Source organism: Lagenorhynchus albirostris, chromosome 8, assembly GCF_949774975.1.
Source record: "Lagenorhynchus albirostris chromosome 8, mLagAlb1.1, whole genome shotgun sequence".
NCBI lineage: Eukaryota > Metazoa > Chordata > Mammalia > Artiodactyla > Delphinidae > Lagenorhynchus > Lagenorhynchus albirostris.
Window position 1 is genome coordinate 83084486 of NC_083102.1, and position 144179 is coordinate 83228664.

The 144179-nt window shown below is 38.2% G+C and overlaps 1 protein-coding gene across 2 annotated transcripts; it reads right to left on the reverse strand.

The window, feature by feature from the left end:
- Positions 1–26469: 26469 nt before the first annotated feature.
- GNAI1 (G protein subunit alpha i1) lies at positions 26470–116534 on the reverse strand. Of its 2 annotated transcripts, none has more exons than XM_060157211.1 (9): positions 116395–116534; positions 115838–116006; positions 61811–61853; positions 61575–61716; positions 52271–52428; positions 48658–48786; positions 41970–42099; positions 40781–40934; positions 26470–28538 (listed from the first exon to the last, which is right to left on the reverse strand). In XM_060157211.1, the coding sequence occupies exons 2-9, from the start codon at positions 115953–115955 to the stop codon at positions 28348–28350; spliced, it is 1065 nt and encodes a 354-aa protein (XP_060013194.1). In that variant the 5' UTR covers positions 115956–116006; positions 116395–116534; the 3' UTR covers positions 26470–28347. The 2 variants fall into 2 exon arrangements, with proteins under 2 accessions (XP_060013194.1, XP_060013193.1); XM_060157210.1 differs by lacking the exon at positions 116395–116534 and adding an exon at positions 116101–116258.
- Between the last annotated feature and the right edge of the window lie 27645 nt (positions 116535–144179).

The following is a 144179-nucleotide window of genomic DNA, read 5'->3' on the forward strand; positions in this document are numbered from 1 at the left end:
GGGAAATTTTCAACTATAGTCTCTTCAAATAGTTTCTCAGACCCTTTCTTTTTCTCTTCTTCTTCTGCTACCTCTATAATTTGAATGTTGGTGCATTTAATATTGTCGCAGAGGTCTCTAAGACTGTCCTCAATTCTGTTCATTCTGTTTTCTTTATTCTGCTCCCTGGCAGTTATGTCCACCATTTTATCTTCCAGCTCACTTATCTGTTCTTCTGCCTCAGTTATTCTGTTATTCATTTCTTCTAGAGTATTTTTAATTTCATTTATTGTATTGTTCATCACTGTTGTTTTCTCTTTAGTTCTTTTATATCCTTGTTAAATGTTTCCTGTATTTTCTCCATTCTGTTTCCAAGATTTTGGATCATCTTTACTATCATTACTCTGAATTCTTTTTCAGGTAGATTGCCTGTTTCATCTTCATTTTTATGGTCTTGTAGCTTTTTACCTTGCTCCTTTGTCTGTAAGTAATTTTTTTGTCATTTCATTTTTGTTTTGTTTTGTTTTGTTTGGTGGGTGGTGCTATATTCTTGTCTTACTGGTTGTTTGGCTTGATACGTCCAGCACTGGAGTTTGCAGGCAGTTGGATAGAGCTGGGTCTTGGTGCTCAGATGACGACCTCCAGTAGGCCTCATTCCTACTGATATTCCCTGGCATCTGAGGTTCTCTGTTAGTCCAGCAGTTTGGACTCAGAGCTCCCACCACGGGAGCTCGGGCCCAACCTCCAGCCTGGGAACCAAGTTCCTGCAAGCTCCTTGGCATGGAAAAAAAAAAAATGAAGAAAGAAAGAAAAAAAAGGAGCAGTACAATATCAAAGAACAGAAAACAAAATAAAATTAGAAAGATAAAAAATATATTAGGGGACTTCCCTGGTGGCGCAGTGGTTGAGAGTCTGCCTGCTAGTGCAGGGTACATGGGTTCGAGCCTTGGTCTGGGAGGATCCCACATGCCACGGAGCAACTAGGCCCGTGCACCGCAACTACTGAGCCTGCACGTCTGGAGCCTGTGCTCTGCAACAAGAGAGGCCGCGACGGTGAGAGGCCCACACACCGCGATGAAGAGTGGCCCCCACTTGCCACAACTAGAGAAAGCCCTCACACAGAAATGAAGACGCAACACAGCAAAAATAAATAAATTAATTAATAAACTGCTACCCCCAACATCTTCTTTAAAAAATATATATATATATATATATTAGGAAAAATATAACTATAATTGAAACAACTGAAACAAGGTAAAATAAAACCACAGCAGAAAAAGGGGGAGGCAGGGAGGCGGGGAACAAGCCAAAAGGAGAGATCACTAACAAAGTATAAAGAATAAAATAAAATTAGAAAAATAAAAGTTTTTTCAGGAAAAATAAAAATATAAAAGAATCAACAACAGTGAATCAACAAGGTAAAACAGAGCCCTAATCTATAAGACGAAACAAGAAAAAAAAAGAAAACCTTGGCTCTGGGGGCCAAGTTTAGGCAGGGGATGGAACTTAGGCAGGGGCAGGTTTTAGGGTAGGGCCGGACCTACGCGGGTTGATGTTTGAGTGTGGGGCGGGGCCTAGGCGGGCGATGTTCAAGTGTGGGGCAGAGCCTCTGCTTAGGACCTGCGCAGAAGGGGAAAGGAGGGCCTCTGGAGTGTGGGGTTCTGGAGTTTGCAGGTAGGGCCCTGAGTGAGGGTGTGTGGGTGGGGTTTAGGCCCAGCTCGTTAGAGGGGGTCTCAGAAGGGGTCTCCGAGTGTAGAGGTAGGGCCCTGGGTGCGGGTGTAGGGGTGGAGCTTGGGCTCTGCCCAGCAGGAGGGTGGCTCCGAGGATAGAGGATTAGGCCTGGGAGCCCAACAGGCTCCCTGGTGCCTAAGTGGACAGGGAAAGCGCTGGCCCCGTTCCCTTCCATTCCTTTGTGCCCCTCTCCCATTGTCTCCTCCAGGGTCTCCCCCATCGCCGCTGGACCCCTAATCATGGGTGTGTCCCACTGGGTGTAGGAACTCCTTCCCTCCCCCAGCCACCCCTCAGCGGTGCTGGTCCCAGAGGTCCGGCCTTTACTTTTGCTCCCCCTTCCCTCCCTTCCACTCCCTCAGGACCCGCCGGCTGGAGGGGGCCTAGGTGGGCAGAGTGTCAGGCCTGGGGTCTCAACAGGTTCCTGGGGTCCAAGTGGACAGGGAAAACCTGGCCATACTCCCTTTTGATCCTCTGCCCTCCCAATGGTTCCCCAGTATCCCCCTTCGGGCGTGGGATCCCTTCCCCTCCCCCGGCTGCCCTTCAGGGGCGCCAGTCCCGTTCCACCTCCACTTCTCCTCCCGCTTCACTTCCCCCATGTCCCACATCCTACCCAGTTGCTGGGGGTTCCTCCCGTCCCCTCAGGTGTCCGTGGTCCCCCACCAGTGCCTGGTAGGTGCCCTAGTTGTGAGGAGAGGCGAATTCCACATCCTCCTAGTAGGCCATCTTGACTCCACCCCCTCCCCCTTAATATCTCGTAAGGTTTTGAGAAGACCAAACTGACTAGACAAGGTGAAATTTTGGACAAGGTTGTAAGAAATAATGCTAGCTAATTACAAGAAGGCTGGGGTAGGGTGCAGCTTGCCAGAGAAGTTTAAATTGGGTTTAGTATGAAATAGGAGGTAAGAGGAGGGGTTTTATATCACTAGTGATAGGAATTTACCATCACCTGTTTGACCTGCTTGCAATCTAAGTAAAATCACACTTCTTATTTTCCAGTTAGTTGTTTGAGTTCTCAAGTTTCCTTATATAGAATAAGGTACTCTGTTTCTTTTTTTAAGATGTCCCCCTACATTCCTGCCCCACCCCTCACTGAATTTTCTAAGAACCAAGGGGCTTACCCAATACAAGTGAGATTAGTTCTGTTTCCAGACACCAGATAGGAAAAGAGGATGGTACAGTCAGATTAACCCACATCCACCATTGGTTTGGTCATGGGCATTTCACCCAGTCAGATGATGTTTCTCCCCTCCTGCAGGGGTGCCCTTGTCACTTCTGATAACTGATCAGCATAGAGTTGTGACCATCTTTCAGCTTCAAGGATACATATCTTAGATAAATATTTTCTCAGACATTGTTTCCTAAAACAGGACACCATACCACAGTGGCTGGGTCTCAACTCATGCTGACTCACAAGGGAGCAAGACCGCAGAGATGTTCTTAGAGGGTGAGCTCAAAATTCCACAGGCTCTGCCTCCTGGCAGCTGATCATGGAGTAAACTTTGCTGCCCTGCTGCAAATTGGCTTCAAGTTTAACAATACCAAGTGCTCTTGAGGATGTGAGTAATCTGTAAGCTTTAGAGAATGCTGGTAGGAGTACAAATTGCTTACACACTCACCTTGAAAAACAATTTCACATCTAGCAAAGTTCAAGATGTGAATTTGCTTGTACTCACTAATTCCACTTCCTAAATATATGCCCAAGAAGAGCATGTTCATGGCGGTATTGGCAGAAGAAGGGGAAATGGTCGAAATGTCCTGCAATGGAGAATGACTATATAAATTTTGATACAGTCATGCAATGGATTAAAATTCAGCAGTGAAAATAAATGACAAAGAGCTACACATGCCAGCATGGATAAATCTCACAAACAATGTTGAACAACAACAAAGGCAAGTCATAGAAGAACACATGCAGTTTGAGGCCATATACATCATTTCAAAAATGTGAAAAACTGAACAATATATGGCTAAAGGATATGTACATGTGTGGTAAATTAATAAACACAAGGGAATAATAAACACAGACTTCAGGGTCCTAGTTAGCACTTGAGAGGATGGAGAGAACTGTGATCAGAGACAGGCATATGGGAGGCTCCAAAGACATTGTTAACTTTATATAATGTAGAGAACAAAGTGTTTGTTTTATTCTTCTTTAAACCAAACATAGGCATTTTATGTTTTGCCCACACCCATCTACAAACACACATATATATAATTTCATAATTAAAAAATTTTCAAAAAATCATTTAAGTAGGGAGATGAAGAACTATTTGCATAAGGATCTCAGGGGCTTTCTGAGAGAGGAAAGACCAAAATATCACCTCCTCCCTAAATGTTCTCTACAAACAACCACAGATATTTGTAACTGTGTCATCAGATGATCGGAGAGCTTCCTCATGTGAAAGGCTTCCTGTGGATGACGGGACCCCCACATCGTCCCACAGTTTTATCTCCAGGTGTCTCCTCTCCAGGCAACCATGCCTCTTGTTTACCTCTTCCAACTTCTTTTTTCCTCTCTCTTCCTTTCTTCACCTACTTCCTTGATTTTTTTAAACTTTATTCTCTACTTGCGAAATCTTAAAGCTCAAAGTAATAAAGAAAGATTAGGTAGGAAGAAGAGAAAAAGAGAAAGAAGTACTTCCAAACAAGTTCTAAATATACTCATTGTGTCCCTGTAGGTATTTGAGGGGGGTGGAGCCTCCCTTATTAAGTATAGCAGATATTATAAAAAAATGTGTTGTTTTCTTTTTTTTTTTTAACATCTTTATTGGAGTATAATTGCTTTACAATGGTGTGTTAGTTTCTGCTTCACAACAAAAATGTGTTGTTTTCTAGCAGGACATATCAGAGTCTTTGAAAATCTAAGAGGAAGATTATAGTATGTTGTTTATTTCCAAATTTGTTTGACAAAAAATTTCCCTGTTTTTCAAATGCCTATCTTGGATAATACTATGTTCAGTGGGAGAATTATGGGAAATATGGAGTTTGAATTATGACAAAGAATGTTCTCACAGAAAAAGAGGAGTTAAACATACTTTTTCAACATTACATATTGCTCACAAAATACTTTAATTGGATTCTCCTACTTTCTACAATGGATTCTTTGTTGATATGGATAATACAAATTCTTGATGGTAAATATTACAGTTTAGTGAGTACTCTCTCAACATAATCACCTTTTAAAAATTTTTATATCATGCTTTCTCCCCCACTAATGAGTCCCCACTCTATATTAGAATCTTAGTGCTAGGGACATAATAGTAAACTATAGACATAATTACTGATCTCATGGAATTTACATGTAAGAAAAAAATTGTTAGAAATTAATCACCCCTCTATTAAATGCACTTAATATAATAGTAAAATAAGGAACAAAATTTTTAAAGGCAACTTGAGTGTAATTTTTAGTCCCAAGTATATTTTTTCCAAATTATTACAACTCTATGCAGGTAAAAGCCTGAATTAGTTACCTGGGTATTCATTACATATTTGAATTCCCCATAGTAAAAAATATTGCATACGGAAGGAAAAGTCATCATATGATGAAAATTTCATTTAGAGGTTTTGATTCACTCTGTGCTCAAACACCCCTCTTCTGTTAATAGCACTACATTGATCACCCATGACAGCAATGTCTTTACCCATCCAGGATTTTAATTTTGTATTTGTGTTTTATGACCTGATGTTCTATGCAAATACCATTCAAGCTATGAAACAAAATTACCAATGTCATTGAGACTCTAAGATTTAATGCAATTGATGAAAATAATGTTGGAAAAATACTATAAAGAAATCCCATAAAGAAAATCTGTCAGAATAAGAATTGTTAGCAAATAAAGGGAAATATTTATAAGAATAACAAAATAGATTATTCAGGGTTGAATTATTAAGACAGTTGCTGGAGAAATTTGGTATGCTCTCAAATATGTTTGTAGAAAGGATTCTTTAAGATCATTCCACAAAAACCAAATATAAAGGCAGTTATACTCTTACACATTTTTTTGTAAAATTCTATACCAAAAGAGTCAACTCTTTTGCTTTACTCTTTGTTCAACAAATTAGAGCACAATTGAAATGTAATCTAAATTTTGTTAAACATGTGTATTTTTAGAGTTTTCCATTTCATCTGTCAAGAAAACATCCAGTCAACCTTGTTTATCACTATTTATTATGGATTTCCCCCCTATCTTAAAGGTATTCATTTTAAAAGTCACATTGAAGTTTGGAGCCCTGTTTTCTCAGTAAATGAGTTCCTTATTGTGGTGTTGTAGTTAGCTGACTTAGCCATGTGCCTGAGATTGTTAAAATATTGAATCTTTCATCTTTAATAGGATAATATTTGGTTCCAAGTGCTATGCTCTTGACACCAGAGCAATGAAAACAGCAAGTCTCTGTAGGCTGAATATTGGCTCCCCAAAGATGTCTATGTTCTAATCCTTGGAACCTGTGGATATGTTATTTTACATGATAAAAAGAACTTTGCAGATGTAATTACATTAAGGATCTTAAAATGCAGGAGAGGATCCTGTATTATCCAGGTGGGGCCCCATGTAATCACAAAGGTCCTTAGAAGAGGGAAGCAGGAGGGTCAGAACATTTATAGAAAATGTAAGGGTGGAAGCTGAGTTCAGAGAGGAGATTAGGCTTCAGGTTTTGAAGGTGGAGGAAGAGGCCACGGGGCAAGGGATGCAGGCAACCTCTAGAAGCTGGAAAAGGCAAGAAACAGAGCCGGGAGCCTCCTGATGACACGCAGGCCTGTGGACCCATTTTAGACTTCTCACCTCCTGAATTGTAGGAGAGATTATCTGCATTGCTTTAAGGCACTAATTTGGTGGTCATTTGCTACAGCAGCAAGAGGAAACCGATACAGTCTCATCTGAAATTTTCATGCTTTCTGCAAACTTCACCTTCCCCTGCCCATTTCCCTTTTAGGGGAAGCTTGGCAAGGAACAGAGAAATGGCTTTCCTTTTCTAACCATTCCTTTTATGGGTCAGTTCAAAAGTCTTTTCCTCCTTGAGGCCTTAAATCTATCCCCTGGCCTCTCCTATCAGGTTGCTTTTATTTACAGTGACCATAGGTCAATTCTGAAGGTGCAATGAGATGAAATTAATAATTATGCTACAACAGGGACAAACTGGAACAGTGCTGGGACATATGGTCACCCTACATATATTTCCACTGCAGTACTCATTTTGTCTCGTATTTAAATTACCAGTAAATTCTTGTCTTTCTTCACATCTCCTTCCTCCTTCTGCCAGAAGTAAGAGAAGCTTTACTGCTCACCTGTATTCTCCGTAACATATCCATCACCATCATTGCCTGCATCATCATTGCCATCATCACCATCACTATCATGGTCGTTATAGTAGTTGAATCTTCCATCATACTTACTATATCTCCAGTACATAGTCACATTACATGTAATAACTCAGTTAATCCTTGCAACAACTATAGGAGGATGGCACTATGTTATCCTCATTTTAGAAAGAAATTATTTGAGGCTTGGAGAGGCTAACGTGCTCAGGGTCACACAATAGGAGGTGGCAGGACCAGGATTCAGTTGCAGACAGTTTGGTTTCTTTATCACTATTGCCCCCAAATAGGACTTCTCATAGAGAAGGTGTAAATAGTCATTTGAAAAGTAAGGGACACCTAGATTCACATGCTTATACCCCTAATTCGGAATTTTAATAGAAAAAAGCATTTAGGAAATAAACAATAATTTCAGTATAATAATTTGTGTTCTATCTACTGCAAATATTAAAAAACAAAACAGGTATGCACACAAAATGTTGCCCCTGGTCTTCTAATAAATTATTAGAATTGATTTGGGGAAGTAAGAGTTATTGGAAGGAACATACACATTTTTGTTTATTTTCCAGTTTTGTTGAGTTATATATAATTGACATACAGTACTGTCTATGTTTAAGGCATATGGCATAATGATTTGACTTACATATATTGTGAAATGATCACTACAATAAGTTTAGTTAACATCCATCATCTCATATTGAAAGAAAAAGAAAAAGGGTTTTTTGCTTGTGATGAGAACTCTTAGGATCTACTCTCTTAATAACTATCAAATATACCACACAGCAGGGTTTACTATAGTCATCACGTTGTACATTACATCCTCAGTATTCATTCATCTTATAACTGGTAATTTATACCTTTTGATCACCTCTATCCAGTTCCCCCACCCTGCTCCCCCCACTTCTGGTTACCACAAATCTCATCTCTTTTTCTATGAGTTTGGTTAGGGTTTGGTGGCAGGGGGTGGGGTAGTCTTGGTTTGTTTTTAGATTCTCCAAATAAGTGAGATAATACAGATTTTGTCTTTCTCTGCTTAACTTATTTCATTTACCACAGTTAACATCAAAGGTCTCAAGTGGCAAGATTGCCTTCTTTTTATGGCTGAATAATATTCTATTTTGTGTGTTTACATATCACATTTTCTTTATCCATTTATCCATCAATGGACACTTAGGTTGCTTTCTTCCAACCTATTGTAAATAATGCTTGCTATGAACTTGGAAGTGCAGATATCTCTTCCACATAGTGTTTTCATTTCCTTCAAATATATTCCTAGAAGTAGAATTGCTGGATCATATGGTAGTTAAATTTTTAATTTTTTGAGGAAACTCCATACTGTTTTCCATAGTGGCTGTACCAATTTACAATCCTACCAGCAGTGCACAAGGACTACTTTTTCTCCACATCCCCTCCAGTATTTATCTCTTGTCTTTTGGATGATAGCCATTCTAACAGGCCTTAGGTGTTATCTCATTGTGGTTTTTGATTTTCATTTCCCTGATGGTTAGTGATGTTGAGCACCTTTTCATGTACCTGTTGGTCATTCGTACATCTTCTTTGGAAAAATGTCTATTCAGTTCTTTGTCCATTTTTATATTGCATTGTTTTATTTGCTATTCAGTTATATGAGTTCTTCATATATTTTTGTTGTTAGTCTCTTATCTGTTACATGGTTTACGAATATTTTTCCCATTCTGTACGTTGTCTTTTCATTTTGTTCATTGCTTCTTTTGCTGTGCAGAAGCTTTTTAGTTTATTACAGTCCTACTTGTTTACTTTTGATTCTGTTGCTGTGCTTAGGTGTCGTATCCAAAAATAATCATTGCTAAGACTGATGCCGTCTTGCCTATGTTTTCTTCTAGGGGTTTTATGCTTTCCAGTCTTACATTTAAGTCTTTAATTCATTTTGAGTTGATTTTTGTTAGTGGTGTAAGATAGGTGATCATTTCATTCTTTTACATACGAATATCCAATTTTCCCAGCTCTGTTTATTGAAGAGACTGTCTTTTCTCTGTGGAGTTTTCTTGGCTCCCTTGTCAAATATTAGTTGACTGTATATGTATGGGTTTATTCTATTCCATTGATGTGTGTGTCTGTTTTTATGCCAGTACTGTATTTTGATTACTATAGCTTTATAATATAGCTTGAAACCAGGAAGTGTGATGTCCCCCACTCTGTTCTTCTTTCTCAAGATTGCTTTGGCTATTTGGGTTTTGTGGTTCCATATAAATTTTAGGATTGTTTTTTATACTTCTGTTTAAAAAAATGCTACTGGAGTCTTGATAGGAATTACATTGAATCTATAGATGGCTTTGAGTAGTATGAACATTTTACCAATATTAATTCTTCAATGAAAACAGAATAACTTTCTATTTATTTGTGTCTTCAATTTCTTTCATCAGTATCTTGTAGTTTTCAGTGTAGAGATCTTTTACCTCCTTGGTTAAATTTATTCCTAAGTATTGATATTTTATTGATTTATGCTACTGTAAATGTGATCATTTTCTTTATTTCTTTCTCAGATAATTCATTGTTACTGTGTATAAATACTACTAGTTTTTGTATGTTTATTTTGTATTCTGCAACTTCACTGAATTTGTTGATTAGATCTAACGGGGTTTTTTGGTGCTGACTTTAGGATTTTCCATATATCAAATCATGTCATCTGCAAATAGAGACAATTTTACTTCCTACTTTGCAATTCTGATGCTTTTTATTCTTTTCTTCCTTCCTTCCTTCCTCTTTTTCTTCCTTTGTCCCTCCCTCTCTCTCTCTACCTCTCTTCCTTCCCTTCCCCCCCCCTCTTTTTCTTTCTCTTGCTTAATTGCTCCGGCCAGGTCTTTTACTACTATACTGAATAGGAGTGGTGGAAGCACACACCTTTGTCTTGTTCCTGATCTTAGAAGAAAACTTCTCAGACTTTCACCATTGAGTATGATGTTAGCTGTGGGTGTGTCATATATTCCTTCTATACCTAATTTGTCAAGAGTTTTTGTCATGAATGGATATTGATTTTTTTCAAAGCTTTTTCTTTATTAAGATGATCATATATTATTTTTCTTTGATTCTATTAAGGTGATGTATCACATTTATTGATTTGTGTATGTTGAACTGTCCTTGCATCTCAGGGATAAATCCCACTTGATCATGGTAAATGATCCTTTAAATGTGTTGCTGCATTCAGTTTGCTAGTATTTTATTGAGGATTTTTGCATATGTATTCATCAGTGATACTAGCTTGTAATTTTCTTTACTTGAGAGTTCTTTTCTGGCTTTGGTAACATGGTAATGCTTGCCCCCTAAAATGAGTTTAGGAGTATTTCCTCCTGTCTGATTTTTCGGAAGAGTTTGAGAAGAATTGGCATTAATTCTTCTTTAAATGTTTGGTGAAATTCAACAATGAAGTCATCTAGTCCTGGGCTTTTCTTCACTGAGGGATGTTTGATTACTGATTCAATCTCCTCAATAGTAATTGGCCTGTTTGTATTTTCTGTGTCTTCCTGATTCAGTCTTGCGTTTTATATTTTGAAAAAGTGTCCATTTCTTCTAGGTTGTCCAGTTTGTTGGCATCTAGTTGTTCATAGTAGCCTCTTATGATCCTTTGTATTTCTGTGATATCAGTTGTAATGTCTCCTTTCTCTTTATAATTTTGTTGATTTGGGTCCATTTTTTCTTGGTTAGTCTAGCTAAAGGTTTGTTGATTTCATTCATCTTTTCAGAGAACCAACTCTTAGTTATGTTAATCTTTTACATTGTTTTCCTGTTCTTGGTTTCATTTATTTCTGCCCAAATTTATCATTTTCTTCCTTCTGCTAACTTTGGCTCAGTTGTTGTTTTTTTCCCTTAGTTCCTTGAGACATAGAGTTAGGTTATTTGAGATCTTTTTTTTAAAATGTAACTGTTTATTGCTATGAGCTTCCATCTTAGAACTGCTTTTTCTGCATCCCATAAGTTTTGGTATGTGTGTTTTCAATTTCATTTGTCTCAAGATACTTTTCAGTTTCCTCTTTAATTTCTTCTTTGATTCATTGGTTGTTCAGGAGAGTGTTATTTAATTTCCATGTATTTGTGAGTTTTCTAGTTTTCCTCCTGTTAATGACCTCTAGTTTCATACCATGGTAGTTAGAGAAGTTACGTTGTATGATTTCAGTCTTCTTGAATTTACTAAGACTTGTTTTGTGCCCTAGCATTATGGTCTGTCATACAGAATGTCTCATGTGTGCTTATGAAGAATGCGTGTTCTGCCGTTGTTGAATAGAATGTTTTGTATGTCTGCCAGATCCATTTTGTATATAGTGCTATTCACATCTATTTTCTTGTTGATTTTCTGTCTGGATAATCTATTCATTGATGAGAGTTGGGTATCAAAGTCCCCAACGATTACTGTATTGGTGTTTAGTTCTCCTTTCAACTCTGTTAGTTTTTGCTTTTTATAATTAGGCACTCTGATGTTGGGTACATAAATATTTACAGTTGTTAAATCTTCTTGAGGGATTGTCCCCTTTATCATTATGTAATGATCTTCTTTGTTTCTTTTTACCAGTTTCAGTTTAAAGTCTATTTTGTCTGATGTAAGTGTAGGAACGCCTGCTTTAGGGGCGGGGGTTACCATTTGCTTGAAATATCTTTCTTCATCCCTTCACTCTCAGTCTATGTGTGTCTTTAAGGCTAAAGTGACTCTTTTGTAGGCAGCATATCATTGGATCTTGTTTTTTATCCATTCAAACATTCTAAGTCTTTGGAGAATTTAATCTATTTACATTTAAAGTAATTATTAATAGGTAAGGACTTACTATTGCCATTTTGTTAACTTTTTTCTGACTGTTTTATAGATTGATTTTTCTTTTTTCTTATCCTGCTGTCTTTTTTTGTATTTCGTGTTTTTTAGTATCAGTATGCTTTGACTACTTTATCATGTTCTCATGTAATTACTACAGGTTTTCCCTGTGGTTACCATGGAGCTTACATAAATATTTCAAAATTATAACACCCTATTTTAAACGATAAGAACCTAACTTTGATAGCATTCCTAAACTTTACATTTTTACTTCTCCTCACACTCACATTTTAGGTTATTGATGTTATAGTTTACATATTTTAATATTGTATATCCAATAACAGATTATTATAGTTATGGTTAATTTGCTACATTTGTTTCTTAACTTTTAGAATTGTAAGTGAATTATCACCACCACTACCATATTACATATTTCTTCTGAGTGGTCAAGTCTGCTTTTGAAGCTCTCTATTCAGTTCTTCAGGTCAGTCATTTTATTTTTCAGCTCTAGGCATTTGTTTAACTTCTTTTGTTCATGTATTATTTTCTCAAATTTGTTTAGTTGTCTGTGTGTTCTTATAGTTCACTAAACTTCTTTAAGAGAATTATTCTGAATTTTTCGTGTGACAGTTCCTAGATCTCCATTTCTTTAGCGTCACTTATTGGAGCTTTATTAGTTTCCTTTGGTGCTGTCATGTTTACCTGATTTTTTGTGATTCTTGATTTCTTTCATTGGTATCAGCACATCTGAGTAAGTGGTCTCTTCTTTCAGACTTTACAGCTTCACTTTGGCACATAGTTCTTCACCAGTCAGCTCAGTTTGAGCTTCTAAATGTGTCTACTTGTAACATCCTTGGGCAGATGGAGCTTGCTATAAGGGTCTGTTTTCGGGTGAGGCCGCTGCCCAAGCTATGAGGTTGGGGCGGGTGTGTTGTTGGCTGAGAAGAGTTGGTTCCACGACTGTGACTGCTTTCTTGGTTCCCTGCCCAAGCAAGTCTGAAGGATGGGTTCTGCAGTTGCGTGGGTCCTCTAGTCAGGCTTACTAGATGGTTGGGACAGAGTCCTATACTCAGTAGTAGGTGGGTCTATGAATTAGCTTCCCTGCCCTGGTGGGAGAGCGGAAGGGGCCCCAGGGCCTGCATGGCTCATTGTTTAGGGACCTAAATCAAGCAAGACTATGCCCTGAGTTCCCTAGCTAGACGAGAACACCAGTTTTGCTCTGCAAAGGGAGAAAGCCCTGGGCTGGACACTCTGTTCAGGTGCCACTGTAAGCAGGGATGTTGGATGGGCTGTGCAGCTTCCCATGTGCTCTAGTTAAGCCTGATCAGATGAGCTGAAAGCTATCTTCAGCAAGGAGTGGAGACATGAATTAGTTTCCCTTCCCAGGTAGAGCGGGAAAATTGGCTCCAAGATTGGAAAGGCTTTCTGTTTGTGGTCTTGACTCAAGCTCACCCATGCACCAAGTTTTCTGCCTGAAACAGGCCACTGACTTGGCTTTGCAAGCAATCAGCTCTGCCTGACAGACTCTCTGCTCACGTGTTGCTGGGCTGTGAAAATTTCCAGTTGCTACCACCAGGCTTTGTAGTCAGGCAGGGTTGGGAGCTATACTTAGCAGTGCACTGGGCTACGACTCAGACCCTCACTTCCCCTCCCCCAGCCTGGGTAGGGGCAGACCAGGCTCCAGAGCCAGCAAGGTCCTTATCTGAGTACCTGAATCAGGCAGACCTGCATCCCACCAAGTTCCCTGGTCTGACTGCACCGCCATCTTGGTTCTGCAGATGAGCAAAGCTGCTGGTTGGGTCAGTCACTCTGTCAAGATCCGAGTGCTGGTTTGTTGCAAACCCCTCCTCCCTTCTCCATCACAGTCACATTCTAAGTGGTCAAGCCCGGAAGATCCACCATTTAATTTCCAGGGGGCGAGACTGGAGTTGGGGCTCCCAAGAAATAACCCACAGTGCGGGTGGATGTCCACCCTGGGCTCTCTTTTCCCACTCGAGGAACTGTAGGCTCAGGGGTGCTGGGCGGCCTAGGGGAGGGGCAATGCGGTCAGCATGTAGCGGCTCCTCTGACCCTTCGAATGCAGTCTGTCCTGGTCTCTGTGTTGCAAGGGTGTGCTTCAGTCTCACCCCTGTGTTCTAGGGTTTTCTCAGTGGTGTCTTGTCCATGAATAGTTGTCAGTTGTTTTTCTCATGAGAGGGAGCAAAATCAGGAAGGACATATGTTGCCATCTTGGTGACATCATTCCTGCATTTTTAAGTTGCTTTTTGATTAGCAATTAACCATAGTGTCTCTACGTGGAGCTGGTTTAACAGGTCAAATGCTTTCCAGCTGTCCTTGACAATAACTAAACAGAAAGGACATTTTTGCCAAAGGTTCAAGGAAAAGAGAGGTGACATTTAATTAGAAAATATGGTACTTTTATATGGCTTATTAGATGAACTCTTGCCAAATTTGTGGCAAGTCATGTTGAGAAAGAGCTGTGGCCTGGAACTGCCAGCCAAATGTGTGACGTCTTCTACTGCTTGGTAAACAGAATAACCATTGATTTTGATTATCCACACACTAATGCCAAGAAAAATCACAGGCCTAAAAAATAAAGTTGGACTCTTAAGAAATTAGGTAGAGGAATGATGCTGCTTTTTTCGTATGGAAAATAATGGTTCCAGTGTGAACAGTGATGTATTTAAGTAAAGGTAAATGCAGTCTACTCATTTAGTGATACGGAGGGTAGAAACAGACTTACCAGAATGAAGATAGGACTTGTGTATGAGCATGATTTGATTTCCTAAAGATGGGTTCTTTCAAACATTAGATTGTTTGATATAAAAAATGAATATAGGGGCTTCCCTGGTGGTGCAGTGGTTGAGAGTCTGCCTGCCGATGCAGGGGACATGGGTTCGTGCCCCGGTCCGGGAAGATCCCACATGCCGCGGAGCGGCTAGGCCCGTGAGCCATAGCCGCTGAGCCTGCGCGTCCAGAGCTTGTGCTCCGCAACGGGAGAGGCCACAACAGTGAGAGGCCCAAGTACAGCAAAAAAAAAAAAAAAAAAAAAAAAAGAATATAAATTTACTTGAATATTAATGCCTTTAATGGATACATAATCATTTAATTAAATGATAATTAAGTGACTATAAAACCTATTCTTTTTCTTCCTATAATTGTTAGAGCAACTTAAATCAGCTTTAATCATTTAGGCTATTCCAAACTTTAAAAAAACCCCAAACTAAACATATTTCTAAAATGTGTCTTGATAATTTCAACTATTTACCAAAGAAATTATTCACATATCTCAGTATAGTTTTATTTGGTACATGTTGTACTGAGTAGAAAACATTATATTTCTCATGGAATGATTTATGTGTGTATACTCTCCTTAGAAGTATGGCTAAAATATGCATATATGTAAAATAATCTTTCTCAGATTGATACTATTCAATTAATGAACTCAAATCCTGAGGGAAGTTTGAGAATCTAGAAAGCTTCAATTATACAGAGAAACAGATGTGATTTTATTGAAACTTAGAAGAGATGTGATTTTATTGCTGTCTTGATGAGAAATACAAAGCATGCATCTAAGACCTTGGAATATTTGGTGTCCTATCTTGATTTAAGCCCTGCAGAATATCAGATTCCTGTCCTCCTCCACACCTCCAGGGAGCTACTCTTTCTGAAAAAAGTTCAGAAGCTTTTTTAATGCATGACTGTACTCGGCCCAGTCCTGTGGGAGGTGTGGAGGAAGAAAGGAATTTGGCCGGGGGAGTTGAAAAATATTAAAAAACAAAACACAACACAGTAACAACATGAAAAAGAACACTAATATTGTGATTTGGCTTAAGAATGCTAAAGAGATGGGTTTGTAAACCAGGATTTAGTAGTTTTCCAGTGCCCTGATGCATCTACTCCTATTCCACTTATTGGAACTAAAAATAAAGATACAGCTATTTGAAAAACTCAGTTTTAGTTTTAGAGTATGGATTTAAAATGTGTATTGCTCTCTTTTATTACAGCTGACATATTTGAAGTGAGAATGAGATAGCCAACCCCCTTCCCCTGAAGGTAAAAGCCATATTACACCAAACCAAACCATAGCATTTTATAACTGGAGTAGTCTTCAAGTCTTAGCTTTTTATCCATGGTATCTGCTTCTCTTAAACTTGGGAACTGTTCCATGGAATGCAAATAGAGTTGTTGTGGAAGAAAAAAATCAGTGTTTCACTTCCAAGTAGAAGGATAATGCAAGATGCTTGAGTATTTTATATATTCCATGAGGCACGTTAACCAAGTAAGGAGGAACAGGTGGAATTTTAAAGATATATTTAATTTAACTCGGTATATCCAAAATATTAATTTAACGTGTACATTCTTTGTTCGCATAAATCTTGGAATTCCTGTGTGCCTTTGCCCTCATGCCACACCTCAGTTTGGACCAGCTACATTTCAAGTGCCCTGGAGTCACGTATGGATGGTGACTGCTGTGTTAGCACAGCTCTAGGTTTGTAAAACAGCGGGTTAATACACACAGGGGCTTCTTTACTGAAGGACTTTTCACGGCCATGGACACGCTAATGTACACCAGGCACACTTCACATCTGCTTAGGCAACACTATTTGGGACACACTGCACAACACCCTGCGGCACTCTTAGGGAAAAAAACCTCTTGATGCGACTGGATTCTGAAGCCATGGCTAACAAATGACTTTCAGCCCTGGATTTTACTCCCACTCTGCCATTTGCCAGGGATTCAGCATTACACCAGATACTAACCTTTCTTAATGTGTCTCCTTATCGGAAAAATGGAACTTTGACCAATGACATTGCAGGACTTCTCTGATGACTAAATGGGAGCATTCGTAAAGCACCGTGAGAAGTCCTGGGACACAGCAGATACCAAGGAAATGTATTACATATGCATTTTCTATGTATAGTTATGATATTAGAAGGGACAGAAAGATTATTAGAAACTTATGTATAAGCTTAAGTTATTAGAAACTTATGTATAAGCTTATCGTGTTGAAGGAATCCTTATTATATTAGTAAAACTTTTCAAGGGACTCAATTTAGAACTATGTTGGGGTTTTTTCCTATATAAATAAATATATATATATATATATATGTATTTAAGCTGAAGTACAATTGATTTACAATGTTGTATCAGTTTCAGGTGTACAGCAGAGTTATTCAGTTACACACACACACACACACACACACACACACACTTATATATGTATATCCATCCATCCAACTATCTATATTCTTTTTCAGATTCTTTTCCATTACAGGTTATTACAAGATATTGAATATAGTTCCTTCTCTACTATACATAAAATAGACAAAGAACTTTGTTGTTTCAAATCTGCACTTAGAAGCCTTAGGTGTAAGAGATCAGAGGTGGGGTCTCAGAGAGAAGAAAGGGCACTTTATATTGGTTCCATGCTTTCCCCTCTACCCTTGTCCAGAAGAACTCTTTAATCATTAGATGTTAGATGAGTTTCCTTTTGACAAAAAATATACACAGTTAAAACTAATTGGTAATCTAAAATAATAGGGAATTTAAGAATGGAGTAAAATATATTCCCAAGCCTGCAAAAAAGTTCCATTAATTAGAGGTTAACTGCCTTGGGAAGTAGATTGCTATGAGAAATGGTCACTTATATTAACAGGTTACTTATGTTTGTGAAAAGGGGAAACGCGTTATATTCTAGTGGAATGCTGCACGGTGAGCACCACAAATTAGATAAAAGAATTTGCCGCTGGGATGGTCCACATTCCACAAGCTACAGAATCAACAATTCAGTACTATCGGGTTGGCCAAAAAGTGCCTTTGGTTTTTAAGTAAAAATAAAAGACAGTTTTCATTTTCATCAAGAACTTTATTGAACAACATATTCACCCTTTTGTTCCACTACCTTCTGCCATTTTACAGGCAACTTCATAATTCCATCTTCCCAAAACTTTTTATCTTTTTGAGCAAAGAACTGTTCCAGTTGCCTTTTACAGTCTTTTACAGTCTTGCAGGGAATGGAAATTTTTTCCATTAAGAGAATTTTGTAAAGACCGAAATAAATGGAAATCCAAAGGTGCAATGTCTGGTGAATATGGCAGATGAATCAGAACTTAGGGAGGAGCTCATAATAGAGGACTCCCTTCTAATCCCACCATATACACATTACCTTCTTTGGATGGAGACCGGCCTTGGGTGCTGTTGGTGGTGGTTCATTTCACTTGCCCCATGATCTCTTCTGTTCTGCATTATTGTACAGTATCCCCTTTCCATTTCCTGTCACAATTTGTTTTAAAAATGGAATGTTTTCATTACATTTAAGTAGAGAATCGCATATGGAAATTTGATCAAGAAGGTGTTTTTGCTTAGCTTATATGGAACCCAAATATCAAAGCGATGAACATAACCAAGCTGGTGCAAATGATTTTCAACACTTGATTTGGGTATTTTGAGTATGTCGGCTATCTCCCGTGTGGTATCACGCTGATTGTTCTCAATTAATGTCTCAGTTTGATCACTATCAACTTCAACTGGTCTACCCGACCGTGGAGCATCTCCCAGCAAGAAATCTCCAGCACGTAACTTCACAAACCACTTTTGACATGTTCGATCAGTTACAGCACCTTCTCCATACACTGCACAAATCTTTTTTTGCATTTTGGTTGCATTCTTTTACGTTTCTTGAAATAATAAAGCATAATATGCCGAAAGTGTTGCTTTTTTTCTTCCATCTTCAGTATTAAAATGGCTACACAAAAATTCACCAATTTTAATGTGTTTTTTTACATGCACGCTGATATGACAGCTGTCGCATACAGTCTAACAAAACTGTTTCGAATGAAGCTAAAGACAATTAAGTGCTACTAGAGCCATCTTACTGAAAAAAACAAATGAAACTTTTTGGCCAACCCAATATTTTTTTTCCTTGAATGAGTACATATTTATTCACAGACAAATAGAATTTTAAAGGTGGAAGGACATCAGGCGTTTATTCCTTATTCTACTTATTTTTATTTAGATATAATTGACATTGTTTTCCACAGTGGCTGCACTTATTTACATTTCTACCAACAGTGCACAAGGATTCCCTGTTCTCCACGTCCTTACCAATGCTTGTTATTTCTTGTCTTTTTTATAATACCCATTCAACAGGTATGAGGTGATAGCTCATTCTGGTTTTTGACTTGAATTTCCCTGATGATTAATGACTTTGAGCACCTTTTCATGGATGTGTTGTCCATCTATATGTTTTCTTTTGAAAAATGTCTACTCAGATCCTCTGCCCATTTTTAAATCAGATTGTGTGTATTTTTTGCTGAATTGTAATGAGTTCTTTATATATCTGGTCTTTATATATTTGGATATTATCACCTTATCAGATACATGGCTTACAAAATTTTCTCCCATTCTGTAGGTTGCCTTTCCAGTTTGTTTATGGTTTCCTTTGCCATGCAGAATCTTTTTTAGTTTGATGTAGTCCCACTTGTCTATTTTTGTTTTGTTGCCTTTGCTTTTGGTGTCAATTCTAAAATATCACCACCAAGACAGCTGTCACATAGCTTACTGCATATGTTTTTTTCTAAGAGTTTTATGGTTTTAGTCTTACGTTCAAGTCTTTAATCTATTTGTAGTTAATTCTTTTGTATGGTGTAAGATGGTCTAGTTTCATTCTTTTGCACGTGGCTGTTCAGTTTTCCCAACACCATTAATTGAAGAGTCTGTCCTTTTGTCGCTATATATTCTGGGATCCTCTGTCATAAATTGATAGGTAGATTTATTTCTGGACTCTCTATTGTTCCTCAGATCTATGTGTCTGTTTTTAATGCCAATATCATACTTTTTGATTACTATAGCTTTGTACTATAGTTTGAAATCAGGGAGTGTGCCTCCAGGTTTGTTCTTGCTCAAGATAGCTTTAGCTGTCTGAGGTCTTTTGTGGTTCCATACAAAATTTAGGATTGTTTGTTCTATTTCTGTGAAAGACGCCATTGGAATTTTGATAGGGATTGTATTGAATCTTTAGATTGCTTTGTGTTGTATGGATACTTTAACAATATTAAGTCTTCCAATACATGAGCATGGAATATCTTTCCATTTATTTGTGTCTTCTTCAATTTGTTTTATCAGTGTCTTATAGTTTTTAGTGTACACATTTTTGGTTAAATTTATTCCTAGGTATTTTATTCTTTTTTGTTAATTTCTCTTTCTCATTGTTTGTTATTAGTGATAGAAAGGCAACAGATTTTTGTTGACATTTATATTGACTCTATATCCTGCAACTTTACTAAATTTGCTTATTCTAATAGGCAGCAGCTTTTAAAATATGAAAATATATATAGTCCTGTGGGACCACAAGCATAAATCCTACTGGCCATCAGAGCTAGGTGACCTGAAGCCATCTTCTGGAAAGCAGTTGCAAAAATTGGGGCATGAGATGAGTGTGCAAGCCCCTTTCCAGGAGATACTGGCAACCTGGAGTGAGGCAGAGGGAAGCACACAGATGGTGTCTGCTTGGCCTCCCTCCCCTACACTTCAGTAGACCTGTAGCTATATGCGAAGTCAGAAGCCTGCCCCATAGGTTGCAGCTCCAGGACAAGCAAATAGGCCTCTTTCCCATAAAGACTGGGGGTGTGTTTCAATCTGCTGTCTGCGCTGTTCCCTGGTGGTGGTAACCAGCTAAGAACTCTCTCTCCATTTGTTACAGTCCCATGAAACCCATGAATGAAAGCCCCATTTGCTACCAGAGACAGGCAGTCAAGGGGCATCCCCTGGTTGACAGACAGAAAAACTGGGCCACCAGACGTGTGTACAAGCTCCCCTCTGGCAGGTACTGTCACTCAGGAGCTCAGCAGAGGGATAGTGAACAGAGAGTGCCAGCCTTCTGAAGTCTCTGGAGAGGATTAGAGTTGGCCCTTAGAGGTGTGTTTAATAAGCAGCCTGCCCCTCAGGCTGCAGCTATGAAGATGAGCTAATGTAGCACTTTCACAGAAAGACAGGGCACAGCAGTCTCTGGTCTCTGGCTGGGCCCTGGGGATGGTAGCCCGTTAAGAACTCTTTCTCTGTTTGTGACAGTCTCTTGGGAATGGTGAGTGTAAGCCCCACTGGCCACCAGAGCCAGGCATTCTAGAGGTGTCCCCTGGGCAGCAGCTGCAAAAATTGGGGTACCAGATGAGGGTGAAATTTCTTTTCCAGGAGATAACATGTGACCTGGAACAAGGCAGACGGAGCCCACTGTCCTCTGTCCCTGGAGAGTATTTCAATAGGTTCCTAGATGTGTGTTACAATAGATGCCTGTCTCTCAGGTCCATGCTTTAAGATAAGCATAAAAGCTTCTTTCACAGAAAGTTTGGGTGCTTTTCAGTCGGCTGCCCCTGTGGATGGGCCGTGGCATTGGTGCGTCTGTGCTCCATCCCTCTGAGAAGTGTTTCTGTTTGCTATAATCTTGTGGGTCTCATGGACGTGAGTCCACTAGCTTCAAAGCTAGATGTTTTGGGTGCTCATTTCTGGGGTGCAGGCCTTAAAAGTTGGGGTGCCCAATGTGGGGTTCAAGCCCTTTGCTCGTCAGGGAGAAGCCTGGGGTTTTGAGTTCTGTTCTGATTGTGTGTTGCCATCCCGTGGCTGGGTTTTATGACAAGATTGTGTCTCAGTTTCCCTTACCTGGTTCGATGTGGGTTTTTTTCTCATTTGCCCAGTGTGTAGGAGTTGCTCAGCTAGTTTTTCGGTTTTTTTCCAGAAGAAATTTTTCCACATGGAGCTGTAAATTCAGTGTGTCCGTGTGAGGCGGCAAGTTCAGGATCTTCCTATATTACCCTCTTGAACCAGAACCCAGGATTATTTCATCCAATGAAAATTAAAGACAGAATTGTTTAGAAGTAGCTTTGACTTCACCCAGTTTTGATTTTCAAAAGTAAGGAAAAGGATCAAAGTTGAAATTACTGTGATATTTTCACAGAAAATAAAATTCAAGAGGGCATGACAGAAAATTCCAGGTAATATCCAGTCTTCATAGTGGCTTATTTGTAAGACTAGCTTTACAATGAAATTGTACAAATATGTCAATTTAGTAAAAATTAACTGCAAAATCGTACACCTGTGTTGGAAAAGGTATTTCTTTGGTTTGGATTCTTAGGTTCTCAAGAGTTCTACTCCATGTACTTACTTTCAGGTGAGGCACTATGCGATTCAGAAGGATGTGGTACCTTCTTTTGCTAAAAGTGGCACGACCGCCTGCTGAAATAACAGTTAAAATCTGCTTTGACTGATCGTCTATGCATCGTTTGCTAAATACTAGCATCTCATTTTTAATCAGTTACAGTGCATTCTTAATTTGAACACTATCCCTTGGCAATGTTTCCATTCAGTTTGTTGGTATGGAGACCCAGGAAGATGGCCAGTGAATCAAAGAAGTTGAAAATATTTGACCTTATATATGGTGCTCGATATTTATAACACGGTAGGCCTGTCCCAGTTCAGGCAGGCCTCCTCAGCCCTGGCCTGCTAGGTTGCAGCAGATTCCTGCCTGTGCATATTTGGGTGTTTCCGGACTTGATGAAATGTGTTTCATAACTTTTAAAGTAACTAAAAAATCCAAGTAAATAATAGAACACATCACAACAGACACCAAAGCAAGCAGTTATTGGTTAAGGGAAAAATGCCTAGGAAACAGGCCAATGGAGTTGTAAAACATAAAAGTTTTGATATAAATGCCATTTTAATTATTAAGATGGAGGTTTTCAGAAGCAAGAGAAAATTTCCCAAATGGACTTTAAAATAACATAAATCTCGCATATTTTTGGTTACGTTAAATAACATCATAATAAATAACGCAAATAATAAAAAAAAATAAAGATAACAGAAGTGTCCTGAAGTTAAGGAGATGCATTTTTTTTCTTCCCACATTTTTCCGATATCATTACCAATGTGAGACACTCTGAAGTTTTAACTATAAAGATGAATTACGATAGTTATCTTGTTTGGAGACATTTCATTCAAAGCTCATATCAACAGCTGCTGGTTAAGCACTGAGTATGACTTTAAAGGCACCCCCAAATTAAATAGTTTTTGTAGTCAAATAGCAATAATACTTACTGAATGTTTACCACATGCCAGGCTCACTTCCAAGTACTGAACATGCATGTGAACTTAATTTTAATGGTCTGACTATTTAATCCCTATTTTTTCAGATGATAAAAAGGAAGCCAAGAAAAATTAAATAACTTGCCCAGGTTTACCCAATTAATAAGAGAGCCAGGGTTTGAACTCAGACTGAATGCCAGGGCCTAGGCCACCCCCACTACTTTCAACTTCTAAAATAACACATTAAGCAATGACAATGCTAACATCTGTAATAGAGATTACATTATTAAACTCCTTTACACAAGGCACCATGGGTGGTTCTGTAGACAATAAGTGATGTAAAAATGCCCATCACTGTTTGTCCCCTTAAGTGCCTTCAAATCTAATGGGTATTGATAACATAAATAGCTTTGATACAAGATATAATAAGTATCATATATATTGTTTGAAGTTTTTATGTATTTTTATTGATCATATTATATTAGTTCATGTGTACAACATAATGATTTGCTATTTGTATATATGGCAGAATGGTCACAATAAGCCTAGTTAACATCCATTACCATATAGTTACATATTATTTTTCTTGTGATGGATGAGAACTTTTAAAATTTACTCTTAGCAACTCCCAAATATGCTACCCAGTGTTATTAACTATAGTCACCATGCTGACTATAGTTAGTTAACTATAGTTAACTGACTATAGTTATTAACTATAGTCACCCATGACTTATTTCATAGCTGGAATTTTGTAGTTTTGACTCTCTTCACCCATTTTGCCCACCCACACACCGCCTCTGGCAACCACCAATCTGTTCTCTGCATCTATGAGCTGAATTTTTTTTTTTGATTCATATACAGGTGGTATCACCGATATTTTTCTTTCTCTGATTTATTTCACCTAGCATAATGTCCTCTTCAAGGTCCATCCGTGTTGCCGAAAATGGCAAGATTTCATTTTGTTTTATGGCTGATGTTCCTCTGTATATGTGTGTATCATGTTTTCTTTATCCATTCATCCATGGATAGACACTTAGGTTGTCTGTCTTGGTTATTGTAAATAACGCGGCCATGAACGTGAGGGTTCATGTCTTCTTAAGTCAGTGTCTTCACTTTCTTTGGATAAATACCCAGAAGTACAATTTCTGAATCATATGGTAGTTCTATTTTTAATATTCTGGGGAACCTTCATCCTGTTTCCCATAGTGACTGCCCCAATTTACATTCTCACCAATAGGGCACAAGGGTTCCTGTTTCTCCACATCCTTCCCAACACTTGTTACTGGTCTTTTGAGAATAGCCATTCTAACAGCTGTGAGGTGATAGCTCACTGTGGTTTTAGTTTGCAGTTCCCTGATACTTAGTGATGTTGGGCAATTTATTATGAACCTCTTGGCCGTCTTTATGTCTTTTATGGAAAAAATAACTTCATATTCTCAGGCCATTTTGTAATCAGGTTGTTTTTTTGCTATTGAGTTGTATATTTTGAATATTAACTAACCCCACATAAGATACATGATTTGCAGTTTTTATCTCCCATTCCCCAGGCTGCTTTTTCAGTTTGTTGATGGATTCCTTTGCTGTGCAGAAGCAGCTTCTCAGTTTGATGAGGTCCCACTTATTTTTGCTTTTATGGCCTTTGGTTTTGGTGTCAAACCTAAAAAATTATCACCAAGACCAATGTCAAGGAGCTTACTGCCTATGTTTTATTCTAGGAGTTTTATGGTTTCAGGTCTTCCATTCAAGCCCCTAATCCATTTTGGGTTTTATTTTTGTGTGTGGTGTAAGATAATGATCCAGTTTCATTCTTTTGCACGTGCTGTCCAGTTCTCCCAACACCATTTATTGAAGCGACTGTCCTTCCCGCATTGTGTATTCTTGGCTCCTTTGCCATAAATGAATTGACCACATATGCCTGGGTTTATCTTTGGGCTCTATTCTGTTTCTCAGATCTATGTGTATGTTTTTATGCCAAAAGAACACTGCTTTACTCTAGTTTTCTAATATAGTTTCAAATTATGGAGAATGATGTGTACAGCTTTGTTCTATCTTAAGTATTTTTATTCTAAAAATATTATGATTCAGATAAACTCAGAAGGCGAGAGTGGGAATGGTTAAAAGACTACTTAGCCATTTTCTGGAAATAAGGTAGCATTATTTGGAGTTCTCTGATAGGCATGAAGAGAAGTCATAGGTTTGAAACGTTCATCTTGCTCGTTAATTAACCTCTCTGAGCCTTTTTTGATGTATCTCACAGTTACTGTTGGCATTCAGTAAGAACATAAGCATTTTATAGTATGGACTTTGGGGGGGAAAAGATTGAAACTAAATGAATGAGATGAAGCATGAAAGTATTTTTTAGAAGGGTACTGAAATAGATGGAAGGGGATTTTAGAAACCAGAAGAGCTTTAGGAACTTTGGGAATGGGAACTAGGACTGTGTGATTGGTTCAGCTGGGGTGCTCGCCCAGTGATTCCCCAGTCGAGGGAGGTAGAACTGTGATTGGCAGCCCTATCAGAACCATGCCGTTCCCAGGAGGGCGGGCTGAAGAACAGATGCCAGTTGATCTAAAAAAGAGACCACAGGGCTTCCCTGGTGGGGCAGTGGTTCAGAGTCCGCCTGCCGATGCAGGGGACACGGGTTCGTGCCCTGGTCCGGGAAGATCCCACATGCCGTGGAGCGGCTGGGCCCGTGAGCCATGGCCGCTGAGCCTGCGCGTCCGGAGCCTGTGCTCCGCAATGGGAGAGGCCACAACAGTGAGAGGCCCGTGTACCTCAAAAAAAATAAAAATAAAAAAGAGAACACAAACAAAAGTGCTAAGAAGTAAAAATAACAACATTAACAGACCTGAATGAACATTTCCCATGTTCCAGGTATTGTTTTGAGCGTATTTCAGGTAGTATGTAGTACAATACTTGAAGGAAAGCCCAGGCTATGCACAAAGTATTATCAGAATGTGAGGGAGAGAGAGGGGATGTAGTGAAGTGGGCTCAGATGATGAAGAGCCTGGAATGGAAGGCTTAGATTTCACTTTATTGACAAGTCAGAGCCAACGCACAGAAAATAACGCAGCCAGAGTTCTAGATTAGGATAAGTAACCTGGATTAAAGAAGGGAGAAACTGGAAGTGGGGAATGTAATAAGCCATTTTAAGTGGAAGTTAAGCAAAGACCTGAATTCAGTAGGTGGTAGTGGGAATGGAAAAGAGAAAACAAACAAAAGACACATGCGAGGCACTGGGAAAGTAGACTTGTGAGCAAATGGTGACTTATATGGCTGAAAAATTCCCCACTGAGGGATTAAATGAATGATGGTGCAATGACAAAGTCAGAGAGTGAGAACTTGTTGGCGGGGAAAATGATGAATTTGGTTTGCACATACTGAATTGGAGCAGGCGGTCACTTCTCAGAAGGGGGTATCAAGCAGGCAATTCCAAATGTGGTACCACATCTCAGGAGGAAACTTGAGGCAGGGAAAACTCAAGCTTCTGGAGTAGATGAAATTGCAGAAGGACAACACAGAGAAAGAAGAAATGAACACACAATAGACTGATACTTAAATGCTAACGCAAAACATGTATTAGCCAACAGGTTTGTAAAATTTTAAAAATTCAAATTTATTAGGTTTTATTAGTAACACAATTACACAGACTAAAGTTCAGGAATTCATCAATTATGGTCACCAATATGTGCTTCTTGTGGCGTTTTAAACTTATTTCTCATGATTCAAATTGATTTACAGGATAGTTGAACTTCATACATAGCTTCATAATATGAATACAACAGGTCTTCCATCCATAAAATTAATGAAAACATATCTTTCCTCAAAGGCACATAAAGAATCTAAACTAACACATTTGAAGGATTTTGTTAAGAAATTTTTGAATTTCTCTACATTACAGAGAAGAAAAACAAATCCCCAAAATGAAACGGTTATACACACACGCGCGCGCGCACACACACACACACACACAACCACAAAGAGACTTCAACAGAATGAGAGCACACAACTAAATTTAGAAACTACTTACCCGTGAAGCTTACTGAAAGACTAACTTTTTCAAGATGAGTAAAAAAGAGAAGTAGGGTATGGAATGCTATTCACTTTGCTGAAACAAGGTCATAGAGACACACCATGAATAATTAAAAATGACTATCAAAATTCAGTATCTAGCAGAAATGTAACACTTACTTGAGGATACACACAATCACTGACTTAATTAAATCCTGCTACTCATTTTCTAAGTGTAATTGCCCATTTCATTCTCAGAAATAATAGCACAGTTTAAAAAGAAATAATACAAACTCAGGCAAGTGGAGGCAATTTGAATAATCTAAGGGAAAAAAGTAATTTTAACATAGCGTGATAATTAAATTTGAAACTAGTTACTTACATATATGAATTTAAAGCTTGCATTTTATCATCAGCAGAATATTCAAAGATCTTTCTTGTTATCTTCTAAACAAGGAGCTATCATGTATAGTAGGTACAAGGGATTTCCCAAAGGAAATACGCAAATGAATGTCTCAAAATTCATTATGCTAACTTATTTTTTACCCACAAAAATGCTCTCACACCCACCTAAACTTAGTTATAAATAAGTGTATAAAAATCTGGCATCACCTTTAAGGCAATGCATGAATACCATCCAAATATTAAAATTCAAAGTGAAAACAAACCAACCCAATAAAAATTAAGAATTTATAATAAGTCTGTAAGTATATCCTCAAAAATCTGAAATTTGTTTTCAAACCAAATCTAATGTAGAATCAGATTAGCATGCATTCTTAAAAGAAAAACTGAAATGCATACGATGTTTAACTGATCCAAAGGCAGGTATACTCCTCCACTTGAAGAACGTTTCAATGAAACGCATTAAATTTAAAGAACAAATCATGTTATTAAAATAGTCTGTGCAATGTTTGTACAAATAACATTTTTATGATTACAAGTATACATATAATCAAGACAGGGCTGCAGTGTGTCCTAATATTAATGACTGTACTTAAAAATTTACAGGATATGAACATAAATAAAGCTGTTTAAAACTGGCAAACATACTAGTCTTTCAGTACAAAGTACTTAATATTTCTGTTATTTCCCAAGCCATCACGCTAAAATCATAAGTTGCCACTCTTAATACCTAAAAGTAATGTGGAAAACTAAAGTCATAAATACATGTATACATACATTTGCATATTTACACTTACACAGAAGTCATCAGTACACTAGAGTCCAGCTTTAACACTGCCCTTAGTTTCACACTGCAGGACCACCTCTCACATTTAAGAAAGGACCTTCCATTACTTCCAGTTAAAAAAAAACAACAACAAAAAACCAATTTTGGTCAGGTCCCAGATGCGTTTCCCATATACTACATTCTGTGTTGCTGCAAGACTCTAGTGTAGAGAGATCCACATATAAGTACTCATTTGGTTTGAAAATGCATTTTACCATTTACTGCAAAACTCAGAAGAGACCACAATCTTTTAGATTATTTTTTATGATGACATCTGTTACAGCATCAAAGACAAACTGCACATTCTTGGTATCTGTGGCACATGTGAAGTGGGTGTATATTTCCTTCGTGTCCTTTCTTTTATTGAGGTCTTCAAACTGACATTGAATATATGCAGCTGCCTCTTCATATGTGTTTGAGCCTGATATGGGAAAAGGAAAGAAACATAAGGCGAAGTTAAAATGAGTATACCACTAAGCAACATGGACCTTAAAATACTGACATCAGTTTCTTATGTGTAAAATATGTGGACTCTATAATCGTCTTTGCCCTTCGAGACTAAGAAACTATTTCTTCTAAGTGAAAAATACCCAATGTTAATCACCCTGTAATGACTATAGGTTACCCTTAAAAACAAAAAACAAAAAAGCATGGTATTCCATGTTCCCTATGATCTTTGTTCCTGCCTCAATCTCCAACTGTCAGAGTCCCTTTTTTTCTAACCCCTTACACTCTACATCCTAACATGGTGGCAGCACACTATTTCACTTCTAAGCCTAGTAGCTGGATCAAGAAATGTTGGCCGATGCTGATGGGTATTTTTTATTCCCCTTCCTATATATACATTAATTAGCATTTCTCAATTTTTGTATTCAAAAACTGTACAAGGGTCTACAATGTGGTTTATGCCTACGAGGTTACAAAAAAGTGAATGACACACTTCTGCTTTCAGGTGACTGAAGACTCCTGAGTACAACACTTTGATGCTTGGCAGTATCTAAAGATAATCACACATACTCTGTGACCCAAGAGTTCAGTTTTCCAGGTGTGTCCTTGACAGAACTATACACATATGTTCACTAGAAGACACATAGAGACTGTTAACAGCAGAACTTCTACTTTAGGAAACAATCCAAAAGTTCATTAGCTGTAGACTGGCTACTAAATCCTGGTGTATATTCATACAATGAGCTGCCATAGAGAAATGAGAATAAAAGAACTACTGCTACACACAATACTATAGATGAGCTTTATAAACATACTGTTGAACAAATGAAGGCAGACACAAAACAGTATATACTGTAAACAACTAATGTTTAGAAAACAAGTTTGGAAACAATCACAATTAATCGATGAAGACAGAAGTCATAATAGTGGTTAACTCTTTGTGTGAGTAGGTGGGTGGATGGAAGTTGATCAGTTAAGACTGGGGAGGGGCATGACAGGGTTTCTGGGGACCTGGAAATGTTCTATTTCTTGACCTGAATGGTGCATATTATCAGTGTTTTCACTTTTTAAAATTCAGTAAGTTTCACATTTGTGCTAAGTATGTGAGTATCTATATACTTTATCTCTATAGTTCATATATGTATACATATGATACTTTAATAAAATGTTCCTTTGAAAAAAACTGTTAATTCTGTCTCTTGCAGTAATAACACAAAATTATATGCCTGGACTTCAAGGTCCTCTGTTACCCAGCCTGCTTGGTAAAGCCATTCTAAGACCCTCTGTTCCACATCTGAGGCTCACTCCATGTCAGGAGGAAACCTGTATTCAAAGTACCACCTGTGTTACTGCAGTGCTTTCCCTCCCCTGTACTTCACCAGCTGTTTTCATAGCTTGGCTATTCTAAATAATGCTGCAATGAACAGAGACGTGCATGTATCTTTTCCAGAAAGTGTTTTCATTTTCTTCAAATAAATACCCAGAAGTGGAATTGCTGAGTCATATGGTAGTTCTATTTTTAATTTATTGAGGAATCTCCATATTGTTTTCCATAATGGCTGCACCAATTTACATTCCCAGCAATAGGGTACAAGGGTTCCCGTTTTTCTACGTCTTTACCAACGTTTGGCATTTCTTTTCTTTATGATAACGGCCATTCTAATGGGTGTGAGGTGATAGCTCATTGTGGTTTTGATTTGCGTTTCCCTGATTGTTAGTGATGTTGAGCACCTTTTCACGGACATGTCGGCCACTGGTATGTCTTCTTTGGAAAAATGTCTATTCAGATCCTCTGCCCATTTTCATAGTGAAATTGTGTTTTTGTTACTGACTTGTATGAGTTCTTTATACAGCTGGCCCTCTGTGTCTGTGGGTTTATAACCAGCAAACATGGAGGACCAACTGTACTATGCCACTTTATGTAAGGGACTTGAGCATCCGTAGATTTTGGTATCTATGGCAGGTCCTGAAACCAATCTCCCAAGGATACTGAGGGATGACTGTACATTTTGGATATTAACCCCTTATCAGATAAATGTTTTGCAAATATTTTCTCCCATTCCTTAGGCTGCATTTTTATTTTGTTGATGGTTTCCTTTGCTGTGCAGAAGCTTTTTAGTTTGATGATATCACTCAACTTGTTTATTTTTACTTTTGTTGCCTTCGCTTTTGGTGTCAAACTTAAAAAAAAAAATCACCACTGTCAAGCTTACTGCCTGTGTTTTCTTCTAGGAGTTTTATGGTTTCAGGTCTTACGTTCAAGGGTTTGAGGTCTCACGTTCGAGTCTTTAATCTGTTTGGGTTTATTTTTGTGTATGGTGGAGAAAGCAGTCCAGTTTCATTCTTTAGCATGTGGCTGTCCAGTTTTCCTAACACCATTTACTGAAGAGACTTCTTTCCCCGTTGTATATTCTTGGGTCATCTGTCATAAATTACTTGATCATGTATACATGGGTTTACTTCTGGGCTCTCTATTCTGTTCCCCAGATATATGTGTCTGTTTTTTATGCCAATACCACACTGTTTTCATTACTGTAGCTGTGTAATATAGTTGGAAATTAGGGTGCACAGTGCCTCCAGCTTTGTTCTTCTTTCTCAAGATTGCTTTAGCTTTTGGAGTCTTTTGTGATTCAGAATTTTAGGACTATTCTCTTTCTGTGAAAAATGCCATTAGAATTTTGAAAGGGATTGCACTGACACTGTTAGACAACTTTAGGTAGTACAGACCTTTTTAACAATATTAATATTCCTCCAATCCATGGGCATGGAATATCTTTCCATTTATGTGTATCTTCTTCAATTTCTTTCATCTATGTTTTAGTTTTCAGTGTACAGGCCTTTCCTCTCCTTGGTTAAATTTATTCCTAGAAATTTTGTTCTTTTAATGCAACTGTAAATCTGACTGTTTCAGTTTTTCTTATAGTTCATTACTCGTGTTACAGATTTTTGTATACTGATTTTGTATCATGCAACTTTACTAAATTCACTGATTATGCGTTTTAAGTGTTTTTGTGAATCTGAGATTTTCTATGTATAATACCATGTCTTGTGCAAATAGTGATAATTTTACTTCTTGCTTTCTGATTTGGATGCCTTTTCTTTTTCTTGCTTAAACTGCAGTGATAGGACTTGTAAATACTGTTGAATGAAAGTGGTGAGACTGGGAAACCTTGTCTTATTCCCTATCTTAGAGGAAAAGCTTTCAACTTTTTACTGTTGAGTATGATATCAGCTATAGGCCTTTATTATATTGAGGTACATTCCCTCTGTACCCATTCTGTTGAGTTTTTATGCTAAATGGATGTTGAATTTTGTCAAATGCTTTTTTTTTGCATCTGTTGAGATGATCGTGTGATTTTTAGCCTTCATTTTGCTTTGCAGACAGTGAACTATATGCTTGCATAGTTGTGGTGCAATGATCCTTTTAATGTATTGCTGAATTCAGTTTGCTAATACTTTGTTGAAGATTTTTGCATTTATGTTTATCAGGGATATTGGCCTGTAATTTTCTTTTCTTGTGGCATACTTGCCTGGTTTTGGTAACAGGGTAATGGTGGCCTGGTAAAATGAGTTATGGAAAAGGAGAGAATGCTTCCAATTTTGGAAGCGTTTAAGAAGAACTGCTAACAATTAATTCTTTTGTGTTTAGTAGAATTCACCAGTAAAGCCATCTGGTCATGAACTTTATTGGGAGGTTTCTGATTACTGATTCAATCTCCTTACTAACATAGGCTGTTCAGATTTTCTATTTCTTCATGATTCAAACTTGGTAGGTTGTATGTTTCTATGAATTTTTCCATTTTCTCTAAGTTGTCAAAATAAGTTTAAATTTTATCTCTTAAGTTGCTAGCAGACAACCATATACTCTACAAATCAAATTTTAACTTATTAAATCATAATAAGGTTGGTACTTTGAAATTCTAAAGCAATAAACAATGTCTTCTTGACTCACAGAAGCTAATACAACCTCTAAATTAAAAACATGTTTTGAGAAAACAGCTTGCCCTGAGTGCATGGCTCAATTTGCTGTAGCTATTGTGGGCAGCTAGTTAGATTACTGAATCCCTAGAACTACAAGATACATTCCTCAACTTGATTTTATGTTTTGGAAAAGAATGACTAGGGGGAAGGTGACAGATATTTTCTAACGTGATAGAACTGTCTTGAATAAAGGTTAAGTACAGATGATAATCTGGTTCAATACTGGAGAACTGGGTGCCTGGTGATATAATTCAAAGGGAGATAAAGGAGATTTGAATAAAAAAAAAATAACATGAATTCAGTTGGAGTCTCAGGTGCTAAAAAACATGGACAGATTCAACAAGCAGTTGGAAATGCAAGCCTGAGTCTCAACAGAGAAATTAGAGTTGACAACTGAATTTATCATGCTGAGAATAAATATGACTATGAAAGAATGGAGTGCTAGAAGATTATAAGACTACAGATGGAATCTGGTGAAATGCCAAAATGTAGACAGATAAAAAGAGGAGAAGACAGGAGCAGAGAGAGGTAGGGGATCAATCAAGTGAGTAGTCTGGAGGCTACAATGGGTTCTCCTATAGCAAACATAGCCACAGGGATTAAGAGTTGAGGGTGCAACAAGAGCTGACAGCATCAATACTTAGCGTGTGCAATGAAGTTTTTAATTATAGTCTTAACACTGGGACTATGAAAGAATTATGTAATACTCTCCTTGCTCACAGAGCCTGAGATCAGTGATTCTTATTAACTTGACAACGTACGAGAAACATTTTGAACACAATGCGTACCTGGCAAAAAAAAAGAGCTAACAACTATCTTCTTGGCTGCTCTAAAAATCCCTGTAAGTATGTAATATCTGAGGATTGATCTGGGTCCTCTGATAATATTAGCACAAAAGGGCTACTTCACAATAGAAAATGACAAAGATGAACTGAAAGACAGGAAAGTAAAGGCCAAACGGAGCCACCTTGATTCTGGGGAACTTCAATCTTGGAATTAGAACTATAAATAATTTTATTCCTATAAAGCACGAAAAATGTTTCTGAATAAGGTGACTTAGGACACTGACTTTCAAAAAGAAAACAAAACTAAGTTAATTCTGTGCAATTATTTCAAAGTATAACTTTGCGATACATAGAAAGGGCTGTAGTAATGAGAGGAGGATCATACTGATGGGAGACCCTCCTGCTTTGCCTCCACTGAAAATATATAATTAAATGTATTCTGGTTGTTAATGTCCTGGATGCAGGAGTGCAACAGACTTGGGTCTGGATTTGGACTCTATTGCTTCATTAAATCACAGTGCTCTCACCTACGTAAGTGGGATGTGAAAGCACTGATATCATATGGTTGTTTTAACACTGCCTGTGAAAAGGCAGTACAATTTACTGAATACAAAATTGACAAATTTTGTTTATAATGAAACAAATTCCTGCGACTTGGGCAGCAGTGGGGGAAGCCGGATTCCATGACAGCAACAGCAGGGATCATGGCAAGAATCATGGCTTGAAGGCTGCCCCGGGTGGTCTCATCTTCCTGCAGCTTGTAGGCTTAGTGGAGCTGTTAACAGAGGCGGCGGTCACCCGGAGCAGCAAGAGTAGCACCAGCAAGCTCCTTCCCCTGGAACTACACTCAGCGTCGCGGCATCAAGATGCCATTTGTCTCCGTGTGGCTGACAGGGACTTGGCGCCTGGGCCTGGAGGCAGGCCTGAGCAGCTGAGGTGGGAGAGCCGAGTTCAGGACATTGGACCACAGAGACCTCCTGGCCCCATGTAATATATCAATCAGCGAGAGGTCTCCCAAAGATCTCCGTCTCAACGCTAAGACCCACATCTACCCGACAGCCAGCAAGCCAGAGATCTCCATCTCAACTCCACCCAAAGGCCAGCAAGTTCCAGTGCTGGATGACCCATGCCAATCAACTAGCAAGACAGGAACACAACCCCACCCGTTAGCAGACAGGCTGCCTAAAATCTACTAAGTTCACAGCTATCCAAAAACACACCACCGTACGCCGCCCCTCCCACCAGAACACAGGCACCAGTCCCCTCCACCAGGAAGCCTACACAACCCACTGAACCAACCTCACCCAGTGGAGGCAGACACCAAAAACAACGGGAACTACGAACCTGCAGTCTGCGAAAAGGAGACCCCAAACACAGTAAGTTAAACAAAATGAGAAGACAGAGAAACACACAGCAGATGAAGCAGCAAGGTAAAAACCCACCAGACTAAACAAATGAAGAGGAAACAGGCAGTCTACTTGAAAAAGAATTCAGAGTAATGATAGGAAAGATGATCCAAAATCTTGGAAATAGAATGGAGAAAATACAAGAAACATTTAACAAGGATCTAGAGGAACTAAAGAGCACACAAACAGTGATGAACAACACAATTACTGAAATTAAAAATACTCCAGAAGGAATCAATAGAAGAATGATTGAGGCAGAAGAACAGATAAGTGACCTGGAAGATAACATAGTGGAAATAACTATTGCAGAGCAGAATAAAGAAATAAGAATGAAGAGAATTGAGGACAATCTCAGAGACCTCTGGGACAACATTAAACACACCAACATTCGAATTACAGGGGTCCCAGAAGAAGAGAAAAAGAAAGGGTCTGAGAAAATATTTGAAGAGATGATAGTTGAAAACTTCCCTAACATGGGAAAGGAAATAGTCAATCAAGTCCAGGAAGCACAGAGAGTCCCATACAGGATAAATCCAAAGAGAAACATGCCAAGACACATATTAATCAAACTGTCAAAAATTAAATACAAAGAAAATATATTAAAAGCAGCAAGGGAAAAACAACAAATAACATACAAGGGAATCCCCATAAGGTTAAGAGCTGATCTTTCAGCAGAAACTCTGCAAGCCAGAAGGGAGTGGCAAGACATATTGAAAGGGATGAAAGGGAAAAACCTACAACCAAGATTACTCTAGCCAGCAAGGATCTCATTCAGATTCGACAGAGAAATTAAAACCTTTACAGACAAGCAAAAGCTAAGAGAATTCAGCACAACCAAACCAGCTTTAAAACAAATGCTAAAGGAACTTCTCTAGGCAGGAAACACAAGGAAAACATCTACGATAACAAACCCAAAACAAATAAGAAAATGCAAAGAGGAACATACATATTGATAATTACCTTAAATGTAAGCAGATTAAATGCTCCAACCAAAAGGCACAGACTGGCTGAATGGATACAAAAACAAGACCCGTATATATGTTGTCTACAAGAGACCCACTTCAGACCCAGGGATACATACAGACTGAAAGTGAGGGGATGGAAAAAGATATTCCACGCAAATGGAAATCAAAAGAAAGCTGGAGTAGCAATTCTCATATCAGACAAAAGAGACTTTAAAATAAAGAATGTTGTAAGAGACAAGGAAGGACACTTCATAATGATCAAGGGCTCAATCCAAGAAGAAGATACAACAATGGTAAATATTTATGCACCCAACACAGGAGCACCTCAATACATAAGGCAAATGCTAACAGCCATGAAAGGGGAAATCGACAGTAACACAATCATAGTAGGGGACTTCAACACCACACTTTCACCAATGGCCAGATCACCCAAAAAGAAAATAAATAAGGAAACATAAGATTTAAATGACACATTAAACAAGATAGACTTGATATTTCTAGGACATTCCATCCAGAAACAACAGAATACACTTTCTTCTCACGTGCTCATGGAACATTCTCCAGGATAGATCATATCCTGGGTCACAAATCAAGCCTTGGTAAATTTAAGAAAATTGAAATCGTATCAAGTATCTTTTCCAACCACAATGCTATGAGACTAGCTATCAATTACAGAAAAAAGTCGGTAAAAAATACAAATACATGGAGGCTAAACAGTACAATACTAAACTACCAAGAGATCACTGAAATCAAAAAACACCTAGAGGGCTTCCCTGGTGGCGCAGTGGTTGGGAGTCTGCCTGCTGATGCAGGGAACACAGGTTCGTGCCCTGGTCTGGGAGGATCCCACATGCCACGGAGTGGCTGGGCCCGTGAGCCATGGCCGCTGAGCCTGCACGTCCAGAGCCTGTGCTCCGCAATGGGAGGGGCCGCAGCAGTAAGAGGCCCATGTATTGCAAAAAAAAAAAAAAAACCCTAGAAACAAATGGCAATGAAAACACAATGACCCAAAACCTATGGGATGCAGAAAAAGCAGTTCTAAGAGAGAAATTTATAGCAATACAATCCTACCTCAAGAAACAATAAACATCTCAAATAAACAACCTAACCTTATACCTAAAGCAATTAGAGAAAGAAGAGCAAAACCCCCCGAAGTTAGCAGAAGCAAAGAAATCATAAAGATCAGACAAATGAAAAAGAAATGAAACAGAGAGATCAATAAAACTAAAAGCTGCTTCTTTGAGAAGAAAAACAAAATTGATAAACCATTAGCCAGACTCATCAAGAAAAAAAAGAAGACTCAAATCAACAGAATTAGAAATGAAAAAGGAGAAGTAACAACTGACACTGCAGAAATACAAAAGGATCATGAGAGATTACAAGCAACTCTATGCCAATAAAAGAGACAACCTAGAAGAAATGGACACATTCTTAGAAGAGCACAACCTTCTGAGACAACCAGAAAGAAATAGAAAATAAAAACAGACCAATCACAAGCACTGAAATTGAAACTGTGATTAAAAATATTCCAACAAACAAAAGCCCAGGATCAGATGGCTTCACAGGCAAATTCTATCAAACATTTAGAGAAGAGCTAACACCTATCCTCTCAAACTCTTCCAAAATATAGCAAAGGGAGGAACATTCCCAAACTCATTCTATGAGGCCACCATCACCCTGATACCAAAACCAGACAAAGATGTCATGAAAAAAGAAAACTACAGGCCAATATCAGTGATGAACATAGATGCAAAAATCCTCAACGAAATACTAGCAAACAGAATCCAGCAGCACATTAAAAGGATCATACACCATGATCAAGTGGGGTTTATCCCAGAGATGCAAGGATTCTTCAATATACGCAAGTCAATCAATGTGATAACCATATTAACAAATTGAAGGAGAAAAACCATATGATCATCTCAATAGATGCAGAAAAAGCTTGTGACAAAATTCAACACAAAGTTATCATAAAAACTCTCCAGAAAGCAGGCATAGTGGGAACCTACCTCAACATAATAAAGGCCATATATGACAAACCCACAGCCAACATCGTTCTCAGTGGTGAAAAACTGAAACCATTTCCTCTAAGATCAGGAACAAGACAAGGCTGTCCACTCTCACCACTATTATTCAACATAGTTTTGGAAGTTTTAGCCGCAGCAATCAGAAAAGAAAAAGAAATAAAAGGAATCCAGATCACAAAAGAAGTTAAACTGTCACTGTTTGCAGATGACATGACACTATACAGAGAGAATCCTAAAGATGCTACCAGAAAACTACTAGAGCTAATCAATGAATTTGGTAAAGTAGCAGGATACAAAATTAATGCACAGAAATCTCTGGCATTCCTATACACTCATGATGAAAAATCTGAAAGAGAAATTAAGGAAACACTCCCATTTACCACTGCAACAAAAAGAATAAAATACCTAGGAATAAACCTACCTAAGGAGACAAAAGACCTGTATGCAGAAAATTATAAGACACTGTTGAAACAAATTAAAGATGATACTAACAGACGGAGAGATATGAGAGATATACCACGTTCTTGGATTGCAAGAATCAACACTGTGAAAATGACTACGCTACCCACAGCAATCAACAGATTCAGTACAATCCCTATCAAACTACCAACGGCATTTTTCACAGAAGTAGAACAAAAAATTTCACAATTTGTATGGAAACACAAAAGATCCAGAGAAACCCCTTACCTAAATGTAAGGCCAGACACTATAAAACTCTTAGAGGAAAGCACAGGCAGAACACTCTATGACATAAATCACAGCAAGATCCTTTCTGACCCACCTCCTAGAGAAATGGAAATAAAAACAAAAATAAACAAATGGGACCTAATGAAACTTCAAAGCTTTTGCACAGCAAAGGAAACCATTAACAAGATGAAAAGACAACCCTCAGAATGGGAGAAAATATTTGCAAACAAAGCAACTGACAAAGGATTAATCTCCAAAACATACAAGCAGCTCATGCAGCTCAATACCAAACAAAAAACAACCCAATCCAAAAATGGGCAGAAGACCTAAACAGACATTTCTCCAAAGAAGATATACAGACTGCCAACAAACACATGAAAGGATGCTCAACACCACTAATCATTAGAGAAACACAAATCGAAACTACAATGAGGTATCACCTCACACCAGTCAGATTGGCCATCATCAAAAAATCTACAAAGAATAAATACTGGAGAGGGTGTGGAGAAAAGGGAACCCTCTTGCACTGTTGGTGGGAATGTAAGTTGGTGCAGCCACTATGGAGAACAGTATGGAGGTTCCTTAAAAAACTAAAAATAGGACTACCATACGACCCAGCAATCCCACTACCTGGCATATACCCTGAGAAAACCATAATTCAAAGAGTCATGTACCACAATGTTCACTGTGGCTCTACTTACAATAGCCAAGACATGGAAGCAACCTAAGTGTCCATCGACAGATGAATGGATAAAGAAGATATGGCACATATATACAATGGAATATTAGCCATAAAAAGAAATGAAACTGAGTTGTCTGTAATGAGGTGGATGGACCTAGAGTCTGTCATACAGAGTGAAGTAAGTCAAAAAGTGAAATACAAATATTGTATGCTAACACGTATGTATGGAATCTAAAAAACTAAACAAAAAAAAAGTGGTTTTGAAGAACCTGGGAACAGGACAGGAATAAAGACGCAGCTGTAGAAAATGGACTTGAGGACACAGGGAGGGGGAGGGGTAAGTTGGGACGAAGTGAGAGAGTGGCATGGACATATATACACTACCAAATGTAAAATAGATAGCTAGTGGGAAGCAGCCGCATAGCACAGGGAGGTCAGCTCAGTGCTTTGTGACCACCTAAAGGGGTGGGATAGGGAGGGTGGGAGGGAGACGCAAGAGGGAGGGAATATGGGGATAGATGTATACGTATAGCTGATTCACTTTGTTATACAGCAGCAACTAACAGCGTTGTAAAGCAATTATACTCCAATAAGGATGTTAAAAAAAAATGCAATAAATGTAATATTTCACTTTCACATTTTTCAACCAAAAAAATTCTTGAGACCTTTTTTTTTAACAGTGAGGATGGAGTGAGGGTAACTTGTATCAAGCTAAATTAACCAAGCTTCATAATGTTTAGATTTAGAGATGAGATAAACTATTGGTAGTCAAACTTTTTTTTTTAGGCATCGAACTTTCTTCATTAAAATAAAATAAAGCCTTATTCAGAAACCCAATATGCAAAACAGATGAAAGCTAAATTACTCTGCCTTAGGGAGGGAGAAGTTGAGTGTGGAGGGGGGCAGGGGGTGGGGGGTATCACTGTTCCTTGCACCCACTTTCAATAGCAGCCAGGGAAGTGTTCCAAGGAACTAAACTTAACCAATGTTTTAGCCCAACTTCTGATTTCACAGATGGGTAATCAGGGGTAGTGAGACCCCATTAACTGCCTTGTTCAAGATCAAAGAGCTAATTATGGAAAAGCCAGGACTGCATCTCAGGTCTCCTTTTCTCACTGCAGACCATTTTACACAGTAGTAAAATTAAAGTACCACTAACAGTCTCATTACCAAAGCCTGGATTTCTTGTGAAACCTTTCCCGACTCCCCTGAGGAGTTAGCTAACTCACAGACTCCTTTCTAATTTTTCCCCCTTCCAATTACTATCCATGTTCCTTTGTACTCGTGTGCTGCACTGCTATTGTGTATTTGTTTGCTTAGGAGTACCTCTGTCTTTGACATTAAGTCAGTGACCAGAGACACATTTTATTTATTGTGCATCACACAATACCTGACATAAGATCTGTTAACTGGATGAACCAATCAATACCGTAAGTTTATGAAGACTTGGAGTCATCATAGAAAATTATCTAACAGCTTTTCCCTAAAATGAATGTTATTTTCAATCATCTCACCCACAACTCAAGGAACTACTTGTGCTTGAATGCAGTTTGATAAATAATTTCTCTTAAAGGTTAAGAATTACTAAGCCAAAAGATTCAAATCGACAACTGAAATCTTGCCTTAGGGGACGTTCACTTAGAAATATACGAGCTGACAAGTTATCTACAGAAAGTAAAATACCTGCATATTCTGGATAGCATATAGTGAGAGGGCTCTTCTTGATTTTTTCTTCGAAGAGATCCTTCTTGTTTAGAAAAAGTATAATAGATGTATCTGTAAACCATTTGTTGTTACATATGCTGTCGAACAACTTCATGCTTTCATGCATTCGGTTCTGTAATAGAATACAGCCAGTTTGTCATAATGGCAAGGATTTTAAGAAATATTACTTTTAAAAAATGAGCGTGGAAAAAAAAAGTATGGTAATACAATAGAACTTAGCTGAAAAATAGGTAACATCCCACAAAAACATATTTTTGCCATTTAAGAACAAGCACACACTTTGATTTTAGGCGAGATGAGTGTCTACATCACTCATCACTCAACCAGTACTTGCTGAGTGCCGGCAGCGTGTCACTGTGCTGCAGGACCCTGAGATCTAGAAATGCAAAGTGCAAACGTTTCAAAGGAGACCTCATTATTACAGAGTGAATTGAAGTTTCCATTAAAAGATAAGTAGAGTTTTCTAAAGATTAATAAATTAAACTGAAAAAGCTGAAACACAATTAGCCCAATACCCTAAATATAATGGTATATGAGGGAAGGAAACCTCCAATTCCTGTTTCCTGCCCTTCCAGTATCTGTGGTTTCAAAAAGGGCACTAATATATTTTATAGTGCCAGAATGACAGAAATGAACATGTGCACTACACCTACTGCATGATAATTGTACATAACTTATTTTAATAAAAGAAGCTGACACTTATAGCTTTTTTCTAATTAAAAATATTTTCCCCAGATTAATGGTACACTGAAACACATCTGAAAATTACATGACAGTAGCAAAGTATAACAGAGATCAAGGATTACTGAGCTGGCAGAAGTAATAAGAAAAATAAGCCTTGGACTATAATGGAACTAACTTTATTTTCATTTAGTATGTAGATACCAGATCTCATAAATGCCTAGTTATTAAGCAACTAGGGTTGAGGTGAGATTAACTTTTTGTGTTTTCCCTTTTTTCAGGATCCATCTGTTCTTTGTATTCTAAAAGGGAAATATACTAAACAAAAGTTAGAGAAAACAGCCTGAACTTTCAATTAATTTAGGCATTAGTAAGAATTCTTCAAGAATTTTTCACAGAAAAATTCTTGGCAACATCTCCAGCTCTTCATATGCCATGCTCAATCTTTAAAAGTGGTTCTACTTGCCATTTCTTCATCTTCAGCTAGAACCAGGTCATAGTCACTCAGTGCCACACAGAAGATGATGGCGGTCACTCCTTCAAAGCAATGAATCCATTTCTTCCTCTCAGATCTCTGTCCTCCCACATCAAACATTCTGTAAGAGGAAAAATAATGAGTTTGACATCACGCTGAATGTTCAGAGGCTCTGAGGAGTTCTATAAAAATCAACAAAAAAGCTCCAAATCGCACAGGGAATGTGGGATGGAAAGAAAGGAGAAAAGGATTTTATGGGAGGAATATAATGTCACAAATTGATTTTCACAAAGTAAAAAAAGTCTGCTGGTTTTTAAACCATTTTGTTTTTATCTCACAGTAAAACAAAACAAAAAACCCAAAATACCCTAAAAAAAATAACACATTCATTAACATATGAGAATACTTTAGAACAGAACATGAAAACAAATACAAAAGAAGGGGCAGCACTATAAGAATGCAGAGATAATAGAATATATTCAATTTGCTAAAGTCACAGAACATTAGAGGCAGAGAACATGGTCCCCTCATCCAACTACAAAATGTTTTCTCCCAGAAGCAATACAGCAGATGTAAAGGAAGAAACCATCCCAGGTAACAGAAGCTGGGCAAGCAAGTCATATTTAAACAGGGGCAAACAAGCTGCCTAAATTAAAAAGTAAAACCATGGTATAGAAAAAAAAAAATGAGATGAGATAAATGGATGGCCTACTGAATAGTCTGAAAATTAGGACTGAAAAAACTCAATTTTTACATGATACACAACAGTAGACCATTATAGGTTACTGTACAGGGTAGTAACACAAACAGTATAAAAACAATAATCTTCCTCCTTTCCTTGTAAGAGTTTAAGTTAAGCACAAGTTGAAATTCACATAGATTACGTTATGCAACCTAGAAATAACCACTTACATAATGGAAACACTATGCAAACTGGTACATTTTTAAAGGCTCCATTTATCTAGATACTGCACTAATTAAAATAGTCCCTATTTAATTCTCAGGCAAAAAGAATTTTCCCTGTAGAATAGTTTTGGCCTATAAACCAAATCTGAGTACATAAGATCTGTACTCATTACAAAAGTGACTAGTATTGTTACTTTTATCATCATTTAAGTGCCATTCTTTCTATTAGTTTAGCTAGTAAATTGTTCATTAAGTTTAAGTATGCTGTATAACAAAATGATTCTACTACACACAAAAATGGGTAAGATATAAAAAGGACAGCTGGTAATAAAGATCAAACAAGAACAAAAGAAATTAAAATGATTACCCATTTGTTAAATTGCCAAGGAACACAATTGGAAGACAACTTTACCAAAAAGATAATATATTTTAGCTAACTCCTCTGATCAAATGTCACGTATTTCCTGACCACTCCATGTAAAATAACAACAAAACCCACGCTGTCCCATATTATCCCTCTGTTGGTGGCTGGTTTTATGTGTCAATCTGGCTAGGCGATCATACGCAGCTATTTAATCAAACGCTAATCTGGGTGCCGCTGTGAAGATATTTTCTGGTTATGGTTAACATCTATAGTCAGTTGATTTTCAGTAAAGGAGATTATCCTTGATAATGTGGGCAGCCCTCATGCAATGAGTTGAAAGGCCTTCAGAGCAAAAACTGAAGTTTCCCAGAAGAAAAAAAAATTCTGCCTCAATACTGTAACATCAGTTTCTATCTGAGCCTGCTGTCCTGCACTACAAACTTCCAATTCGCTGGCACCTACAGTCACGTTAAGCCAGTTCCTTGAAATACACAGAACCTACTGGTTCTGCTGCTTGCAAGCACCCTGACTGACACAAATTTTAGTAGCCAGAGTGGGGTAATACTGTAAAACTAATTCCCAAAACTGTGGAAGTGGCTTTGGAAATGGGTAATAGGGAAAGGCTGGAAGAATTTTCAGTTACTTGACAGAAAAAGCCCAGAATGCCTTGAAAGACAGTTGGTTAGAAATACGGATATTAAAGGTGATTTTGATGAGACTTAGATGGAAGTAAAGAGGATGGCAGAAAAGCTTCTATCTTAGAGAATGAATATATATCATCATGAACACAATGTTGAAAGATATACGAATGTTAAAGATGTTTTTGTTGAGGTCTCAGAAGGAAATGAGAAGTATATTATTGGACACTGCAGAAAAGGTAATCCTTGTTTTAAAGTGGCAAAAACTTGGCTTAACTATTCTAGTGCTGGGTGTAAGGTAGGACTTGTAAGAGATGAACCTGGATATTTAGATTTAGCTGAGAAAATTTTCAAGCAAAGAATGCAAGGTACAACCTTGGTTCTCCTCGCTGCTAAAGTAAAATGCAAGATGAAGGAGAGAAACTGAGGAGTGAACTAATAAGCAAAGAGGAAGCACACCCACACAGGGAAGAAGGCCAAGGACTGGAGTGATATGACCATAAGGCAGGGAACACCAAGGACTGCTGACAACCACCAGAAGCTAAGAAGAGGCAAGGGAGGATTCTTTTTTCGAGCCTTCAGAAGGGGCACAGTCCTGCTGACAAACTGATTTTAAACTTCTAGCTTCAACTATCAAAGAATAAATTTCCATTGTTATATGCCACTAGTTTGTGGTAATTTGTTACAGCAGCTTTAGGAAACTAGTATATCCCCGCCATCTTGCTTTATTTCTCTTTGTAGCAATTATCACCCCCCGAATCCTCAATAGTTATTTCATCTCCTCTCCTCCCCCATCCCTAAAACAACATAAAGGCAAAGACTTTGTTTTGGCCATGTTATATCCCCTCCACTGGACAAACACATGCACTTCATAAACATTTGTTGAATGAAAGAATGAACAGTGTCTACAGAATATTTTAAAACACTTTCAATCAATACTTTCAAAACACTTTCAATCAACTATTTTTTACCAATGGCATTTTTCACAGAACTAGACCAAAAAACTTTAAAATTTATCTGGAAACATGAAAGACCCTGAATTGCCAAAGCAATCTTGAGAAAGAAAAACTGAGCTGGAGGAATCAGACGCCCTGACTTCAGACTATACTACAAAGCTACAGTAATCAAAACAGTATGGTACTGGCACAAAAACAGAACTATAGATCAATGGACTAGGATAGAAAGCCCAGAGATAAACCCACACACCTTTGGTCAATTAATCTATGACAAGGGAGGTAAGAATATACAATGGAGAAAAGACAGTCTCTTCAATAAGTGAGGCTGGGAAAACTGGACAGCTACGTGTAAAAGAATGAAATTACAACACTGTCTAACACCATACACAAAAATAAATGGATCAGTAATAGGTTAGTTTTACCATGTTGAAGATCTAGACCTTCCAGTTATGCTGTGGGAATGTTAAATATAAAAGCACTTTAACTTGATAATCAAGTAATATGAATACAGAAGAAATCTTCAATTTATTTAATGTAGAAATGAATGAGGGTCATTCATATACTGGTCATAAAGAACCTTTAATCTAAGCCACTGCTTCTCAAACTTTAGTGTGCATTAGAATCACCAGGTGGGTAAGTTGATGCTGCTGATCTGGGGACCACACTTTGAGAATCACTGGCCTAATTCATAAGTCAAGGAGCAAAAATGACTAAGAACTAATACGACAAAGGATCAGACTGTGCACAGAGCATTTTCATTATTTCACAAATACAGGAGAATTATCTTCAAATTCTGAACTTCTATTTCTTTAACCCAAAACAAAGCAAGATTATAGTATGTTCTCCTTCATATGAAAAGATGAGACTTTTGACTAGTATCAAATAGGGAGTGAAATTGCGTTTTCTTAGGTTTCTCTTTTTAGAGGGAGCAAGGGGAGGGAGGGAAGATGGAAGGGGATATATTGGCTATCCTGAGCTACGCTGTCTTACCCTCAGACTGTCATCTAATTCCACTGTGACCAAGACTGAGACAATTCTAGTTGACCATATATAAATACCAACCCCATAAATGACATTCCACCCCAAAACCAATTGCACATTACATTACTAAAGAAAGGGAATAGAAACATGTTATGATGATTTTCTAATAGAAGGGATGCTTTAATTCTATATTCAGCAAAAATATAACAAGATAAAACTGTTAATCCTTTAAAGCAAAATAATCCTCATAGACACTTTCCATAAATGCCTAGTCACAGAGGTGATAATATATATTGTTAAGTTATAATGCCTTATTGCCTCAATTTGAATTTGTTAATTCCCATACCAAAAAATAAGTGAAACTGAAATTTTATATCAGCAGTTAAAAATCAGACAATGAATTTATACCACAAAACACACAAAATGATAAGCACACTCGAGTTTCCAGTAGAATTATTCTAAGTATATTTTTGCCCTCATTCTTCTGAGGCTCACTTAATATATAAAAAGCAAAGTTGGAACCATATGTTAGCAATGATAGTAATTTAACAGAATTCAAATCCAAAATAAGACAAAGTTTATTTGAAGTTCCTGACAGACCTATGTTTATCTGTAAGTCAGCAAGTGAAAACAGTAACTAAAAACATCCTGTGAAATTTTACCTCACCCAAGGAGACTAAATAGAGCAAGGTAAGTGGACTTCCTGGAAGGATCATGATGACAGACAACTCCTGATGTTGAAATCGCAACTTTGAGAAACCTAGGCTGGAAGTGAAGTGTATGGTCTGGAAGCGAATGTTTAGGGCGCATATACTGAAGAACGAAACTGAATTTTACACAGTTAGATTGCCCAAAGCACCAAATAATTGATGTGACATTTACCTTTGCCGTTTCCCATCATTTACAGAGCTCACACCTCTATGTTTCCTTTTATAGACAGTAACCATTTTACGTATAAACCTCTGACAATGAGCAAGATTGAAACAGTCTGTTAAGAATCTTAAACAAGTTTGCCCTTACCTAACCAGGGGCCTACGTCCAGAATCCTTACTTGCTAACCCTAACCCCATGCATTTTCTCCTGAAACTTCATGGTTAGAATAAAGTCATCATCTGAACGTAACAATTTAAATTTGCTACAGAATATGGTCTTAAAGCAAGGTAAATAGAAACCAAAAAAAATCAGAATTTAAGGTATACTAGGATTAAAAAAAGACCCAATAAAGCTTAAAATCTAATAGTGAATTTCCTTATAATTAAAATCACTTTATAATTTTTAAATACATCTGGCAACAGTTATCAAATAAGACAAATCAGATTATTTAAAATAATACTATTTTAATATTCCTCAGTTTGGTTATTTAATATTCTCCAAATAGTAAGCAAACTGTAAGATTTCAATAAGAGATCATACCAGCAGGGAAAGGAAAAAAAAAAAAAGCCCACTGATAGCAAAAAAAAAAAAAGAAAACAGAAAAAAATTAAAAGCAAATGCAAAACAGTACCATGTTACAGTACCAAAAGTTACACGGTCAGATAAACTAATTATGATCTATATCTCTGTTTAAGAAAGCAGGGCAATGTTTGTTTTTTTGGAGGGAAGCTGCCAGGGAAAACTGAAATTAAATTTTAGTTTTCTGGAAAACTTAATTACATTAATCACTGAATGTGGGATAATGTAGTGATAAACGATAGTAACAAATGTATTATGTTTAAAATACTTATGGAGAGAATCAGAGATATAGTTGCATATATTTAGCTGTGCTCCCCACAACTTGTAATATTGAGCTTCTTTACGAGGTGAGCTGATGAATATCTGTTTTTAATCTTTCACTAGGAGCCTTTCTTTAAGATGGTTTCAGAAATTCTGCTTTACTATCATACTGTTTCACAGCACTGGAGTTAACTGAAGCAAAATTCAGCAGTTTTTCTCATACTTTGAAAACTGTTACTTATTGGAAAAAGAAAAATATAGTTCTGTAAATCTGAATGCAATGTTTAAATGAACTTCCCTCAGCCCAGTTCATTACACAATGAGCGGACTAGACAAAATGAACTCCAGATTCCCTTTCATTCTAAAGGCTACCACTTAGTGCTTCTCTGTTCAGACTTCAGTTAAGTTATAGTACACTGTAAATTAAATGAACATTTTTCATCATGAAATAGTACAAACATGAGTTTGCATAAATAAAAATCTTCGTGAAAATTTTTAAAAAGGTAACTTTTTAAAATAGTTCCATAAATAAGCATATATTCTATCAGTAAAACCTAAAACTGGATGGCAACACTTTCCCAAAATATAAAATATTAGAGCAGGGCTTCCCTGGTGGCGCAGTGGTTGACAGTCCGCCTGCCGATGCAGGGGACATGGGATCGTGCCCCGGTCCGGGAAGATCCCACATGCCGCGGAGCGGCTGGGCCCGTGAGCCATGGCCGCTGAGCCTGCGCGTCCGGAGCCTGTGCTCCGCAGCGGGAGAGGCCACAACAGTGAGAGGCCCACGTACCGCAAAAAAAAAAAAAAAAAAAAAAAAAAAAATTAGAGCAGTACTTTCTTTTAAAAATAAAAGCCAAAAACTATTTTTCTTTAAGTCACTGTGAAAAATATAGGCAAAAGGAATTTGCATGGCTATTTTTTCTTAAATAAAAATATAAATATTCCTCCTGAATGTTTCTTGACCTCTTTCAGCCCAAAATTCTTTTGTCCAATCAGGTGTGAAACATTTTTTGTAATTTCAAACTCTAAACATTTTAAAACTTTTATTAGTATACCTTTTTTTCCTTAAACAATGTGTTCTGTATCTAAATTCATAAATCATATGTTTTGAAGATACTCACTTAAAATGAAGATCTTTGAAAGTAAAATGGGTTTCAACAATTCCTGTAGTTTTCACTCGGGTTCTGAGAACATCTTGTTGAGTTGGGATATAATTTGGTTGTGCAATTCTGTCCAAGTCATTCAAATAGCTGAAAAAATAAACAACAATATGCTAATAGCTAACACTGTCAATAAAGATCATCTAAACCAAAGAGTAAAACATTCTGATGCATGCAATACTCCAGATTACTGAAGTTTTTATATTTCTGTGGAATGATGTAATTTTAAGTCTATATCTTACACAACTCTCACAGAAATGAAAATTTTTATACTTCTCCAGCCACAAAGTTCCTTAAATATTTCAGTAATTCTCCTTGCTGGAAAAGAAAACAAAGTAATAACTTTATGAATATCCAAACTCACGGCACACCATGAATTTGTCCCTTAAAACTCTTTATTACACTTCTTTGATGTAGCACTGTGTTTATGTTCCAGACATTATTCGTTTGCTGAGAAATTAGAAAGCCTTCCTAAGTAGTGAGGAAACCTCTGGCCAAAGGCTGAATTCAATATTGTTCCTTTTCAACCAACCTTAAGTAACATACAGGAAAACATGACACATGCTCCTTCCTATACTCTACATTTTACTGCCTCTATGAATCAGTATTCATATTTTACTTCTCATTGATTTCAGTCACTCATTCAACTTTCTGCCAATGATGCAAAATATGTTGTGCTATAAAAATGTACTGGTGTCGTACCATGCAATTCTTTCATTTTGTGTCCACTTATGTAGTAGAATCAATAATGTTACAGTCCAGGTATGGAGAGATTAAGGTGAACCTGAGTGGTTCAAGAGGGCTTCATGGATAGTGAAGGGCATAAATAGAAATCTGACAGGTGCAACGGATAAAAGGGAATGTCATTCACGTCAGGAGAAGCAGTAGAACAGTGTGGAGGTAGGAAGAGTCACGTCTTGTATGTATCTCAGAAAGTAAGTCCACTAGTAGGCTATGCATGCAGTTAATCCTAAGGTCAGTTGAATGTGGGGCGCATCACTGAAGTGTTTTCTAATACTAGAGTGGAAGAGTCCAAGATAATTTAGACGATACTCTAGGTTTATTATAGAGAGGCACCAACTTTTGCAACTTTAATTGATGTTATCCTCTGAAACTGTTCCTTAGCCATTTAGAATGGGGTCTTATAAACAAAAGGAGCTCAATAAATATTTTATTTCTGGAGATGGGGTTGGAAAGCTATCCTGTGAATTAGTAATCAAAATGTTTTAGACAGTTAAGTCTATGTATGTGATGCTGATACCAGAAGCTGATACCAGAATACATGGATATGATAGCTTGAGTTATCTGTATTATATTGACTGAATTTAAAATAATCAATGTATTACTGCATTGGTGATAATCCCCTAGTACTTCATCTGTGTTTTTAGTTCCATATATATAACATTCACCTTACTGTAAGAAAACCTGACTTAAAAAACAAACGAACAGGCCATGGCTAGATTTTACTAATTGTCCCTTTGAAATAGTGAGCTATTCTTATTTAAAATTTACTGATTACTTCTATGTACATTTCTTTGCTTAAAACTGCTACAGTTCTATTAGCCTCTAAAAATAATGCACATTTATATTTCAACAGGACAAAAAAGAAAAACAGGCATTGTGAAAAACTCCAATTGTTTTAAAAGATCACAAATTTAAAATGTAAATTGGTGGTTAGATGGTCATAATGGGCAGCTTGGCAGCATCCCCTATCTCCGGTCAAGAATTCAGAAATCAAGATAGCTTGTAACTACCACAGAGAAAAAAGATTTTTATGATTCCCTTCATTCTTGGAAAATGGCTCCATTATTGCCATCTTAAGATCAGAACGACCAGTAATGAAATAACGGGGAGACAAAGTGACACGTTTCTTTCAGAGCGTGTCCAAGCACTGTGCACAGGAAAAAGGGTCTTGGTAAATATACTGAGGGGGGTCCAGAAAGATAGGGGGAAAGGAACTTCAATCTATTGTCCCTAAGAAGCACCCCTTAATTATTCAAATAGTTCCCCTTGCTGGGCTCAGCTCAGAGAAACCTTCTCACCGTGAGTGACTTCCACTTAGATCTTTCTGCAGGTTCTGGTGGTGCCAAAGCAAGTATGGAGCACTAAGAGCTGTGTCCTTGCCCTAAGAATTTTTTTTCTAATTTTCTCTTCTAGCTTCTGTAAAGTTTGGTTTACTAATTTAAGGGCATATTGCGTGATGACCATGTATCACGCAATGGAGATATAACACTGGGAAAAACAGACCTTACTGAATTTACAGTGCAGTGGCAAAGATAAAAAAGGAATCAAACAGTCTCAGTATAAGTCAAATCACCTCAAAATAAATGTAAATCTGTGAGTAGTATGGAAAAAAATACATCACATCACGAATACCTAACAGGGAGTCAAAGGCCTACGCATTGAGTCGAAGAGTACTTCCTTGTAGAAGTGAGGACACCAGTTGGAGAGATGGGCTACACAGCAATAAGAAGATGTTACATACACATATATAAACTATGTATGTAATAATTTATATGTTTATACACTTGTAAAACACTAAAAATACATATTGAGAAATATAGCATTATAAAAACTGTGACGGGTTACACAGTAATTTGTATTACTTATTCATTCACACTAAATCATTTACCTAACACTGAGTACTCTGATGTGCAATACATGACATGCTATACGATAATAAGGTCCTCAGGAGCCACAGCCCGTTGGTTTTCCACTGTGGCAAACTAGGTGTATTTACCTGGACCTTCTAATACCTGTCATCTTCTATTTAATCCTCACTTGTGTTCCTAAGAGCCAATAGCTCTGTCAAGAAGACTGAGTAATTTTGGAAAGTAAAATGAGTGCAAGGCACATGTCTCTAGTCATATCATCTTTGACATTTCTGAGTGTGTGCGCCAAGTAACGGAAACAAATCCTTGATTTTTTTTTTTTTTTTAAATTCTACGTGGATCATCAAACAGAAAGCTCCCTGATTAGGTTTTATCAAAACTTCCTTTATAGACTTTCCTGGAGCCACCACCTGGAAAATCAGGGCAGATTTTTCTTCTAAAAAACTAGACTTAGATATCTGTAAACAATGTCCAATGCAACAGGGCACATACAGTTGACAACTTTCAACTAAATCATTTACCTGAGTACTCTGTGTCACTGAGTACTCTGTGTCTGTCACTGGACAAGTAACTTCTCAGGCACTTAGTAAACAAAAAGCACACAAATCAGTTACCCTCCCCTTTGGCTAGCCCCAGGTAAACCAGAGATACACCCAAATTCAGAGTGAATGTTCGCAAGTTCCAATTACTTTCTTGGAAATATACTGGAAACAGCTCCATTCGGCATGTTTCAATTAGTTACACGAGTCCCTTGAGACAACTTTTGAACACAAGGGAAATATGAGCCTTGCTACCTACAAACACACACAAAAAAGACAGAAGTTTTGAAATACTGTCATCCTAAATATCCTGAGTTGTATAAGAATGTGTCAGCCAACTCTGCATTAAAAGTGACCTGGAGGTATACCTGACTTCCAAGTAATTATTCATGATAGTGTAGTTCTGAAGTTATGATTACTTACTATGCTGCAGAATCATTAAGCTGGTACTCTCGGGACCTGTTGAAGCAGGCTTGTACACCACTGTCTTTCCACAATCTCTTTATAACTCCAGCAAGTTCTGCAGTCATAAAACCTTCCTCAGCAGCGCCAGCAAGCACAAAGAGTTGGCGGGCATCATCCTGAAGATTCAAAGTCCATTTTTATTTAAAAAGTAAAAAGCCAGACACTACAGATAAAGTATATTATAGATTACCAAAAGTGCAATAGTGAATTTCCTTTATGCCTTTTATTGGTGTCATAACTTGGATTTCTCTAAAAGAACCACTTAAAAAATTGGCTTAATCAAAAAAGCATAATCTTAAATCATGAGTCCATGTTTTGTGATATTAGTAACAGCTATCAAGGCACTAAGGAGCTGAAAGAATGACGACACTTGCAGCTCATGAGAGAATATATTAACCAACTACCCACTAACAGTCTGTTGTACCCTTCTGAGAAAACAGAAGAATGTATGCTTTGCCTCTCCCTTACCAAAATGTTTCTAATCTAAAAAACACATTAACACCATTAGAGGTTATTTTTAGAATCTAATTAAATGTTAGCTTTGTGATATACTTCACAGATGCAAAATAAGTTCAGAGAAGGGAGAAATCAATGTGGGATAAAGCAAGAAGAGTTCCACAGAATGGTGTGAGATTTTTCAGAAGACCTTAAAGTATGTATACCTTCAAATCAATGGGCCAGGAGATGGGGATAGCTGTTTGCTAATCCAGGCAAGGAAACAAAATAAACACAGCTTTGGAGTAGAAATACTCATGACACATATAGAAGAGAGCATGCAAAGTTTTTAAATGAAGGAATACTACACATAAATTTAATTAAATTTTGCTTAAGTTTTGAGGCTACAATATTTAGTTATTCTGATCCATAGTTAATCAAGCCCACAAAAGAGATATGAGCCACTGACGCAATTCTAAATTTTCCAAATTTAGACAAATTTAGACAAAATTTGGACAATTTTTAGAATTGTCCAAAAGAGATATGAGCCACTGACGCAATTCTAAATTTTGTAATAGCACATTTTAAAAAGTGTAAAAAAAAAAAGTAAAATTAACTGTAACAATATATTTTATTTAACCTGTATATAAAATATCATTTCAACATGTAATCAATATAAACTTATTGAGATATTTCATATTACTATAGATATTTAGTCTTTGAAATGTGTTTCTTTTATACGGACAATGCATCTCAATTCGACACATTTCCAATACTCAGTAGCCACATATAGGGAGTAGCTACAGTGCTCTATAACACAACTCTAGTCTTCAGGTAATAACACAGTTAATACAAAAGTAAGGGATATGTGAAGTTACCATCTTCACAAAGATTCTTTCTGGCCTGAGATATGCGGCTTTATGTTAACTGGATACAGTCCATAATTTTTCTCTAGGGGCATTTTTTCCAACGTGGTGTAGTAGCTCTTCATAAAGTGATGGCACACATTATGATAAGGCATACAGAAGGGAAGCATTTGGTGACATAGGCTAGCAGAGGGTACTAGCTGACAGTATAAATTCATTCTACTGCCAGTTCGTGAAACATTTTCTTTTCAGATGGAACCCATCGTGAGAAATAATTAAGTCACTCAGCATGGGAACATTATTATTCAAGCATATGTTTCCCTTTTTAGTAAATCACAAGAGAAATGCATGCAAGCAAGTAACACTTGTACCATGTCCTTAATAAACCCCAACAAAACACAATTTCAAGTCGTTTTTAGCACCATTTACCGAATTCCAGTAAACGGTTATTCAATTTTCCAAATAATGACTTATATGAGAAATTTCTAAATTTGGTTATTTTTATTTTTAAGTGACATCAAACGTATTTTTCTCCAACCATTTTAGAAAAGTGCTTTTCACTTAAGTGAGCTTTAAAATGAGCTTTCATTATGATATATTTATTCAATTTCCATAAAATGTGTTGACAAAAAAGACTAATGCCCTCTGATACGGGTCATAAGATCACGTTCTCTTCAAACTTTCCAGGAAAGAAGCCTGAAGAAGAGACCTGGGAAACTGTAGAAGCTCTATTTATAAACTGCGGCATTCAAAAATGTCTCCTCTTCACAAAATGTAAAGAAGTCTCTTTTCCTTAAAAAACGAACTGGAATACTCATCTCCATGTCATTAGCAGGACATTCAGATGTCTGCAGATGAGCTTTAAGTAATACATTTAAGCAGGAAGGTACTTTAGAAATTATTCTACCTAATTTTTTGTTTTGTTTAAAAAGAACCTGAGACATAGAGAGATTGTGCAATTTAAAGTTCCACAGGTAGTCACCCAATCCCATACATTAGTCAACAATTACTAAGCAGCCACTTCCTAAGACAAGATAAATTTGACAACTGCAGAATGATGACAATAATCCTATCTTGTCATGGACTGAAGTCTTTTCAAGATTCATTTAAAATGTTACTTAAGAACATTTAAGAAAGAAAGACAAACTTGAGTGTACTAAAACAGTATGACATAGTGTCGAAAAAGGGTAGGGATTACTAAAGGGCTACGGGTAAGTAAAGCAATTTACAGGAACTCTTTTTGTAGTGTTAAAAAGAAATTTATTTGCCAGGCAATTATTTGCAAGTAGCAAGGAAAAAAATCCTCGGATGTAGCCGAGTTAGTATGTTTTCAAATGACTAAGAACTAAATGAAAATAAGATGGTTTAAAGAATGTAAATTCTAGTTCATATAACTGCATGTTTGGGGAACTCAGAAAGGAGATACAAAATGCTATCCTGTCAAGAGACACATAATAGCCTCTTCTCACACAGTGATGGTCAGGGAGCACCTGTTAGTTAGTGACAACACATTTTATTTGAAGCCGTCACCTATTTTGTGAGAATTATGGGGAAGAGAGGACTTTGAGGGACCATGATGGCTGTCTTCTGATATATCAGGAATCATCAAGTAAGAAAGAACTGACTTTGTGCTTAGGCACAGAGCAGAAAAAGAGGGCAAAAGACATCAGATTTCAATTCAATAAGAACACTTTTTCACAACCAAAGCTATCCAAAAACACACAAAAAGGAGGGAGAGTGAGAGACTGAAATTGTTAAGCAAAGGCTAGATGAGTGTTTCAATAGAAAACATCAGAAAGCCCTTCTACAATAGAGTCTAAGTAATATGATAAAGGAGTGTCAAAAAAAATAGCGCACCTTTGAATTTTTGACCACAGGGATAATGTACTGATGTCATGATTGATACAGGTATAGAAATCCTTTGTTTCAATGCTTTAGGATAATTATTTCATTAATAACATTAGGCAACAATACCAAACACCACATACAATGAGAATTACTGACATATTTAATCTACCACATTTCTAGAGCATACAATCACTCCTATAAATTTAAGCCAGTTATACTGCTTTCACCAAAGTTAGTGTACTGGTAAGGAAATCTTGAGAACTTTAGTGAAGTCACCTCTCCATAGCAGCTGATGCCAATCCCAGATGTTAAAGAACTGCTTTAAGAAATAAACAAATGTAAAACTTTTTTTCACTAAAAACACAACTGTAACCAAAGTAAAAATGACTGAGGCAAGGAAAGAGGAAGTTGTTTTTCTTTTTTTCCCCTGTAACACTGCTTAAGGGGGAAGGGGTGGGGGAAAAAAGTAAAATCATCTAAATTAATTTTTGACTAAATTGCAGAGAGCATGAGCTTCATTATGTCAAGAAGAGAAATTATAATAAGTATATTACATAAATATAACTGTTATGTATATATATGAATCTTATAACTATATAGCTTTAATTTTCAAATTAATAAAATAAACAAACTATTCTTTGTATGCACAATAGAACCTATTGTGAAAAGATAGACAAACATGTAATAAATAATACATGAACTGAGCAAAGTAGAAAAATACTGTGCTGGAGGCATATAATACATTTCAAATGAAGGTTAGTATCACTTTGTCACATATATAAATCAGTATTTCTCAGAATCAAAAACAACATAATATTATAACTTCTTCATCTTAGTTCTCAACGATAAACCAGACTACTACTATAAATAATTCAAACATTCATCTGGAAAAAGGATAAGTAGAAATAACTAGAAACATTTTGAAAAAGAATACTGGGGACAGAGGGCTGAAATGATCAGATATTAAAAGTCTACATACAATATGTAGAACATCTAGTATTAATGCAGATCAACAGGGGGAGAAAATCCCAAATGTGAACTTACATGACAAAGGTGGCAAGATAAATCAGTAGGAGAGAATACAATTATTAAAAAAACACTCGTGAATAATTAGATAGCCATATGAAGAGGAAAAAAAATAACGCAGATCCTTATTCCATGCATACAACAGAGTTTCAGAGGGATTAAAAAACTAACATAGAAACGATGTTGAAATTCACTCCCTAAAAAACTTCTAAAATAGCACAAATATTCAGTAAATCTTTGGCTGAGAGAAGGTTTTCTAAATTTAAACACAATGGAAGAAATAATAGGGGAAAAATTTTTAAATGACAACCTAAGATTAAAGGCAATAAGCCAAATGTGAGAGAAAGGGACAAAGGGACATGTGGACAAAGGGTTAATATACAAGTACATACAAACAAGCAAATACATAATCAAGACACCAAGACTCCAATCCGTAGATGAATAAAGGATAAAATAAGCCACTAACATAGAGAAATAAAAACAGTCAATAAAGAAATGGAAAACTGCATAGTTATATTAAAAAATTGAAAATGCAAGTTAAATTAAAATAAGACTTACTAATAAATTAGCCAATATTTTAAACATGTCAGACTCCAAATGTTGGCTACCCAGAGTGCTAAGAAAAGGCACTGCTGCTAGGAAAGTAAATTGACACAGCCTTTCTCGAAAGCAATCTGGCAAATCTGGCAGAGACATAATCTAACTAAATAATGAAATTAATTTTACAATTAGAGGAAGAGAAAAGTGGCCATTATGCAGGAGCACGCTGAGGTTTGGGGGTGAAAGGGAGCTTAAGTCAATTCTAGGCAAGGTTTTCTGTTCCTTACAGCCCAGCTTATTCCAAGGAAGTGCTTCTCAAGCTTTCTGGGATGAAAGATCTGTCTTGTGTTTTATTTGTTTCATTTTCTTTTATTTCCAATCTTTCAAAACTAATACTATTGGAAAAATAACATTTAAACGACGTAAAATATAAATACATTTTTGTAAACTATCAGAGTTAATATATAAATTACTCTGTCAATTGCTGTAAAAGTTGGTCTAATCGCTTCCTTTACTTCTGTACTCACCTGTGCACATGCCTGTGTGCAGGCACTGTCCACGGACCACACTGAGCAGCACAACTCTAAGCGATGCAGTGACATGTTGATAGGCCCCTGTTCAACACTTCCCTAACTGTACATTATTAAAAACAAAATAATCTAATTTATCAATAAACTGTCATCCACAGATTGACTACACGCATTATAAGAGTTTTGAAAGGATATTAGGCACAAATTTTGATTGCTCTTTGCCAGCCTTGAAACAGTTTTGTTTCCTCTTATTTTAAATAACTAATGTGTAATCTGCTTTGCATATCTGGTAGCTGCCAAATACGAAGCAAACCACAGAAAATTGTCACTGTCTCTTAAAATTTCACATCTTTTAGTCAGTTCTCACCCAGTTAACCTACATATTAAAATGTAATTCCAATCAAGATACCGACAGGCTTTTTTTGTTTGTTTCAAAAGGGATGTGAGGAATTAAGTTGATTCCCAAGTTTATCTGGAAGAGAAATGCATTATAGCCTTTATATTTTGGTTAAAAAAGAACAACGGGATGGGTGCACTTACCCTACCAGATACCAATATCCTATGAAGCAAGAGAAACTAAAATAATGTGACTCTGACAAAAATAATAGTAGTATAATCATTATAAATAACAACAGCAATAACAAACATTTACTGAGCATCGATTATGACCAAGGCATGTAGTAAATGCTTGTCATTATTTCTCAGAACGCTGTAAGGTGGATGTTATTATTATTTCCATCTTAATTATGAAAATAAGTGACTGAGCTAGGGAAGAAAAGAATATATCAATTTAAAAAAATGGAGTTCAGAAAAACACTCAATTTAATGCTAAGGGTAGCATTTTCAAGTCACTCAGGAATGGAGTATTTAATACATGGTTGTAGGCAAGAGATGATCAGATTATAAAATATACTTAGATTCCACCTAGAAAAAGGAAGATAATTTTTAAAAACTAATTGTAAGCTGAAGAATGTCTGACAAGGCACAAAACACAGAAGTCACAACTGACTGAAGAAAATTAAAAGTTCTGTAACAAGAAAAATACTGTTTCAAAAAAGTAAAAGAAATATGCTGAATAAAAACATTTGTAAAACATAAAGAAGTAATATCCCTAATATTCAAAGAGATTCAGTGTGAAAAGGACAAGGAATTTAACAGAACTGAGTAAAGAATACTAAGAGGAGTCCACAGAAGAGATACAAAAAGACAAGATTCTCAACCTCACTACAAATCAGGAAAATAAAAACTAAAAAAGAAAGATTTTTTCACTAAGATATTAAAAAATTAAAATGTTAATGTATCTAAGTTAATGACACTCTGGGAAAGTTGACACTGATGCACGGTTGCTAGAAAAGATTATTCACTTCCTGTTTTTTTCTGAAAACAGAAAAAACTATGGTACCTATCAAACTTAAATATCTGGTTATCCTTCAACTTAAAAGGCTAATACTTCCAGGAATTGATACTGTAGAAAAAGAAATATACTCAGCCGTTCTCTATACTGTTTCTTCTTTCTAGAATGCTTTTTCCTTGTTTTTGTCTAGAAAACTCTTAAGACATGTTCCAATACCAAGCTCAAAGTCCCCTCTTCCTGTCTAAGCCATGTTTAATTCATCTTTGTATTCCTTAGCACAATTTCAATAGCCTCATAGTATTTTAAAATTTGCAGACTTCCCTGGTGGCACAGTGGTTAAGAACCTGCCTGCTGATGCAGAGGACACAGGTTCAATCCCTGGTCTGGGAAGATCCCACATGCCGAGGAGCAACTAAGCCCGTGCGCCACAACTACTGAGCCTGCTGCGCTCTAGAGCTCGTGCGCCACAACTACTGAGCCCATGTGCCACAACTACTGAAGCCTGCACACCTAGAGCCTGTGCTCCACAAGAGAAGCCACCACAATGAGAAGCCTGCTCACCACAACGAAGAGTAGCCCCCACTTGCCCCAACTAGAGAAAGCCCGCAAGCAGCAACAAAGACCCAACGCAGCCACCAATAAATAAATAAATAAATTTATTAAAAAATAAATAGAAGAACAAGATTTGCGTAGAGGCAAGGCAACAAAGACACGGAGTAGACCAATCAGAACCAATGAGAGAGACTGAAGATGTTCATGTGAAAGAGTTAACAACGGCTAACGGTAACAGAAGTAACAGTCGGAAGGTAGGAAGAAAACAAGGGACCCGGGGACAGATAGAGAGAGCCTAAAAAGAGTGGGTGAAACTAGAACCAGTGAAACAAAAATGACCAGCTCAGGCCCCCATGTAGATTCCAAAGCATCAGAAAACCAGTTTTAAAAAAAAAGCTTGTGGTTAGAGAGCAGTTATTTCCAGTCAGTCCTGAAACAGCCCAAATCTGCCCCAGAAAGGACAGAAAATGACAATATTCCTTGAGAGAAAAATATGAAAATAAAAAGACCTCATAAAAAGCAGCTTGCATCGACCCATCATTACCTCAGACAATGGAGGCTACAAAAACCTCTCTCTCTAATAATCACATGTAAGATCTGAACACAGAATACTGTACACATGAATTGGAATTAGAGTACAATTTATTCAATTCTTTATCATAGGGTAGCTCTCTTTTGTGTAAGACTAAGAGCTCAAAAAAAAATTTGCTGAATGAATAAAAGATAAATGAATAAGTTACAGCCTGAATGCATAGTACTGACAAGGCAAAAATTGTCTGGATATGATCAAATCTTATTTCAGATAATTTAGAAGAATGCTATGAATTAGTATCAAAAATGATCTTGAAATCTATTTGAAAATTTTAATTCATCACACTAAGCTTTTTAATCTGTTTAAAAGCTTAGTAAATTAATATGGCCTAGCAACTTATAAAGAAATATTAGATTAACTTATAAAAAATAAACCAGATTTGCTTTACAGATTTCTCCAATGTATGTTCTCTACTGTTGCTTTCATTCATTTTTTTTCCTGTTAAGCACAAATTGAGCCTCTATGTAAAAATAAAAACCTAGCAGAGATTAAGAGGACAACAAGTTACGGTCTCTATGCAAAAAATCTTCACAGTATTATCAGGGAGATAGCACACACATATTGAACACATAAAAATAAAAGGGAACTATAAAAAGGGGTAACAGTAGTAGCAGTAATAATAAATCTACTTTGTACAAAAATATTAAAAATTAATCTAGAGATTCAGTTAAAGGTTTCTGGGAAGGTCAAGTTTTACATCAGTTATTAAAAAAAGAATCAGTGAAGAATTAAACCATAATAAAATAATAATAAAACTTGAAATAAACAGATTAAGCAAGCAAACTGGGACTGGGGGAAAAGGAGAAAAAGAAAATACCCTATGGACTGGCTGGGGCTACTTCCAATCAAACTGAAAATAAGTTACACATTGGGCCAAACAAGGAAGCACAGGCACACTGCCTTGGTTACCACCGTGTGGTAATCTTTCCTTCGTGTAATGTCTTGGGTTCCAGTTTCTTTACTGATAAAATAAAGAGGTGAAACTAGCTTGTCTCCTAAGGTCCTAGCTGTGAAATTCTGAAAGATGTTTTCTAATAGCCAGTATTCTCTGATTCCAAAGATTAGCAAACTTGTATACTGTTTTCATTATCTGAGACTAGACTGCTTTTTAGTCTGGGCATGAACGCAAATAATTAGATCCTCTCAGCACTCCAAATCATAAAAACAAATTCTGAAGAATGCCAGTGTAGGCTGTATACTAAACTCAGTAGTAACTACTAAAAACTGCTATGGAGGTACAGAGGTGCCCAATATGCCATGTTATACAGAAAACACTGCAATGGATATTGAGTGGTCCCAATCATCTTATGGATAAGGAAAGTATTCTAGCTCTTAAGGGAAGATGATGCAAACCTGTGTATTCTTAGTTCACTCACTTCTAAAGCTTCTGACCTACTTCACTCACTACCATCCTTCTGGTCCTGAGACAGTTGATAAATCTATGTTATACAATATGGTGTCAATCATGCAAGTTGTTTTTTTACTCATCAGGTCTGCTCCAAGGACTTTAGGAACTTACAGCCCGGGCCGAGTCACCGAAGTCTATCTTCAACCTCCCCATGGCCCTAATGATAGCAATAATTGACTGGATGGTGTTACTGTAGACCACTGCTTTGTACTGTTTACATTCCTCTTCTGAATAACCAGCTTCGTGGATAATTCTAACAAGACAAAAAGAGAAAAGTTAACACTTACTTCCTTTGATGGAACAGTACACTTAAACATAAAAAAATTTAATGTTTTAAATCTACTTACTTCATTTGCTTCACAATTGTACTTTTCCCAGATTCACCAGCACCTAAAAAAAGGGAAATAAATGAGGGATTTCTAATTTTATCACTTATGTATATCCAACTCCCAACACACACACACTCTCTCTGTCTCTTACAGGTAATTTAAAAAAAAATTTTATTGGAGTATAATTGACTTACACTGTTGTGTTAGTTTCTGCTGTACAGCAAAGTGAATCAGTTATACATATACATACATCCACTCTTTTTTAGATTCTTTTCCCATATAGGTCATTACAGAGTATTGAGTAGAGTTCCCTGTGCTATACAGTAGGCCCTTATTTATTTTATATATAGTAGTGTGTATATATCAAGCCCAATCTCCCAATCTACCCCCCACTTCCCCCAAGTTTGTTTTTTACATCTGTGATTGAATTTTTTATATCAAAATGATCTTTATTGGTTTCCAAACATACAGAAAATTTCTTAAAAATAAGTCCCATCTGTTTATTACATCATAATCCTTAAACTCAGCTAAAAAAAAAAATGCTTTCATCGATGCTTTTATGTATTCCCTGAAATATTAAAAAAATTCTTTCTTCTATAGCTTACACTGAAGCAGTATAAATAAATTTTACTCAAGATTTTGCTCCCCACTGGAAGATGTTTAACTTTCTGGCCAATTATCATAATTTCAACCTCTGCCTCATGTGAAGTGGACAGACCAGTGGTGCCAAGAAACCACGAAAATTATTTTTAAATATTACGTTATAATAAAATAGCTATCTCACGCATTATATAGTCAACCACCATTACTGAACAAGTGACACACAGCCGGCATGCTTCGCTAACACTGGGGATGCAGTGGTATGGCAGAAATGTCTCCCCCTATGTTTTTCTTTATTCCCTGTCATAAACCCATTCTCAAAACTCTCCTTCACTCTCTACATATTGATGACCTCCTCACAATTTGAGTCTCTAGAACTATGCCATCATAACACGAAAATATCACTAACAAAATGGCCCTTTATAAAATTAGAGCCCTCTAGATACTGTGAACATCTGAGCACAGGACACAAAACAAGGAGGGTATGACAAGTCTACTGTTTGGCTTCATACTGTCTTTGACCAGGGCTACAGATCATGGAGCTGTTATTTCTGTCTGAGAGACAGGGCTCAGGATTTTCATTATCTAGGCCTCATATTCCCATTTTTCCAGAGCCACTGCTACATGCTCTATGCTCCAGTGTCACTGAACTTACAGTACTAACAACACCTACTGCTGATGACACCACCAATCTTCAAACATACTGTTCCTCCTGCCAAAGTGTAATTTGCTCTGCTTCCTAGAGCTCCACTGGTGATGCTGTATCAACCACCAAACCTACCCCCTTCCTCAGTCTTTCCTGACCCACTCCCGCTATGATCCCTGTTGCCTCTCCCTTTGAACATGTTCTACTTGAATGCTCAGCAGCTAACTTGTGCTAGACACACCATCAACCAGAAATGTACCTGAATGTATTCAAGCTATCTGTGACGGATCAGTTAGACGGCAAACTTCTGGGCCTCATTCCCTTCTCCCCTTCCCCCTCCAGCTACACACATCCAAATCATCAGAGGCATCTGAGAATAAGTCATAGTTAAATGGCCTATTTGAAAACCTGGGGGGGGGGGGAAACTGCTTAAATTTTACTTGTGATTTGATATTCAAGAAATTTTCCCAAGATAGCTGCATATTAAGTAGAAAAGCGGGCACTGAATAAACAGTGAGGGCATTATTCATCTACAGACAGCCTTTGAATCTTGGCAGGGCAACTGCCAATACAAACAACTCCAAGATAAACAACCCATTATATATTAATCAACAAGCCACATACTTGGCTCTATGAAAAGCACAATCGTAGCCATTACGGCTCACACATTTCTCTAATTCAAGAGAAGCCCACCCAAGGAACACACCCTCGGCAGTCTCCAGCAGGGCTATCTTCAAGGGGGCCCTCTGTGCCTCTAGGGCACGGCAAGTTGACTCAGCAGCAGCCGTGTTTCGCTGATAGGACATTTTAGATCCCAACATCCATTCACGGGGTGGTGATTCCACATGCACAGTGAGCGTCGATGAAGAGCCACCCATGGCCCATTCTGTTAGTGAAACAACTCAGAGGTTCAGAGGAAGGCTCACATGATACAAGCTCATGAGGTCTGAGAGCCATACAAGGGGAAAATCAGAAATAGTAAAGAATAAGATGGTTCCCAGCTGAACTCTATGGAGGCAGATGAGAATTTTTAAATCTTAATGAGAAAAAAGCAAGTTTTCCTAATGTTAGACATTATCTTTAAATTCTAACTCACTTCCTGTCTCATAGAATAGTTGGTGACATGGGACATTGAGCTTACTCCACAGTGAGCATTTGGTCAATGGCTTGAGGTTCCAAAAAATCCTGAAATATGTTTAATATTAAAGAGTGTAGATGGCAGTGTTACTGGCTGGATTTCTACCTAATTTCTTTGCTAGTTAGACAAGGTACTCTCTGTGGACCAGATTTCCTAAAGACAGAAATACTGGGGAAAAAACTTTCATAATTTAGCAGTTTATATAATTAGAATTTTCAATTCTTACTTCCATGCAGAGACTCCTAATAGGAAAATTAGAAATGCTGCACGGTTATGGTTCCAGCATTCTAAACACTGGTATTCTTTCCACATAGCGTACAGGAAGAGTTAAAGGTTGTCCTCCAGAAATCTCAGTCAGCACAGTCCTGTCTGAGAGACTGACAGGAAGCAATATTGTAAAAAAACAAAACCAACCAACCAAACAAACAAACAAAAAGCCCCTCAGGGGTAGTGGAGGCAGGAGAAAGGAGAAAAGGGTAAATTTTCCTAGCAGTATTCAGCAAGGCAGCTACTGCTTTTCAGTTCAATCCATAGGCAAGATTAAAAGAGTGAGAGTACCCTGCTTTCAAGAAGAAACAAGGAATATGTAACACGTATCAGTCAGGAAAGATCAAAGCGTGGGACCGTTGCGGTCACAAAGCTGAGACGGTCAAGGTGACTAGGTGGCCTGTAGAGTAACCGTTGACAAGCTGGTCGCTGTGAAATGAACGAGACTTTAGGGTAGTGGGAAGGGAGGATGCAGCTCCCCAGGGCAAGAATGTGTGCAGTGTCGCCACAGTGGGCCAGGAACCATAAAGCCACTGAGGGGGATCCCCCAGACCTCTCTTTAAGGAGGAAGTGGCGGATGGAAAACTGCATATCTGAGAGTAAATACTGAGCCCAGCAGGTGTGTGAAGTGGAGCTGGGCACCTGATAATGCACCACACAGATAATGGGAGGGCAAAGGAGCATCACCACAGTAACACGGACAGGGACCCACCTGCGGCTCCGGGCTACACACGCAGGGCCGCTTATTAACAGGGCCCGGAAAAGCAAAATGTATCCAGTGAGGACAAGTAGAAGGATGAGGGAGGGGAAAGACTAAAAACAAATCACGGTCTAAGTAAAGTAACCCCATGGCTAGATTATAAGTCCTTGAACAGAATTATATAAGTTACCATTATAAAAATGATAATCAAATCGTGCTCACCCCTGATTTCTGTTGAGGGGCAGTCTAGAGAAATTTGGAAGTTTAACTGTGGCGAGGTTTAAAAGAAAAAAGAAAACACCTCTGACCCCAGAAAACACATACTCCAGCCCCCGGAAGAATATTCTTTATCCAGCTTTGCTTGGGTTCACATTTATATCATTTATTTCCTGGTTTCAGCTGCCTAACATCAAGGCTGTTCGGCATTAAAACGGTGATTTTGTCAAAGTCACCTTATGCTGAATTCCTGACGCCACTACTCCACTTTTAAAAACGCCCAACTTTTACGTACAATTGAACCATTTTTACGTTCAATAAGACTAAATTACAGTTCAGTTTAAACTGGAATAAAACCAAATTTACAAGTACATTTAAAGTCGCTTCTGTTTATCATAATGCTACTGTAAGATTAGTAAGATCAAGGTCCTTATTTTTAAGATAGAAGCAAATAAAGAGGATGCAAGGGCAAATACTAATTATAGATAAGAGGCTTAATTATCCCCCTGGAAAGTAAAGGAAAATTTCCCTCCCTTTTTCTTAGGACATTTACTTTAGAAAAATTTTAAATGTAAGTGCTTTCTCCTCTTTGAAATGTATATACAGTTGACCCTCACCAACCTCGGTTTGAACTGCATGGGTCCACATATACGTGTATTTTTTTTTTTCCAATAAATTCATACAGCACTACGCAGTCTGAGGTTAGCTGAATCTGTGGCAGGTCCTGGAACCAATCCCCTGCAGATACCAAGGGACAACTGTATACCCTTTTGAAAACTAAACAGGCTTTTTTTGTCAGCTTCATGATCAAGAATGTCTTTCTCAAGAACCTGAGAACCATCTCTTTGAAAGGTAAACATCACAGGAGATAGCACCCCTATCTTCCAGTTTCTGCAGGTAGGTAGGAGTCTACCTTGGGTGGGGGTCTTGCTCCAAGTTGCAAAACTACCTCTTGTCATAAGATAAGTTTGTTTCTCTTCTGGATAAGGTCAATTAGCTAAAAGATGGTTACCTCAATTACCAGGCAAAGTTAGGATGAACTGTGTGTGACATAAGGGTGTTGTAAAGCCTCTCATTTAGGGACTAGTTGTCATTTATCTCGAAAACATGTATGTAACCGGTTGAATCAGCTTGGCTATGTTAAGTGGATGACATACCTTTCTGTCTTGCAGTCTCTTAATGGATTGCCTGTGATGCAATCCATTCAATAAAAAAATGTTTTCTTTCTCCACTACCTTTGTGAAGATGATTTCTGGGTTGGGAGAAGACTTTGTTTTTAATTATTATTCCCCAACATGGGAACAGTCTAGAAATCTTTATTATTCAGCCGTGAGAAGCTCTGGACTTACATTTATATAAATATCTATGTATTTATAGGCTATATCTGACATTCTGGGATATAAAAATAATGACTGTAAACAGCAGAATCTAGATTCCCCCAAATGATCCCCGTTCTCCAAATATTAACTCCCCATAAAATTACTCCCCGACCCATTCATGTCTGAGATGGGGATCACACTATTACACTGCACAAGGATGATTACACACACACACGACTACTCTAGCATCCAGGTAGGACAAAAGAAAGGAGAATTGTGGGCAACACAGGAAGCTTTTTCCTGGCAGCCTAGTCAAAGAGACCACAGAAGTAACTAATTGAACTGAGAGATCAATGTTTCTACGAGTAGAGTCTCAAGACTCACACGGTGAGGGTGAGGAAGGATAGAGGACTGGGGGCCACAAGTACACGCTTCGGGGTCTACAAGTTTGCTGCAAGAAATTTTAATTCAGTGTTTTTATTTGTATAACAAGAATAATTTAAGAAATGCTGAGTCATCGGAATGCCTCTATCTAACTGAATTTCAGGATCTGTATTTGAGTTTGTGTTTATAGGTTCTGAGATACTCAAGCAAGTGCCAAACACTGTACCTTGCTTGAGAATCTATCCATCCATCACTCTATCTGGTTTGGCTGTCAATCACTAGACCCCCTATCCAAAGAAAGGGCCATGTGTTTCCAGCAGGCCAATCCGAGCTGTGTTTGAGAGTAAAATTCCCTATGCTTACACATCTTATACAAACCATCAAACAGAACATTTTACAAATTAATATATGTAAACATATTTATGTATAATATACATAAAATATACTAAAAACTTAACAAAATAATCACTTTGGATACACTGATTTTTTTTTTTTTCCTCCAAGAAAAGAATGAGATCTAGGTGCCAGAGATTTTCCCTGGCCATTTATGTGAAGATTATCAAGAAAAAAAAAATCACAGCACTTCAAAGCATAATGTGAAATCTGGCCCACAGAAGTCATTTTCCATGATCACATCATGGAAAACAACATTAAAGGATGGGGCCAAAACAGAGGGAAGCAACACTGAGAGAAAACTAGGATAAGAGAAGCCAGACAGCAACCCTTGAGCCTTTAGATACAGTCATATTTAGGGAGTCATATTACAATTGACCATCCAGAGTGGAAACACTGTTGAGAGTTAAAGGGGGCACAAGCATAAACTAGGACTGACCTGGGAAAAGGAGAAAATATATCACTCTAGTCAGAACTGAAGACAATTTCAACTTGATTTCCAAGCTATGAGTCAGTTATGAGTTTGCTTTCTGTCACATGGACCCGAAAAGAGTTTTGGACTAACCCTGTGCCAAACAGTATTACTTTAATTATCTTTAGCTAATGAAGGAAAAACAAAGGAGGTTAATGATGCATTTGCAGCAAGTAAAGGTCAAATGATAATTACTGCGTGCTTTACAAAAGAAAGTTACAGAAGTTCAGACAGAGAAAAGATGTGGGAAAATCAGTCATTATACAGCCCACTGTAGAAGAGGGATGCCTTAATCCAAGAGTCATACTTGTAAGTACAATTTATTGTGACTTATATTGGGTTGGCCAAAAAGTTCGTTTGGGCTTTCCTGTAATGTTACAAAAACCCAAACGAACTTTTTGGCCAATCCAACCATCATTGTCTTACTAAATTCATATTAACTTTACTTTTTAAATGTTCATATACATTATGTTATAAAATTGTTTGTTTTTATAGTTCATAGAAGACCTATAAAGCATAAGGAACTTTGTTCCCAATGACAGTTACATACATTTGTGAAAATAATTTAGAATTACACAGGAGGGAAAGGTTTTCCTTTATCAGGGGGCCATACACTGCACTAAAACTCAAGTCTAACTGCGCTCCTGTTTTTGCTCAGCTGTTTACTATTAAGGACCAGTAAATAATTAACATATACAAACTCTCAACTTTTCCTATGTTGCCCTACAATTCTCCATGGGTCTCTGTCACATTTCTGAACATATGTGAGCAGAGGCACCGACTGCCTTTATTCTCAACCATCTTTTCAAGGATGTTTATTATATAGAGAATAGTCTTAGAAGACAAGAGATAATGCTTCCCTCTGGAACAGAGAGCAGGTCTGTTTGTTGTCTACCATCGTAAAGATAACATGCTCTGGGACAAAGATCAGGTGGGCTTACTGCACATTATGAAAAAAATACTGGGGATCCCCAACTTAAGGGCTCCTCTACTGCAACATAACCCATTGCTTGTGCCACCACGGCTCTCTTCGTGTTGCCCTTAGGGAACTGGGGCTGGGTAAATCGCCATAAAGGCTGATACTCTGGCAACAGCAATTGCTATAATAAAGTCATTTTTGTCTCTGAACCAGGCCTCTCATGTCTTCTGTCAGCAACCATGAAACTGGGGTGGGAATTCTCCAGCAGTCCAGTGGTTAGGACCCCATGCTCTCGCTGCCATGGGCCCGGGTTCGATCCCTGGTTGGGGAACTAAGATCCTGCGAGCCGCGTGGTGTACGCCCCTTCCCCCTCCCCCCCACCAAAAAAAAAAAAGAAAAATGAAACTGGGGTAAGCTAACTTGTTAGTTTGTAAGTAGGGTAAAGTCTCAGGTACTGAATAATTCTTGACATGCTCTTCTGCTTAACTTTTAATTAATTCCCAAATTTCTGACAACTAAGGACGCTTCCAGCCATGATCTCTACACCTGTACTACTTATCTTTCCTCAAATGGCAGCTTAATCAGGTTTGTCCAGTAAACCCAAAGAAACAGCTAGAACAGTGGTTCTCAAAGCATGATCTAAGGACCAGTAGTATCAGCAACACTTAAGAAATGTACATTCTCAGGTCCCACCCAGAACTTACTGACTCAAACTCGGGGAGTGGGGCCCAGCAGTCTGCGTTACAACAATCCCTCCAAGGGATTCTGAGAACAAGGGAGGTAGAAGAAAGGTCTCCTCCTTTTTTCTTGATTGCGATCAGAATTATTATAGTGATTAAGTTGCTGACAAGCTATAACAAACTATTATTTTTATGAAATATTTATATTTCCCTCCTCCCCCTGAAAGTGAGACAAGTGATATTGTTTTACATTTCTGCAAATAGCTTATTAAAAGACAGCTTAACTCTCCTATCTATGTCTGCATTTAATATGATACAATGTATTACTTTGGTTGAATGAAGAAAATCCATTTCCACATATTAATGTCGTTAGAAAATGAAAGAGCATTTTAACAGCATTTGCAGATAATTGTGGATAGTCTTCTTTGATTCTATACCAAACTTTGAAAAGGGTAGCTTAAAGTTTGGTTATAATGCATTTCTGTGAACTTTGGTAGCTTAAAATCCATTGGTCTATCTTGTACTTGGAATGGATCTCTTACCCATGTCTTATTTGGAAATTAGTTCACTGACTTATGGAGAACTGAATGTTGACATATTTTCAATATAAAAAAAAGAGCATTTATTTTTAAATTGCCTTTTTAATATTATACACAATTTCACCAGAAAAAGCTTTAGGTCATAAGATGATATCAAGCTCCCAGTGGTAGGGACATGGTTTTTAAATTTCTTTTTTCTTTTTTTTGGCCTGAAAGCTCAAATTTTATTATTGGCAACAAATACTGTTTGCTGTTTTCCTTGAAGTGACAACTGACTAACTGCCAAATCCCCAAGTCGGATTAACCATATTTTTCTATCAGTCTTTCTTTCAAGTGAAAATGGAATGGTATTCCAGGAAAAGAGCAACTAGTTCAATTCACAACTCAATCAATCACACAGCTGCTCTTCCTCACGACAAGCAACGTGCTCTGGCATATGCAAAAGTAGTTTGGGAGTACTTCCCATTTGGTCACACAGAATATTAAAGACATATGTACTTAATGGTCAAGATTTGATAAAAATCATCATGCTTATGACTTCAGCATTTTTTAAATCACAAGTGCTTAGTAGTGAAGAATACAATGACTACTGGTACAATCTCATGCTACTGACATGACTCAGCAGTTTGACCATTACTACTTTTGTACCATTAGAGCAAACAACGCAATAGAAAAGGCAAACAACATCTTAGTATTACTATGAAAATGGTCTCAGGGCTCCCAGGGTCCACAGATCCCTCCCAAAACCAGATTTAACGTCTTTCTCACCCACTGGACTATGAGCTATGACGGAAGAGAGCCCCTGGTTTCTGTCACCATGATATCCCCAAAGCTAACTCCTATGGCAGGAGCACAAGACACTTATTCACCAGCTGGATGACAGGAAGAGAGGGAGGAGAGCGGGAGGGGAATATACAACATGAAGAAAGCATAAGAAAATGTAACTGAATATTTACATGAATTGTGGAAAGGGAGAATTCTGTCAGAAGACCAGAAGAAACAAAGAAGTGGGTGGAAGCTTGTGACTGCCCCTTAAAAACAGGTTCTCTCACACACACACACACACACACACACACACACACACACACACACACACACACACACACACAAAACAAACAAACCCAACAACAACAACAAAAAAAACAGGTTCTCTCCTTCTTCTATTGTAATAAGAGTAGTGGCTTGGAACATGGCAGCTAGAGACTACATTGCTTATCTTTCCTTGCTGCTAGGTGTAGCCACTTCACCCCATTTCTCACCAAATCACGATGTGTGTAAAAGGAAAATGCAGCCTTGGACGCTCTCTCTCCTGTTCCTACGTACGAGCTAGAAAATGGGTGTCCCTGTAGTCTTGTTCCAACCATGTGAATTAAGACAATGTCCAGGGACAGTAGGGCAATGAGAGGGCAGGAACTCAGGTCCCTGAATGGTCATGTGAGGCAGAGCACCCCAGCTCTAGTTAACCTTGGATCCGTTACACAAGAGAAATTCTTCTTTAGGCCACGGTCAGGTTAGGTTTCTCTGATACAGAGCTAGGCCTTCATGCTGACAATTCTTTAAAAAGTGGTCTAGATTGAAATATACAAGCAAATATAAAACAAACTAAAAAGTCCCCAAACCTACAAATGTTTTAAAAAACTACCATAAATAAAGTAGAAAGGCAAACTACAGAATAGGGAAAACTATCAGTAACTAATGAGTATCAAAATGTAGATTTCTTTTTTTTTCCAGTGCACAGCAAAGTGATTCACTTATGTGTGTGTGTATGCTTTGTCAGATTCTTTTCCATTATAGGTTATTACAAGATATTGAATATAGTTCCCTGTGCTATACAATAGGCCCTTGTTTATTTTATATATAGTAGTGTGCATATCTTAACCCCAAACTCCTAATTTATCTTCTCCCCTCCCCCACTATCCCCTTTGGTAACCATAAGTGTGTTTTCTATGTCTGTGGGTCTATTTCTGTTTTGTAAATAAGTTCATTTATATTGCTTTTTAGATTACGTATGTGATAACATATGATACCTGTCTTTCTCTGACTTACTTCACTTAATATGATAATCTCTAAATCCATCCATGTTGCTACATATATATATATATATACACACATACATACATACACACACACACCACATTTTCTTTCTCCATTCATCCGTCAATGGACACTTAGGTTGCTTCCATGTCTTGGCCATTGTAAACAGTGCTGCTGTGAACACTGGAGTGCATGCATCTTTTAGAATTAGAGTTTTCTCCAGATATATGCCCAGGAGCGGGATTGCTGGATCACATAGAAGCTCTATTCTTAGTTTTTTAAGGAGCCTCCATACTGTTTCCATAGTGGCAGCACCAATTTACATTCCCACCAACAGTGCAGAAGGGTTCCTTTTTCTCCAACCCTCTCCAGCATTTACTGTCTGTAGACTTTTTAATGATGCCTATTCTGACTGATGTGTAGCTGTCCAGTTTTCCCAGCACAACTTATTCAAGAGACTGCCTTTTCTCCATTGTATACTTGCCTCCTTTATCATAGATTAATTGACCATAAGTGCATGGGTTTATTTCTGGGCTTTCTATCCTGTTCCACTGATCTATATGTCTGTTTTTATGCCAGAACCATACTGTTTTGATTACTGTAGCTTTATAATATTGTCTGATACAAAAACAGAACCCATATATATGCTTCCTACAAGAGAACCATTTCAGTTTTAGAGACACATACAGACTGAAAGGGAGGGGATGGAAAAAGGTATTTCACACAAATAGAAAGCAAAGAAAGCTGGAGTAGCAATATTTATATCATAGAAAATAAACTTTAAAATAAAGCCTGTCACAAGAGACAAAAAAGTACACTCCATAATGATCAAGGGATCAATTCAAGAAGATGATATAACAATTGTAAATATATATGCACCCAACATAGGTGCACCTCAATATATAAGGCAAATGCTAACAGCCATAAAAGGAGAAATCGACAGTAACACAATAGTGGGAGACTTTTACACCCCACTTACATCAATTGATAGATCATCCAGACAGAAAATCGATAAGGAAACACAGACCTTAAATGACACCTTAGACCAGATGGACTTAATTGATATTTATACAGCATTCCATCCAAAAGCAACAGAATATACATTCTTCTCAAGTACCCATGGAGCATTCTCCAAGACAGATCACATGCTGGGCCACAAAGTAAGCACCACAAAGTGAACATCAGTAAATTTACGAAAACTGAAATCATATCAAGCATCTTTTCCAACCACAGTGCTATGATATTAGAAATCAACTACAAGAAAAAAACTGTAAAAAACACAAACACATGGAAGCTAAACAATATGCTACTTAACAACCAATGGATCACTGAAGAAATCAAAGAGGAAATTTAAAAATACCTAGAAACAAATTAAAACAAAAACATGAAAATCCAAAACCTAGGAGATGCAGCAAAAGCCATTCTAAAAGGGGTGTTTACAGAGATACAAGCGTACCTCAGAAAACAAGAAGAATGTCAAATAAACGACCTAACCTTACACATAAAGCAACTAGAAAAAGAAGAACAAACAAACCGTGAAATTAACAGAAATCATAAAGATCAGAGCAGAAATAAATGGAGATGAAGAAAAAAACAGAAAAGATCAATGAACCTAAAAGCTTGTTCTTTGAAACGATAAACAAAATTGATAAACCTGTAGCCAGACTCACAAAAAACAGAGAGAGGGCCGAAATCAATAAAGTTAGAAATGAAAAAGGAGAAGTTACAACGGACATCGCAGAAATACAAAGCATCATGAGACTACTAGAGCAATAAAATGGACAATCTGGAAGAAATAGACAAATTCTTAGAAAGGTACAATCTCCTAAGACTGAACCAGGAAGAAATAGAAAATATGAACAGACCAATCACAAGTACTGAAATTGAAACTGTGATTTAAAAACTCCACACAGGGGCTTCCCTGGTGGCGCTGTGGTTGGGAGTCCGCCTGCCGATGCAGGGGACACGGGGTCGTGCCCCGGTCCGGGAGGATCCCACGTGCCGCGGAGCGGCTGGGCCCGTGAACCATGGCCGCTGAGCCTGCGTGTCCGGAGCCTGTGCTCCGCAATGGGAGAGGCCACAACAGTGAGAGGCCCACATACCGCAAAAAAACCCCAAAAAACCCAAAAAACCCCACAAAACTCCACACAGGGCTTCCCTGGTGGCACAGTGGTTGAGAGTCCGCCTGCCGACGCAGGCGACACGGGTTCGTGCCCTGGTCCGGGAAGATCCCACATGCCGCGGAGCGGCTGGGCCCGTGAGCCATGGCCGCTGAGCCTGCGCGTCCGGAGCCTGTGCTCCGCAGCGGGAGAGTCCACAACAGTGAGAGGCCCACATACCGCAAAAAAAAAAAAAAAAAAAAAAAACTCCACACAAACAAAACTCCAGGACCAGATGGCTTCACAGGCGAATTCTATCAAACATTTAAAGAAGAGTTAACACCCATCTTTCTGAAACTGTTCCAAAAAATTTCAGAGTTAAGAAAACTCCCAAACTCATTCTATGAGGCCACCATCATCCTGATACCAAAACCACACAAAGATACCACAAAAAAAGAAAACGTATATTTTTAAAACTCATAATGAATTAACATTAACTGACAAGAAAAACACCAATACTCTAAATAACAAAAGACATAAACACAATTCATAGAGGGAAAACAGATACAGTAGTTTTAAACTGTATATAGATATATATATCTTCATACTATAAAAAGTACCTTGAAAGAAATACACTGAAAAGTGTATCTGACTAATGCAATTTTTTGCCTCAAACATTTGTGTAATTCCAAATTTTTAAACTGTCAGACCGAATCAAAATTATGCAGTTTATTTATAAAAATTTGGTCATCTCTCTCCAATGATTAAAGTTGAATAAGATCATCTTCTTTAATCTCATTTGTTTCAACCCACGTTCCCATCTCATCATTCATGCACATAAATCTCACATTCTGATCACAGCAAATTACTTTTACTTCCAAAGTTTCACAACCATCCCCGCCTCCATTCCTCCCCCATACTTTCTCCCAAGTGGAGCCTTTATCAACATCGGCACTACAAAGGACCACACCATGTTCAGGCAGGGAGCATCTGGGATTGAATTTTCCCAACCAAGGCACGTCCAATTCTCAGGGACAGTAAAAACTGAGCAGACAGACACCAGGCCTGCTACATGGCCCAGTATGGCAGGTGGGAAAACCACCCAGCCCGAAGCCATACAGAGACTCAGGTGAGAGATTCCGAGGCCTGCACTTTGAGGCAGCTCAAACAGGCAGGCTCTAAGCAGGCCATGAGTTACAACACCAGAGACTTCAACTGTGATACCAGGAGCACCTAGGTGAGAGCCATTACCTCCACGATCAGAGGAGGAAGAGGGCATTACATCTAAGGGACTAGACCCTGTTCCCGCTGCAATGAGCTCAAGAAAGTCACTCTTCCCTCCCTGCCCACTCACAGTGCCCCACACCAATTAGGGAGAACAGCTGGAAGGAAGGATGACAAGGGATGAAACATTTTTATCTGAACGCTACATAAGTAGACTGTTTAAATAATCAGATTGGACCAAGGCTTAAGCAACATTGAACATTTTGTAATTTTCCCTGCTAATCAGCAGGAAGTAAATTGATTTTAGGCTAAATTAAAATTAAAATAGTGTGAATCAACTCCTGTAACCCTCACTATTAATATACAGGCAATGATCTTTAAGCATATTATTAAAAAGACAAGGATATTATACTTTCCCCTATCAAACATCCCAAATTTTACACACTATCTCCATAGCCTGTTCAGAGGAATTATTAAACCAGACTTGGATGACCACATGTCTCATATCTGATGTGAGCTGACATCATCCTTTCACCACTTTGAACACTTCCCTTCAGTACGTAATCCGATGAAGATTCCCTTTTCTACTTTAACCAACTCAGAATAAATCAATTCCGTGTGGTGCCAAGCTTTTGCCAAGTTTCCATGTACCTTAAAGTTTTAATCAGGATCCTGGTTCAGGCAGTGGAAGTGGTTTAAACACGAGAGAAAAGAATTCCATCGCTCTTTCACAAAGCAGTCCAGGGCTTGCGGTTAGCTTGATACTGTGAGAGACCCAAGCACCTTCTTATTGCTCCGCCACCTTCATGACACGGCTTCCGACTCAGGTTAGGTGTATCTGCTCAGGATCCCACTGGCACATGAACTTGCAGTCAGTGGGAGGGACAACAAGTAGAGGAAGTGAGGGAATGTGCTTTCTCTTTAAGGGGACAACCCAAAAGTTGTAACTCATTTCTCCTCATATCCCCGTGACCAGAACCTAGCTTCCTAGCTTCACTTGGCCACCAGTACAGCTGGGAAATACAGTCACTAGCTGTGTAACTCTGTGTCTAGAAAATAGATATGGAGGGACCGTGCATACTGGGGAATAACCAGAAATCTCTGCTTAGCTAGCCCATAAGCGTATTCTTTTCTTTCTTGTGCCATCTGTTCCACCTTTAAGTTAAAAAAAAACAAAAACTTTTAAAATGAAACATTATGCCAGTCAATATATACAAAATGAAAGAGTTGGGTTTGTTTTTTATTTGTTTTGGTTTCCTCCTGAAAACTAAGTTGGATGCCTTGGAAAAATGTAATAAAGCAAGCTATTTTAAAAGGCCACTGAAAAAAAAAAAAAGGCCACTGAATTAGGTAAGTGTGAGAAATTGTCCAACGGAGACAAGCAAAAAAATTAAATCTAAAAGGATTCTTCATTCATATTTCTTTGCAAGTATCGTTAATTGAAAAAAAACTGGACACAAGGGGTGCATTTTGGATATGCAAAAAAGACAGCTGTGAACTACAGTCAGTGATTCATACTCCCCCCAAAAAGGCCATGATCGTACATCAAAAGATTGCTGAATAGCATTATACCTGTGATTTCAACTAAAACAAAATATTCAAGTTATATTTGCAAAAGTTTTTTTTAGGGTTTCCCCTCAAGACAGGTAAATTCTGATCCCATCAGCACAGAGAATTTCTACGAAGGAAACTTCCCCCTGCATATCAACATATTCAGAATTTAATTACCTTTATCTCCCAATTTCTATACTCCTCCCACAACTATTTTTCTAAAATGTTTAAATTTGTATCAACTGTTTAACCAAAAACTTCTGAGCATGGCATTGCAAGGATGCTAGGATTTGGACCCACATGCCTTTTACCCTCATGTCTTCTATACTATACACCTCCAATCATTCTCTAGCCATGTAAGTCTTCAAAATAATCTAACCTATACAGCCAGAATTCTAGCATCTATGCGTCAAGGATTACGTTAGGCAATCAAGTCAAAGTTGAATAAATCATGGGTCCTGACTCTAGAGAGTTGTATCCAGAATCAAAAGAGATAGTCAAGAAAATGAACAATTTCAATATACTTTCTTTCATTCAAAACATATGAAGTACCCACGTGATGGCAAGCACAACTCAGGGCATCAAGGGCAGAGAGAGCGGGAGTAAGAGCTGTGGCTCCCATCTCATGGCGGGAGGAAAAGGTGGCAGGAAACACTTCAGGTCTTGGGGTGAGGAAAGGCTAGTTAGAGGGGGTGACTGACACATGCAGATCATTTACTTAAAATATCAATACCTGCTACTAATATATCTCAACAAATTGATGTATCCAGTAAGTCAGTGGAAGAGCTCAATTAATGAAAGGAAGAAAATGACAGTAAAAGGTTACAGAAAAGTTAGTACAAACAAAACGTGTACAACTATGTAATTCCAAAGTATAATAACTACAGCCCTAATATACTTTTCACTGGCCCAATAATGTCTAAATTACCCTCTTTAACCACTCTCCTAGGAAGGACACCAATAGGATTATGTCCAGAGAGGAGGTGTAGAGGACTATAAAATCCTTCATTTGAGCAAAGGCTGATGGAGGGAGGAATGTTTAGAAAAAGACCAGGAGACAACAGGATGTCTGATAAACAGCTGAAGAGCCCTCTCATGGGAAGAGAAGTTATACTGTGTGACACTCAAGAAGGCTGAATTAAGATCAATAACAAATTACACAGAAGCAAACCTGTCTCAGTAAAAGGAATAACCTATTAATAAAATGATGCCAGAATCTATAAAAACACATCATCTGTCAATAGGATTATTATTCCCCCCAGTTCTTTATAGCAGGAGGCATATATATATATATATATATATATATAATATAAAATTTTGTTAGATGTCATTTTACATCATTAAGATATAAGTTAAAAAGAAATGGTGCAACTCCCCATTTCCCACAGTTAAAAATATTGTACACTTAACAGTTTGTTAAGAGGGTAGATCTCATTTAAGGTATTCTTACCACAATAAAAGCAGGTGTGTGTGTGTGGAAGGAATGGGGCAATACAGAACTCTGGATTACACTACTGGAAATCTTTAAAATTACTTGTACCACCTTGATTTATGCAGTTGTGTTTAAAGGGTAGGTTTCATACAAACAACAATAATAAAAGATTATGCTGAATTCATACATTCTGGCCATAGCCAGTTTCTGTATGAGGTCAAAGTCCCATGGAGATGAATAAAAGAAAAGCCTTCACTACTTTTTCTCATTAGCTCTCTCCACCAAACAAGAGTGACTCTAAAAACTATCAAATGATGGGGCAGCTTTAACTAAATACCCTACTCCATGCAAATTGACACACAGAAACCTAAAATTTATAAGTAATAGAAAAAAAGTCTTCAGTAAATATCCAATAAATTAATTTTTGCAAGGAAATAAAGAAATATTTTTAAGTAAAAATGAGAATAAACAATGCATCAAATCCCTCATGACTGGCTAGGACATAAAATAGGTTGGCAAGTGTTGGCACACTAATCAGAAAAGATTTATTTAAGCAAAGAGGCTTCACATCACTTAAAAATTTAGTCTGGTTATCTGTAAGAGAAGGAATTACTTGATGCTAATTTGAGAACCCTTTAGTTTCTAGTTGAACTGGTTGCTCTAGGACTATGGAACCAGAAACAGTAAAGTTCTTAAATGCCGACTGGGTTTTCTTTTCAAATTGTCTTTATTATAGCCATATTACACTTACTATAAGATGTGCTAATTTCTGTATGTTAAATGTGAAACACGTGTATAATTAATGAAATACATGTCTTGATTCATCCTCTCTAATGGATGTAAATGCCAGATTAGGGCTTCCATTAGGGATTTAGTATACCTAAATTTTAAGAGTTAAGTAAGAGTTAATAAACATGAAAAGATACTACTGATACATCAGTTGTCATCAGGGAAAAGCAAATCAAAACCACAACAGGAGAGGCTTCCCTGGTGGCGCAGTGGTTGTGAGTCCACCTGCCGATCAGGGGACACGGGTTCGTGCCCCGGTCCGGGAAGATCCCACATGCCGCGGAGCGCCTGGGCCCGTGAGCCATGGCCGCTGAGCCTGCGCGTCCAGAGCCTGTGCTCCGCAACGGGAGAAGCCACAACAGTGAGAGGCCCGCGTACCGCAAAAAAAACCAAAAAAACACAACAGGATACTACTTCACACCAGGATGCCTGCCATATAGCACAGCGGTCCCCAACCTTCATGGCACCTGGGACGGGTTTCGTGGAAGACAATTTTTCCACGGACGGGGGGAGGGGGCTCAGGAGGTAATGTGATCGATGGGCAGCGGCAGATGAAGCTCTGCTCACCCACCGCTCACCTCCTGCTGTGCCGCCCAGTTTCTAACAGGCTGCGGACCGGTACCAGTCTATGACTTGGGGGTTGGGGACCCCTGACATAGTGGGTACCAGGATGGCTAGAATCTAAAGGTCAGATAATAACAAGTGTTGGTGAGTATGTGAAGAAATCAGAACCCCCACACACTGGTGGTGGGAATATAAAATGGTGCACTGACTTTTGAAAACACGCTGAGAGTTCAAAAAGTTAAAGAGTTACCATTTGATTTAATATTTCCACTCCTAAGTATGTACCCAAGAGAAATGAAACATAAGTCGATGCAAAAAGCTGTAAATCAATGGTCAAAGCAGCATTATTCGTAACAGCCAAAAGATGGAAACAACCCAAATATCCATCAATTGATTAATGGATAAACAAAATGCGGCATATCCATACAATGGAATATTATTGGGCATAAAAGGAATGAAGTACTGATAGAGGCTACAAACATTATTATGCTAAGTGATAGAGGTCAAACAAAAGGACCACAGAGTGTATGTCTCTATTTATATGAAATGCCCAGAAATGTCAAACAGAAACCGGAGTAGTGGCTGCTTAAGCCTGGGGATGGGGGGGGAGGGAGGAAATTGGAGATGACTGCCCAAGGATACAGGTTTCTTTTGGAGGTTATGAAAATGTTCTAAAATTGACTACAGTAATGGCTGCACTACAATGTGAATATACTAAACAACACTGAATTCTACACTTAAAAAGGGCAAATTGTATGGTTGGGGAATTATATCTCAATAAAGATATTTTAAAAGTTAGTAAAAATTTGATAGTCAATAATTGTAATTAAAAATGTAATTTTAAGAATACTTTAGTAGAAAACAAACTTATGACTACCAGGGGGAAAGCTGGGGGGCGGGAGGGGGGGATTAACTGGGAGATTGTGATTGACATATACACACAACTATATATAAAATAGATAACTAATGAGAACCTACTGTATAGCACAGGGAAGTCTTCTCCATACTCTGTAATGACCTATAAGGGAAAAGAATCTAAAAAAGAGTGGATATATGCATAACTGATTCACTTTGCTGTACAGCAAAAACTAACACAACATTGTAAATCAACTATACTCCAATAAAATTTTTTTAAAAAAGAATATTTTAAATTACAGACATTCCATTTACCTCCTTCCTATAAAACTGTCTTGAAAATTGACTAACACTTGGTTCCCTGCTCATAGAAGACCAAATCTTTTCTAAATGGAAACTTTGTTGTACCTTTCCTTCTATAGTGTAGCATTTCTGACCACAGTTTGCTAAAAGACTAGTGATTTTATCTAAAGCAGAAATCCGAAGATTTTTATACCTAGCAGATTAGTGGAGTCTGTTATGAGAGAATGATGTATTTCTACTACTTTAGTCTTAATCTAGTACTAGCAAAATACTCCCTGAGGAGGAAATTTTAGTCTGTAAAGTCTCTAGACTTGCAAAAGTTAAATGCTTTTAGACCATTAAACAGTCATTTTAGAGCTTCATTAAGGAGAGCCAGAGGGCTCCTACAGGGGCAAGTGGATGGAAAAAGCCACCCCAAGTGCCAGATGTAGGACAGGATATGGGATCTTCCTAAAACTGTCATCTTTAACCTCTTTTAAATCCAGGAATATTTAAAAAGACAGAGAGAATTATTTTTTCAATTCTGATAGACAAAATAGTTAAAACTACAAGAATCGGGAAAAGAACTACAGAAAGAGGGTAATGAGAAAACTATTATTTAAAATACTTAAACTAGGTAAGATGAAACCAACAAACTAATATAGAGTAAGCAACAATAAACAAAAAATAAAGCACGAGAATGGCAACAGAGGAAATATAGAAGCCCTGTAAACTTAAAAAGATAATCAATCTCACTAATCACCAAAAAGAAAAGTAATAAAATATTTTTAGCCAAATCAGTATGGTAAATTGTAAGAAATGGTGTGGGAGTGTAAGTACACTCACATACTATTCCTGAGAGTAGAACTGTTAACAACCTTTTGGAGGGCAAGACTATATATTTCAAAAGCCTCAATAAATACCCTAATCCAAACACTATGATCCTTTTTAGAGATCTGTCCTAAACATATTTATACATTTTAACAATATGAAAAGAATATACTCAACTTAAACGTCCAGTAACAGGGAGCTGATTAAACAAATCATGCTATAGCCATATAAATGTATTTTTATAAAAGCATTAAAAACGTGATGGCTCTATATGAGTCAACATAGAAAAATGTTCAGGATACATTATGTGAAAAAAAAGCAGGATGTAAGAGTGTATGGATAAATATGTGTGTATGAATACACACATACACAATCAGTATCTAGAAGGATATACACAAAATTGTTATTATCCCTTGAGACTAGGATTATGAATGCTTTTCATTTTCTAATTTACATATCTTTTTTGGTAAGTCTTTTTATAATAATCACATATCACTTTATAATAAAAATAATATTCGAAAAATAGCATTCAAACCAAGTAAATAATATATCAAGTGGGCGAGTGCAAAAAGAGATAAGACATATCATGGTTAAAAATAAAGACTGAAAAAGAAGACAAAGCTAAAATAATTTCAAAATTTAAGAAGAATGTGCTTATATTTAAGAATAAAAATGACTGCATAACACAAATTAGAAAATAAGTAAAATATTTTAAAAATTAAGTAGAAAAATGTATGTGAAAGGAGACTGATATTATAACGGTGAGATAGCTAACAAAGACTGATATTATAATGGTGAGATAACTAACAATTCTGAAAGTGAAAAGTTTAAAATCTGGTAAATTAAGGAGTTCCCTGGTGGCCTAATGGTTAGGATTCCAGGCTTTTACTGCTGTGGCCTGGGTTCAATCCCTGGTAGAGGAACTGAGATCCTGCAGCCTTGTGGTGTGGCCAAAACAAAACAAAGCACAGACATACACAAAAACCAAAAAACATGTAAAAGAATGAAGTTGGGGGAGTTCCCTGGCAGTCCAGTGGTTACACCTCTGCACTCTCACTGCCAAGGGCCAGGGTTTGATCCCTGGTCAGGGAACTAAGATCCCACAAGCTGCAGGGCGCAGCTAAAAAAAAAAAAAAAAAAGAATGAAGTTGGATCCTTACCTTGTACCATATAAAAAAGTTAACTCAAAATGCATAAAAGGTCTAAACATAAGGGATAAAACCATAAAACTCTTAGAAGAAAACACAGGGGAAAGCTTCATGGCATTGGCTTTGATAATGATTTCTTGGATAACACACCAAAAGTACAAGTAACAAAAGAAAAAATAGCTAAATGGGACTTCATCATACTTTAAAACTTGTGCATTAATAGACAGTAAAAAGAAAAGACAGCCCACAGAATGGGAGAAAATATTTTCAGATTAAGTATCTGATAAAGGATTAATATATCCAGAATATATAGAGAGAACTACAACTCAACAACAAAAAGACAAATAACCCAATTAAAAAATGGACAAAGGACTTGAATAGACTTTTCTCCAAAGAAGATATACAAATAGCCAATACGCACATGAAGAGATGCTCCACATTACTAATCGTTTGGGAAATGCATATCAAAACAGCCATGGGATACCATCTCACACCCATTAGGCCAGGTACTTATCAAAAACCCATAATTAACAAGTGTTGGAAAGGATGTCATGGGAATATGAAATGGTGCAGCCACTATGGAAAATGTTATGGCAGTTTAAACTTAAAAAATATAATTTTTTGATTCTAAAAAATGAAAATAAAAAATAGAACTACCATATGATCCAGCAATTCCACTTCTGGGTATATACCCAAAAAGAATTAAAAGTAGCGTCTCAAAGAGATATTTATACACCCATGTTCACAGCAGCATTATGCACAATAGACAAAAGACTCAACAGCTGAAATGTGTATCAACAGCTGAATAAACTGTAGTATATACAAACAATGGAATCTTATTCAGCCTTAAATAAGGAGATTCTGATACGTACAACAAAATGGAAAGACCTTGAAGACATTTTGCTAAGTGAAATAAGCCAGACAGAAAAGACAATTATTGCATGATTCCAATTATATAAGGTATACAGAATAGTCAAATTCATAGAGACAGAAAGTAGGATAATGGTTGCCAAGGGCTGGAATGTGGAGTTATTGTTTAATAAGTACAGAGTTTCACTTCGGGATATGTAAAGGTTCCAAAGATGGACAGTGGTGATGGCTGAACAATGTGACTACACTTAATGCTACCGAATTGCACACTTAAACATGGTTAAATAATGAATTTTATGCTCTGTGTATTTTACCATAATTAAAAAAAGAAATTTAAAAAGTAGTATCTGGTGTTCTAGGTGTGTTTTCTTATGCATGGGGGCTTGTTTCTAATATATTTCTAAGTAATTTAAAAATAAAATCTAGTAAATTAGTGAAAAGGGGTTAAATAAAGACTAAAGGTTTCTACAGCACATTTTACATGCACAGGTTCATGTAAATTTTTTGACCTAAGGAAGTTCCCAGGGCTTCAAGGTGCTGGTAAAGTTATTCTGGAATCAGCACAGGGCAGAGATTCTCAAAAGGATGGTGCGGCCTCATGGGCATTGTAAAGGAAATTTACGAGAGCATTTTTGGTTATTGGAGTAGCTGGGTGTATTACTGCAATATACAAAACAATTCTATCAATGACGCATTGTCCTGTGTTCTGCACAATTTTCTAATGAACTTCTGGACATCCCTCTTGCTCAAAAAAAAAAAAAAAACTCTACTCAATACTGTGTAATGGCCTATATGGGAAAAGAATCTAAAAAAAGAGTGGATATATGTATATGTATAACTGATTCACTATGCTGTGCACCTGAAACTAACATACCATTGTCAATCAACTATACTCCAATAAAAATTTAAAAAGAAAAGAAAAAGAAAGAAGGCAAACAACACAATATACAAGGGCAGAAGACTGGAAACCTCCAATAAAATGTTAAGAAAATATGTCATCATAGCCAAACAATATTTATTCTGGGGATCAACGAATGACCCAGTATTAGGAAATCTATTAATATAAATTATTATGTTGATAGTTCTGAGGCAAATAATTGTACATGTGTCTCCACTGATATATTTTCAAAATTCAACACAAAAGAGAAGCAAGTGAGCTTATCTGTATATCAACTGACAACGTATCCACACAGAAAAAATTAACACAAGTAACTGGATCATATTATTTTAAATGTATACCCTTAATAAAACAGGTACTAAGAAAAAAAGAAACAAAGATATCTCGAACTTAAAAAAAAAGTTCATAATCTGAGTCTAGAACCTAATGCCATTGCTCATATAAACACAAAGGCCTTTTTGCATGGTTTTAATATATACTGGATGTTTCCTGGAAAGCAACTACTGCATAAATGGAGGGAATAAGTCCTTATCATTTAGAAATTTCAGGAAAGTTGAGCTCCATTTCTGACAATCTCATGTATCAGCGGCACACATACTGCACTTTGCAAGCGTAGCAAACTACAAATGATTCTACACGCAGAAACAAGTATCTGACTTTTATAATCACTTGCAGTGTGGCTGAGTCACATACTGAAAAACATAGTATAAATTACTTTGTTTCTCTTAATACATTTATAGTTAAGAGTGTTATACAGATTGTTTTTTAATAAGTATATAAATATAGGTTATTATTATCTACAAATTTTGTTTCAGAATATTATGAGGCACATTAAAATTATTTGCCACGAAAGGGGGCATTGGATCTGATAAGGATGGGAACCATTGCTCTAGAGCAAGTAAAATATAGACCTCTTTTCCTTTGTTAGACACTGGACTCCATCTTCACTTCAGAACACTGACCCCTGTCTCAAGTACAGAAAAGAGAAGCTAGACTCCACGTGACTTTCGCTGCACATTAAGGACATTGTAAATGTCTGTTTCCCACAGAACGCCCACCAATCACAGATGCAGAATGATGAAGGTCATTCCTACAATAGCTGAAGGCAGGACAAGGGTCAACTCCAAGTTTCTTTCTAACTCCAAGAAGTCTGTGAAACTCCCAATGATTCTAAGGTAATTTTAGGTTACCGAACCCCAGAACACAGCAAGCCATTAACCTACCCACTCTCAATGGTTTTTGTTTATAAGATGTCAACCACTTCATCAACTCCCATGGTTAGCAGACATCTGGTCCTGTCCAAAACATCCGTAAGACATTTGGTTCATAAGACATTTGATCCATGCCAAAACGTCCTTGATAGTTGTAGGAACATTTAGTCCTAGTCCAAAAAGTCCATCAAACATTTATTTGGTCCATGCCAAAAGGTCCTTGATATTTGGTCCTGTCCAAAACCATGTGGCATGGACCGAATACACTCATGGATATTTTAAATAGGACCAAATGTCCTACAAAGGCTCTCACAGGCAACATACTGCCGCAGGTGATACATCCCAATGATTGCAAATAAACCTGTCATGACAACCTTTATAGATCTTGTCAACCTATAAACCAGAAGACTGGAAAGACCATTTGGAACCTGCTTTGGGAACTGTAGCACATCATTTTTAAAAACCACAGGTATATATTTTATAGAGGATAATGTGTAGAAGAAGATCCATTTTTATCCCCAACCAATGACATTAAGAATGGGGGGGGGCTTCCCTGATGGCACAGTGGTTAAGAATCTGCCTGTCAATGCAGGGGACACGGGTTCGAGCCCTGGTCCGGGGAGATCCCACATGCCACGGAGCAGCTAAGCCCGTGTGCCACAACTACTGTGCCTGTGCTCCAGAGCCCGCGATCCACAACTACTGAAGCCCGCGTGCCTAGAGTCCATGCTGTGCATCAAGAGAAGCCACGGCAATGAGAAGCCCGCACACCGCAATGAAGAGTAGCCCCCTGCTCGCCGCAACTAGAGAAAGCCCACGCGCAGCAACAAAGACCCAACTCAGACATAAATAAATTAAAAAAAAATAAATTTACTAAAAAAAAAAAAAGAATGGGGGCAGGGGGGATGACACTAAAAATAAATTTATAAATATATATATATTACTGTCAAACTCCCACATAGTTTGAAAAGACTAAAATTAAATTATAATAGAGTTAAAGCAACAAAATTAGAACGGAGACTCAATACAAGTAATCATAAAGTCAACCTAGAATACTAAATTAATATCAATATGTAAATATTCACAACGGAATTGTCTGTGACAAGCACTATGCTAAGCATTTTGCATTCATTTTTCATCAATCTTAATAAGCACTGAGCCATTACCATGTTATATTATAAATGGTAAAACTGAAGCTTAACAAAGATTAAACCAATTGCCCAAGGTCACACCACTTGTAAGGAGAGATCCAGAAGTCAAAGGTTTTATATTAATTTACCTTCTCTGTCTTTAATTCTCAATGAAGTACAAAGTAATGAAGGTCAAGTGGAATGACACTTCCTGTCTAAATGGTGCAGTAACTGTTATGGAAATATTTTATGGATTTACTTTGATATTTTGACTATATCTATTATTTATTTTATTTCCAAACCAGAAAAAATTTGGGATATTCTCAAATACCATTTGTTCTTTTGAGATAGATAATATGACCAGCTTAAGAGTAATCTAGTTTCTAAAAAAGTACTATAGTGAAAAATACCTCCAGTTGTAGAATAATTTAGCTAAAAAAAACTACCTACTAATGAAATATTTGAAAGATGAACTAAAAATAAATGTATGGCATATTCAATTTCACGACAGACAGAAAAATGTTCAGCCAAAATTCTTTTTTTTTTTTTTTTTTTTTTTGCGGTACACGGGCCTCTCACTGCTGTGGCCTCTCCCGTTGCGGAGCACAGGCTCCGGCCCAGCCGCTTCGCGGCATGTGGGATCTTCCCGGACCGGGGCATGAACCTATGTCCCCTGCATCAGCAGGCGGACTCTCAACCACTGCGCCACCAAGGAAGCCCCCAGCCAGAACTCTTAAGGTGAACTGAAAAATAAAGATTGTCATTAAAAACAATTTTCAAGTATCTCCTGCCATTTAAATTACTGAAATATTATATGAAGCATTTATATTTTACATAAACATATGGAGTTTTATTTTTATACAGAATAGTACACTAAACTGCATAGTTACTTTTCCATTAGCAGATTCATGATGGAATGTTAATAGCACTTTAATTGACAGAAAGAGAAAAAATAGGAGTGGCTCTAAGGCATCGGATCTCTAGGTGTGAGGTGAGATTTGTCAAAAGACAGAATCACTGGGCCAGAAAGGACTTGTAAACGTCAGCCAGTATCTCTGTTAGCCTTGGGAAGCACTATAAGGCTACACCATTACTGAGAGATGAAAATCTGTTATTTTTAGAGACTTTAGAGGGGAGGGAAAAAATCCTACTTCCTCTAAAAAGTCACTCCAGAGATGAACAATTTATTTAGAATCATAAAATCTCTATTTATACTCAATATAAATCTTTGAATAATCCAGCTTAAATCCATTTCCTTTTGTTCGGTCTTCATGGAATGTGCAAAACAGCTGGCCATCACACTACAAGTAAAGTTTTCAGCTTTCTCTTCTGGGGGGACAAATATGCCACCTTTAGCTTTTTTTCGTAGGCTTTATTTTCTAACCTGTTGTAAATCCTTTTCTCTTATCCCTCTCCATTCCTCTTAAAAGGCCAAGTGAGGAGGTAGGTGTTTTCTCATGCTCTAAAATGTCAACCCGCTGTTATTAAGCCACCATTCTTGCTCCTCCAATTGCTGGTATCTTTGTAAAGTCATCAAATGAAAGCTGAGAAATCATGGAGAATGCTAGAGAAGAGAAGAAATGGGCAAGGAGTGGAGAAATTAAATAAGCCTGGAATCAATTTCTGACGATTTTGAAGACAACTCACTGAAAGGTAAACTGTGAGCACTCAGAACAGAAATCCCTGACATGAGGAAGTAGCACAAGGTTCACTAAAAAAAGTCGTCCTGTATTGATGAGATTATTAGACAGAGAAAAAGGCATGACTACATTTGAGCCCAAGAGTAGCTTTAGTTTCAGAAAGGCTTTAACAAATGTCCCATAATATTCTTGTGCTCAATACAAGAATACAATGCTTGACTCTAGTTCATTTAGGTGGGTTTGTATCTGGTATCTATTTAAAGAATGTTGATTAATGAATTATTATTTGTGAATAATGTGTTATAAAATTTATACTTTAATCATGAGGTAGGGAAAAAAATAGAAGGAAAAGCAGTATCTCTTAGTATCTCAAAATTCAGTAATAAAGGACTAGAACAAATTGTCTTCACATATGTTAAAATGGATGTAAAATGCAGAACTTAGACTCAAAATGTCCAATTTTTCAAACATGTGTTACGGGTTTGAGCTAAGTAGTTACGTAATGAATTTTAGTGGAATACAATTAACGTGTTAACAGTGAAGTTTGCTAAGCACAAAATATAGTGATGGAGAATCTACCCTAAACAGACCATATTACTAGAGGATGTGTAGAGATCAAGCAGGGTCTAAGTACTTACTAATGTACACATATATCTGGGGTTTGCAAATAGGTGTGGGCCCGCCTACGGAAGGGCTATTAGGATGCCAGTGTGTGTGGGGGTGATGTGATAATGATGATTACAGAACAAAAATTATTTAACTTAAACAAAATATTGAGAGGTTTTAGGGTAGGGGCCATTCTGTCCTTTAAACATCTAAAACCCTTTCAGATGCTATATAAAAGAGAAGTGATACGTATACTGCCAGAGGGAAATGAATACAAGGACCACAGACACACATGGAACCTAGATGTGTCAGCCTCCCTTGGGTCATCTCAGCGAGTCAGCTCTGAGTCTCCCATGAAACTGCAGTCAGTACTTGGCCTAAAAATCAAATCCAGGTTCCCACATTATTTTTTTAAAGTTTAATAAAGATTTTGTGGGGAGACAAGGAATAAGATTTGCATCACACAATGCATACCAAAAACCATCCATTCTTCCTTCCCCTGTTTCTCTTCACTGAAAATCACCACAACCCTCTCCCATTCCCTTCTCATATGCTTTCTCAAAATCCAGCCACCATGCCCAGCCACCGCAAATCCGAGTCTGTGGCTGAACAACGACCATTTATTATTTCTCCCAGTTATCTTAACATCTCTCCCCCAAACTCGAGGAGCTGTTCAAAGTACTCCTTCAACCAAAGAAGGGTTTCTTTTCTAGGTGGAGAGATTTACCACTGCTACTGAAATAACAGCTCCAGGAGCAAAACCTCTTTGAAAACATGAAACTGAAGACAATTCTGCTGATTTTGCTTGTGTATCAACAAAGCCAAGTCCAGAAGAGGTAGCAGAGAGTTCTTTTCCTGCCTTTGGTATTAACATTGGTATTCAGGTATGTAGTCTCAGTCTGAGATGCATGAGAAGAGTATCCGTTTCCTCATCTATGAAATGAGTATAATAATACAAACTTCCTCAGCCAGTTGCTGTAGGATTTAATAAAATATCTTAAAGATCCAGGCAAACTATCTGGCATATTAGCAGACACTCGATAACTATTAATGAAATAAGCTGATATTTACCGATCCCCTGGGACACTGTCTGGAAAATGCTAAGCAATGTATAAGCATCTGCTAATAAATAAAACAACTGAGCACCTTTCCAGTGACTTTCAATCATGCTATACAATTCCATGATCCAGTAGGAATGTTGCAGGGATAATTTCAGCTTTTCGAAAAGGGAGATGGACTAAGGGACATCGAAAATCTCTTTGAACTCAACTTCCTATCAGTCTATGATTCAGTGTTTTGGATTGTGGGGTTCACACTTTAGAAACAAATACAGCCTGCCTTAGCAAACAGTAACATTATACATTAACGTGTATTTTTAAATTTAATAAGAATCCAAGGAGTTTATATTGCAGAGCCATAATGTACTTTTAAAAACATACAACATTTAAAGAAATTCCTTCTTGTTGACACAAACGTAATTAAGGAGTGGCAATTTTCACTTGCGTGCCCAGTGGTAAATAGCTGACATTCTTAAACTCTCATTCTCTAAATCAATGTCTTCTAACAGATTTCTTTTTAATCACCAAAGCTGTACTCAATTAACTGCTAAAATACTTCTCAAAACAACACGCTACTGCTGATTTAAGATCAAATTTCCTTCTCAACATAAATCTCCAGCTAAGTAAATACATGCCTTTATAACACAGCCACAGTTTCTCCAACATTCATGTACCTGACTAGTAAAACAATACCTAACAGGGCTGTGAAAATCAAAGGAGGTAATAATGCAACAGTACTTTTATAAACTGCTAAGAACTACATGACTGAGCTTCTCACAAACTATATCCTTGGAACACTAATATGATGAAGAATGCCCGTAGGTGTTCTGTGATAACCAGGCCGCATAGTACAAAGTGCATACTATACCTACTTTTTGAGGATATACACAATGCACATTAGCATATTAAAGACTCAGAAGTGTCCTACATTTTAAAGCCTGTTAACTCTAACTCAGCACTTCTTAGAGGTAATTAACTGAGAAACCATTTTACTTGATTTATGGGAATTCAGAAAACTGTTCCAAGATATACTATACAATATCAACTATGATGTTAGCTATCAAACATTTTCTTTTCTGAAAAACAGTATTACTAAATGTAAAGAATATAAAAAATACACTTCCTGTCTTCCTTAGAAAATACTCAAATTATTTTATCAAAATATCCCCTTTAATAGATTTTCACATTGCTCTCAAGAATATGCTATAACAATTCAAGGTAATATTCTTCTTTAACTGGTAAAATCACTCCAGATAATACATTGGCAAATAACTTGAAATGAAGTCTGATTTGCAAATGGATATCATAAGTACTATCCATTTTTTAAATTTAATGAAAACCTTCAAAGGCAACAACCAAAAGGGGTCGGATGCTGTTGGATCAATTTCCAAACTCTGACTGGTATTAGGTTTCTCCTGGATACTTCCTTATTCCAGGCTGGGAACACCAGAATACATCTTACTTACGTGCAAGCCACCTGCCTAAAATACAAAGTTGAGCAAAGTAGATATTGTCTTACAGAATAACAAATTTTAATTTTTTTTTTAGCATGGAAAAGTTCTTCAAAGATCACCTGGTTCATTCATCCTATTTTTTAAAATAACCAAACTGAGGTCTAGAGAACTACAGAGAAGCTGGGCTCTGTGAGCTGCTGCGTTTTAATCTAGACTCTGCTGAGTGTCACATGCTCACATCATGTGCAAACAGTTCTAATGTTTCCCGCCACATTTGAAAGGAAAATTGTCTGCAGTGAGCTACCAATACATTATATGTAAAAGTCACTTCTGGGGTGGTTGGTGGGATCATTTAAACGAGGAGCAGTCATTTTCCAGAGAAGCTGCAGGGAACTGATTTGCAGTAGAGCCGCCTCTAAGCTCAGATCTATGAAGCAAAGTAACAGGAGGAATTCATTTATTTACTGATGATTAATGAGCAATCCAACCAACTCAGGAAGGTCAACATTAGCTATCACGTAATAAGCATCCAGCGTGTGCAGAGCACTTGACGCATACCTAATCCTCACAACAAACCCTATGAGACAGATATTTTCTTACAATTTCACAGATGAGGAGATTATGTTCCCCAGAAATGTAGAAATGTGTCATGCTCATCCCACCAGTGAAAGTCTTGAAGTCGAGATTCAAGCTGAATTCTGCTTGCTTGAAAACTAGGATCTTTTAGCACAGAAAAGTGAAATGGAGAAAATCGACCTGGAGACAATCACAGTTGAAGATCCTCAGCCACCCAAACAGGAAACAAAGCATAATTCAAAATGTTAGAACAGTTTGCTGGGGCTTCCCTGGTGGCGCAGTGGTTGAGAGTCTGCCTGCTGATGCGGGGGACGCGGGTTCGTGCCCCGGTCCGGGAAGATCCCACATGCCGCAGAGCGGCTGGGCCCGTGAGCCATGGCCGCTGAGCCTGCGCGTCCAGAGCCTGTGCTCCGCAGTGGGAGAGGCCACAACAGTGAGAGGCCCGCGTACCGCAAAGAAACAAACAAACAAAAAAAACCAGTTTGCTGAAAAACAAAGAACTATGGAGCCTCAGAGCTATGGTTCTTAGCATGATGTCACACAGCCAAGCCCATCTGAACTTGGGCCTGAATAGGGCACAAGGGCACTGCAGTAAACAAGCAAGTAAAACTTAAACAGAACTCCTTCACAGAAGTCTCTGTGAGCATGTGAGAGCACAAGGCTCCAGAACCTGTACCAGCAGCTGTGGCCCAGGACAGTACTCTCAACTTGACACGGGAAACATCACAAGAGACTTGGAGAGATCTTGAGACAGACAAAGCAAACTCAAGCCTGGGCACCGACAGCACCAGCACGTCTGAGTGGGCAGTAAGCAGTGGCAAAAGCCAGGCTGCCTCTGACCTCAACAGATATCTAGACGACATCACCACTGTGAGCCACAGCAAAAGGGCTGGGCAACAATAGAGTTCACGTGGAAGCCAAGAGCAAAGACACAGCAGATTTGATTCTCCCCAACAAATCTCAGGACGGACCTGGAGGAATTGAAAAGGGATGGATTTCCTGAGGCTGGCAAGAGTAGCTTGGTGCATACTGAGAATACAGTGTTTGGCCACTTGCACTGTGACTTTTTATTTAATGTCACTCTTAGGAAAAGAAAAGTTTAATTACATATCTAGAAACCTTGTTAAACATTAGTATACTGATTAAGCATGCAAACACCTCATTAAGAGTCCTGGAATTTGAAGGAAATGATGTCATTTCAGTACTCAAAAGCCCTTCTTTAGAATACCTATACTTATACCTGGGGGTCTGTTTCACCTAGAAGGATATCTAAATCTCTTACCACTAGATACAGGGTACAAGAGCCTTCTCTTCCCTTGTTTTCTTTCAGTTCTGCCAACAGTATGCATGGCACATGATAAGCCCACAGTGAGTGCTTACCGATACAGCATATTTATTTAAGACAGAGGGAAAGTGTTTCGGAGAGTTATGCAAAGGAGCATGGCATCCTCGACAACTAAAGACTGCTCTCCAACAGCTCTGATTTTAATGTCACCGGGAAAAGAGGCAAACGTGCCTGCTCATATGTACATTCGCTTTCTAATAGTCTGCTCAGTGACACACTGGATTGTTCTCTTAAACATCCAGCTGAATAACTCTGTTATCATTCTTTCTGGAATGCCACTGCTACTTAAAATTTCAAAACCTCAATTATAATCCCTGATCTTTAATAATAAAGACACCAGCCTACTCGCTGTCTTTGACACCTTAATGACTAAGAGTGCAAAGTCTTGAAAACTAGACTACATAAAATATATTTAAGGAAGGTAAGCACATACGAGTTTTTGTTTAACCTTGATGAAATCATATGATTCAGAACAAAAACAACACCCCCCCCAAAAAAAACACCACCCCAACAACCAAATTCTGAAATCACTAAAATCTTTAACTACTATAGACCTGGCACACACCCCCGCCAAAAAAACCCATTTTTATGCTTTATACATGTATTGTCTGATAGAAATACAGAATTAGAAATTATTTGAAATTTATAATACTAGCAAAGAAAATTTTGTTTCCTTTTTTATGCAGTAAAAAGCAATTCAATTATGATTAAGATATTCAAAAACAAAACAATTCATGTGCTTGATTAATATCAACTCTTGGAATGCTTTATCCTTATTCATGTTAAGGAAATTCTATTAAAAACATTAAACTCGGGAAAAAAAAACCGAACATTAAACTTGGGCTTCCCTGGTGGCGCAGTGGTTGAGAGTCCGCCTGCTGATGCAGGGGACACGGGTTCATGCCCTGGTCCAGGAGGACCCCACATGCCACGGAGCAGCTGGGCCTGTGAGCCATGGCCGCTGAGCTTGCGTGTCCGGAGCCTGTGCTCCGCAAGGGGAGAGGCCACAACACTGAGAGGCCCGCGTACCGGAAAAACAAACAAACAAACATTAAACTTTTCCTTTTACCAAGAAAAGCTCAATAATTCAAAAGTTGGATAATCCCACTTATTGAATCAATAATTTTGGAAAATCTCTGCACTTTAGTTACAAATACAACATTCAGAGGCAATCCACTTAAAAATGAATTCAAAAACTGGCTAAAACTGAATAAAGAATAACCAGCACATTATTTTATTTTCCCCATAACATGTAATAGGTATTTCTTCTGTAGCAGTACATCTCATTAAAGATGAAAGAATATTTTATAAAAAATAATCTACTTTAAAAAATATTGTATCTGTAACCTAATAATTAAGTCCAAGTCTTTCACAATTAGACTCCACGTATAATTCTGGAACACAGGCCAGAAAGCTATTGCTGAGGCCAAAGCTGTAGTTACAATAATCGAAATCTAAGTTCTTGCAACTTGGAAAAAACATCATTTTCAAGAGATATTTTATAGTTTTCTCTTAAATGTAAAATGTACCCATCATTTGCTTTATTATAACAAAGAAAACAACCTTAATGATATAACTGAAATGTATTATTTGTCAACCATGAACCTATATAAAGTTACTCTGGTAAAGAATATAAATTATGGTACAAGATTATTTATCTAAGAAGTACCCAAATAAAAAATGAAAGCTCAGATAACTTCAGTCTGGAAATTAATGCATACAAGAGTTCACAGAATCAGGTTCTGTCACCCCATCCCTGCCCTTCTTTCCAGGGCAAACTCCCCAGAATTTGGGGAAGATTAGGGCTTTACTTCTCAAACCCCTGTGCACAGAATGCAATCCTAGTTTACCATAACTGCACCAAATACAAAATTCACCGTATTTGCACAGAGGCTTTAAAGTATAACCTTAACAAAACATTTACAACCCAGAACTCAAACACAAGCCATTATAACCATAAAAATAACAACTAAAATAAAGGTATACCTCACCATTTTTCCTTAAAAAATCAAATCAGTTGAGTATATAAACCTGATTTCCACAGAGACTTTGTAAATTGGCTCCTTGAAATATTTCTAGGAATTATACTAAAGGAAACAAAATAGAAGTCACAAAAGATTGAGAGCAAGAAAACTAGACAATCTTCTAAACGCGAGGGGAAAAAAATGTATTACTTTCAGCTCATTAAAAATTTTTTCCTCTCCTCGACCATGGAACAAAGGATGTATCTCTTTTTTTGATGGTTTCTGGAGTAAAGTATCTAGGGCCATATTTCAGAATGTTAAGGCCATCAACTAACAGGACCCCTCAAAATAGGCTCACCAGAAACTCTCCTTTATATATTTACAGGATTTTAGCATTCTGGAGGGAATAAGCACCCTAGCCCTAGAACCTCTGACATACTAATCATCTCACTGTTTTTCTTATACAGAATCAGAGCAAAAATAACCAGGTTATTCCTGGTTAACCTGCAGAAATGGAAATGGTTTTAATTCCCATTTGATAATTAAACATACCAGTGTTCAAATATACTTACAAAGTTAGAAAAATACAAGCATGAACTACGCTTACCAATTTTTAAGATATACATTTTATAACCAAAACCTTAAACTAAAAATGTAAAACTGTGTATTATGCCTATATCAAAGAAAAAAGGAACTCAAAGTTAAAATGAATACTTTGATTCTTCTTGAGGTGTACATTAGACATGACAGGCTTGATTATTCAATCTGCCCTCTTAGAGTCTCCATCATCATCAAGCAGGGGCCACTGTGTCAATGAGACGGGTATTTTTACATTGTGGCATATTCTTAAAAATTAAGTATTTTAGTTACCTTGGTTAATGGGAAAGTCACTGATGTAGAAAAAAGTCGTTCTAAAATAAAATAGCCCATAATTTTTCTATGGTATAGTAAAATTAGTAAATATGGTATAGTAAGTGTAATTAACTCTTTCTTCAAAGATTCAGGATATTTAGTTTTATCAGTTTTTTAAAAAATAATAAATTTAATTTTTCATTTGAAATACTTCGGCTCTAGATTTGGAGATGGAAGAGATGAGACTGAATCTACACTAACCCGAGATTAGATCCAGAGGTTGGTTTCTCATACTCAACATTGACACTATTTTAATGAACATGTATGATTTAGTCTCCCCTTAACAAATATCTAGCTAAAACATCTCATTTTGCGTATCAGTTAATATTGGTGTTTTAAATTATAGTTATTAATCTTTCAACGTAAGACATAATTGTTAATTTATTCAACCAACATTTACTAAATGTCTGCTCTTTACCAAGCCCTGTCCCCCTAATGTACCCTTTAATTTCACAAATGCAAAAACCCACATGAAATAACAGAACAGTAGTTTACTTTAGATCTAAGCTAAGAAAGTACTGACAGGCAGTATGTGAAGAGTGTTAAGAACCTGGAATGTGATCAAGAGATATCCAAGACCCAGCCTGGCTACATGCTAGCTGTATATCCTTGGGCAGATTACATACGAGTATAAGCCTCCATTTCCTACTTTGTAACATGAGGTTAAAATTACCTTCCTTAGTTCTAGAAAACTGAAGGAAACAGGTCCATGAAAAAGAAATGAAGAGAGGCAATGAAAGGAGAATGAAGAACATAAATATGAAAGTAGAGAAATCAACTCAAAATAAACACATTGACCTAATGTTTTTGCTTGTATCCTTTAACAGCTTAAGGGCTATTAAATGAACAGCTCTGAATCTGAAATCCAGGTGTCTCCCTATATATGTTCAAATACCCAGCATTTATTCCTCCTATAAATAATGTTTCCTTTTGCTTTATATTACCACTAAACTCCTTGAGGGCAGGATCCACGTCTGATGTGTGTATGGATCCATACACTTGACAGAGCCCATAGCAGATAGTAGCTAATTTAATATTTATTGGTGATACCCGGATTTAAGTCTAGATATACTTTTTTTCACATACAAAATTAGGCCACTTGGTGGGAACACTATGGAGCCTTATGATTCATGATATCAGAGATGATGCCTCAGCGAAGCATTTATACCAATGAAGGTGGGAGAACCACAGAAATGAGGGTTTTCCAATAATTCAATTACAGAAGGGGGAGGAGAGAATTGGGACATTTTGTGGCATCCGGTAGCATAGGCATGCCACATGCAAAGGCGATATATACCTGACTCATACCACAACCAGCACAGAACAAATAATGTTAATGACAATTGTATACGTGGTTTTGTTTGTAAGTCTTTTGGCTTTGTGGTTGCTTAAGAGTTGCTTTGTGGTTGCTTAAGAAACATGATTTTTTACACCTAATTACAGGTTTGCACAATTGTATATATTTAAGTGATCCTGCAATACATTTAAATCAGGAATCTATAAGAACTGTCAGGAATCTATAGGAATATAGAATTAGGAATATTATTAGGAATATTAGAAATCTATAAGAATTGTTTCCTCTTTGTTAAGGATCCAGATATTATTCAATTTTGACGAAAGTTGTCCCAAACTCTACTCATGAACATACATGGGCAGGACTGGAAATAGGTAAGGATGGAAGGGTATTCCTAGAAAGAAAAACAGCATGAGGAAGGGCATCAACATGGGAAAGTATGTGAAGTGCTCAGAGACTGGCAAGGGATCATCGTGGGAAATATGGAAAGCCAGGGTGGAAGCCAAACCGCAGAGGCTCTTGATTACCAAAGTAATAAACGGGGGGATATTCTGTCAGTAATCACAACTACTGAAGACTTCTGAGCAGTTACTGATAAGATGAACGCTGTCACTCACGAGGGTTAATTTAGAATGAAGGGCAGAAAGTGTGTGAGTAGGAAGTCCAGGTAGGAAGGAATTACAACAGATTAATTTATATGAAAATGGAAAGAAGAAGATGACGGACAAGGCAATGGAAATGAGAGTAAACAAGGCTTGGGAAATAACAGATGTGAAAGCACAAAGAAAGAGGATGCCAAAATTGACATGAATTAGCCTACAGTAACAAAACTTCTGTGTACTTATGAAATATTTCAGTCATACAGAAATACCTAGAAAATAAGAGAATCAACACCTGTGTAGTGCATCCAGCATGAGACATAAAGCACTACATACCTCTCTTACAATCCACTTCCCTCTATCCCTTCTCAGAAATCACCAGCACTCTGAATGTGATATTTATCCTCCCCATGCATTTCTTCATACTTTGCTATATACGTGTGTACCTATAAACATCTGGTACAGTTCTGAAGATTTTAACTTTACATGGATGTGCCATACAGCATATCATTTTACGAACTGCATGTGTAACTTAACATTATCACTGAGATTCATCATACGCTCACTTTCTCTGGATAGGATTTCATTTGTATAGTTGTATATATTTCATTTTTAATATATACTCGTATTTATTCATTCCTGCTCATTTATTTATTCACTCCTGAAGATGAGTAAGTTCTGGTATTTCCAAATTTTGCTTTTACTACTAACAATATTGCAGAAAATATTTTTCTTGGTATAAGTATACTTATACTAAGTATAGTATAAGAAAAAGTTCTTAGGTTGTATATCCTGAAGGCATATATAATTAAGTGAATATAAAAATATCAAGGCATAGTTATATGGTCTAACAATTTAAACACTTCTCAATCTTTTTATTTAACTTGAAGTAAGACAAGCAATGTATGTCAAAAAGCAAAATCGAGAAAGAAGCACACAAGTGAGGAAAAATATATGCAAAAGTATGCAGAGTATTACAGGACAGGTTCTGATGAATCTCAAAATGGACCGGATTAACTTCTTTAGAACAGAAAGCCCTCCTACTGCCCTTTAGTAAATCCAAGATTGCAGATTAAAGTAACAATGTGAAGCCATTTTATTCAATTTAGTACTTTAGTATTTATGAGAATACTCAATGCTCATGAGTGTGAGGTGAAACAGCAGCCTCACATACCACCTGTAGGGGTACAAACCTGAACAACTGGGGAAGGCAATTTACCTGTATACATAAAGCCTTTAAGCTGTTCAAACCTTTTAAGCCAGTAATTTAAGGAAATAATCAGGAATACAGGCAATGATATATGCATAAAATATGATCATCTCAGCATAATACCTGATCATAAAACTCAAAGATCTCAATTTTCAAGATTAGTGTGATTAAATAAATCATAGCAGATCTATAAAATGGATTATTATGTAGCCAGTGCACGTGAAATTTACAGAAAACATTTAATGACAGGTAAACAATTAAGACAAAACAGTTTTTTACACACACACACAATTATGTCAGCTGTTTAAAATGCATCAAGAGGACTTCCCTGGTGGCACAGCGGTTAAGAATCCGCCTGCCATTGCAGGGATCACAGGTTCGAGCCCTGGTCTGGGAAGATCCCACATGCCACGGAGCAGTTAAGCCTGTGCACCACAACTACTGAGCCTGCGCTCTAGAGCTCGTGAGCCACAACTACTGAGCCCACACGCCACAATTACTGAAGCCCGCAAGCCCTAGAGCCTGTGCTCTGCATCACAAGAAGCCACCGCAATGAGAAGCCCGCACACTGCAACAGAGAGCAGCCCCCGCTCGCCGCAACTAGACAAAGCCTGCACACAGCACCGAAGACCCAATGCAGCCAATTAATTAATTAAATTAAAAAGTGCACCAAGAGAAGAAACTTACTCAAAGGTTTATTTTCCCAAATGTCCAAAGCGCACATATAAAGGATTTGGAAGCCCACACCATGCTTTTTTTTTTTTTTAAACAGAGTCTGACAGCCCTTTCCTTGGCTTTACTGAGAAGCAGGCTCAATGACCCTGCACTACTCTCACACCACAGCTGCCTAGCCCAGAGAAGAGTGAGCACTTGACCGAAAGGTAGCCCAATATTCACCTACCAAAGACCTATGATCCACAGCTTGGGGAAAAAGCTGAGATGGGCAGGTGATTTGTCTGATTTTGGAAAACTAATTAAGGGTTTGAGGCAGAGAGGGGTTTGAGCTGAACTTAAAAGCTCTAGGAATGAGGAAACCAAAGGCTGGATGGAAGTCACTGAGGCAATGTCATGCAGCTCCAGAACTAAAGGCACCAGTCCTGGTTCCTGACACACCAGCTTTAAAGAGTTTGAGCCTTGGGCTTCCTCTGAGTCTTCTGCGATAATGATGCCTTCTTTGCAAGAGCTGGTTTGAGGAGTATCACTCCCTAGCCCATAAAGAGCCCCACCTAAAAACAGAAGTATTCTTCACACACTTATCATGTCAGATATTTACTATACCTATCAGCACAGATGCCAATTTATTTTTAAGAGAATGATATATAAACATTAAATATCACATTAGAGAAACAGCTAGGAAGGAAGAAAAAACACTTTATGGATGTTTTACGCCCAAGAAGGTTGAAGAATGTATCTTTTATAAAATCTCAATACTGAAACTGGAAAAGCAGACTGCATTAAAGTATGAAACAATCTTGTATCTATATTATATAATCCAATATTAGCAGAAGAAATGCGTTCAAAGAGTACTTTTAATAACTCAAGTGCTCTGGCTGACTGCTCCAATTTAAGACATATACATCAAGTTTTAGAAACTTTATAGTAAACTAAACTGTGAAAATGCAACAAATGTAAATGCTATATACATTACTAAAAACCAACTTTTCTTCAATCACAGACTACTTATATGGGAAACACATGACAAGTAATTATACCTCTATATTTGTACTCAAAACGTTCTATCAAATAAGGTGACTTTCTTGGTTGCAAACTTATCCACATAATATTTAATGATTAAAACGGTCATAAAATCTAAATACCTAATCTTAACTTTCAGAATCCAGATGAAACCATTATACCAAATTATTTTTTAGAATACCATATGATTCTTAAAATACTAAAGTCCAACTCTCAACTTATTCCCCCATGTACATGGATCCATTCTAGAAATTCCTCATGGCATTTGCTACCTTTATTCAGAAAAAATAAGTTGCATATCTGACAGACTCATTCTCTTTGAATTTTCTAATGTTTCTGTTTTTTAAAATAACATTTGTCCACAACGAACAAAAACATCCACACACACCCCCAAACAAATTCAAAATCTACACAAGTCTGTGAATTATAAAGCCTAAGTTCAGCTGACTCTCAAAAGGTAGCCACTAGGAAGCGTCTGTTTAGAGTTTCATATTTTTCAGAATCACTCTTCGTATACTTCTTAGATTAGAGCTTAAGCTATTTCAGATGTGACTGCTAAAACTACAATGCGCTACATTTGTTGACTGATAACTTTTCCGGAAGTTTGTTCTGAATTATACTAAGCATCACTATGTGCACAGTGTAAGTTACTGTGGAGCTCATTACTTATTCTCTGCTCTGAAAGTTTTTTAATAGCTTTTGGCAAAAAGCAATAAAATTCAACTTGATGTGTAAAATGCAATCATCCAAAGCAAAGTTAAAACGATCTACCACAAAGGCTTACTAAGACAAACAGCAGAGTGGAAGAAACCCAGAACCCATTGTTTTATACTTAAACTTACAACTAAACAAGCCAAAATAACCATATTGTTTTTATCTAGTAGTAAAATGCTTAAAGAATACTTTCTCTAATGAATTTCCTCTTCCCAAAGATTTTTCCATTCCCAGATACCTAAATGCAGGCCATAGGGCTGGCATTCCATAAATATTTGTTGAATGAATTTACACATTTCATAAGAACCAGATGTCATAACTAACTTAAAGTAAGCCCAACCAACTAATGATACTATGATGAAAGCAGAAGTAATAGAACATTTATGCTATATTTAATCACATTTTGTAGGTCCCTGTCAGTAAATATTAATGTGACGGATAGTTTTCTAAGATCAGAATTCCCTTTTAAGGGCAGTGGAAAATGTGTTGTATGTGCATATAGATTAGGAGAGCTGAGATTGTATACAAATAGCAATGGCTATAAACTTGCTCCGAATTTGCAACCATCTTTTACTTACTTCTAACAAAGGAATTTCATCATGAACTTTACCAGATGAAAATGTCCATAAAAACATTATTATAAGGTCACATTCACCCTGACCTGAATAATCATATCATCACAAGAAGCAATCCACTGTAAAAATTCTTACTAAATACACAGAAGATTCATTATCACTAATTACAGTTTTTGATCACTTTCCAGGAAGTGCATGTTCCAGGAAGCGCATGTTTCCGTGCAAGAAAACATCAAATAGTTTTTTCTCAAAATGCACCTACAAAAACAAGGTTCCAGATTAACATCAGAAGTTAACTATATAATACTAAGTGGGTAGGCATTATATATGTGTGTACATACATGTGAACGTATAAAACATAATGAGTGCTTACTTCGTGCAAGACACTGTTTTAAATACTTTATTAATAAGGTTATGGGAGGCTTCATGAATGTGGCAAAGACCGGGTAAGTCTTGAAAAATGCTTACGAAATGGATAAATGGAGAAGATCCAGGAGGATCACCTCTAGGTCTTTGCTTCTCGAAGTATGGACTGGACTGTGGGTCTGCAGCCAAGGCATCCCCTCTGAGCTTGTGAGGAATGCAGAAACTCAGGCCCCATCCCAGACCTACTGAATGAGAACCCATTTAAAAGATGCCAACTTATTTCTATGTGTATTAAAAAGTTTAAGAAGAGCTGCTTTAGGAAAACGAGGTGAGCACATATGGAGCAGCAAGAACATACAACTGTGGAAAAAACCAACTTCGGAGCAGGAATGTAAAGGATAAGAGAGAATGTAATGCGAGAGATACTTGATGAATACAAGTGGTGTACTCTCCAGACGTCACATGGCAAGACTGTAACCCTGGCAGCCACAAGGGACCCAGTGGCCTAGGAGCAAACTGCAGAAGGCAGATGGGGATAAAGGAGGCAGGGAGTCACCTCTATCCTGATCTCCTCTTTGGGCCAAAGTTTCAGGGGTGAATGGTACGTGAGAGAGGATGAGGAGATGGCTAAAGGCAAAGGGGCCTATTTGGGATCCTGGGAGAAGAAAGTCGCCTGGGCAGCAACACATCCACGCAGCCTGGCGGAGACGTGCAGTTCTGCCGAGAGAACACCTGAGCTCATCTCCCCCAGCACCGTGGCACCGCCCCAGAATCGATGCAACTCAGAACCTGCAACGTGCTTGAGGGGCTGCAGAAAGCAGAGCACTCAGGGGACTAAGAGCCTCCCTTCTCAACCTAAGCAGAGACCACGTGAGCAAAGGGTGGAGGGAGGCAAAAAAACAGCACAGGAATAAATAAGTTCAGTGCTGCTGGATGATAAGAAGTAAGGCAGGGAAATAACTAAAATATTTAGAAAATAAAGTCAATGGAGATTTTGACTAATGCGGTGTGAAGACAAATAAGAAGTCAAGGACTGGTGGTGCCGGGAGCTTAAGAAGAAGAAAACAGGAAGAAGGAGAAAGTGCAAATAAGTGGGTGAGAGATGATGCCTTCAATTTTGGAACACCATGTTAGGTAAATGAGAAATAAACCTGCCCTCCACCCTCCACCCACAGGACTGAAAGGAAAACTGCAGCCAGGCCAGGGTGCCCAGGATTCACACAGGCCACGTGTTGGTTAAAATATGCTCACAAAAAAAAATTACAAGAGGATACAATTTACTTACCATGAGATACAGTCAAGACCCTACAAGTAGCTGAACAGCAAGATTTTTTTTTCAAAAAATCTATTTTTTGCAAAGAGATTATGAAGTAAGTGTAGTATTGATCAAAGTTACTTTTTAAAAAAGATAGAAAATACAATAAACTATTTTTAAAGATTAGAAATAGTTTCTAGAAATAAAAATGTCAGCATTAAAAATAAAGACTCAATTATGTTAAAAGGCACATTGGTTGATTACTGAAGAGAGAAGGTAATTAGGACATATCTAAGTAGCACACAAAAAATAGGGAGATAAAAAGCAGGAGAGAGGAGAGAGGTTGAGAGAGAGAAGTTAGAATGAGAAGCCCAAACTAATTATAAAAGAAACTCCAGTGGAGAGAGAAAAGTCACAAGATACTATCTCTTTAAAAAAATATATTGATGTGTGTTCCATGAGTGTCTGTGATATTTCCCAATATGTCTGTACCACTGGAAAAGTCCACAACTTTAAAATAAAAAGCAGTTTAAAGACTGAATGGAAGGTGAAAAAGATGGGAATGCAGCCTAATATTTTGAAAAGATTAGATGACAAAATGTGGGATGAAAAATTATTTAAGGAGGGTACGAACAGTTTTGTCTGGATTTTATTACTTTTAATGCTGGGCATGTCTTGAGAATGCTTACGGAGCAGGACACAGGAGTCTTTAAAGAAGCGTGAAGATGGTAGAGAGAATCATGGAGGATGGGAAGGTCCTGAGGGTAAGAAGGGATGAAGGAGTGGGGGTGAGTACAGAGCGCTGGCCTAGAGTTGGGGGGGGCACCTTCTCATCAGTTCCAGCAACTCAACTGACCGGCATCACCGCTTTGTACTGTCACAACACATTTCTTGCAGGCATGTCTTGACATGGTTGCTGATGACATTGACGTGCTCAGTTTGTGAAAACTAAGTGGATCAGTTTTCAAACTGCATAGAAATATGTTATGCTTCAAAAGATTAGCTTCAGAACTACCGATCAGAAGGCAGTTTTCTTCTAACTCCTATCATATTATATTAATCTTAAATGTGGTTTCCTTACAGGTTGCATGCTTCTTAAATACATGAAACGCTATCAAATAAAAGGCACAGGCCCAAACAAGAAAAAATATAATGTACATTAGATAAGTATATTACCAGAAAAAAAAAAAAAGAATCTGGAGGGTACCTTAGAAAGGCAAGGTAAACAGAGGAATTCCAGGTAATTCAAGGCTAAGTCTTAAGTGACTCTTTTGAAAAATTATTAAAAGGCATAAATACTGTCACAGATTCAATGCTTGTTTCTATTTCAAGGTTACGACCACTTTTCAAGAGATGTTGCTTCTCTTTTAAAAGTAAATTCATTGTAATTCTGGAGTTTTATTAGTAATCTCTTTATCAGTACAAGGAGTTTCAGAAAAGTTTTAAAATTTGTAGGAAATAATCATAAGCTCCCCTGATAAACGGCACATTCATTTGAGTCAACTCAATGTTTCATAACTTATATCAACAGCTGTGTTTTATTTTCAAGAAAGATAAAAGGAAAGTTTGCAGGAAATTACTGCATTTATTCTAAAAATGGGTAATAAAATGGAGAGAAATTACTTTTAAATCATTTGTAAAGTTTTCTAATTACTCAAAATTCATGCTCTATAGAATTCTTAACCTAGCACAGATATTTACCTGGTTTATTCCCAGTTGGGAGTCTGTTAACAGAAATCCAAGCCCCAGAAGGAAGCTGTGGTGGGGTCAGAAACTAGTAATTACAATTGATTTTATATTTTTTGAAATCTTTGCTATGTGCACACCCTCTGCTAAGAAGAGCCAACTAAAGGATTTAATGTCTATGACCATAAATGGATCTATCCACAAGGAGGCAGGGAGGGAGGGCTGATCGAAAAGAGTCTCTAAAGTATTTATATTAACAGCTTATATTTAATAAAAACTTGTGCCAGGTACAACTGCTCAAAGTACTGTAGATACATTAGCTTACCTTGTCCCCAGCCCTATAGGGTAGGTACATTTATTATCTGGAATTTATAGAAAACTGACGCTTAAAGAACTGGATAACTTGCCCAAGGTCTTAAGGAAAACATTTTACAGCCCAAGTTCCTTATATGTGGAAAAAGTAAGAAAACTAAACTATAGATGGCAAAGTCTCCTCTAGATTGCAGGTTTCTGTATAATACAGAGCTTACAACCAATCAGGATCCAAAAGTCTGCTCAGAAATACAGGAAGGGGTTTCCCTGGTGGTCCAGTGGTTAAGACTCCGCGCTCCCACTGCAGGAGGTGCGGGTTGGATCACTGGTCGGGGAGCTAAGATCCTGCATGCCGCGAGGCACGGCCAAAAAAAAAAAAAAAAAGAGAGAGAGAAGTACATGATGGCAATGGACAGATCCTTAACTGCTTAATTTCTGAGAGGCATGCTACCTACACCCTCATCCCACAAGATCAACAATACACACTCCGATATTACAGCTCATGTCCCCGGGTATCTGTTTATACCACTTCTTCCCCATTTTCCCTTATAAGGAGTTATCTTTATGCACACATTTTCTTTCCCTAAGTACTCTGTAAATTCTCCTAAGGATTTAGTAAACTTAAGACATAACTGGATACCAAAAACATGAAAGACACTTTACAAATGCCGCCAATGACAATTCTCACCACACAAGGACAGGCAAGGACCTCCCTGGTGGGGCAGTGGTTAAGAATCCGCCTGCCAATGCAGGGGACACAGGTTCGAGCACTGGTCCGGGAAGATCCCACATGCCGTGGAGCAACTAGGCCCATGCGCCACAACTACTGAGCCTGCGCACCAGAACTACTTAGCCTGCACGCTGCAACTACTGAAGCCCACGTGCTACAACTACTGAAGCCCGCACGCCTAGAGCCCATGCTCCGCAACAAGAGAAGCCACCACGATGAGAAGCCCACATACCGCAACGAACAGTAGCCCCGGCTTGCTGCAACTCGAAAAGCCCATGCGCAGCAACAAAGACCCAACATAGCCAAAAATATAAATAAATAAATTTATTTTTAAAAAAAAGGACAGGCAAGACATAAACAGACCATGGTGAGCTTCTGAGTGCCCTGCTGACTCCAGAAAGCCAGAGTTACACATAATCGCATCATCCTGTAGGACAGATACGGTTGTGAGAATATATTTAATGCCTTGTTATTAAGAAAGCATTCAGAACAACAAAGCATTCAAATAACATGTGGAGTAGCAATGTAACAATCCTGTTAAAAACAATGTGTTCAGAAAATACAAAAATCACGTTTCACTCCACCACTTAATTTACCAAGAGTCAAAATATTTTTCTGATCATGCAGCAAGAATTTGTTCCTCCAAATTAATTTTATTTTTCAGAACTCTGTTAGGAATAATGTAGTAGGCTTTAGTTACTCTAAGTAGCAAGCTAAGAAACATATAAATAAATGGGGATACAGTGGGCCTAAATTTACTAAAATTACCCAAAGCCCAAGGAAAATGTAGCAACTTTTTCCCTTTAAAAGACTATTACTCAAGGGGCTTCCCTGGTGGCACAGTGGTTAAGAGTCTGCCTGCCAATGCAGGGGACACAGGTTAGAGCCCTGGTCCGGGAAGACCCCACATGCCGCGGAGCAACTAAGCCCTTGCGCCACAACTACTGAGCCTGTGCTCTAGAGCCTGCGAGCCACAACTACTGAGCCTGCGTGCCACAACTACTGAGGCCCGTGTGCCTGGAGCCTGTGCTCTGCAACAAGAGAAGCCACCGCCATGAGAAGCCCGTGCACTGCAATGAAGAGCAGCCCCCGCTCGCTGCAACTAGAGAAAGCCTGTGCACAGCAGCGAAGACCCAACGCAGCCAAAAATAAAAAATTAAATAAATTAAAAAAAACAAAAATAAAAAAAGACCATTACTCAAAATTAATCATTTAATTAGTCACTCATTTAATTACCATTTATGAAAAGACTAGTACGTGCCACCTCATTAGGTGATAAACAAGTTGGACAGGATTCGTGCTCTGACGAGCCAATCCCCATGGAGAGATGCAACAGACAATCAAAAAGTAAACGCACAAGATGATTTCAAAACGGTCTAATTTGGAAGGGAGAGCAAAGAAGACTAATTTAGACTGGATGGTCAGGAAAAACTACACTGAAGAGGAGGCAAACAAAGGAAAGCCTTATTCGTTCACACTAATCCTCAAGTGAAATACCATGAGTTCAATAAGAAACACCAGAAACTGGTGGTTTTGCTATTGCCATAACAGTCACATAAATTATAAGGGACCAAAGAATATAAAATAACCATCGTTATGCATTCCCTAAATTTATACATGAGGTATCAATGAGGGTATCTGGAAGTAGGGTGTTGCCACAACAAACACTAAAAATGTGGAAATGGCTTTAGAATTAAGCAATGGGTAGAAGCTGAAAGAATTTTGAGGACCATGATAGAAAAAGCCTAGATTGCCTTGACACGCTGTTAAAAACACAGATGTTAACGGCTCCCCTGGTGAGAGCTCAAAAGAAAGTGAGGAACATGGCAGAGAACACTAAACACGGTCATGAACAGACTGTTGGTAGATATGTGGACTTTACATGTGCTGCTGGTGAGGACTTGGGATGGAAAGGAGGAACATATTATTAGAAACTAGAGGAAAGAGGATCCTTGTTATTTTGTGGCAAAGCATAAGTGAATTATGTCCTGCAGTTATGTGGAAAGCAGAACTTGTAAACTATAAATCTAAATATTTAGACAAGGAGATTTCCAAGCAAATTGTTTAAGTCGTGGCCTGATTTTTTCTTACCGATTATAGTAAAATGGGAGAGGAAAAGATAAATTAAAAGAGTACCTAATGCGGTGGTGGTGATGTGATGAATTGGGAGATTGGGATAGACATATATACACTAATATGTATAAAATAGATAACTAATAAGAACCTGCTGTATAAAAAATAAAACTCAAAAAAAAAAAAGGGTACAAAATGAAAGAATGCTGTCAGATCACCATAATACAGGCAAGAAACAGGCTGATAACATTACTCTGCTGCAAACATGTGCTACCTTTGATTGAAAAGGAAGGATGACTTGAAGGGCAGAGTCCAGAGGCCAGAAACTCAAGCAGTGTCACCAAGACTATTTGTAGGCCTTGAAACCTAAAGTAGTTTGGAAAGTGCACAGGACTGAATACTCACTCCTTTTTCTTTCCACTTTCTCCCTTTCTGAACGAGAGTGACTATAACTGGTATCCTCTGCCGGCTCTATCACTGTGCCCTCCTACTGTATTCTAGGAGCAGGTAATGTGTTTTCTAGCTTCACAGGTTCACAGAGAGAAAGAAATTTGGTCCCAGTATGGATTACATGGAGAATCTCACCCATACCAGAGTTAGATTCTGAGATCTGGATGAGATTTTGGATGTTGAGTTGATGCTGTAAGGGGATGAGACTTTGGGAGATGTTGGGATAGGATAAGTGCATTTTCCATGAGGGCAGACTAAAGTAGACAGAACAATAGCCCCCAAAGATGCCCATGGCCCCAGTCCCTGGAACCTGTGAGCATGTTATCCTACACGGCAAAGGAACTTTGCGGATGTGATTAAGATAAGGATCCTGAGATGAGTCTGTTATCCTGGATTATCTGGGTGTGCCCAACTTAATGACAAAGGCCCTTAGAAGTGAAGGAGGGAGACAGGAGAGTAATGTTACATGAGAAAGACGCCACTAGCCATTGCTAGCTTTGAAGATGAAGAGGCCAGGAGACAATGAAAGCAGGTAGCTTCCAGACCAGGGGTCCCCAACCCCCAGGCCGCAGACCGAGAGCAGTCTGAGGCCTGTCAGGAACCCGGCCACAGCAGGAGGTGAACGGCAGGCAAGCCAGTGAAGCTCCACCTGCCACTCCCCACTGCTCACGTTACCGCCCGAATCACCTCCCTGCCGCCCCGCAACGCCCGTGGAAAAACTGTCTTCCACAAAACCGGTCCCTGGTTCCAAAGAGGTTGGGGACCGCTGCTCTAGACAGAGGTTGGAAAAAGCAAATATACGGATTCTCTTCTACAACCTGCAAAAGAAAAGCGGCCCGGCTGACACCTTGATTTTAGCTTGGTGTAACCTTCTGACCTACAGAAACGTAAAGTTAATAAACTGTGCACGTTTTAAGCCACTAAGTTATGGTAACGAACGTTTCGTTTTTAAATTAGTTTTGCCCCATTTCTGTTAAGATTTTTAACCCTATTTCTGTTAAAGTTTTTAATTAGTATTTAACAAATTACGACAGAAAGCAGCCTAAGCGCTCCAAGATTAGGTGCAGTTGACCTTAGCTCATTCAACTCAAATGCCATCCGGGATCTGAGCTTCAGCAATGTCACGCTCCGGGAAGTCCGACATTGGGTAACTGCGCGCCAGAGCATGTGACCAGGAAATTTATGCGTCCTAGAAATGTGACAGATACATCAGGCCCTCCCATGTGAATCTGCGGTATCTTGAATTTTCCAAGGCAGAGAGAAATGCATAAGAAAATGCAAATTAAGATCGTGGTTGGAGACTCAATTTTTGTCTTAAAAATTACAGTGATCTTTTTCAGGTTTGAATAACATCTTCGACTAAATCCTATAATGTAGGTATCATATTTCCTATCATTGATAAGTTAACAAGACTCATGCTCTTTATAGCTAAGAGGCCAAAAATAAAGAGTAAAAAAACCTGAGATCTATCCTTACCAAAAGAAATTATTTTAAGGACTGACACTACACTATAACGCTATAACAACACAGAAGACCCTCCTCCAATGAATATCCATTGTCATTTTCTTGAATTTATCTAACCTGTCAAATAAATATAACGACTGTGAAAAGTTCTTATAAATATGAAAAAAAATCTTAAACCAAACAACTTACTTTTAGATACCGCACGCTTACTTTGGTTGTCATTTACTTGTACTGTTCCCTTTTTGTTTACATTCCCATCAATACTGAAAATGGCAAAGTATAAGGTTTATATTCTAGGTAAATCCTAATCCTACACAAGATGATAACATAACTAAGAACTAAATATGCTCATGACAAAAGGAAAGGGTTGTTACGATGACCTACAAAGATCCTGCCCCTGAAGTCTCACGCTAGTGCGGGAAGCAGGCGGGGCATAAAGCTAATTCACACTGGAAACCAGAGTGCAAATGTGCTCCGCCATATGCCAACTATTCCTGTTTGGAGAAGAACGGTGCCCTGAGGAAAAGAGTATGAGGCTAGAGGGAAGCCAGGTCTAGGAGAAAGTTTTTATTCTGCAGTCAATGGAGAAGTCAAGAATGGTTTTCCGAGCAAGGCATTAGCATGATACCTACTGCAGGCTAGAGGCAAAGACCAGAAGCAGGAAAGTCTACTGGAACTAGGCTGCCAGAGGCAGAGGAGAACTTGAACTATAAAAGTGAGAAGGAAAAACAAAAGATACAGAAAAACCAGCACTTTCAAAACATATGTTAACACCACCTGTGGCTTCTAGTAAAGTAATTGCTAATACAAAGTAGGTGAGGGAGAGAGAAGCACATAACCCCTGTAGAAATACCATATCCATTCACTCACTCAAGGAAAGGGGCTTTCTGACATCTAAGGTCCTGAGCCAACTCTAAGGAAACGGCTAAAGCAATGCAAAATCAAAAGTTCTGCAATGCCAGAATTTCTCAACTAGGCAAGTCACAGGGCAAGTTTAAAGAAAGCCAAAAACATGAACGGTTTAGTTTCTCAAATAGCTGGTGGGTGGTAGCAATGTAAAAATATTCACCAAGCAGAAGAGATCCAGTCCCTCACCTCATTTTAAGAAGTTAAAGAGATAAAGAGTATGGATTTGTATTTGTTTGTTTGTTTGTGGGGATGAGTTCAGTGGAGGGAAGGATAATGGGTGGAGGGAAGGATAATGGGAGGAGTAAAGGAGAATACAAGCGCAAAACTTCAAAGTGAAGGGACTTCCCTGGTGGCGCAGTGGTTAAGAATCCGCCTGCCAATGCAGGGGACATGAGTTCGAGCCCCGGGAAAATCCCACATGCCCCGGAGCACCTAAGCCCCTGCACCACAACTACTGAGCCTGTGGTCTAGAGCCCGTGAGCCATAACTACTGAGCCTGCATGCCGCAACTACTGAAGCCCGCACACCTAGAGCCCGAGCTCCGCAACGAGAAGCCACTGCAGTGAGAAGCCTGTGCACCACGACAAAGAGTAGCCACCGTTTGCTGCAACAAGAGAAAGCCCACGCATAGCAACGAAGACCCAATGCAACCATAAATAAATTAATTAATTAAATAAATTTCAAAAACTAGAAAAAGAAACTCCAGAGTGAAATAATTTAAGAACAATTAATTCATAAAAATTTTACTTGCATGTACCCTACCCTCATATATCTTTGAAAATTACCGTAAGATATTTAATAAGTACCCATATGTACAATGTAGTCTCACTGAAACAACAACCTAGGCCTAATGCTATACCCTTAAAAGGATAAGTTGTAACATCCTCAAAGATATAACAATAAATGTTTTCTCTTGAGACAATCAGCCATATACAATGGAAAGAAAACTTTAATTATTAAAATAAGTTTCATTATTTAGGATTATTATTCTAATACTAAAGCCTGAAAGCTAAATCTTTAGAACCACTCAAACCCTGACCTGATTTCCTTTAGGTCAAGGATTAGACTAGGTCCTCTTTTTTTTTTTAAGGCCTAATTCACTGCTCCTAATAAGGATAGTGAAATATCTCTGAGTTAAAAAAAAAAAAAAATATATATATATATATACACACACACACAATATATATATACACATATATCTACATATATAGTATATATACACATATATGTATAAAATAGACATCCAGTGCCCAAATCTTTGTATGTGTCTTATACCCGAATCTCTCAACCCAATGTCTAAAATGACAACACATGCCTTAAGAAAAATGAAATACAATGAACTATTTACTATACCATCTTAGATGTGCTGTATACCTTAAATGAAAAAAAAATCATTTGATTAGAAAAAAAATAAGTGAAGAGGAGGAAAATCTGATGTAAACAGAATTGATATTGGTTATAGGTTACCTAGAGACCATTTTACATTTCACATTTCAACTGATTCAGTTGCCGTGTTTTACATGGACTGATTTCACTGAGCTCCTTACACGTATAACTTTAAACCTCCAAAAAGGAACCAAAAGTCAACCCTCCACTGCTAAAGTCAAACTAGGAAAAAGAAAAATGTTTTCAAACATTCCAAGAATAAGCCAACATTCTGTTTATAGGAACTAGAATGCTGGAACTCTGGGCAAAAGGGTAGAGCAGAATGGGAGTAAGACAGACAAAGAGGATGACTGCTGGGCCAACAAGACAGGGATGCGGTGACGGGAATTTCTACAGAGAAAAGGTGTAGGGAACAGCAAGAGACTAAAGCTAGAAAAGAGAGCTGAAGAAATTCAGTTACCTGAAGATTTGTAAATCACTGTGAAAGCTTTCTAATGTTATTGGTATGGAGAAAAAAATTCCCTAACTTCAGAAAATCGCAACTCTGCTACACCTTTCTGACGGCTCTCACTATAGTTCGTGGTAGAGATGCAACTTTGGGTTCTGTGTTACACATTGAAGTATATTTAATTGTTAGTCTAGAACAGTGATTCTCAGTCAAGATTAAATTTTGCCCCCAGGGGACGTTTGGGGGATATCTGGAGACTTTTCTGGGTCACGAGTGGATGGGGGCTGCTCCTGGCATCTAAAAGGTGGGTGCCAAAGATTCTGCTTAACATCCTACAATGCACAAGACAGTCCGCACAACAAAGAATTATTCCACCCAAAATATCAACAGTGCTGAAGTTGAGAAACACTGATCTCTTCTGAATATAAGCAAAAGCCAACTTGTCGGACCTTGATCCTAGGCCATCTCTCTCTAACAGACATCTATGTAAAGCATAAAACACCACCAGAGGACTCATTTTCCAATGCTTTAAACATGGTGGATGGCTGACTCAAACTCAGAGTCACACAACACACTGAAATAATATAACAGAGCAGGAGTGCAGAAACTGCAGGAAAAGAACTTTTCAACCCTTTTTTCCATTTTTATCGCAAGCACATTGAATTCGGAAGAGGAGGACCTACACGTTTCCATACAAAGGTGTGTCTCTTCTGTGCTCAATACGCTAAAATACACTGACTTCCTCAAAAGACAATATTTCTCATTAATGTAAAAACCTAAGTAAACAGTATTAACTGAGAAAGATTTACGTTGGGGCGCGGGGGTGCAGAAAACCACCAGGTCTTTAAAATGCAAAGTTATTTCACAGTTACTTGCAGAATGACTCAGATCATTATTACTTTTAGTCATGCCAAGTTTGCTGCTTCTAAGCCTACTAGTAATGGAGAAAAAACCCACCATTTTTCCTGCAGTCATTAAACCAATGAAACAGAAGCTTACCGAAAACAGGTTTGTGCGATAGTATTTGTTTTATTGTAACTGTTATAAAAATAAAAGCAGTCGCTGCCAGTGCAAATAAAGATTGAGAAATCTTTCACCTACTTCACTGCCTACAGGGTGTGTTTGGGGGGTACGGGGATGCAAACATAAGAAAACCCTAACTCACACATCAACAAATCTTAAGCTGCGGGTATTTTCCTAATGTATCCCTTAATCAAAATCCTGGCTTACTCTTTTTACGTTCCCTCCCTTCAAACAACTGCAGAAGACCTCCACAGAGCGTTTCACCAGGAGTACAATACTAAGAACAAATCAGAGCCTTGCGTGTACCTGGCAAATCTCATTCATCTGAAGCCGTGGCGGCAGAAAAGAGAATCCTGTTGTCCAATGTGACCCACTCACACCTTTCACAACGGTTTTCACCGCTCGAGTATCATTTTTGAAGCCAGTGTGACCTAACTTTGATGGTTTCCATGTCCCCACCGTAATAAAAATCCAGCGTCCAGCATAGCCTACTTCCTTACGCAAGATAAATATAATCAGTGCTCCCCTAACACTTACTGAGTCGCCACAGGAAGTTCAACAGAAAAACACAATTCAACCCTACGGAGACCCCACAAAAGGTGCACTGATTTCACAAAACGTGGCACTCGTGACATGAGGAAACCACAACCGCGATACGACACCTTGTAGAAAGGGTTTTCGCGCGGGGGAGGGGTGGAGGGTGGGATGTGCTTTTACTTCCTTGTAGCCAGTGCCCTTTCATCTTCACAAAGCTGAGCTAACTTCAGAGAAAAGGGGCTCCTCGCGATCCGCTCCTCGGCTCCTGGCGGGATCCACACCGAGGCACGCGAGTAAAGCCCCTGCTCCGCCGCGGGCGAGTTTCCCCCAGCCAAGGGAACGGAGAGGAAGGGGACCGGGGAGAGGGGCACCCGCCTCGGCTCTGCGCCGCGCCGCACAAGCTCACGCTCCGAAAGCATCCTCGGGCGCTACAAGACGAGCCCTCCGCCGCTTTGGCACGTCCCCTCCGGGCTTCCCAGTGCCGAGGAGCCCGCGCCCAGCACACCCGCCAGACTCCCTGGCCCCAGGCCGGCTGGGGGCCCCCGTCCGCCAACCCGGCCCGGCCGCCCTTACCGAGCAGCAGCAGCTTGACCTCGCGCGCCGCCTTCTCGCCATCCTCGCGGAGGTTCCGGTCGATCATCTTACTCCGCTCCACCGCCGCCTTGTCCTCGGCGCTCAGCGTACAGCCCATTGTGCCAGGAGCGAGAGCTGGCCGCCGCTCCCTTCAAGTCCGGCGCGCTGCCTTGAAACACAGGTGAATTCTTTCTTCCTGGATACCGGCGTTCGAATTCCTCCCGACGCCGGCCACACCACCCCCACCCACTTCCGAAACGGACCTAGGGAAGCGCTGTCTGCAAAGGAGCTAGCAGCACCGCGCAGCTCTTGCCTACGGCCGGGCTCCGCGCCTCGCTTCCCTCCGCGGCCCCGAAGTCTTGCGTTTCCAGGCTCTGGGTACAGCCACCGGTGGCCTCCTGCTGGTGGCCGCGCCGCAACCTCTAGAAGCCCGGCGCTGCTCGGCGTCCGCGCGCCGCCGCGGCCCCGCCCCTGCTCGCCCCTCCCGCCGCCCCGCGACCACTCCCAGAGCGCGCGCCCGAACACGAGCCCTCGGACATTACCCCCTCGGACATTACCCCCTCGGACGGGTGCGCGCGCCCACGCTGCCGCGGACGCCGGCGCTCCACAGCCCCAGAGGGCCGGCGACCGCGCGCGCCCTTGGGGAGCGCCCCCGGAAGGCCGAACGTCGCGGCGAGGTCCCCTACCTTAATTCCTCCGCGGGAGTGTGATAATTTCTTCCCGTTTACTCACACCCAGGGATGTGTTCGGACCTGCCCCTTAGGGGTGCGGGTGGGAGAGCTGCCAAAGTTGGAAACCGAAAAAAGCCAGTCCTGGGCGTTTGAGCATGCCCAGCTCGGGCAGGCGCGCGAGGGTTTTTCCAAATGTAAACGCGTGTCAGCTGGCCTTCAGGGGTGAGGGAAATAGAGGGAGCTGGGGCCGGGAATGGAACCGTGGAGAAAGCAGAGAGGGTAAAGTGGGGAACAGAAAAGTCTGGGGACGATAGGAGGTCAACTTTCTTCCGCTGTTTTCTTTTTGCCTTCTCTCCTCCCTCCTTCCATCCACTCTCACGTCCCTTTCCACAAGCAAAGAACATTTTGAAGGATTTCCTCAAACCTGAGAAAATGTAAGATAAAGAATCAAAGAGCATATTTTTTTCTCCTATCCATGCAATTTTATGTGCCATAAATTTTATTCAGAAAGTCTTTTCCATACTGTGTCCATTCATCCCACTTTCAAAATTATCCACAAAATGTCCAAGGATTGCCAAAATGATGGGATACTCTACAGCATTAAAAGTTATAGAATAATATTTAGTGATATAGGAGAGATATTTATATTTTAAATGAAATAGAATTTTTAAAGCAATGTGAAAAGTACGATAATGTTTTTCTTAAATAACAGATACATGTTGATAAAGTTATTTGAAAGAACGCCATTTAACATTAGAAGAGACCATAATCGTCACTTAGCCCAACCTCTCCATACGACGCAGATTTCACAGCTGCTACCTATTCCCTCCTGCCACAGATTCAGACATATTCCTGGCTTACATGTTTTCATTGACTGAGAATTCAGAAACGCAGGGGCATCAAAGTCTACTGCTAGATTGCTCTCGGATATTTCTTACTTGCATTAAGCAAAATCAACCCTTAAAGGATTGAAACAATAGAAACGTTTTATTTTCTCTACAGTACCAGGGTAATTATATTTTCGAATGGATAAGCTTTAAAAAGGAGCATATTTTTAAATAAGACCAAACGACACACCCACACAAACAAATCTCCACACCTTAACTGACCTCCTCTGGGGCGACATGGAAGCTTCCAGGCCAAGTTCTGAACCAATATTTATGACCATGTTAGTAAATCATAAGCCACTGGGCATGTCATTCCTTATTGCAGGCCTTGGCTTCCTCACCCATGAAATGAGATGGAGTTGATCCAGACCATCCTCCATCCATCCAGCTCTACCTGGTCTGGGGGAAATAGCTTCTGTGGCCCTTGGAGGCATTTCACCCAGCACGGTATGAATGAGCATAGGTTTAAGGTCTGGTCTCTCCCAGTCACTTGTACGACTACACTTTTCCCTTATAGACATCACAGGAAATGTTAACTGATTATAAGATGGGGTTGGTAGCAAAGAAAATCATCTTTGATGTGTTCAAAAATTAGGAAATTGCTCTGATGGAAACCAAAGAGCAACCATCTGGAAGTCTTATTTTCTAAAAAACATTCGTAAAAACTGGGCTTGAGTTTTCCAGGAAGGTAAGGCTGAGCTGATGCTACAGGAAGAACAGCCTTAGAGTGGGTCTCCTAAGCAAGGCCTGTGGGCTAGCAGAGGTTGCCAGTTTCCTCCTTATTGGACATGCCCCCTCCTGTTCTCCTGCAATAGTCAACCCTGCTGGGCTCAAGAGCTGCAATTTCAAGAACTGCCTCAACTTTTCCTATGGCCTTTTGTAATATACCAACAAAAAGGAACAAGCTTTAAATTGTATTTAATCACCTCCTACCCTCTTTGTATTTCTTGGCAGTCTAAATGCTGATGTTCATCAGAGAGTCTGGAATTAAACTTGACAGAGTGAGCTTTCAACATAGTGTTTACATATTACCACTCGGGATTATCTGTGAGTCTTTCCTATAAGCTTTCACGCCATATGGAGTATGGGACCACCAACTGCAAGAAAAGAGGAAGCAATCATGACTGAGTACTAGTGGAAATGACTACAAAACTTGTGTTTTGGAGAAAAGAAAGCTGAACAGAATGGTACATGTTACCCCTCTGATTTGTCAAGTCGGTGAGGAGTTAAAATACAATATATGGATGAATAAGAACTGAAAATTAGCTTTATTATGAAGCTAAACTTCTGAGAGGATGCAGAAAAATGGAGTGAGCAGTATGAGGGGAAATTCCAAGAGGAGAAAGTTTTGAAAAAACTTTAGAAGGAAGACAGGACTGGGAATTGAGGGGGAGTTTCCAGGGCTTTGTGTTGGTCAACTCAGGCTGCCATAACAAAATACCATAGGCTGGGTGACTTAAACAAGAGGAATTTATTTCTCACAGTTCTGGATGCTGAGAAGTCCAAGATCAAAGTACGAGCCAATTTAGTTTCCCGGTGAGGACTCTCCTCCTGGCTTTCAGATGGCTACCTTCTCGCTGTGCTCTCACTATGTGGAGAGAAAGAGCTCTATTCTCTCTCACTCTTCTTATAAGGACACTAATCCCATCATGGGGGCCCCACCGTCATAACCTCATCCAAACCTAATTACCTACCAAAGGCCCCACCTCCAAATTCCATCATACTGGAGTGAGGGCTTCAACAAATGAATGGGGTTGGGAGGGGGGCACAAACATTCACTTCATAACAGGGTATATTTTAAGAGGAATAATCAGCTAAAAGGGTTAAGTGCAAAGTACATGATGGAAATAACAGTTGTTTTAAAATCAAAATGTAGTTTGGTTGTAAAGAATGATAGGAAGTATGGCACAAAGTTGAAAGAGAGCTTTAAATGTTAAGGTGAAGAGGTGGACTTTTTTACAACGGACACTAAGTGTTCCCTACATTCTCCTGAGCTGGGTAATAGGTGTAAAAAAAAAAAAAAAAAAAAGCTTTTACCCAACAAAACAAGTGGTGTTACCAGCAAGTGGATTGTGTTAATAGTCCAGATATGAGGTGGTGAGAATCATTCAAATTAACAATTTACATAATTATGATGTTGAAAGATATGATTCAACAACCTTGTCAAGCAGGTGGAAAAAATAGTATTAACTCATCTATTTTATAGAGAGTGAAATTGATATACAGATGTTGAAGCAATCTACCTCAGAGTACTGTTTTCCCTTATGGACATCATATGTTTTAAGCAACTATATTGAGATATAATTCACATACCATATTATTTATCCATTGAAAGTATAACATTCAATGGTTTCTAGTATATTCACAGAGTTGTGTGACCATCACAACAATCATTTCTCAAACATTTTCATTACCTGCAAAAGAAACCCCATACCCTATAGCCATTATTCCCCTAATCTTTCCACCTTCCCTGCTACGCCCAGTCCTAGGCAACCAATAATCTACTTCCTGTCTCTATAGATTTACGCATTCTGGACATTTTATATAAAAGGAACCATGTATGTGGTCTTTTGTCTATGCCTTCTTTCACTTAGTGTAAAATTTTCAAGGTTCATCCATGTTGTGGCATGTATAGTACTTCATTTCTTTTTGTTGCTGAATAACACTGAGCATCATATGTTAAGAAAGAGACATACGTTAAAAGACAAATTGAGACACATTCAGCTGAGAGCATCTAGGTCTTAAAGTCCCAAACTGTGTCATAAGGAATAACTGAAGAAACTAGGGACATTTAATGCAGGAATGAGAAGATACAAAGTGACATGATAGCTATTTATAAATGGTTGAAGAGATATCATAAATCAGAGGGAATAGACATCTTCCGTCTGGGTTCAAGGTGGTGGATTTAAGACCTATTGGAAGAAAGCTATAGGCAACAAATTTTACCTTGAAGTGAAAAAAAAAAAGTGTACAATTGCCGCTGAAGGAAATAGGGAACCTCAGAAACTCGTTTATTCTTGACTAAGATGTAAAACTCTAGACTGGATGATCATATATTGGGAAAGATCTAGAGATCGATGAACTTTTGGGATCCCTTACAACCTTGAGATTCTGTATCAGTCAGAAGCCAAATGGGATTAGTGTGAGAAATGATATTAAAATCCAGAAACTCCTTCTGTTCTTCAACCCTTTTCTTACTCATCCTGCCATGAGATATACAAGCAGAAGGGGGAAAGGAGAGTTTACGTGAGACATGTTGGCTTGGTGTATTGATGGATTAATGTGGGGATGAGGATGAACCAGAGAAGAGAGAGTCAGGACAACCAGATGTGTACACACACACACACACACACACACACACACACACAGAGAGAGACAACCGAAGGGCAGTGTGTGTCTTTGGCTAAGTTGGGAGCAGACGTAATATGCGGACACCTTTCCATTGTCTACATTGAGGGTTTTGCTCTCTAAGTAAGGAGAGAGTCTGGTTTGGGGAGAGGCTATAAATAACTGGAGAATAGCGGGGCTAGCATGGCATCCGTACCTGTCCATAGTTAGAAAGGCCCCAAACCAAAACCATTTTTGTTGGAGATGTTGTGAGATTCTGGGCAAAGGTTGAAATACAAAAGCTCATTGAATTATTACTGAAAGACTTTAAAAGACAAGCAGCACCCTTCGGTTTACAAGTTACAACACTGTGGGGCAGAGATAACATAAAGGCCATTGTCTCTGCATGGAGCATATCACCACCCAGGCACCAGCACGTTGGTGGACTGAAAGCACACAGAGACAGCCCTTGAGTATGGACATTTACATGCTCCTGATGGGCACTGCACCACTGGCAATGCTCAGTCTCCCTCATTTAGCCTCACAGACAGCAGCCATGACAGAAGAGAACTGGAAAAGAAGAGGAAAAACATGTAAGGTATTAGGCAGTGACTTCAACCATCAGACTGGTTTACGAGCACATGTGAATATGATGCCAATTTCCTGCTGAAGCAGGTAGATCTTGAAGTCACTGCCCATGAGGCCAGGGGGCACTGAGGAATATAACAGTACATAAGTAAAGGAGGGAGATGTTTAAGAAAAAAAAAAAGGTAATATATTATTTCAAACGCATCAAAAATACTCCCAGGGACAAGTATAAACAAAAGAGAATTGGAAATAGTATTATGGTAGAAGAAGCTCTAAGCAGGTAATCAAATAACCTTGGAGCAATTCAAAGCTCTATTTTCAACTGCATATCTATCTTTGAAAGTCCCTTAACTTATATAAACTGCAATATCCCTACCTATAAAAGTGTGTTGAATTAGATCATCGGCAAGATACCAATAATTCTGAATTCCTTTGAGTCTGTCATTTCAACAGTAGATGGTTGGTACAGATGAACCGGTTTGCAGGGCAGAAATTGAGACACAGATGTAGAGAACAAACGTATGGACACCAAAGGGGGAAAGCCACGGGGGGAGGGGGGCGTGGTGTGATGAATTGGGCGATTGGGATTGACATGTGTACACTGATGTGTATAAAATTGATGACTAATAAGAACCTGCTGTATAAAAAAAAAATGTGCCTTCTTGATAAAATGTTTTTGCGGGCTTCCCTGGTGGCGCAGTGGTTGAGAGTCCGCCTGCCGATGCAGGGGACACGGGTTCGTGCCCCGGTCCGGGAAGATCCCACGTGCCGAGGAGCGGCTGGGCCCGTGAGCCATGGCCGCTGAGCCTGCGCGTCCGGAGCCTGGGCTCCGCAACGGGAGAGGCCACAACAGTGAGAGGGCCACGTACCGCAAAAACAAAAACAACAACAACAAAAAAAAAAAACCCCACTTTGCTCTATGTATTTATTAAGAACTTTGGGAAAAAAAAAAAAAAAACAGTAGATGGTTGGCAAATATACCAAAGTAGTTTGATGTACTGCTGTGAGTGGAAGCCATACCATGTAAAATTAAGGAGTAAGTAAGTGCTGAGAATGCAGAGATTAATGAGGAAATTTTCCAGAATTTTTAACCATGGAAAGTGGTAGACACATGGGATGGTAGAAGGAGAAGTGGGTTTGGGATTTGTTGTTTCATTTAAGCCATGACTCTTCTTCCCAAGTATTAGGCAGGGGTAGAAAAGGAAATTGTTACTATGCTAAGGAAAGAACATGGCTGCCCCACTCTCTGACCTCTACCTCTGATTTTTCCATCTCACGTCCTCTGAAACCTCATCACCATCAATTCTTCAATCCACAGAGACCTTCCATCCATTGACCATATGCCTTTTCCCTGTCCCTCATGCCCTGTCATGTGATAATTTCTCTCCTTAAGCAACTTATGCATCTTGTGCCAGGATAATCATTCTTTTGCAGATACCCTCAAAACATCCCCAGCGTTGTATTCAACAGAAAAACCTCAAATTTGGTTAAATCAACTCTTGGCCTATCTGTGTCTGTACCTGTACAACTGAGCTTGACTGGTAGAAAACACAGTACTCAGCAGCTCTATCCTTCCATTTGCTCAGGCCAAAAAGCTGGCATCATCTTTGATTCCTCCCTTTCCCTCAACCCCCGGAGGAAATCCTGTTTACTCTGCCTTCAGATATATTCAGAATTTGGCCAAACATCACCATCCATTGATATATCCTAGTTTGAGATATTGATGGCATATCACAATAGCCTGCTTTCTTGGCCCTCTGTCTCCACCATTATCCCCTCCTATTTACTATCTAGCAACCAGAGTCATCCTTTTAGAATTGTCACTCCTTTACTAAGAACTACACATCCATTTACTTTCCATCTTACTTAGAGAAAAATCCCACCTAAAGTTCTTATGATGACATACAAGGATTTACCTGGTTTATCAAGTTCACTTCTTTCACCCTAAATATTACTTCCTACCATTCTCCTCGCTCTCAGTGGTTCAGCCTCACTGACCTGCACTCTATTCTTTGAACTTGCCAAACATGCTTGTCATGGGACCTTTGTACTTATGTTCTCCCTGCCTGGAACACTCTTCCTCCAGATAGCTGCTTGGATGACTCTCTTACAACATCTCAGTTAAATGCCACCTTATCAGGGAGATATATTGCTTAACCGCCCACATGTCACTCTTCATTCCCTTACTATGCACTGCCATTTCTTTATAACTCTTATCATATCACAACTTATTTTTGTGATTTGTTTGCTGCCTGTCTTTGCTCACTTGAACATAAATTCAAAAGACAAAAAAAATTTGTCTCTTTTGTTTACTGTTTTATCTCCAATCGCTAGCACAGTAAATACCCATATTAAATAAATAAAGGGAAGGAGCTGGATTTAGAATATAAATCTAGTCTTCTATACCATTCATTCATTCGTTCAACAATATTAATTAAAGACCTGACATGAGTCAGGCAATGCTCTTAGCACTGGAAATGAGGGGGTGAATAAGACTTACTTTGTTGGGATGGAGCAATGGTAGAAGAGAGATGTTAAATAGGTAGGTAAGTGGATCAATTAAACAGGACACAATTAAAAATAGTTGTAAGTGCTATGAAGATAAAGAGTTTTACAAAAAGAGTATACCAGTTCATGTCTTCTGAGAAGCAAACTCCAAGACAGAATTAGACATGCAAGAGGTTTATTGGGGGAAATGCCTGTGAAGGATAAATGAGAGCAGGGAGAGATGGGGAGGACCTTCAAATGGGATGCAGCTCTGACATCTGGGGAAGGAGAGAAGGAAAGAAGAATTGGGTAGGAAGAATCTCAGACTATGGTACGACTCTGAGAAAGTCTTGGCCAGGCCAAGCGGGCTCCCTTCCCTGACTCCTGAGGAAATACTGCTCATTAGAGGGGTCCTACCTTGGGCAGAAACAGCCTGGGTCTAGTATCCCTGTGATGCTTAGGGATGGACTCTGGGCAGCCTCAGATGTGAACACTGCAGTGGATCTAAAGACGGGGCAGTCGGAGGTGGTCAGCCAACTACACTCCCCTAAAGTGGGATCTTAGTGAGACGCTTTCATGGCTACAGCAGGGAGTTACTCTGAGGGAAGAACTGCTTTCAACTGAGGGTTCAGGGAGATCAGTCTGAGGAGGTGACACTTTTGAACTGAGAATTGGAGGAGAAGAAGGAACCAGATGAGGGGGAAGAGGATTCCAATCTCTCTCATTGCAAAGTACCAGTGCCAAGTCCCCAGGATAGAACTGAGGTTGGCCTAATCAAGGAACCCACAGGTCAGTTTGGCGGAAGCGTAATAGTGAAGCAGAGAGTGGTGGGAATGAGAACGGAGAGGGCTGCAAGGGAGGTGGGGCAGATCCCGTAGAGCTGGGCAGGCCATTCTCAGGTGCTCAGAATTTCTTCTAACTTTATTCTAAATTGGAAGCTGTAAGCCTCAGTTTCTTCCACAAAACTGGATACATCAGCAGATGTGTTTTCATGATTAAATAACATCAAGTGTAACACAGTTCCTGGCACATCATGTGCTCCTAATTATAGTACTTTTTCTTTCTGCTTTGTCAGATCCAAGAGTTTAAGTATTTTACTTTTACACAAAATAGGAGAGAGAAGAGATTAAGGTGAAGAGGACAACTAAGAGCATTGAGGGCCAAGATGAAGGGTTTGGGTAAGATCCAGAGAGGAGAAATTATATAATAGTCAAATTCATGATATACTATCTATTTGTATCGTGATGGACAATGCTAAAAAGTTTGAATGTTGTTGGGATTCCTATTTGTCTTCTCTATTCCTGGTTCTGCTACTCTTTGTGAGAGAATAAGCCTAAGAATAAGGTCATGTCTTTTTTTTTTTTTTCTCCCATTTATTTGTTTGACCTTGCCAAAATTTCAAAACGCGGTTCTAAAAAAGGATGAAGCAAACCTTGGGCCGAGCTTGAAGCATAAGCTAACTTCTCAAGGAAAGAGCTACCTGGCTTTATTAAAGTTTATGTGTTTATTTACTACACTGGATTTAAAAAAAAATAGGTATGTTGACACCTTCCCCGCGGTTTATGCTTCCTGCTGGCTCAGCTGTTCTTCTGTAGCTCTCTCTTTAAACTGTGAAACTGGCATGTGTGTCTCTTGTTCAGCTCAGCAGGAACTGCAACAGAAGGGTTTATAAGGACTGGAATTAGGAGCCAGGCCAAGGGAATTCAGGGAAGCACTTACTGCTTTTCTGTCCTAATTACCAGTATTGGCAATATTATTCCAAATCACGGTAGTAAGGAGTTTAGCATTCGTTGACTATCAACACCTTATTAGGCTATGTATGGATTAGGGGCTAAAAGGGACAAAATTATGTTTTATATTAAGTTATTAAGAAATGAGTTCTTTGTAAGAGTTCAGGGTCACTGAATGGGGAAAAAAAAAACGTATGAGCAACTTCAAGGCATGAAATTTTCAAGGTTTTCCTTGAAAAAGAACCACAGTACTCAACCACTAATTGACTATTTTACTCAACCACAGGAAAATAGAGAGTCAATCAGTCAAATGCTGAAGATCAGACCTTAAATCTTCTATGAGAATAGCGACTGGGGGTAAAATTTATGTGTTGGCAGAAAATCTCTGGTCACCCCACCCTGGGCCTGGCCTGTCCTTGCGCCCTCTATTCCCAGCTCACTGTTACTCTACGCTTAACACCCAGGAAGAGAAATTCAGTAACTCAGGAACATGGCATGGGTGCTGGTACGTACATTGGTTTCCACCTGGGATCCACGCTCTCCTTGCATATCCTGCTTCTAATTCCCGTGGGCTGGGCAGATGGAGGCCTGGCCTCGGCAGAGCTGCTCTCTGCCCTTTGATGCGCTCTGGGTAGGTGCGTGGGCTCAAGGCCTGCCTGGGGTACACTGTTTTTCACAAGCATGCTGAGTGCGTTGGCCCACAAATGTTTAATGTGTGTTGACTGGGAAGTGCTGCTTAGCCCTCAGGCTTCAGCCACAAGTTCACCCTCATCGTTTTACCAAAGCTCTGCTTCAGACACCTGGTGCTGCACAGCTGCTGACAGAGTGGGGCTCTGATTCACAACGCGCTCCTGTTCCTTTCCTAAACAGCTCCTTTCGGACACCTGGGTGAGCGAGAGTGTCTACGTTGGTGGAGCACCTTCCAAGCCCTTCTTGGTCCTAGAAAGTAAAATTTTAAATAATTATCAAAGCTTTACCCTTAGCTTCTAAAATTGTCAAAGCAGAGAGACAACTGATCTATCCTATGTTGAGTCACTAGCAATTGCTTTTTCAACAACAAGAAGAAGTTTATGCTGAGAAAAGTATCTAAAAATCACAAAACAGAGCCAGAATATTGAGAAAGGTAAGGTAAAAAAGGGCATTGGCTCTTCTTTAGAAGTTCATCAGATTATTCAGACTCCTTTTTAACGTATAGTGGTTGAGGGAATTTCGGCAAGCATAGGAAAACAATGAAAAGGAAAATGTAGCAATGGAAGTAGAGATTGCAGTGGAGTCAGTGTTCATTTTCAGAATGATTTTATTATCCTGAATTTATACCCAATTAGAAATGTGATGTTGTTAGTTTTTTTTAAATTGGGATATAATCCATGTATAAAATTCACCATTTTAAAGTGTACAATTCAATGATTTTTAATAAATTTATAAGATTGCGCAACCATTACCACTAAATCCAAGACACTTTTATCACTCCGAAAAAGAGATCTCATGCCCTTTAGCAATCATTCCCAACTCCCTACCCACCCCAGCCCCTGGCAACTACTAATCTACTTTTTGACTCTATGCATTTGCCTATTCTAGACATTTCATGTAAATGGAATCATACTATATGTGGCCCTTTGTGTCTGGCTTCTTTTATTTAGCATATTGTTTTTAAGTTTCATCCATGGTGTAGCCTGTATGAGTCTTCATTTCTTTTTATTGCTGATAATATTATTCCACTGTATGGATAAGCCACATTTTGTTTTTCCATTCATCAGTTGGTAGACATTTGGGTTGTTTCCACTTTGGGGCTATTGTGAATAGTGCTGATATGAACATTTGTGCATAAGTATTTGTTTGAATACATGTTTTCATTTATCTTGGGCATATACTAGGAGGGGAATTGCTGGGTCATATGGTAACTCTATGTTTAATTTTTTGAGGATGTGCCAAGCTGTTTTCCAAAGTGTCTGCACCATTACATTCCCACCAGCAATGTATGAGGGTTGATGAGGTTAGTTTCAGAATCTTAACTATTCAGTTCTGCTGCTGAAACCGGATCAGGCTTTGTGTGACACTGCGATTTCAAAGAGTACTTAAAAAAATCAAAAACACTGTGAACTGCATGGTCCTCCATTACTATTTAGTCTTTTTTATTTTACAATTGTAAGATTCACTTTGGTCAAACTATTCTTGCTCAGAAGCAAGGGGTTGTCACCTACTACAGCGCTGGTCACAGAATAGGAATTCAACAAATATATATTAAATGAGTAGATGAATGAATAAGAGGTAATCTTAGTGGTTTCATTAAAAGCGTTTAAAAAACATTAAAAGCATTTTGTGAAAAGCAATGTCTTCTTGATTCTACCTGTATGCTACCCCTGTTCTGTTAGTGTCATAACATTTGAAGGAAATAAAGAAAATTCAGTGCAGTAACATGAGCCCAGGAGTCAGGAAACATATAGGCTTCGGTCCTGCTCTGAGACTAATTGCCCATAAGACACTGGGTAAATGATTTTTAGTTTCCTCATCTGTCAAACACTAATGATGTGTTTTAATTACTTGACAAGTTGTTGGGCAGATCATAGGGAATAATATATGTATAGCCCTGACTCAGCTGCTGCCTCGCTGCCCTTGAGATCCTGGGTGGTGTATGCTCTGCCTCTCATAAGCAAGGGGCTTTTTCGCTTCTGCATACATTTCTTCTCTTCCTTACTGATCTGGTCCAGACGAACTTAAGTTACACACACACACACACACACACACACACACACACACACATACTTACCTCATTTACATAATGTCTACAGAGCAGACATATAACCCAAATTACACAGAATCAATTAAAAACCATATTGAGTTATTTTCCTCCTTAAAGGACTTTTTTGGGTTAGATGGAAGCTGAGGCTTATTCTACCACCAGGGAGATTTTTACAACTTCTTTACTCCATGCTGCTTTGATGCACAGCATTTCTTGGACTCTTGGCCTCCCTGTTTCCTTTCTTCTTTTTCCTCCCCAGTTGTCTTAAGAGCTGAATCCAATGCCTTTCATTTTCTGGAACGGAGAACCCTCAAGCACTCTTTTGTTCTTGGGACTCAGGTGGTACCCACACCCTCAAGATCTCACATTTCTTTCGAATATCTTGCCAAAGTATTTTTTTCTCCTCAACAAAAATAGTTTCATCCCTCAGAGAATTCTATATGTTGTTTATTAAAACATTTTTTCACCTCACTCACATGCGAAAATGCTTTCGAAAGTAAAGGGGAATAGTGGATACCTAAGGGATTTGATGTCTGACAGCCCCTTTTCTAGGGAAGGAGAAAGGGTCTATCCTTCCAGTCTATTGGAGAAGAGCAGTATTCACTGAACAGCCGTTTCGTTTGTCTTGTCCTTGATCATTGCTCACAATATAGGGCATGGGTGGGCACGTGATCCAAGCATAACCAGATTCCCCGTGAATTTGTAGTTGGAAATGAAAGAGATCAGTGTCTTTAGGTGGCTGGATCTGTAAAATATATGCTCTGGATCTGTGGGTAGCCGCATTTTCATTCATGGAAAAGCAGAAGAAATCTATCTTTAGATTAAAAAAAAAAAGCTTCAGGCAAATAGAAGAGAAGAGAGAAGTAACTGGTTTCAGTTTTTTCCCTAAGATCTTGATGTGCTCCTGATTTCATATACCAAGAGATGATTTTGCATCCTTATATTACAAACCTCTCTCCATGTTTTGCCCCCCTGAAGCTTCTTTGAGTTCATTTCTTTTGCTTGCAATCAGAAGATTCCTAATAAAAGAAATACTTACAGGGCTTTCCTGGTGGCGCAGTTGTTGAGAGTCCGCCTGCCAATGCAGGGGACATGGGTTCGTGCCCCGGTCCGGGAAGATCCCACTTGCCGCAGAGCGGCTGGGTCCGTGAGCCATGGCCACTGAGCCTGCGCGTCCGGAGCCTGTGCTCCACAACGGGAGAGGCCACGACAGTGAGAGGCCTGCGTACCGAAAAAAAAAAAAAAAAAGAAATACTTACAAAATGAGGACTTGTCATTGTTATTACTAATGAAATTTTTCTAAGCTTCCAAGAATAATCTCTCTTTTTGTTTACAAAATGTATTTATATGTTTTACCTCATTTGATTCTCATGACAACCCTGTGAAGTAGGTAGCACAAGATGTAGTGTCCCCATATTATATATGAGAAAATTAACTTTCAGAGATTAACCGACATACCCTTGCTAAAAATCAGTAACTGGCAGAGCCAGAAATAGAGGACAGACCTTCTTTCTGGTGCTTCTATGACACTGTAGGAATGATGCAGAGATGAGTGGCTTCTAACTGAATTACAATGTGTTTATATAAAAGGTGTAACTGTTAGAAATTTAACAATGCCTAGGTCCTACTTATTATCTATTTAACTTGAGTGAAATGTGGGACATAGGAGGCAAAACCCTTACTGCTGAAATAAATGGATGAAAAAGATTCAACTGTACTGCTCTTAACCAAGAAAGTCATATGATTTTATTTATGGGGTAAGTAGCATAACTGGTTCAAATTTTAAGAGACTTTTTCTAGCAATGCTAAATACGGTATTATATTTTATTTCCATATAATACCATAAAATATTTTTTCTTCTGTATCTGTAATTTTCTCTATATTAAATTTCAATCTTTTCTGTCTAGGAACCTACCAGTGGCCTGACAACACTGGAATTTGTAATTCACACAATACTGAAACACTGAGCATATACTGGACTCAAACCTCTTGGAAAATCAAGACAGTCCTACTCTGTTTATCTCCCCTAATGTGGAAAGTATCAGAAGTTCTCTGGAGACAATATTGTTACCTATTCTGGACACCTGGAGCAGATCTGACATTTTGGAGCACAAAGGATAAAGGCCTCCCTGAATTGGTCTGAGAACCATTCCATTCCACATCCCTTGGCAAACCCCTGAGGTTGGCCTAGATGGGTATATTCTGATCTGTTCTCAGTGGGGCTGGACCAGAGTACCTGTCCACACAGGCTCTTTGTCTTCTGACGTTGTACTCACAGCATCTTCTAGAGTCAGGCAAAAATGACAGATATCAGCCAGAGCATTCAGCCTCTTATATCCATGAGCTTATATTCTGTTTTTAAAAATAGCAGTATTTCATTTATCTAAAATTATTTTTAAAGTGTTCTCAGAGAGATGAAATCATCATATAACATATTTTTCCAGAAAATTAGAACTGTCTTAAATAGAATTTTAAAAAAGAATTTAACTGTTGTTGATAGAAATCTTCATAATATGTTATTTACTTTCTGTCTTAATAAGCAGAAGGTATGAAACATATAAAATCTCTCTCTTTTTTTTTTTTTTTGGTACGCGAGCCTCTCACTGTTGTGGCCTCTCCCATTGCGGAGCACAGGCTCTGGACGCGCAGGCTCAGTAGCCATGGCTCATGGGCCCAGCCGCTCCGCGGCATGTGGGATCTTCCCAGACCAGGGCACGAACCCGTGTCCCCTGCATTGGCAGGCGGACTCTCAACCACTGCGCCACCAGGGAAGCCCTAACATCTCTTATTTTTTATTCGTAGGGACATGAGTCTATTAGAACAATATGTGTAGGAGTTGGGTAAGGTCATTTGGACCAAATGTCTTCAGATAACCTTGATGCCCTTGATTTTAGCCACTTCGGTCCTCTGCTTGTTACTGCTCCCATTGTCATTGAAAACTCTTCTTGCCACCACTTGTGTTCCTCCTGGAGCCCACTGTGACTGATTCTCCATCCATTCTTTCACCATTATGCATAGTAATCCACTACTTTTGCTTTCCATTACTTTCATTACTTCAATGATTATTGAAAAATTTCTCCTTGCCTTCTTTAATTGCTTTAAAATTTAGCATTGAAGGTGTTTGGCCTTTATAACCATCGCTTATGCATAAACATCCCTTAAATTATCTCCCTAGCATTGTATTTAAAGTGAAAATTTAGAAATCATCTAAATGTTCAGTAATAAAGAATATATCTAATACTCCACACAGTGAAATACTAAACAATCATTCAAATAAGCTAAATATAGATCTGTATTTATTGACTTCAAAGGATGTTTGTACAATATCATTAAGTCAAGGAAGTAGTTTATAAAAGAATATGTTTTATAAAAACCTATATATGTGTAAGTATATGTATATATAAATATAGATGTATATGTATAAGTGATATTCAATAGAAGTATAACGTAAGCCACATATGTAATTGAAATTTTGTGGTAGCCACTTCAGAAAACATAAAAATAGATTAGATTAAAAATATTCTACTTAGGGGCTTCCCTGGTGGCGCAGTGGTTGAGAGTCCGCCTGCCGATGCAGGGGACACGGGTTCGTGCCCCGGTACAGGAAGATCCCACATGCCGCAGAGCGGCTGGGCCCGTGAGCCATGGCCGCTGAGCCTGTGCTCTGCAACAGGAGAGGCCACAACAGTGAGAGGCCCGTGTACCGCAAAAAAAAAGAAAAAAAATTCTACTTAATCTATTATATCCAAAATATTAATATTTGAACATGTAATCCATAAAAGAGTTATTATTAAGATTTTTTGGAGTTTTTATATTGTCTTTAAAATGCAATGTATATTTCACATTTACAGCACATCTCAATTCAGACATTGTATTTTCAATAAAGCAAAATGTAGTCATGCCAAATAATAAAGTGGTGTTTGGAAAAAAAATATTTTATACTGCCTTAATTTGAATTTTAGTTTTATTAAAAATAAATAAGTAAACTAAAAATTCAGTTCCTCATTTGCACTAGCCATGTTTCAAGTGCTCAATGACCATATGTAGATCTCCATGGGAAAAATCTGGAAATTATGTAATAAAACATTAATTGAGGTTTTGACCAGTTGATACGATAGCAGGTATTCCTAGATTATTTTTCCTTATAATATTTTCTAAGATTTCTGCAATTATATATACATTTCTTTGTAACTTTTCAAAAAAGGAATAATGTGTCCCTTTAAACTTAGTATGTTTATTTTTTTTCTCTCAGCTGTACTGTTGTTCCATATGTTCTTGGATTATTTACATTCTCTGAATTTTCTAGACAATTGAGGGTATAGACCACTTAGTTTGGGTTAGATTGTGATGTCATCCAATTTCACACTCCTTGACCTTTTTCATATAATAAACATACTTTATAAATAATCTATTCATTTAGTCATATATTATTCAACAATTACCTATCAAGCGCTATACGGGGCAGACATTGGCCTGGGCTTAAAAAAAAAACAAAAACTGATCCAGAGAGATAATGTCCCTGTTCTCCAGAAGCTTCCATTCAAGTGAACATTCAAATGGATAAAGAGTGAACAAGAAACCAAATCAGGGGACTTCCCTGGTTGGTCCAGTGGTTAAGACTCCGCACTCCCAATGCAGGGGCCACAGATCTGATCCCTAGTCAGAGAACTAAGATCCCGCATGCTGTACAGGGCGGCCAAAAAGTCGGATGTTTTCAGGTGGTGTGAGATAGGTGTAGGGCAAAGTAAACAGAGTGAGAAGATAAAGAGTAGTAGGCAGAAGGTACTTTAAATGGTTTGGGTAGAGAGGAGGACTCTGCAAAAAGGAGACATTTGAGCTGAAATATAAAGGATGAGAATGAGCCAGATGAAGGTTAGGACTGGGAGGAAGATCATTTCAAGCAGAGAAAGGCAACGTGGATACTGGAAGGGCAGTATGAAGGCCAGGTGGCTGAAGAATGGAATGTAATCAAGAGGTGGCACAGAGGACCTGTATTTGCAGAGGTAAATAGGAGCTTGATCATGGAAAGACTCCGTGGGGAACAATTAGAGGAGAATAAACAGATAAGTGATATGATCTTATTTATTTTAGAACATCACTCTTAATACAGTTTGGAGAATGGAAGAATTGTTCATGAGAGCAGGGATTATAATTAAGAAGTTTTTGTAATATTTTAGGCAACACAGGGAAGATAACTTAGAACAGGGCTGGTGCAGTTCAGAATCACAATTGACATCTTTTAGATAAATTCAAGCCATATTTTAGAATTAATTGGACCAGGAGGACTTGATGATCAATTGGATTTAGGGATGATGGTGTAGAACAGAAAGGAATCAAGTATGATTTTTAGATTTGTTTGTTTGTTTTTGTCTTGAGTAACTGGCAGAGCCATTGTGTAACATGGGAAAATAGAGAAAGAAATAGGTTAGTGGAGAGAATCATCAGCTACGTTTGAACATTTCTTACCAATTAGGTATCTAAGAGATGATGTCAGATAGGCAGGTGAATACATGAGTCTCGACTTCGTGAGCCAGGATTCAGATCTAGAGGATAGGTATGACATGGAAAAATAGACATGGAATGTGGGAGAACAGGAATAGTATCTAAAGCTATGAGAAAGAAAAGGCAACCTAGGAAGAAGATGTGGCTAATAAAGAGAAGGAGGCATACTAGGAAGGCATTTAGGAAGATCTAAATCAGAAACAGACTTTGAGGAGACTGTGAGGTAGGAGGAAAAGCCTGAAACTATTAGGTCAAGGAATCCAGGAGGGAAGGTTTCCAGAGGAACAGCATTTCCAACATGTTGAATACTGTCAAGAGGCCAAGTAGGTTAAACACAGAGAAATTCCTCTTGGAATTGGCAGCTTGGAAGTAGTTGGTGACCTTGAAAAGAATAGAGTCAGTTGAAAGGAGAATGAAGTCATATATGTGTAGTTTGATGTATGAGTTGCAGAAATGAAGTCGGGGAGAGTAAGTAAAGCCGCTAAATAAAGAATGTTTTCTGGGAAGAGGAGTAGAAAAATAGAACAGTAACAGGAGGAAATGAGGGGTTATGGAAGGGATTTTAAAATAGAACTAGTGGAGAATATCTGTATGCTGATAGAATTATGCCAATACATAGGAAGAGACTGCTGATGGAGAGATGAACAGATTGAGGAGGTAGGGGAGAGGAGGCATGGCTGAGGAGTGAAGTTCTTGATAAGGCAAGAGGGCATGGAGGCCAGTGCATGCAAGAATAGACTTGATAGGACACTCGTTCCTACTCTAAGTAAGAGTGCAGAGAAAATGAATAGATTTGTTGCTGGGAATGTGAGGGAGTTCCCCTGCAGTAACTTTTCTCAGTGAATGACGGGGTGGGGTGTGCATCAGCTGAGAGTTAAAGGCTGTGGGAGAGGGAAGGCAAGTACCAAGGAAATGGACAATGCGAGGAACAGTGAACTGGGAGTGGGTGGGGAGGCAGCATTCTCACTAAGAAGGAGGGGATGTTTCTGTTGCGTTTTAATGTCATAATGAATGGGTTACTTTTCAAGACATGAAGGATGAGTGCATCAAGTAATATGACTGACATATTTTTAAAGGTTCAGGAAAATAAGGTCCCATGTAAATTTTAGCATTAGCTTTCTAATATTTGTTAGAATCAATTAATTCTGTTTCCATTTAGGTCACTTATTTTCTGTTCCATTTTTAGTGATCTGGGAAGCACTTGATGATCTGTATTTACTGACACCTGACCAGACTAAACGTCTGTCTTCAATAGAGTGATGTTTAAACAGAGTCCCGGAGATGTAATGACAAGTCTTAGAACTACTATTTAGTGTAGTATTATTGAAGGATTTACATCATATTTTATATTATTGAAGAATTCCATATCCTATTTTCCACAAGGATTTTCTAAAATATGTACATATGCACACACAGGAAAATTCCTTTAAAAATATTCAAATAGGGGCTTCCCTTGGTGGCGCAGTGGTTGAGAGTCCGCCTGCCGATGCAGGAGACACGGGTTCGTGCCCTAGTCCGGGAAGATCCCACATGCCGCGGAGCGGCTGGGCCCGTGAGCAATGGCTGCTGAGCCTGCGCGTCCGGAGCCTGTGCTCCGCAACGGGACAGGCCACAACAGTGAGAGGCCCGCGTACCGAAAAAACAAAAACAAAACAAAACAAAATATTCAAATAAATAAGATAAACTATAAAATAATCGGAGATCCTAAAGGACAGAAATCACAAAAACATGGATTTTAGTAACCATAATAAGATTACATAAATAAAAAATTTAATACAAACTAAAGCAATATCTAGTGTCTTAATAATCAGACAAATTGACCAGATTAAAATCTAAAATAGTCTTTTTTAAAACACTTTAAAACACCAAATTGCCCCATTTTTTATGTATCTGTACATTTTCAACTGGGGTAGTATATGAGCTGTGATTCAGTATATGTATGTGCACGTACATTTGTACATAGCAGAACTATTTTTTTCACGAGTAGTAAAATAAATCAATAGAGAATGTAAATATGTTAATTTTTAATTTCCTTAGTGCACGGAACTCCAATAGATTTATTTTTTGTTGAATTATGCATTATGTTTACTGGGTAAATGAAAATATAAAATTACCTTTCTCTATGTTATCTTACTGGGCTCAATTGATTTGACTAGGTCTCACACAAAATTAATATGTAACAACAGTATTTTTTTCTTTCATGTTTATTAACTTGTTAGTAGTCTATCATACCAACATAAATACAGAAAATGTATTTTTTTATCCTAATACTGTTTTAAAACACCTAAAATAACTACATTCAGAGGCTTCAAATGAACAAAACTCAGTACCTTTGGTAGGAGACATGCCTTTGATATGGTCATTAGCAAAGATGTTGCCCTTCAGTTTGTATCAAAACCTCATCTCCGAGGCTTCAGCCCACCATCAAGAGACCCAATGTCTCTTGATCCTCCCCACTTGAAAACAGTCTCCTACCAAACTGTATCTTTATCTTTTCTTTTTTTTAATCCCATGAAGGTCAATACCAACTATTAACAGATGACTTCCACTAACCAACTAACTATACTAACTAGTTCCACTAATCACAATATACAATCTAGAGATGTCTACTTCAGCTCCTATTAATTTTAATTAAATATAATTAAACCCTATCAACATTTCTCTCTGACAACTACCATCTACATAGTTCAGACAACTATCATGTCATGCCTATACTACTGACATATAGTTTTGACTATTTACTTTAAATTTCAGTCTGGGATAATTTTGAGAATGAAAGGGTAAAAATTACATTGCATAGTTTTAAAATGAGAAGACAACCAACAGAATGGGAGAAAATATTTGCAAATGAAGTGACTGACAAGGGATTAATTTCCAAAATATACAAAGAGCTCATGCAGCTATGTCAGAAAAACAGACAACTCAATCAAAAAACAGGCAGAAGGTCTAAATAGACATTTCTCCAAAGAAGACATACAGACGGCCAAAAAGCACGTGAAAAGATGCTCAACATCACTAATTATCAGAGAAATGCAAATCAAGACTACAATGAGGTATCACCTTACAAGGGTCAGAATGGCCACCATCAAAAAGTCTACAAACAATAAATACTGGAGCGGGTGTGGAGAAAAGGGAACCCTCTTACATTCTTGTTGGTGGGAATGTAAATTGGTAACAGCCACTATGGAAAAGAGTAGGGAAGTCCCTTAAAAAACTAAGAAGAGAGCTACCATATGATCCAGCAATGCTACTCCTAGGCATATATCTGGAGAAAACCATAATTTGAAAAGATACATGGACCCCAATGTTCCTTGCAGCACTATTTACAGTAGCCAAGACATGGAAGCAACCTAAATGTCTATCAACCCCAGAATGGATAAAGAAGATGTGGTACATATATACAATGGAATATTAGTCAGCCATAAAAAAGAATGAAGTAATGCCATTTGTAGCAACATGGATGGACCTGGAGATGATCATACTAAGTGAAGTAAGTCAAAGACAAATATCATACAATATCACTCATATGTGGAATCTAATTTTTAAAAATGATAAAAATAAACTTATTTACAAAACAGAAACAGACTCACAGATATCAAAAACAAACTTATGGTTAACAAAGGGGAAACATGGCAGGGAGGGATAAATCAGGAGTTCGGGATTAACACACACACACTACAATATATAAAATAGATAACCAACAAGGACCTACTGTATAGCACAGGGAACACTATTCAATACTCCAAAATAACTTATATGAGAAAAAAAAAATCTGAAAGAGAATGAATATATGTAGATGTATAACTGAATCACTTTGATATAAAAACCTGAAACTAATGTAACATTGTAAATCAACTACATACCAATAAAATTTAAAAAAAAGAATTTAACTAAAGATATGAAAAAAAATTACCTTGTTTTTTGAAATGTTTATCTCCTTACTCCCCCAATTATTTTACTATAATGCTGACACTATGCAAAGATTTCTAAAAATAAAAATAGCATATATCCGGGCTTCCCTGGTGGTGCAGTGGTTGAGAGTCTGCCTGCCGATACAGGGGACACGGGTTCGTGCCCCGGTCCGGGAAGATCCCACAAGCCACAGAGCGGCTGGACCCGTGAGCCATGGCCGCTGAGCCTGTGCGTCCGGAGCCTGTGCTCCGCAACGGGAGGGGCCACAACAGTGAGAGGCCCGCGTATCGCAAAAAAAAAAAAAAAAAAAAAAAAATAGCATACATTCATGTTCATCAAAGCAAAAATTTTAACAATTATTTATATTGATTATATAAACGTTAAAAAATATAAGCAGAATAATTAATTTTGGCACATATTCATGTTCTTTAATCGGTTTTTTACATAATGTCACTGGTGGTTTTCTTAAGAATGTATTTTTTCAACATTTTTTCTTAAAAATGTCTTAATTATTTTGTTTTCATACAATTACCTGCAATATTCTTTGAGGTTGTATTTTATGTTTACTAAATTTGAAATTGTTGACAATTTATATAAATATTTCTCTGTGGACCATTGTATTTTTAATTAAATAAACAGTCTCTCTATAGATGTTAAGATGCCTGGTAAGATCTGAGCAAATTTTGCTAAATGGAGGATTTTGTCAGTTCTTCTTTTTGCCATTCAGCTGTGCAAATATTTCACCTAAATATTTTGACAGGCTTTCTTTTTGCCTCCGTTCAGGAAACCTTTTTTTGATGTATATTTTATAAGAAAAAAACTTGTCAGTTATCTCTTTCTATTATTTTTTGATGTTTTACCATATTTATGATTGTAGGTCTTTTATTCAATTTTTGTGGAAATTATAAATTTATCCATTAAAAATAAGGCCTCTGTCAAAAGATTCATCCCACAACTTGCGATATTCCAAAGTACAATTTTAGAATTCAAAAATTAGATTGTGTACCCCGTTGGAGCTCTCATCCTTTATTCAATTTCTCCTTTGCTTTTAAACAGATATATTTTAATGCCTTCCTGACTTTAGCATTGTTTTAAATAATTTTTCTTTTCTAAAAGTAAGTTTTTTATTGTTTCATTTGCAGAAAATTTTGGTTAAACATTTTCAACTTTAATTTTGAACAAGGGTTTCCCTGGTGGCGCAGCGGTTAAGAATCTGCCTGCTAATGCTGAAGACACGGGTTCGATCCCTGGTCTGGGAAGATCCCACATGCCGCGAAGCAACTAAGCCCATGTGCCACAACTACTGAGCCTGCGTTCTAGAGCCCGTGAGCCACAACTACTGAGCCTGCGTACCGCAACTACTGAAGTCCGCGCGCCTAGAGCCTGTGCTCCACAACAAGAGAAGCCACCGCAATGAGAAGCCCACGCACTGTAATGAAGAATAGCCCCCGCTCACCGCAACTAGAGAAAGCCGGCACGGAGCAACAAAGACCCAACACAGCCTAAAATACATAAATTAAAAACAAATTTTTTGTTTCAACAAAACGCAACCACAATTTAGAAGCCTTTTATTTTTTTTTAAGAAATTCAATTCTACTGTAGGCCTTTTAGGTTGTTTTACAAAATTGTGTCTTCCAAGTCTCAGATGCTTTTAAAAATCAAACTGATGATGAGCAGCAAAGAGAAAGCACATACTTCAAAGCCGAAGTGTGTTTATGTTTATTTAACATCAGCTTTATTCCTCCAAATTTTGTAGTTTACTCTGTGAACATATTAAAAAGTGTAAATTTAGGGCTTCCCTGGTGGCGCAGTGGTTGGGAGTCCGCCTGCTGATGCAGGGGACGCGGGTTCGTGCCCAGGTCCGGGAGGATCCCACGTGCCGTGGAGCGGCTGGGCCCGTGAGCCATGGCCGCTGAGCCTACGCGTCCGGAGCCTGTTGCTCCGCAACGGGAGAGGCCGCGGCAGTGAGAGGCCCGTGTACCGCAAGAAAAAAAATTAAAAAATAAAATAAATTAAAAAAAATTAAAAAGTGTAAATTTTGACATCTACATCCTCTGTTTTGACTATAGAGCGCAGTACTTTATGGGATGCAGTCAATTATGTATAAGCACAGCCAACTCCAAGCTTATCTGTTTAAGAGCTTATTGCTTCCAAAAGGGTTTGTAGATTGAGTGACTGGCCCAAATTTTTGCATCCACACCCTTGTCATCCTGAGCAGAATCTACTTCCCACCCCTTGGCTTATTTTGGCCAGCGGCATGTGGATAGATTTGATAGTGTGCTAGTTCTGACCTCTGGCTTTAAGAAGTCTGCAGCATTTCTGCTTGCTCTCCAGAGCCTTTGCCATAACCATGGGAAGAACAGGTCCTTGTCTATTCCATTGGGTCCACAAGAAGGATGAAACAGACATAGAATAAAGTGGCAGTTGAATATAGCCCAGATCAGTTGACGCAAATCTGACCCATGTATTTAAATTCAGTCACTTCTTATCACTCCCCAAGTCCTAGCCTGAGTCACTGTCATCTCACTCTTTTTTTTGCGGTACACGGGCCTCTCACTGCTGCGGACCCTCCCGTTGCGGAGCACAGGCTCTGGACGCGCAGGCTCAGCGGCCATGGCTCACGGGCCCAGCCGCTCTGCGGCATGTGGGATCTTCCCGGACCGGGGCATGAACCCGTGTCCCCTGTATCGGCTGGCGGACTCTCAACCACTGCGCCACCAGGGAAGCCCATCATCTCACTCTTGATTCTGAATTCATCCATTAGCTGGTCTTCTTACAGTCAGCTAATCATATATCCATGCAAATAATTTTTGCTTTAAGCCACTGCATTTTGGGATGATTTATTAAGCAGCATTAATGTGGCAATAGCCAGTTGATAAAATAGGTTTCTTAAATTAGCCACAACATTGTTTCTATCACAATGCTTGCTCCACCAAAATTTGTATTCATTTTATCATTGTACAAATAAATAATTGTATCTTAAATGTTGAACTTTTTAATTGAATTTACAACTTCTATGTAATGTTGTAAATGTCAGATGTTTCACCTCCAAAATTGTTCCTTTGCTTGCGTGAGCTGGTGGAAAAAATCTGAAGCATTACTGGAATCAACTTAAATGAATTCTTATTTGAAGCATATAATGACACATATAAAACTGACATCAGAGCTACTGCTTCACTTTACACACGTGTCCAAGAAGAACTGGGATTGAAAATAAATTCAGCTATTTAGAAGGACACTCATTTGATCCAAATGAAAACTCATGCTTCTCAGGAATGAAATGTATCAGCTGTATATATTAAATTGTTGTCTTTGGGAACATTCTTCTTAAAATGAGTATTAACTTTTCAAATAGATGATGTTTCTTCAGAGATTGTGTTTTCTCGCTTTGTAGTGAGTATTAGATTTACTCTGGCTCCTGGGATGAATGGTACCCATTGATAAGCTTTCCGTGCAAGTTCACATTATATCTACTTGTTTGAAAAGTAGATGTTTAGTACTAAACTTTTCATTAAACATGCTTTTCATATTTTGAGTTCATTGTTGCCCAGAGTCTATTGCAAAATTTAAAAAGCTTTACCAAACAATAAAATAAATATTTGTAATTTACAGCATTTAATAAATGACCAAACTACTACATCAAGAGATTTTAAAGTACACTATACTGCAGAAGTACCGTATGCATCTAACCTTTGATATTCCATATTTCCCATTGACCCTATTGACTGGTGGCTTCATGCATCTGCCAGACTGTGACACGTGCCACCAAACAGTTGACTAGTTCACCAAATGTCTGGCAGAGGCTGCAACTTCAAAACCATCTCCTGTCAGCACCTGAAACTGCAAAGTTAACTATCCCTAGCCTTTCATGTCCAAATGTACTTGGTTTTATCGGTATGCATACTGTATGCTCTTCTTGAAAGGGAGGGGCTTGTTATACTGAATCTGAACAGACTCAGGAAAAGGTAGGTGGTTATTAAAGCTTATTTTAAAGGTATAACCGTGTTCCTGACAGACAATGACAGACCTGGAAACACAGAGTAGATCTAACAAACTCATCCCTGATTATTTTAATATAAATAGTAATACTTTAAGAAAAATAAAAAGTTCTGAACAAATGCTAAGTAGGTGTAAGTGAGGCCTGTTCCAGCTAAACTGGGACAGAGATACACACACACACACACACACGTAAACACACATACAGTGGGTCAATGGGTTCCTAATACGATTGGGTTCCCTCAATCCACTCTTCCTGCCATTCAAAGCATTTCTCCAAAAGAAAGAAAAGAAGAAAAGGAAGAATAGGTAGGGCAAATAGTAATAAAATGTCTATTGTACTAATCAGATGACGATTTAACCTGAACCCAGGCAATCACATATCCATTCTGTGGGTTTAGTATATTCTAATGGTAAAAAACTATGTATCAGTTTTTCAGGCTTGATGGCACAAGCCACTACAATCACCCATCTAATGTCTTTGGCTCACAATAACTTTCGGATTATAATATTGCTTCCCACACATAGCTGTCCCAGGAAGAGACTGGGCTGATCAGCGCACATGGATATCCTTTCTTCTTGACAATGTAATTCTTATCTTTAACAAATTGCCTTTCTGGTTTTATAAACAGTCGAACAAAAACACTTTGAATGTATCTTCCTTTTGGATATTGCCCTATATCTTTTTCTGGTCCAGTCTATCCTTGAGAGAATAGTCTTTGTCTCTAACACTGATTCATTCATTCAGCAAATGTTTGTAGAGGACTCAGTGTGAAGGGAGGAAACCTTCTAGCTATCCATTTAGCGAACTGCTAAAACAGGACCGAGTCATGTGCACTTTCCCTATTACAGCTTCTTTAGATTTGGAAATCTTTTCAAGTCATGCAAGGAAAGTGAACAGAATGCTCAATCACTTGACTATTTAAGGATATTTATATTTAGTTCAGTGACATATTAAATATTATTGAAATTATGATTTAAAATAATGAAGAAATTAGCCAGAAAAATATATCACTAATAATTACTTGATATATTTTTCTATTTTTTAAAAAATTTTCCAACTTAGAGTACTATGCAAATAAAGTCTCTTGTTTCCACTCAATGCTATACCCATTTGTTTAAACTGACTCATCTAAATGGCTCACTTATAATTTATTGATTGTAAAGAAAACCCAAGATGTGAAAAAGTAAAGTTGAATATGATTTGAGTTACATTTCTTTGAAATGTATTTTCTTTCCACACCACCTGGGACCTTTAAATCTTCCAGCATACTAGGTTTTTACTCCCTCAAGCATTTCTGCTCAAATTCTAATGTGCACGCAAAGCATCTGAGAATCTCATTAAATTAAAATTCTGATTCAGCAGGTCTGGGGTGGAGCCTGAGAGTCTACATTTCTGACAAGCTTCCAGGAGATGTAGATACTGCTGATCCCAGGGCCCACATTTGAATAATAAGGTCCTAAAAGACAGACCAAGATACAAATAACTTGGAATGTTTTATAAAGAGAATTCTTACCAATAAAAACATATGCAAATTATGATAAATAATCTTGGTAATATACACTGGTGTATCCTGAGGGTCTAAGCCTTAGGCCCAGCGACGTCCAGAGATGCAGAACCATAGAAATGAGCTTTTTGTTTTCAAAACTGAGAGTTCACCCAAATTACTACAAACCAGTAAGTTAATCATTCTATGTATTATCAGATATTTAGGCATGTACAATTTAGGTTAATATTTAGGTATGCACTGATTTGGGTTAATCAGTAAAACTGACAAATTTATAGCTTGTCTCGGTTTCTTAGCTGCAAACACAAAACTCAGTTTGCACACCATACTTGTGGAAACTTCTTTAAACATGAAAAATAATCAAGAATTTGAGAACAATAGCATTATTCACATCCTATGTGTGTGCTCTTATTCTATTACAAACTATTTAACATATCATTATTAATATTTGTTACTTTCCCCCTTGGTTGAATTATTGTATATTTAAAAGAAAATTTCTATTGTATAACATAAATGTTTTTTAAAAAATAACTTTCATCGTTTCATAGGAAAATAACAAATCCAGTATACAAGTACAAAATACAAAATATCATGAATGTAATGCTTTATTATCAATTAATTATATGTTGAACGAAGTATATGTAAGATCTTTCTGACGACATACTGTTTCTTCTACCTCTCAGTAAACCTTGAAATGCCTTGCTGTATTAAGAAAAGAGGAATTAAACGAACTCAGTTATTCTATTTCTATGGTAATCAGAACCCTCAATTTCTATCTGATTTTTGAGTTAAAGCAGTCTCATTTACATGAGTACAATAAACGTTTTTAAGTGTGGCTAGGACCATTTCCATAATTCTATATTTTTTCCCTTTCCTTAATCTTCTTGAACCCAACAGTGGGCTATAATTTGCAAAACTAAAATCCAATCAGAAAAAAAAATCTTTAGTAGAAAAGTAAAAACCAAGAAGACAGGCACCACATTCAATGCTGCTC

Bases quoted from the DNA above. Each gene is read 5' to 3' on its own strand.
- GNAI1 (XM_060157211.1), bottom strand. From the start codon at position 115,955: ATGGGCTGTACGCTGAGCGCCGAGGACAAGGCGGCGGTGGAGCGGAGT. The intron at 61,717-61,810 runs GTAAGTAGATTT...TTGTCTTGTTAG, and splicing joins ACAATTGTGAAGCAAATGAA to AATTATCCACGAAGCTGGTT. The intron at 52,429-61,574 runs GTAAGTTCCTAA...TTGAATCTTCAG, and splicing joins TCGGTGACTCGGCCCGGGCT to GATGATGCCCGCCAACTCTT.